This window comes from Symphalangus syndactylus, chromosome 2, assembly GCF_028878055.3.
Source record: "Symphalangus syndactylus isolate Jambi chromosome 2, NHGRI_mSymSyn1-v2.1_pri, whole genome shotgun sequence".
Taxonomy (NCBI): Eukaryota; Metazoa; Chordata; class Mammalia; order Primates; family Hylobatidae; genus Symphalangus; species Symphalangus syndactylus.
In genome coordinates this window covers 135,963,721-136,107,899 of record NC_072424.2, presented here as the reverse complement: position 1 = coordinate 136,107,899, position 144,179 = coordinate 135,963,721, and the positions used below count along the sequence as shown (strand labels likewise).

The following is a 144,179-nucleotide window of genomic DNA, read 5'->3' as shown; positions in this document are numbered from 1 at the left end:
GTGGGGGTCCTGAGAAGAGACTAAGGAGTGCAAAGACTCTGCACTGTCAAAACTAGACTCAAATTTCAGCACCAGCCAATCATCACCAGAAGAGGGAAGTGGAAAAGCTTCAATGCAGGCGAGCAGTCATTTCCCACCTGGAGCCCCATTTACCTGGATTTTGAGAGAGACTCACATATCCAAAGAAAAAGCATCTTTTAAAATAAAATACAGTTACTCATCACTCAGCAGTTTACATTAGAGCCAATCTATCTCAGGAATTTTTTGATTGTTATTTCTGTGTGTTTTTAAATGTACAAGGAGACCAGAGAATTAGAAGAGACAGTGTACTTCTTTCAAATGTCCCTATATATAAAAAATAGTTTATATTAAGTCTAAGTTAGAATCATATTAAAAATATTAGTTATATTATATTAAGAATTAAGAGGCAGAAGCTTGTAAATCTCACATGACAATGAAGTTCCACACATGAATATAGAAGCCAAGAAACAAAATTATTTTTCACACAGAAGAGTATGACCGTATTAAACCACCGAACTAAAAATTCAGTAGCTGAAGGTATGCATCCCAGCTGATTAACAATCTTCCAGTAACATTAGATAAACCCATGCTATAAAATATTAATAGTCTGCTTCTCAAAATAATATTATGTGGTAACAGACAGTACTTAAGGCCAGGCAGACACAAAATGAAGAGAAAGGAATTAACTAAATCTTAACTTCTAGGGGCTCTTTTGTGATCTAATTTGTGAATGAGCCCAGCCTCCTCTGTCTGCCTCCTTCTTGGGACATCTCATCTGGGGTCCACTTTACCACTCAACACCAAAAGAGCGAAACCAATTCTGCTAGTCATTAGCAATCTAGTGAAAGGTTTGGTAATAAATAATGAATAAATGATGAAAATTAAAAGAGTGTAGACATTGGCTTAAACTGAACTCCATAGATCATTGGTATCACTCACCTGATAGTGCTTTCTTGTATACATCAAGTTTTGGCTGTCTTGTATACATCAGAGTAACAGATCGATTCCCTATCAGTAAAATCACATGCCATTTTTCTTGGTCATGTGGGGGAGAAAGAACTTCACCAACTAAACATGGGTGAAGGACAGCCAAGGAGATTCCATTTATATGACCATCAGTCAGCCAAGGAGACAAGAGGTATTTGCAAAACACAGAAAACAAAGCTAAGAAAGGGAAGAAAAAATGTGGTATCCCAAGGCTCTCAGAATTAAGAACAATACTCCTACAATTTCTGAACCATATGGTCAACCTCGAGACTTCTCTATTTTACAATAAATGTATAGAAAGCTGATTTCAAAGCACCTCATAAACATTATTGCTTCTATGTATCTCTCTAAAGAAAAGCATTTTGGGGCCGGGTATGGTGGCTCACGCCTGTAATCCCAGCACTTTGGGAGGCCAAGGCGGGCAGATCACAAGGTCGAGAAACGGAGACCATCCTGGCCAACATAGTGAAACCCAGTCTCTAATAAAACTACAAAAACTAGCTGGGTGTGGTGGCAGCCACCTGTAGTCCCAGCTACTCGGGAGGCTGAGACAGGAGAATCGCTTGAACTCGGGAGGCGGAGGCTGCATTGAGCCAAGATCGTGCCACTGCACTCCAGTCTGGCGACAGAGCAACACTCCGTCTCAAAACAAAACAAAAAAAAAAAAGAAGAAAAGAAACGCATCTTAACCAGGAATGGTGGCTCATGTCTTTAATCACAGCACTTTGGGAGGCCAAGGTGGAAGGATCACTTGAGCCAGGGAAATCAAGGTGCAGTGAGCTATGACTGTGACACTGTACTCCAGCCTGGGTGACAGAGCAAGACTCCGTCTCAAAAAAAGAAGCAGTTTTAGCCTAGCAGGGACCAAATGATACTTAATATTACTCTATCAAATTTCTTGGACAAAAATGCACATAAAATACAATTCTCACTATCACTGACTACTTTTTACACTGTATCACAAAATTTTTCAAGGCATTTTAATTGGTCAAAAACTTTAAATAAACATATTCCGTATAGCAATGTAATTGAGCAGCTTGTTAATGGTCCAGAAAAAGTCTGAAAGTAATAGTTAAAATTAAAGGTTGATGTAATTAAGATAAAATTGAATGAGAGAGGAAATTTGTGGAGTTCCTATCAGCACTTTGCTCTCCACTGGTAACACAGACTCGGCTGTCACAGCCATTGAAGTTGTGAGGAGGGAGATGCAAAAATCAAACACAAATAGAATTTCATAAATCCAAAAAGGCTGGGAACTGATGCATTAGAGTAAGCTACAATAGATAGACTCTGGGCAGCATCCCAATCCTACACTACCTAATTTATTCCCGAGTCCCTCAGAGGCAAAGCTGGGTAAAAAGACAGAACAGAATGTGTGCCACTTTTATTCTCACTTCTGTCCCAGTATTAAAAATAATTTCTAATGGAATAAGATAAGCAAAATGTGAGCTTTCTGTCTTTTATTAAGAGTTATTGTGTATTACCCCCAAGCATTTCAAATATTAGATTATTTATTTCATTATTCAGGCAACAGAACATTAACTCAGAAAAGTGGTTTCTACATATGAAACATAAGACTGAGTTTCTCATTTCATGGGAAAATATGACAAGAATAAAATTGGAAAAGGCTCAAATCACTTGTAAGGCCTGGAAAAGGTGACCTCAGTGTCAACCGCATTCATCTTACGGGCTTCTCCTATGACCCAAACGCTTTTTTTTTTTTTTTTTTTTTTGAGACAGGGTCTCGCTCTGTCACCCAGCCTTGACCTCCCTGGGCTCAAGTGATCCTCCCACCTCAGCCTCCCACCTAGCTGGGACCACAGGCACGTGCCACCACACCGGGCTAATTTTTTAAATTATTTGTAGAGATGAAGTAGGTCTAGCTATGTTGCCCAGGCTGGTCTCCAACTCTTGGGCTCAAGCAATCCTTCCACCTAAACCTCCCAACATGCTGGGATTACATGTGTGAGCCACCACACCTGAGCAACCCAACCTCTTTAAACCTCTTTCTCTCAGATACATTAAATCCAGGCATCACTTTTTATTTATTTATTTACTTATTTATTTATTTTGGAGACTGGGTCTCGCTCTGTTACCCAGGCTGGAGTGCAGTGGTACAATCATGGCTCACTGCAGCCTCAACCTCCCCAGGCTCAAGCGATCATCCCACCTCAGGCCTCCGAGTAGCGGGGACACAGGTGCACCACCATGCCCAGCTACTTTTTAAATTATCTGTAAAGACCAAGCCTGGCTATGTTGTCCAGGCTGGTCTCCAACTGCTGGATTCAAATGATCCTCCCGACTCAGCCTCCCAAAATGCTGGGATTACAGGCATGAGCCACCATGCACGGCCAGGCATCACATTTTAATGGCATTCTCTAATCTGTTAACATACAGTTAACAGTTAAATTCTCTGATTATTTAACAACTCTACACAGTAACTCTGCCGAAAATGTCAGCTTTGGCTGATGGGTTTTGTGGGCACAGCATAAGCCTAACTTCTTATGATGTAGGTCTTGATATTCTAACCATTGGAGCTGAATTTGTGCCTCTGGTTTTGTGGCTAAGAGGGTCATTTGAAGCTTAAGAAACTGATTATGTGTAAAGATAATCCTGTGTATTTTCTCAGCCTATGGTAACATCACTGCTGATCAACTTTTCATGAATATTAAAACTGCCCCAGCACTAACAGCTCGGTTTGTAGCTGTTCGTAACAATGATGTGCATTTCCCCATGGAGGTAAACACACTCTTAATAGCCAAAGATAGTAGAAAGGCACAGTTGCAGGGGAGAACAACATGGTCCTGTAAGAGTTTCCTACACAAAACTCTTGACTTCCCTAACTGGGACTGAAAATCATTCACACACACAAATCAGAGGTATAACTGACTCAAGAAGTTTAAACTAATCTTCCTTTTGTCCTTGACAAGAAACTAATAAAAGAAACATCCAGTAAGATGAAAAAATTCTGAACCCAGCGACAACACTCTATAACATTTAAGTAGAATTCAAAATTGCTGAGCAACAGTTTTGGAAAGCAGATACAAGTGAGTCTTTAGAATGTAGTGTTCCAACTAGTAACTAGCTGGATCAATAGCTGAAACATACAAATAAAAGCTATAAGACTTCATAGCTTTCTTTCACAAAAATCTTAAAAAATCTCTCATAAACCATGATTGACTTAAAGGATCAAATTCTTAGACTTAACCAGACATTAATAGATCAGACACTACAAGCACTTTATCCTAGGGGATCTAATATGCCCATTACAAACTGGGATACATGTTAAAACTACACAAGGAAGAAACAGTAGAAATAATGGTAACCTAATACCCCATGTAACGTGTTTCCAAATCCTTTCCCATCCATTACAGTCTAAATTGAGTCTTTAATTTTTAAAAAGTGAGAAATCAGTATCTTACAGTGTGTATCTTTTGCAAAGCTCTCTCAAATCCATTTTGACTCTAATTGTGTTTCTGATTAAAAATAATAACAGCGAGAAAGATGTTCAAATAAATCTATATCCTCTGCACAGCACCGCTGCACACCTAGAGAATAATTTCCTACACTCTGTAACCTACCACACCATTACTGTTGGAGCTTTCCATAAACACTACATTTCAATTCTATTCTTAAAACACTCTTTGTCTCACGGGTGAGTATCCTTGACACCACATAAGTATAGAGACTGTTATTTCTGCTTATATTAGAAAAAATACGATTCTAAATTAGCCATATTTAAAAGGAAAAAAGACATAATTTTTTAAATCCATGAATTCAAAATTTTAATTTTCACCAATTATTTTCTATGAAAGCAAGAAACCAAGTAGAGCTGACTCACTGGCATAGATCCTGCCATGGTAAAGAGATGGTTAAAGGGAAAAGAAAGCACATATTTATCAGAGTTTGCAGTAAGTTTATGGAGATGTGGTGATTAATGTTTCTGAGCAAATAATGTATTTAATTTTTTTTTCTTTTTTTTTTTTTTGAGATGGAGTCTCACTTTGTCGCCCAGGCTGGAGTGCAATGGTGCGATCTTGGCTCACTGCAAACTCCGCCTCCTGGGTTCACGCCATTCTCCTGCCTCAGCCTCCTGAGTAGCTGGGACTACAGGCGCCTGCCACCACGCCCGGCTAATCTTTTTTTGTATTTTTAGTAGAGACTGGGTTTCACCGTGGTCTCGATCTCCGGACCTTGTGATCTGCCCACCTCGGCCTCCCAAAGTGCTGGGATTACAGGCGTGAGCCACCGCGCCGGCCCAGAATGTATTTAATTTTAGCTAAATAGGTAGTGAGCATCTATCTCCTTGTCTTCCTGGAATGTCTTCCCCTTTCTTTAGTTAAAATAACCTCAACTCTCCTTGTGAGTCTGTCCCCATTCTATATGGTCTTTATGGAAATCTCAACTGAGAACAATACACACACACACACACACACACACACACGCACACCCCTAAGGGGTAGGCAAATTACCCCAAGTTCAATCATATGCTCAGACCAGGAAACTTGAATCTTATGACAGGAGAATTAAACCAGTTGGTGCAGTCTTTGAGACCATGGTGACCTAAACAAACATCTATTAGGTGGTTTCTGAAGCTTAGATCCTCTCAGCTCAGCCTTCAAAGGCTAGTTGTTCAGCATCTTCTGTGCCTATATAAGTGCTGTGCCTATGTTTATTTTTTTTTTTTTTTTTTTTTTTGAGACGGAGTCTCGCTCTGTCGCCCAGGCTAGAGTGCAGTGGCGCGATCTCGGCTCACTGCAAGCTCCGCCTCCCGGGTTCACGCCATTCTCCTGCCTCAGCCTCTCCGAGTAGCTGGGACTACAGGCGCCCGCCACCGCGCCCGGCTAATTTTTTGTATTTTTAGTAGAGACGGGGTTTCACCGTGGTCTCGATCTCCTGACCTCGTGATCCGCCCGCCTCGGCCTCCCAAAGTGCTGGGATTACAAGCGTGAGCCACCGCGCCCGGCCTTGCTGTGCCTATGTTTATGTAACCTATCTTTTTCACTCAGTATTATGGGTATCTTTTCAGATTGGTTACCATAAATGCATGTCATCACTTTCAATGGCTGCATGCAAAGAAGGTAATATAATCCATTTAAATCATTCCTTGTCTAAGGTTATTTCCTGTTCTTTACTATGTACATATATCTGTTCTAACACTTCCTACTATTTCTTCAGGATAAATTCCTGCTAAATGTGGACTTTCTGGGTAGAAGGCTATGCACACTTTGCATTGTGATACCTAACAGCAGCTATCTGGAATGAGTCCATCAATGTCTACTTAGGCTATCTGAGAGGACATACCTCCCTTCATCTGCACCAGCACCGAGAATTACCATCATCCTTATCATTCCCATTCCACACCAGGAGATGCCCAAATAATAAGATTACCAAGAGAAGAAACAGCAGAAGTCATCATAACATGATACTTTATATTAAACTTTACCAAATCATTTCAAATCCACAAAGGTCTAAATTGGGTCTAGGCCGGGTGCGGTGGCTCACACCTGTAACCCCAACACTTTGGGAGGGCAAGGCAGGAGGATCCCTTGAGCCCAGGAGTTCAAGACCAGCCTGGGCAACATAGTGAGACTTCATCTCTACAAAAAAAAAATTTTAATTGACCAGGTGTGGTGATATGTGCCCGTAGTCCCAGCTACTCAGAAGGCTAAGGGAGGAAGATTGCTTAAACCTGGGAGGCCAGGCTGCAGTAAGCATGATCGCACCACTGCACTCCAGCCTGGGTGACAAAGTGAGACCCTGTCTCCAAAAAAATAAAAAAATTTGTGTCTAAATTATACTGCCAACATAATCATTGAAAAATGCTCTCTTAAGTCTGCTCAGGCTGCAATAAAATCATAAACTGAGTGGCTTAAAGAACAGAAATTTAGGCCAGGCGCAGTGGCTCACGCTTGTAATCCCAGCACTTTGGGAGGCCGAGGCGGGCGGATCACGAGGTCAGGAGATCGAGACCACGGTGAAACCCCGTCTCTACTAAAAATACAAAAAATTAGCCGGGCGTGGTGGCGGGCGCCTGTAGTCCCAGCTACTCGGAGAGGCTGAGGCAGGAGAATGGCGTGAACCCGGGAGGCGGAGCTTGCAGTGAGCCGAGACTGCGCCACTGCACTCCAGCCTGGGCGACAGAGCGAGACTCTGTCTCGAAAAAAAAAAAAAAAAAAAAGAACAGAAATTTATTTTATGTTTCTTTTATGTTTTTAGTTTTATTATTATTTAAATAAAAAATAAATAAATAGAGACAAAGTCTCGTTATGTTGCCCAGGCTGGTCTCAAACTCCTGTGCTCAAGTGATCCTCTCACCTCAGCCTCCCAAACTGCTAGGACTACAGGCAAGAGCCACCATGCCCGGCCACAACAGAAATTTATTTCCCGAAGTTCTGGAGGCTAAAAGTCTAAGATCAAGGTACCAGCAAGGTAAGTTTCATTCCGAGGCTTCTTCTCCTGGCTTGTAGGCAGCTGCCATCCTGCTGTGTGCTCACATGGGGAGAAAAAAAGCAAGGCTTCTGGTGTCTCTTCTTCTAAGGACACTAAGCCCATATGAAGGCCCCACACTCATGACCTCATCTAACCTTAATTACCTCCTACAGACCCCACTTCCAAATACTATCACATTGGGACTTAGGGCTTCAACATATGAAGGGGGGTAGGGGGACTCAAACAGTCCACAACAAATGGTATCTACTTTTGCTCTGAATTCTATTTATTTAATGACTAGTAAAACTGAAAATTTTGTTTATTGCACATTTTTTTCTTTTAAAAATGGTCTGCTCTGATTTCTGTCTGAACAGAAAGTATACAACATGAACCTGAAACATCTCATCATACCATAAAGCAAGGAAGCTATGAGATTACTAGAGACATGTCAGAAGGACTCAGGTGCCAACCTAAATAAGCCTATACTGCCCAAAGAGGGGGCAATTTGAGCATCAAAAGGACAGTAACTGCAATGGACTGAAACACACCACGTATGCTAAAATAGGCGTTCATAATGTTATGAGAAAAAATTTAAAACCCTCATCCATCACCACTGGGGGATACTAGGGGACCAAATCATAACTTTGAAAACTGGTAAATCAAGGGAAATAATCAGACACTTTTCACACCCTTCCTATACACTCTATACCTCAAGGTAACCAAATAATTGACAAAGGAGAATTTCTACACACACACACACACACACACACACACATCTATTTCAGCTAATAACTAAATGACCAGGATGTAACTATATTGTAATCCCTCCTGAACTCATGGACCAAGTTAACATTCAAGAATGGTTGCTAGTATCACAAAAAGAAAGAAATAAGACTTCCTGATGAAAATAATCCTGCCCTCACAAAAAAATAAAATTGGATTCTTTTGATTAAGCCTCTACAATGAACTACCAATGCATAGGAAACACAAGAAATAAAAGAACATATTTTACATTACAAGGATGCAAAGAGTAAAATTCAGTTTCTTCAATAAAAAGTTGCAAAGAAAAAAAAAGATAGAGAACCTATAGGTTAAAAGAGACTTTAAACCATCCAACTGCAATGTATGGACCTTATTTGGATCTTAATTCAAACAATCATATATGTATATATGATATGATATAAACACACACACACGTACATGCCCACACACACACACACACACACACACACAAATATATACTGCAGTCAAGGAGTACTGATTGGATATTTGATGATACTAAGAAAAAACTTTTAAGGTAAGATAACAGTATTGTAATTATTTTAAGGGGTCTTTTTCTTTTTTTTTCTTGAGACAGAGTCTCGCTCTGTCGCCCAGGCTGGAGTGCAGTGGCACAATCTCAGCTCACTGCAAGCTCTGCCTCCTGGGTTCACGCCATTCTCCTGCCTCAGCCTCTCCGAGTAGCTGGGACTACAGGCGCCCGCCACCACGCCCGGCTAATTTTTTGTATTTTTTTAGTAGAGACGGGGTTTCACCGTGGTCTCGATCTCCTGACCTTGTGATCCGCCCGCCTCGGCCTCCCAAAGTGCTGGGATTACAAGCGCGAGCCACCGCGCCCAACCGGGGTCTTTTTCTTTTAAAGCCATGTACTAAAATATTTACAGACAAAATTATGACAGCTTGATTTGCTTTAAAATAATCCAAGGGGAGGGACATGAGAGGTACTGCTCAAACAAAATTGGTAATGTTTTAAAATTGCCAAAGCTGGGCAAGATACAGTGCTTTATTACACCAGTCTCCACTGTTAGCAATGTTTTAAAATTTCCACGATAGGCCGGGTGCGGTGGCTCACATCTGCAATCCCAGCACTTTGGGAGGCCGAGGCGGGCGGATCACGAAGTCAGGAGTTCGAGATCAGCCTAGCCAACATAGTGAAACCCTGTCTCTACTAAAAACAACAAAAAAATTAGCTGGGTGTTGTGGTGGACACCTGTAATCCGAGCTACTTGGGAAGCTGAGGCAAGGAGAATCGCTTGAACCCGGGAGGCGGAGGTTGCAGTGAGCCAAGATTGTGCCACTGCACTCCAGCCTGGGCGGCAGTGAGCAGCAGGGTGGAGTTTCAGTGCCTGCGCTGTGGAGTGAAGTGAACCGGTACGGCCAGAACAGCAACTTCATGTGTGCTCTCAAGACTGTCAATAAGATACTGCGGATCAACAAGGATGATGTAACTGGCCTGCATTGTAAAGTGATATGCCTTATCCAGAATGGAAGTTTCAGAGAAGCCTTGAATGTCATCAATACTTGCACCAAACTGTTAGCGAATAATTCTCTCTCCTTTGAAAAGGCATATTACAAGTACAGGCTCAACAGAATTGAGAATGCCTTGAAGACAGTAGAAAGTGCCAACCGGCAGACAGACAAACTGAAGGAGCTTTATGGATAAGTGTTATACCGTTTGGAACGCTATGATGAATGCTTAGTGGCATAAAGAGATCTTGTCCGAAACTCCCACGATGATTATGATGAGGAGAGGAAAACAAACCCTTCAGCAGTTGTTGCAGCTCAAAGCAATTGGGAAAAAGTGGCTCCAGAGAGCCTGGGCTTCCAAGAAGGCACACATGAGCTGTGCTACAACATTGCATGTGCACTGACAGACCACGGCCAGCTGAACCAGGCCATGAACATCCTACAAAAAGCTGAAGGTCTTTGCCACCATTCATTATCAGAAGATGCTGATGGGACTGAGGAAGACCCACAGGCAGGAATGGCCATCAGTCATGGCCAGATGGCCTATATTCTGCAGCTTCAGGGTCGAACAGAGGAGGCTTTGCAACTTTACTATCAAATAATAAAACTAAAACCAACAGATGTAGGGTTACTAGATGTAATTGCAAATAACACCGTTACCATTAACAAGGACCAAAACGTCTTTGACTCCAAGAAGAAAGTGAAATTAACCAATGCAGAAAGAGTACAGTTTAAGCTTTCCAAGAAACAACTACAAGCTATAGAATTTAACAAAGCTGGCCGGGCGCAGTGGCTCATGCCTGTAATCCCAGCACTTTGGGAGGCGGAGGCAGGAGGATCACAAGGTCAGGAGTTCGAGACCAGCCTGGCCAATATGGTGAAACCCCGTCTCTACTAAAAATACAAAAATTAGCCGGGCGTGATGGCGCATGCCTATAGTCCCAGCTACTCGAGAGGCTGAGGCAGAAGAATCACTTGAAGCAGGGAGGCAGAGGTTGCAGTAAGCCAAGGTCACGCCACTGCACTCCAGCCTGGGTGACAGAGCGAGACACCATCTAAAAAAAAAAAAAAAAAAAAACACAATTTAACAAGGCATTACTTGCTATGTACACAAACCAGGCCAAACAATGCCTCAAAATATCTGCCAGTTTACATTCCCAAAGTCCCAAGCATCTCTTACCTATGTTAATCCAAGCTGCCCAGCTCTGCGTGAAAAGCAGCACACAAAAGCAACAGAGCTGTTTCAGGAATTTTCACATCAGCATAAAGAAAATGCAGTTGAAATTAAGCTGACCATGGCACAGTTGAAAATTTCTCAAGAGAATATTTCTTAGCATGTCTGATATTGAGAAGCAGAGAGGAGTTAAAGCAGAAACCAGGCATGGTGTCTGCATTAGTGACCATGTGTAGCCACAAAGAAGATATTAATAGTACCACTGAGGTCTTCACACAAGCTATCCGGTGGTATCAAAACCATCAGCTCAAATCTCCTGCTCATTTGTCCTTGATAAAAGAAGCTGCAAACTTCAAGTTCAAATATGGGCGGGAGGAGGCAATTAGTGACCTTAGAACAGCTACGGAAACAAAATCCAAAAGATATTCACACCCTGGCACAGCTTATTTCTGCTTACTCACTTGTAGATCCAGAGAAAGGCAAAGCTCTTAGTAAACATTTGCCATTATCAGATAGTATGTCTCTAAAAGTAGATGTTGAGGCTCTTGAAAATTCTCCTGGTGCTATGTACATTTGGAAGGGTGGAAAAGTTACTAGAGATAGTCAACCAAAGGAACAAGGAAAGGGAGACTTGAAAAAGAAAAAGAAGGGAAAATTGCCTAAGAATTATGACCCAAAAGTTTACCCCAGATCCAGAAAGATGGCTGCCAATGCAAGAATGTTCTTTCTACCAGGGAAGAAAGGGTAAAAAGAAGGATCAGATTGGAAAAGGGACCCAGGGAGCAACTGCAGGAACTTCACCTGAACTGGATGCCAGAAAAACTGTGAGTAGCCCACCCACCTCCCCAAGATCTGGCAGTGCAGCGACACTATCTGCCTCTACAAGTAACATCATACCCCCAAGACAACAGAGACCTGCAGGGGCTCAAGCAACAAAAAAGAAACAGCAACAGAAAAAGAAGAAAGGTGGAAAAGGTGGCTGGTGTTGAGAATATTCTTGTTGAAGGCTGTTTTTAAACTAGTCTCGGTGACATTAGGAATATAATAAAGGTAACACAGCAAGAAGCACAGAACTGCTCCCTCTTCATCTCCATATTTTCATAAATAATTTCTTGTGTTTCAAATGGAAAACATCTTCCTCAAAGTCTGCCTAGTGAGATATGGCCTACTGGTTGCCTCATAGCTTTGTACAGATTATGAGGACTGAAAATATGGCCGGGCGCGGTGGCTCACACCTGTAATCCCAGCACTTTGGGAGGCCGAGGTGGGCGGATCACGAGGTCAGCAGTTCGAGACCAGCCTGGCCAACACAGTGAAACCCTATCTCTACTAAATGTACAAAAATTAGCTGGGTGTGGTGGTACACACCTGTAGTCCCAACTACCCGGGTGGCTGAGGCAGAATTGCTTGAACCTAGGAGGCGGAGGTTGCAGTGAGCTGAGATGGGGCCACTGCACTCCAGCTTGGGTGACAGAGCAAGACCCTATCTCAAAAAAAAAAAAAAAGAAAAAGAAAATAATTGGGCATTTACCCATCTTGGTATCTGTTGTATCCTTTATCTGTGTGTGCTGATTTGATCTTTTTTCCGTTTCACAAACCTTATCTAAGGTTTTCCAGGATTTAAACAGAAACTACTTCTACTATTTCAGCTAGAGTCTGAAGACACTTCTTTCTGTTCAAGTCCCACTTTAAATTATGTCTTAGGAGGCCTTAGGTGACTGAAAGTGGAATCTTCTGAGCATTCCAAAATATCTGCTTAGAAATATCATGTGATAAAGAGGAACCTTCTTAATACACTGATGTTCTTCACTTAATTAAATGAATGGCCACAAGAAAAAAAAGATTTACATGATAAAAAGTTGAAATGTAAGAAAAAAAGATCTGTTCATGTCCTTAGCCCATTTTTCTAATGAACTGTTCATCTTTTTCTTATTGATTTTTACGGCTCTATATAAATTGAGATGCTTAATACATGTTGCACGTATTTTTCCAGTTTGTCATTTGTCTTTTTGCTCATGCCATTCTTCACTATACAGACACTGAAAATAACATATGCTGTAAAAACTGCTGTCAAATCTTTTACTTTATAGGTTTCCATTTGGTGTTAAGCTTAGAAAGACTTTTCCCATACTGGAATTCTATTAACATTTACCTACATTTCCCTTTAAGCTTTATTGAATTTTAAAGGAGCCCTATAAATGAATATACCCTTCCATTCAGCAAAATATACCACCACTACAACATTAGCTGGGAAATAAAAACAACATCTGCATCAGCCGCAATTTCAGGAAGATGTGCTGTAATGTCATTATCCATATAGAAGGGAAGTGATAAGACCCAACAAGGATTTAACACACTTACTGGTTTTATCCCCCATGGGTCCTTATTTTAAAGAGTTTCTATGCATTAAATAATAACGAATTTGTTTTAACGAATTTAATTAAATTTGTTTTAATAAAATAAGTGTTCTATAACTTCTAGTCGGAGTTCCTGATCATTGCCTCATGGTCTTAACTAAGGTCAAATACCAGGTTCCTGATCATCATGAAGTACCACAGTTACCAACATTTAGTATACAAAAATCTAGAACGTTTATCAACAAAATGTGGTATATACATACAATGGAATATTATTCAGTTTTTAGAAGGACAGGAATTCGGCTGGGCGTGGTGGCTCATGCCTGTAAACCAAGCACTTCGGGAGGCCTAGCTGGGAGGACTGCTTGAGCCCAACAGTCCGAGACCAGCCTGGGCAACATAGTGAGACCTTGTCTCTAGAAACAACAGCAAGAACAAAAGGATGCAAATGCTGACGCATGCTATAACATGGATGAACCCTGAGGACATCACGCTAAGTGAAATAAGGCAGTCATGAAAGGGCAAATACTGTGTGATTCCACTTACATGAGGTACCTAGAGTAGTCAAATTCATAGAGATAGAAAATAGAGGGGTGGGTTCCAGGGGCTGCAGGGAGGGGAAAAGAAGGAGTTGGGGTTTAACAGGTCTGAAGTTTCAGTTGGGACTCTGAACAAAGTTCTGGACAGAAGTGATAGTTGCATGACAGCGTGAATGTACTTAATGCTACTGAACCGTACACTTAAAATTTAAGTTTGTTTTTTTTCCTTTGAGACAGAGTTTCACTGTGTCACCCAGGCTAGAGTGCAGTGGTGCAACCTCTGCTCACTGCAACCTTACAGCAACCGCAGCCTCCCGGGTTCAAGCAATTCTTTTGCCTCCGCCTCTCAGGTAGCTGGGATTACAGGTGTGTGCCACAACAACTGGTTAATTTTTGTATTTTTAGTAGAGACAGGGTTTCACCATGTTGGCCAGGCTGGTCTCGAACTCCTGGCCTAAAGGGATCCATCTGCCTCAGCCTCCCAAAGTACTGGGATTATAGGCGTGAGCCACCACACCCAGCCAGGATGATAAATTTTATGGTATGTACATTTTACCACAAAAAAATTAGTATGTTTAGTATGTTACAATTTAGTAACTAAACATTATCTCAGCCAAATTAAAAGAAATTGGACATTTTAATTACATATTCCATGCAGTCTCACTAAAGACAAATGTACAATTTCTGTAAGGCTTTTGGTAATATTGAAATGCTTCACAGAATCCTAAACAGAAACCCATGCAGTAACTAAATCGCAGCATTTCTTAAGAGGTTGTACTCAGTTTTTAAATGCATTTTACAAATCACATGCATAGTTCACTGTCTCCAGGAGATTGTCAATTGATGTTGTAAATGAGTAGAACAGATGAAGAAACATTCCGACCTAGCTTAGCCATGCACATGGTAGCCACTCCACAAACCTTCCTGAATTCAGATACTGGAATCTATAGCAAAATCAAAAAGAAAACCTGGGCTTCCCACAGTCCTATAAACTATCCAGTGAGAGGGCTGAAATTTGGCCTGAAGGAAGGCTGCTGTCTCTTGACCCTTCTTTCATTACTCGCTATCTCAGCATCAATGTTGGATGATTCCATTTAAAACAGGCTTCAGGTACCACACATTGCTTTGTGGGTTAAAAATCTTTTTCTATTCAGAGTTTTGGTAGGTAAAAAACTGTGAATAACCAAACTGCCACTCTTAGAGCTCCATATGCAAGGCTGAAAGATAAATATGATTTATACACACAAACTTTCTTTTTGTTTGTTTTCAGACGGAGTCTCACTCTGTTGTCAGGCTGGAGTGCAGTGGCGCGATCTCAGCTCACTGCAACCTCCGCCCTCCGAGTTCAAGCGATTCTCCTGCCTCAGCCTCCCGAGTAGCTGGGATTACAGGCGCCTGCCACTGCACTCGGCTAATTTTTTGTATTTTTAGTAGATAACGGGGTTTCACCTTCTTGGCCAGGCTGGTCTTGAACTCCTGACCTCGTGATCCACCCGCCTCGGCCTCCCAAAGTGCTGGGATTACAGGCGTGAGCCACTGCGCCCGGCCTATACACACAAACTTTCTAAATGAAGAGGACATTATTTTAAAATAAACAATAGTAAATGCATAAAGTTCGTATTTCTCAACCACAGGAAGCAATCATGACTTCCTAATCATCTTCCATGTATGAAAGTTCCATTGTGTTGAAAACATTTTTCCCCGTATTCCTGCCTCTAATTCAGCACTACTGACTTTAACTCTGGAAGCCAACACCTCCCCACATCATGTAAAAAACAAAACCAAAAATAAATAAATAAACCTGCTACTTCCACAGCCCTAATATAGAGCTCTTAAAATTCTTAAAGGAAATCCACATCGTCTAACAACTTAAACACAAATTAAGTACTATTCTTGAAACTGAGGAACTAAACATCAAATTTAGCTATTCACAATTTATTCATATCATCACTTCCATGCCAGTTACCTATCAAAGACTTCACTAGAAGACAGGACACTTGTGACTCTCCTATTCAGAACATGGCTATCACTGCACAACGCGAGATGAGTGTGCCCATGGCCTCTCTGGATTGCAGTGTGGCTATGTGCAAGGTGCCTTGTCACTTCTCATCCATCACAACCTCACGCCCCAGCAATCTGGCGCTGCGGAGCTCGGGGAGAACTTTCCAGGACCACCGCACCATTCCCAGCGGGTTTGTCTGCAAGAACTTCAACTAAGAAATGGAGACCCCAGACACGGAGGAAGTGGCACAAAGGAAGGGACCCACACTCCCACCTGAAACGGGTTTTTACGTCCTTCAAAACCTTAGAAATAACTTCCTCTGTGCTTTTTCATAAACCTGCCTATTGCAATGACTTAAAGGATATCCTTAAGGTGCTGAACTACTGTAAAACAAAAGGGGGGTGGGGGAGACCCCAAAGAGATCCAGGAGACAGTTCCTGGCGAGGGGAGCTGATTATACCCGACGGGAAAGTCTTAAGAGACTTTCTGATGACACGGGTAGTTCAGCAGGTAGAAGGAATAGGACCCTAACAAACCTTAACCCGGGAGAGAGCTGTGTCACTCTCGTTTCCTTCCACAAAGCCAAACCACCCTCACCTTCTCATCCCTGAAGCGGTGTCGCCACAGGAAGAAGCAGACACCTCCTAGCTAATTGCCCCAAGCGGGTCAAACTTCGGAATCGGCGTCCTGCTCTGTGTTGTGGAGCGCATGGCAAAGAGGAAGGGTTGGTGCTCGGAGCAGAATCTCCGTGATTTGCCAGAGGAAACAGCACAGACTCCAGACAGCAGAAGCGCTGGGATTTCCATGCAGCTGCCACGACAGGTGACCGGGCCCGCTCTGCAGACAGCCGGCTCGCCCGGGGGCTTCGCGGAAGGTGGGGCAGGCGGGCTGGGGAGACGGGCCCGGCAGGGGAGGTGGCGGCGCGGCCGGGGAAGCCGCTCGGGCCCGACGCCGGGGAGGAAGAGGAGGAGCGCAGCCCAGTCTCCCTGGGGAAACCGTTTTCAGGGATTTTCTGTCTCCACAATTAAGAAAAAAAAATGGCTCCAAGCCAAACGCCTCCCGATCTCACACACACACCACACGCACCACCCCACACGCACGCCCGCCTCGCGCTCAGCTTTCGCCCCATTTTCTCACACGCGGAGACAAAAGGCTCCCACAGCCAAGCAGCGGTTACGGCCGCCGGGCCCGGGTCAGACGCCCCCTCGCGCCGCCCCCTCCCAAGACTCCCGCAGCCACCGCCCCGACCCCCGCCCGCCGCGCCCACCAAGCCCGCCGCGCAGACCCCGGGGCCCGCCGCAGGGGGACACACGCCCGGCGGGGCAGGGACGGCGCTCGGGCCGGCGCCCCCTCTCGCGGGACTGCGCGGCGCCCGGCCCGCCGCGGCGGCGACAGCGGCCCCGCGCCCGCTCACCTCCGGGCGGCCGTGGCGGCAGCCCCAGCGGCTCCTCCGCGCCTCTCCGCCTCCAGCAGCCCCGCGTCGCCGCCGCCGCCGCCGCCTCCCCCCGCGTCTCGTCCGAGTCTCCGCCTCCCTTCACCGCCGCCGCCGCCGGCCCGGCTGCGCGCCACGTGACCGCGCCACGTGACCCGGCGCGGCGAGCGGCGCCTCCCCGGCCGGCGCTACCGCCCCGTCCCCCGCCGCCGGCCGTTGGCGCCCCCCGGCCGCCCTCCCTCCCCGGCCCAGGGCTCGCGTCCCCCACGCCACCTCGCGGGCCGCCGCGCCGCCCGCCACCGGAGCCGCCGCCTGCCCGGGCCACCTGCTGGCACCCCCGGCGTCGCCACCCCGGGAGACCCTCGCCCCCGGCCCGCACCGCGCCACGGTGCCCAAGATGCCCACAGTGCCGGGCCTAGGCCTCCAGTCTCCTGGCTCCGGACGGCCTCAGCACCCGGGCACCGTGCGGCTTCCGCGCCGTCTGAACTTCGTTTGAGCCGGAAGTGGACGTCCCAGTCCCATTATGTCTTACAGGGAAAGCCGCCGGGAGCACAGAGGTGCTGGCATCACCGACCCGCGCAGCTCCCCGGGAAAACGGTCACCCGAGTGGCCGCGATGGTGACATCCCAGACAGAGCATCTCTTCTTCAGTTGTCCATGGAGAAAGGACCGGATAGCGTCATTTTAACTCAGGGAAGAACAATTCACAGCCTTCCCCCTCCTGTTAAATTTGATGGATGTCCTGCTAACAACGAAACTTGATAATCTCTCCTTTTTCCAGCTTGTGCAAAGAAATAGCATAGCTGATTGTGTGACTCTTCACACGTGTAGTTTAAAAAAAAAAAAGCATTCTTTTTTCCTTGATTTGAAGCATTAGAGGCCACATATAGTTAGGAATAGCAGCCACTCTTCCGCAAGGGCCCAGCGTTGTTTTCTATTTTGCCTGTCTGCAAAAGTTTTTGAATCCGTTTCAGACTTAAGAATTCCTGATTCTGTGAATTTTGTCAAAAAAAAAAGTTGGACCGAGTTTGTTAAATTCTGAAATTCCATGCCTCGCCTCAGCCTCCCGAGTAGCTAGGGACTACAGGTGTCCGCCACCATGCCCAGCTCATTTGTGATTTTTTTTGTTTTAAGTGTGGGAGTTTCGCTTTGTTGCCCTGGCTCATCTCGAACTCCTGGCTCCAAGTGAGCCTCCTGCCTCTGCCTTCCAAAGTGTTGGGATTACAGGCATGAGCCACCACACTTGGCCTAATTTTACAAATTTTGACAAATGCTACCTAGACTTTTTTTTATTTTAAAAAAGGTAAGCCAAGCGTGGCGTGTAGTCCCAGCTACTCCAGAGGCTGAGGGGGGTGGATCCCTGGAGACCAGGAGCTGGGGCCGCAGTGAGCTATAATCATGCCTGTGGACTCCAGCCTGAGCATAGCGAAACCCGGCTCTAACAAAAGAAAATTAAATATTAATTTAAAAGTAACTGAAACAAGAATAGTTGCCTCATGTTTGAATGCGTATAAATATAATGCATTTAACTCTGGTCCCAGCTACTCCAGAGGCTGAGGCACGAGAATCCTTTGAACCCCAGGAGGCAGAGGTTGCAGGGAGCCGAGATTGCGCCACTGCACTCCAGCCTAGGTGACAGAGTGAGACCCTGTCTCAAAAAGATTATATATATATATAATATATATGTATAATGCATTTAATAGAAGTATTAAGATTAGCATTATTTGATTATATTTTATAAGCACTCCGAAACTTAATTTTGAAAACTTTAAGAAATAAAACTACATTTACGTCTTAGAGTACCTTAAAAGATAATCTTCACTCAATGTAATTAATATTGCACTTCAGTTTAATGCTCAATGTTATGTTAAATACTGTGGAGAGATCAAAGGAAGAATATGATATGGCCCTTGCCTTCAAAATTTACAATTTCTAGACAGAATTACTTTAAAATATGTGCATAACTTTTGTTTGTTTGTTTGAGATGTAGTCTCACTCTGTCGCCCAGGCTGGGGTGCAGTGGTGTGATCTCGGCTAACTGCAACCTCCGCCTCCCAGGTTCAAGCAATTCTCCTGCCTCAGCCTCCCGAGTAGCTGGGATTGCTGGGATTAAAGGCGCTACCACCATGCCCATCTAATTTTGTATTTTTAGTAGATACAAGGTTTCACCATGTTGGCCAGGCTGGTCTCAAACTCCTGACCTCAGGTTATCTGCCTGCCTCGGCCTCCCAAAGTGCTGGAATTACAGGCGTGAGTCACCACGCCTGGCCAAAATATATACGTAACATTTTTTAAACCCTTTCTCTCTTGCACGTGCTCTCTCTGTCTGTCACACACACACACACACACGCGCGCGCGCGCAGATCAGGGATCAGCATTCGTTAGCCTGGCCTGGAGCAAATTACGGAAACTTTGACCGTTGCTGTCAGACTAAAGAGCAAAAGGATTAAAGATGAACTTTCTTGACTCAATAAATACAATCTATATAACAGTATAAAATGATATAACAAATACCATCAAGACTGAATGATACAGGTGTTCTTTCTTCTGCAAAATGAAAAAAAAATACAAACCTTGAAACTACTCTTCTACTAATACCATGGTTTTCCATAAGGCCCACAGGTATAAACTCTCTTTTATCCAGCACTCTTGGGTACAAATACACCCAACTCTCAGCAAAACTGAGAAGTCCCTCAAATTTGTTTTCTGCCTGTGTCATTTTGCACAGTGTCAGTGGTTTCACGAATGTCTTTGGAGCAAGTATTTTCACTGAAGTCCTGGTTCTACCACTTACTAACAAGTGACAAACAAAAACAATATTCCAAACGCTGTGTCTTTAGCCATACATTCATAAAACAGTATCTCCCTCACAGGGCTGTTGAAATAATCAAATAAAATATGTAAATTATATGCCTGGCACACAAGAGGTGCCCAATCAAAAAATAATACTTGGGCAGAGCACAGTGGCTCATGCCTGTATTCCCAGTACTTTGGGAGGCCAAGGCAGGTGGGTCACCTGTGATCATGGGTTCAAGACCAGCCTGACCAACATGACAAAACCCCATCTCTACTAAAAATACAAAAACTAGCCAGGCGTGGTGGCACACACCTGTAATCCCAGCTACTTGTGAGGCTGAGGCAGGAGAATCACTTGAACCCAGGAGGCAGAGATTGCAGTGAGCCGAGATCATGCCACTGCACTCCATCCTGAGCGACACAGCGAGACTCCGTCTCAAATAATAATAATAATAAGCCAGGAGCGGTGGCTCACACCTGTAATCTCAGCACTTTGGGAGGCCAAGGTGGGCGGATCACCTGAGGTCGGGAGTTTGAGACCAGCCTGACCAACATGGAGAAACCCTGTCTCTACTAAAAATACAAAAAATTAGCCGGGCATGGTGGCGCATGCCTGTAATCTCAGCTACTTGGGAGGCTGAGGTAGAAGAATGGCTTGAACCCAGGAGGCAGAGGTTGCAGTGAGCCAAGATTGTGCCATTGCACTCCAGCCTGGGCAAAAAGGGTGAAACTCCGTCTCAAAAAAAAATACTACTACTGCTAACAATAATACCTCCAGCCTGAACATGGTGAAACCCCGTCTCTACTAAAAATACAAAAATTAGCCTGGCATGGTGGTGGCCGCCTGTAGTCCCAGCTACTCAGCAGGCTGAAGCAGGAGAATTGCTTGAACCTGGGGGGCAGAGTTTGCATGAGCCCGGATTGTGCCACTGCACTCCACCCTGGGCGACAGAGTGAGTCTCCATCTCAAAAATAATAATAATAATAGTACCTAAGGACCAGACACGGTGATGGCATGCAACTATAGTCCCCTGCTACTTGGTGGCTGAAGTGGGAGGATCACTTAAGCCTAGGAGTTGGAGGCTGCAGTGAGCTGTAATCAGGCCACAGCCCTCCAACCTGGGTGACAGAGTGAGACCCTGTGTCTGAAAAATAACAATAATAATAATAGCTAAGTTTTATTAAATGCTTACCATGGGCCAAACTCTGTGCCTTGTTCGTTCTTATTTTTGCTGTTCTTTCTGTCCGTTTCCCTCAGTGTGTGCCTTCTGTCCCCTACCTTACCCGTGCCCCCTTAGGAATCTACTCTCCCTCTGCATGTTCAGAAGGAAAGTGATTTAAAACTTTTAAAACTTATTTATAATAATCTATTACATCTCTTATGAGTTTTTTTTGAGATAAGATCTTGCTCGGTTGCCCTGGCTGGAGTGTAGTGGTACAATCTTGGCTCACTGCAGCCTCAACCTCCCAGGCTCAAGTGACCCTCCCACCTCAGCCTCCCAAGTAGCTAGGACCACAAGCGCGCACCACCACACCAGGCTAATTTTTTAAATTTTTTGTAGAGACGAGGTCTCACTGTATTGCTCCAAGGCTCAAGCCAGTCTTCCTGCCTTGACCTCCCAAAGGGCTGGGATTACAGGCATGAGCCTCCCAGCCCTTTGGGAGGCCTGCATTTTATGCTTCTCTAAAATCCTTTCTAATTGTGAAATGAAAAATGTTGCTGCTTATTTAGAAATCTGTGGCATTTGGGAGCCGTTAGGAGGGAGATCTGGTAATGGGGACCCTTCCACTGTCCTTTGAAATCCCACAGGTCCAATCAGTCCCATTTTGTTGTGTTTAAATACTTTTAAACAGTAGATTTTGGCAACACACTTGAAGAAATTAACACCGCATAATAATTGCAAAATGATAATTGCTATAAGAAACAGCGTCCCTTACGTGGCATTCATGATCGTGACTCTGTCAGCTGGCGGGCCTGTAGCTCTAGAGTCAAGTTTGGGAAAAGCTTCTTACTACCCTGACCAAGCTCCCAAAAGTTCTGAGATACGTGACCTTTCTTTGAAAGCTACTCTTCAAATAACTTTCCTTTGCATCTGCCTTGGGTCACACAGTGAGCTCAGAGCCCAACTGAATCTGATAGGCATTCTGGTAACAGTGTATCTTGACCACTCATTAAAACGTGGCTGTGCTCCTGGCGGTGGTTGATCACCACTGTTCTACCCTAAGGCTGGGCCTGGGGGCACAAGGGATCCGCAGTCACAGCCAGCCGGGCACCTGGGTTGGCCTCTGTTCCCTTCCCTTCTCTCCACACTTCTTTGCACCCCTCCTTGGCCATCATGTTCTCTAAGACATCCAGATAATGAAGCTCCAGCAGCTCTTCTTGCAGGCCTCTTCCCTGCCTCCGTCACCAAGCAGCTTGCTGCAGCGACTCCCCTCCCTCCTGGCTGCGACATAACTCAGAGTCCAAAGTTTCTGCTGTCTCAAGCCCTTCAGCCACCAAGACACTCAGCACAGTGATAGGGAAACTGGATCCTGGACATAAGGAGATGGCAGAGGAGTCAGAGCTTTTGAAGAATAAGACGCAAGCCCCTCCCCTTTCAAGGTGTCCTGAGACCCAAAAATGCCAGCACCAGCTGAGGCTTCATCACTGGATACCCAGCGTCCAGCATCAGGGGAAATGCTGTAGCCCCGCCGTGCTCCGCTCAGCTGCCACACTCGGCCCCCAATTATATTTTGTTTTTCCTCAGCAAGTTCATCCAATGTAAATTTCTCAAGCCAGGAGGGCTATATAGAAAGAGAAAAACAAACAAACAAAACAACAGCAATAACAAAAAAAACAAACTGGGGCATTTTAAAGTTAAATTTCTTTCTTTCTTTTTAATAGATGGGGTTCTCAATATATGTTGCCCAGGCTGTTCTCAAACTTCTGGGCTCAAGTGATGTTCCTGCCTCCATCTCCCAAAGTGTTGGGATTACAGGTGTGAGCCACTGTGCTAGGCCCTAAAGTTAAATTTCTATCTCAATGCCATACTTTCCTTTTTTTCCCTTTCTCCCTCCCCCACCCTTTTCTTCCCTTGACCATGACTCCAAGATATACTTGATAACCAGTAAAAAGTCACTAACAGGACCATTGTTCAAGCATTTATTTTGGAGGAGTCCACCATAAATTTTCTGAGAATATAAGGATAGCAAATACTATTGGTTGCACCCACAGCCATTCTCCTGACTTGCTTGCTAATGAACCCTAGTTTATTAAGATATCCGTGTGTATCCATATCACAGTCCACTCCAGGAAGCCTGGCCACATCCCCACATCCTGATTGGGCTGTGCCAGTGGGTCCCACCATGTGGTCCCTGGCCCAACAGCAGAAGCAGTCATGGGGATTGTTAAAAATGCACATTTTCGGCCGGGCACGGTGGCTCACGCTTGTAATCCCAGCACTTTGGGAGGCCAAGGCGGGCGGATCACGAGGTCAGGAGATCGAGACCACGGTGAAACCCCGTCTCTACTAAAAATACAAAAAAATTAGCCGGGCGTGGTGGCAGGCGCCTGTAGTCCCAGCTACTCGGAGAGGCTGAGGCAGGAGAATGGCGTGAACCCGGGAGGTGGAGCTTGCAGTGAGCCGAGAGCGCCAGTGCACTCCAGCCTGGGTGACAGAGCAAGACTCCGTCTCAAAAAAAAAAAAAGGAACATTTTCAGGCTCCATGCCAAACTTCCTGAATCAGAGCCCTGCTGTTGGCCTGAACAGTCCGTGGTTTAACACACTCCATGGGTGATTCTGATGCACACCAAGTTCGAGAACCATTGGTATAAGCAAATCCTGCCAATGCTATTGTCTTTCCTTAGAAACAGGCAAATGATCCAGTTCTGGTCAGTTACACACGGGGGTACTGTACTGGGAAAGCCTTTCAGAAACGGTTTCTTAGCCTTTTTTTGTTAATTTTATGTATTTATTTTTTTTTCAGACGGAGTCTCGCTCTGTCACCCAGGCTGGAGTGCAGTGGTGCAATCTCAGCTCACTGTAACCTCTGCCTCCCAAGTTCAGGCAATTCTCCTGCCTCAGCCTCCCGAGTAGCTGGGATTACAGGCATGCACAACCACGCCCAGCTAATTTTGTATTTTTAGTAGAGACTAGAAATGGGGTTTCACCATGTTGGCCAGGCTGGTCTCGAACTCCTGACCTCAAGTGATCCACCCACCTCGGCCTCCCAGAGTGTTGGGATTACAGGCGTGAGCCCCCAGGCCCAGCCCGTTTCTTAGCTTTTGAAAGAGGCATAAGGACTCTCCCTTTCAGGGAGTCTTTGGGTCAAACTGTTTTCATAATAGTACTAAGATGTCATTTCCACTCTCACCTCTTGTGAGTGTACGCTGGACTCTTCCAGAGGCTATGTGATGACGTGCAATGTACAACAGATTGCATGAGAAGCAGATAGGAGAAACCATCTGTCCTCAGTGGAGCCGACATCAAAGACATGTAAAAATGTAAAACAGTGCCACCTTCTCACTAAATTTTTTTTGGGAAAATATAGTTATTTTTGTCATAAAAATGTGTGATGTATGTTAACATGTAATAGATTTATTATTTTTTAAATAAAGCAATATTTTAAAATTTTCAGTTTTTCCTTTTATAAAATGGTAAATATTGATTAACATTGTATATATGTATTATATATATATATTTTTTAAGAAGCTCTTTGGCGTCCTTGGTTTTTAAGCCTGTGATAGGAAGTAGTCCTGAGTCGGAGAACCGCTCCTCCAGGAAGGCTGCGGTGCCCGCAGCTGCTGCTGCTACCTTGTGGCCGTGAGAGGACACAGCTAACACAGTGAGGCCGGAGGACCAGAAACAATGGCCGGGTCACTGTTCCCCTGAAACAGCCAACCTGTGTATGTGCCACATGCCTTCATCATCTTGAAACCTCTTGTTCTCTGAGATGAGAAACTCCCTTGTTCCTTAAACAATTTTAGGTTGGGCTTTCTTGTACATACAAAATCCTCCCAGCTGTTTCAAGTTTGCTGTGAGGACCTCAGTGATTTTTTTTTTTTGGCGGTGTCTCCCTCTGTCGCTCAGGCTGGAGTGCAGTGCCGCAATCTTGGCTCACTGCCACCTCCACCTCCCAGGTTCAAGCGATTCTCCTGCCTCAGCCTCCCCAGTAGCTGGGATTACAGGCGCGCACCACCATGCCCGGCTAATTTTTGTAATTTTAGTAGAGACGAGGTTTCACCACGTTGACCAGGCTGGTCTCGAACTCCTGGCCTCATATGATTTGCCAACCTCGGCCTCCCAAAGTGCTGGGATTACAGGCCTGAGCCATCGCACCCAGCGCTCAACGCTATGCACTGTGTTTGTTTCCAGGTCTTTGTGGATTATGACACTATTTTCCAAATGAAGACACTGAAGCCTTAAGACAAAACTTTTAAAAAAGAGATCATACATTGAAATGTGATAAAGGTGTCATTCATGAAATTAACAGAAATCGTCAGCATTGTAAAAAAGCAGATGTCAAAAAACAGACAAAACCTAGTGAAAATACACTGGCACTCACATGCTCTTAGGAAAGTAAGCCTTCTAGTTAGGACTGTGTGCCATTATCACTTCTATTTTGTAAAATTGTCCATTTTTATGTAAATGCTAGCCATTTTCAGTTTTACTCAGTAAAAAACTTAGATTTTGTAACTGCAGACTTCATACTCTGCAACTGATGTTTATCAATAGGACCAATGGATACAAATGTCATGTCATAACTTTATACTGTAATTAAGCATTGCTCCAAAGAGAATCACTTAGCAGACACTCAATAAATAATTTTTGTTGCATAAAAAAATTAGCCGCACACTGTAGCTCAGCCTTGTAATCCCAGCACTTTGGGAGGCTTAGGTGGGATGATTGCCTGAACCAAGGAGTTTATATATATAGGTATTATATAACATATATAATACATATGTTATATATGTTATAACTGGGCAACACAGGGAAACCCCCATCTCTAAAAATTTTTTAAAAAATAAGCCAGGCATGGTGGCACAGGCTTGTAGTCCCAGCTACTCAGGAGGCCGAGGTGGGAGGATTGCTTGAACTTGGGAGGTTGAGGCTATAGTAAGCCATGATCATGCCATGGCACACTCCAGCCTGGGTGACAGAGCAAGACCTTGTATCAAAAAAAAAAAGAAAAAAAGATAAACAAACAAAAAAAATTAGGTGGAGGAAGATAATCTCAGAAAGACTTAAACACTTAAGTATTATATAAGTATTAGACCACAAAAGTAAGCAATCCCAGCAATGATTTACTTATGTTGAAATAATCTTACAGCTGCAAAATCATGCAAGGGTTTTGGGTATTGCAGCAGAGACAGCTAATTGTACACCACGAGTCCTCTCATGTGATAGAACTGTAACCAGGAAGTCTCTGCCCAGCAAGAGACTGTATTTCCTAGTACCTCCCTACCTCCAAGTGGAGCCATGTGACTGATGCTTGCAATCGGAATGATGTGTCTCACTCCTGGCCAAGGCAGTTAAGAAATGGGTGTGTTTCTCCACATGTTCTCTTCCCCTGCCAGCCAGCTAGGTGTAAAGAACTTGAGGCCCTAGAGAATGAAGCCACCATGGAAAGGGCTGGGATTCCCAAATCACTTGTGATGGAGGGCTGACTACCAACAGGAAACATCTACATGAGACTGCTAAAGGAGTACAAAATAATCCCAGTGGAGTGGGAGCAGAAAAAAAAGTTAAAAAAGAAAGACAAGAAACAGAAGAATAAAAACAATTTTTTAAATTCCATTTTGTGAAGTCTCTGAAAACTACAGCTAATATTAACATAGATACTAAGCTATTTTGAAGCACTGAAGCTCTAAGTAGGCATCAGGAAATTTTGGGCCTTAGGAGAAAAAAGAGCAAGTTTCATGTTTACTATTTTTTCCCTATTCCCATGCCGAGCCCAGCAGCAGGTAGTGATTATGTGATGAATAATTGAATGGATGGTAAATAAACAAATTAACAGATGAATGGATGAGTGAACGGATGGATAAATCAGGAGTTCACATAAAAGTTGTCTTATTTCATTTTCTGTTGCTCTAAATGGAATATCACAGATGGGGTAATTTATTAAAAAGATATTTGCTCGGCTTATGGGTTCGGGAGGCTGGGAAGTCCAAGAGCATGGCACCAGCATCTGGTGAGGCTCATCCCATGGTCAAAGCCAGAGATGGAAGGCATCACATGGGAAGCAAGCACATGAAACAGAGTAGGGAATTGGGGTTGAACTTATCCTTGTATCAGGAGCCCACTCCCTCTAAAACTAAGCCACTCCCATAATGGCCTTAATCCATTCAGAGGGCTGAGCCCTCATGGCCTAATTACCTCTTAAAGGTTCCACCTGTTGGCCAGGCACAGTGGCTCATGCCTGTAATCCCAGCACTTTGGGAGGCCGAGGCGGGTGGATCACGAGGTCAAGAGATTGAGACCATCCTGGCTAACATGGGGAAATCCCATGTCTACTAAGAATACAAAAAAATTAGCTGGACGTGGTAGCGGGTGCCTGTAGTCCCAGCTACTCGGGAGGCTGAGGCAAGAGAATGGTGTGAACCTGGGAGGTGGAGCTTGCAGTGAGCTGAGATAGCACCACTGCACTCCAGTCTGGGCAACAGAGTGAGACTCTGTCTCAAAAAAAAAAAAAAAAAAAGCTCCACCTGTCAACGTGGTCACAATGACATGAAATTTCCTTTTTTTTTTTTTTTTTTTAACAGAGTCTTGCTCTGTCACCCAGGCTGGAGCGCAGTGGTACAATCTCGGCTCACTGCAACCTCCACCTCCCAGGTTCAAGCAATTCTCCTGCCTCAGCCTCCTGAGTAGCTGGGATTACAGGCGCATGCCATCACGCCTGGCTAATGTTTGTATTTTTAGTAGAGATGGGGTTTCACCAATGTTGGTCAGGCTGGTCTCAAACTCCTGACCTCATGATTCACCCACCTTGGCCTCCCAAAGTGCTGGGATTACAGGCATGAGCCACCACGCACGGCCAGTGATGAAATTTCAACATGAGCTTAGAAGGGGACATTCAAATCATAGCAAAAGCTACAATAGTCTCAAATAAAATAATACTAAACATTTGTATTAGCCTGGGAGACAGAGTGAGACTCTGTTAAAAAAAAAAAAAAGAAAAACAAAAAGAAAAACAGATTTTAGATGAAAAATTTCAGACGATGCAAAGATACATATTGACATTTGTTCATTTCTTTAAAGTAGAATGCTATATATTAATTTTATTTCTCTTAATAAGACTGAACTATAGACTAGGAAGTCAGCTTGGAGAAATAAAACAACATGAAGTAGACAGATTAAATAGTTTTCTGGGCCAGGTGCGGTAACTCACAGCTGTAATCCTAGCACTTTGTGAGGCCAAGGTGGGTGGATCACCTGAGGTCAGGAGTTTGAGACCAGCCTGACCAACATCGTGAAACCCTGTCTCTACCACAAATATAAAAATTAAGACCAGGCACGGTAGCTCACATCTGTAATCCCAGCAAATTGGGAGGTTGAGGCGGGTGGATCACGTGAGGTCAGGAGTTCGAGACCAGCCCGACCAACATGGAGAAACCCCCTCTCTACTAAAAGTACAAAATTAGCTGGACGTGGTGGCGCATGCCTGTAATCCCAGCTACTCGGGAGGCTGAGGCAGGAGAATCGCTTGAACCCGGGAGGTGGAGTTTGCAGTGAGCTGAGATTGTGCCATTGCACTCCAGCCTGGGCAACAAGAGTGGAAACTCTGTCTCAAAAACAAAACAAAACAAACAAACAAACAAAAAAACAAAAATTAGCCAGGTGTGGTGGCACGTGCCTGTGATCCCAGCTACTTGGGAGGCTGAGGCAGGAGAATCACTTGAACCCAGGAGGTGGAGGATGCAGTGAGATCGTGCCAGTGCACCCCAGCCTGGGCAACAGAGCTAGACTCCATCTCAAATAATAACAATAATAATAGTTGTCCTAGAAATGATTCTATTTTAGAAAAAATCTATCTATCTATCTATCTATCTATCTATCTATCTATCTATCTATCATCTATCTAATATATATTTAACCTAAATAGTACATACTTTCTCCCAACCTTTATGTATCTCCAGAGCAATAAAAGAGATGTAGCGGAATCGACTAGTTGCCTAGCAACCTGAAATTAGTGAGACATCTCCCCTTTCATTGATTTGATTTTAAATCATGCTTTTCTTTTTTTTTTTTTTTTTTTGAGATGGAGTCTCGCTCTGTCACCCAGGCTAGAGTGCAGTGGCGCGATCTCAGCTCACTGCAAGCTCCACCTCCCGAGTTCACGCCATTCTCCTGCCTCAGGCTCCCGAGTAGCTGGGACTACAGGCGCCCGCCACCATGCCTGGCTAATTTTTTGTATTTTTAGTAGAGACAGGGTTTCATCGTGTTAGCCAGGATGGTCTCAATCTCCTGACCTCATGATCTGCCCACCTCAGCCTCCCAAGGTGCTGGGATTACAGGCGTGAGCCACTGCGCCCGGCCTAAATCATGCTTTTCAAGGGCGACTATGAGATAAATGACAAACATGTAAAAGCTCAGGATGCCAGCACGATACAATGCGATTCAGGAACAAGCTGCATATGTGGTCCACATGTTGGGATATTATGGTTTATTTGGAAAATAATTTTAGTCCAGAATCCTCTTTTTCCTGTAATGATTAAAATTATTTAAAATTATTTTTGCTAATGGAGATCTCCAGAGTGTCTGTGTAGCTTTTTATATATATCAGGTAATAAAATGCTGCTACAAACTCTATATAACCATATATATATACACTATAACTATATATATAGTTGTACAGGTTCTTTATAGACTTTTTAATATGGAAACATAAGGGTAAATTTGAGGTCTGAGGCCAAGAAAGCCTTGTAAACTTTTTTACACAGGTGGCATAAAAAGAAGACAGGCTGGGTGCGGTGGCTCACGCGTGTAATTTCAGCACTTTGGGAGGCCAAGGTGGGCAGATCACGAGGTCAGGAGATTGAGACCATCCTGGCCAACATGGTGAAACCCTGTCTCTACTAAAAATACAAAAATTAGCTGGGCGTGGTGGTACGCGCCTGTAGTCCCAGCTACTCAGGAGGCTGAGGCAGGAGAATCACTTGAACCCGGGAGGTGGAGGTTGCAGTGAGCCGAGATGGCGCCACTGCACTCCAGCCTGGGTGACAGAGTGAGACTCCATCTCAAAAAAATAAAATAAAAAAAAAAATAGAAGAGAGCCGGGCGCGGTGGCTCAAGCCTGTAATCCCAGCACTTTGGGAGGCCGAAGCGGGCGGATCACGAGGTCAGGAGATCGAGACCATCCTGGCTAACACGGTGAAACCCCGTCTCTACTAAAAGTACAAAAAATTAGCTGGGCGTGGTGGCGGGCGCCTGTAATCCCAGCTACTCAGGAGGCTGAGGCAGGAGAATAGCATGAACCCGAGAGGTGGAGCTTGCAGTGAGCCGAGATCGTGCCAGTGCACTCCAGCCTGGGGGACAGAGAAAGACTCCGTCTCAAAAAAAAAAAAAAAAAAAAAAAAAAAGATAGAAGAGAAACATATAAAGAGACTGTTTGTAACCTCCAAATATAGAAGTTATAAATTAGGAATTTATACCTTTTTTTTTTTGGAGATGGAGTGTTTCGCTCTTGCTGCCCAGGCTGGAGTGCAATGGCGCGATCTCGGCTCACTGCAACCTCCGCCTCCTGGGTTCAAGCGATTCTCCTGCCTCAGCCTCCCGAGTAACTGGGATTACAGGCACGTGCCGCCACACCTGGCTTATTTTGTATTTTTAGTTAGAGACAGGATTTCTCCATGTGGGTCATGCTGGTCTCGAACTCCTGACTTCAGGTGATCTGCCCCCCTCGGACTCCCAAAGTGCTGGGATTACAGGCATGAGTCACCACGCCCGGCCCAACAATTTATACTTTTTTTTTTTTTTTTTTTTTAACAATACAACATGAATGCATTATTTCTCTAGTGGAAATTAAGTCTGAAATCTGAAACAAATTCATTTATTCCAATGTACTGCTTCTAAGGGAAAAAAAATAGACAATAGATAGGTAGATGATAGATAGATAGATAGATAGATGATAGATAGATAGATAGATAGATAGATAGATGATAGATAGATGATAGTCTGTAGCAGCATTTTATTTCCTTATTGCCCTACCATGACACAGAGAGCTAAGTAAGGACAAATTCTAGAGACATGGAAGGTCTGGATCCCCCAGGGACCTTATCGATGCTTTTTTTTTTTTTTTTTCTGAGACAGAGTCTCACTATGTTGCCCAGGCTAGAGCAGTGGTTATTCGTTGTGCCTTACAGCCTCGAACTGCTGGGCTGAAGCTATCCTCCCACTTTAGCTGCCCAAGTAGCTGAGACTGCAGGCGCGCTGGGCTCTGTGTCTGTGCTTTTAAACTCTTGCTTAGAGCTCCTCCTACTGGAATAATGCATTCAGTACCATGTCATATCAGACTGCATCACGATTCAAAATTTTAATACATGTAACGCAGTGTTGCAGACTCACTACACCACAAATTCCTTCTTTGTGGCAGGGAAAAGATTTCACATTAACTGCTGATTTTTAAAAAATGCATATCACCTCTTCCATTTACCTTATAATTGATCTGTACATTGAGATTTGGTTCAACATTTACATAGGGCTTATGACCTGCCTAGTACTATTCTAAGTGTTTAAATATAACTATTCACTTGATCCTTACAACAACCATATAAAGGAGGTACTGCTAATCTTCATTTCAAAGTGAGAAAGTGAGATACAGAAACGGAAGTATTTTAAAAACTTGCCCAATGTCACACAGCTGGTAAATGACAGACTCAGAATTTGAGCCAAGGCAGTCTGACTCCAGACCCCAGTGCTCCTAATCACAGGTTATGCTGTCACAACTTGGAGTAACCAAAAACTGTCACCGTATGTATTGAACACATTCTAAAGTGTTGAGTCAATGATGTCAAGATTATCTTTTAAAGTAGCTTTTGTTGTTGTTACTGAGATATAATTAACGTACAATAAAATGAACAAAACTTAAGTGTTTAGTTGAATGAGTTTCACAAATGTATCCATGTGTGCAAACACCACCCACAATAAGAAATAGTTTATTTCCACCAATTTTGGAAGTTGCTCTATTACAATCAAACCTCACCCCTTTCCCTGCACCCTCACCTCTGAACACTACAGTTCTAATTTCCATTACCGTAAATTACTCGTCTGTTTCTTGACTTCATATGAATTATACAATATGTATTCTTTTTTTTTTTTTTTTTTTTTGAGACGGAGTCTCGCTCTGTCGCCCAGGCTGGAGTGCAGTGGCGCGATCTCGGCTCACTGCAAGCTCCGCCTCCCGGGTTCACGCCATTCTCCTGCCTCAGCCTCCCGAGTAGCTGGGACTACAGGCGCCCGCCACCACGCCCGGCTAATTTTTTTGTATTTTTAGTAGAGACGGGGTTTCACCGTGGTCTCGATCTCCTGACCTCGTGATCCGCCCGCCTCGGCCTCCCAAAGTGCTGGGATTACAAGCGTGAGCCACCGCGCCCGGCCACAATATGTATTCTTTTGTATCTGGCTTCACTTTCTCACTATAATTTTTTTTTTTTTTTTTTTTTTGAGACAGAGTCTTGCTCTGTCACCCAGGCTGGAGTGCAGTGGCGCCATCTCGGCTCACTGCAAGCTCTGCCTCCCGGGTTCACGCCATTCTCCTGCCTCAGCCTCCCGAGTAGCTGGGACTACAGGCGCCCGCCACCACCCCCGGCCAATTTTTTTGTATTTTTAGTAGACACAAGGTTTCACCGTGTTAGCCAGGATGGTCTCTATCTCCTGACCTCGTGATCCGCCCGCCTCAGCCTCCCAGAGTGCTGGGATTACAGGCGTGAGCCACCACGCCCGGTGCACAATAAGATTTTTCGAAGGAGGATTGGTGGTGCATTAAAGGCCAAATGAGTACAAACAGAAAGGAGGGTTTTGGCACTTGCTATGAACTCTGTTGATCTCGGGAGGCCCTATAGCTGAAATGACTTAAGGCATAGGATCAAGGCAGACAGCAATCAAGTAAGATGATATATGCATATATGAAAAGGACCCAAATTCCATCCGCTGGGTTCAAGGCAGGAAGGAAATGGTTCTGGACTATACCATTTGGTCAAAGTAGAGTTCATAGTTAGCTGGGCTCTGGACTGAGCCAAGTGGGAGCTTTCCCCCGGCCAACTGCCTAAAGAGGCCCTGGGCTATGGAGGAGCAAGCAAATTGGCAACTAGGAGGTGGGGAAGAAGGAGTGGGCATCACAAGTCAGGAGGGGGCCTAAGGTGCTGACTAACAGATCACCAAACTCAAGATCAGAGACAACGGGAAGACAGCTGCAGGGGGAAGGGATGGGAACCAGGAGGGAGAGTCCACATCACTGTGCAGGCGGACTGAAGGCCAGTTCTGACATGAGTTTCTAGAATGTGCTCATCTTCTCTACACGCAGGGCCTGGAATGTGTCACTGGGCCAGGAGATGTCCACAGAGCAGCAGCGCTCACCTGAGGAGATTTGGAGGAAATACACCAAAATGCTAATTTGCATTAGATTAGGGTAGTGAGGTTGTGGCTGATGTTTTTCTTATTTTTCTGTAATATGATGAAATTCTTTTTGTAAGGAGAAAATCAACATTTAAAAATAAGAAGCGGGCATTGTCAATAGATTCGAATAAATTCTGTTACTGTGCTGGATAAGACCAGCAGATGATGCTGTTTTCTTGACTGACATAGCTGGAGGGACCCTGAGTGACCTGGTGCACAGGAGTTGGCCGCCCTGCTCTCCGGTCACATGTTTTTTTTGTTCCGTGGGTTTCCAGGTTACAGCTTAGGGCTGTACCCAAGGTATCCCGCTTACAGGGTGCATGGAGGCTGGAACCATGTGGAAGAGGGGCACCTCTTCCTTCACCTAAACGTGCTGTCCAGTAGCAAAGCTGGCTTCTGCCACCTTTTTCTAAGTCACACAAAGACACTGTATGTGGCAGGTGGGTGCTTCCCCTCAGTAAGGTGGGGCATCTTGGAATTTATATTGCTTTTACTAATGTAACTTTGGCCCTATTTCTTGTGAAGTAATGAGCCTGGCTTTATTTTGCTAAAGGCGCATTTGCCCCTGGTTGGCATCCTAAATCTTCTTCACACTAATGCCAGACCTTGTCTTTAATCCCCAAGTTTCTCCCCGGAATGGGGGTGGAAGTAGAAAGGAGTTTTAGGTCAGTGTTTGTGAGGCACTAGGTGGATTGACAGCTAGATAATGAGTGCCGGGGAGATCCTCATCTGATGCCTTAACTTGCCATTTCTGTGGTTCCTGGAGTCAGCTTTCAAATCCTCCCCCTTGCCCCACAGTGGCTCCCTCATGGCCAAATTTAATGTGCATCAGACTCCTCTGGGAAACCCGGTAAGATGCAGATTCTGATTCAGTTAAGTTAGGAATGCGCTTCCAGGTTGGGGCCAGTGCTTGCTGGTCTGGAAACCCTCTTGGTTTCTCAGGTCTCTGGAGCCTCCAGACTCCTCTGGCAGTGGCAGAAAAGAAGTTGGGGGCTCCCCAGAGAAACCTGGTTAGTGGAAGAAAAGGGTACTTCCTTCACGGGGTCACTGCTCCTCCGTAGGGACGTTCTAGAACACTCTAGCCTGGCAGCTCAAAATTTGGCTTTCCAGGGAAGAAGCCTCAACTGTGGCGATTCTGAGGCTCTTGGCTTCATAAGAAGAGAGGAAGATGCAGAGGGGACGGGCAAGACCTTTGATCATCACTTGAGGCCATGGAGTTTGCGGGCTTTGAGAGTGCTGAGGCTTCCTATGGACAGCTGTTCTCCTGGAGACCCAAGAGAGAGACCTGGCCCTCCCCGCCTTTAAGGCAAAATGATTTCAACATCACCTCACCTGGCTAACTTCTGGTGCATTTGGAATCCCTTCCACAGGGCTTGGCCACCTGGCAATGTGTAGATCTCAAGATCAGCTGTTAGAACTAATATTATTTTATAAAAACTTGTTTGAAGAGTTAGTGTGTTCAGCTGCTTTTGTTCTTCCCAAACAGAAGTGTCACATGAGCAAATAACATACTCTATGATTTTGGGGTGGCAGAAAAAGAATCACCAAGCAGAATAAACTTCTATTTTTCTTATGAGCTCTGTTAAGTACCCCATTGGACTGAATCTAGGTTTTAAGGAAACAGAAATCATTACAATCTACAAAGCAGTCATATTTCCTTCTCATTACTCTTCCTCAGATTACTCCCTCTGCATTAATTCCTCCTGAGGATACGATTCAGAAAATGTGAACTGCTCAGGTCATCACGTTTCAAATCCTATGCCTGTCTTTCTTGCTGTGTTGATTAATATTTTCGGCTGTGCCTGCTTAATTGTCATTCAATAATGTTCCTTTCTGGCTTCTGCCAATATTTTATGTTCATTTTAGAATTTCCAATACAGAAGTTTAACCCAATATATTAATATCAATTTAGCAGAGAGAGAGTATATCTCCTAAAACAGTACTACTTGTGAAGTATTAGAATGTTTATTTATTTATTTATTTACTGAGACAGAGTCTTACTGTGTCACCCAGGCTGAAGTGCAGTGGTGCAATATCGGCTCAGATTGCGCCACTGCACTCCAGCGCGGGCGACAGAGCGAGACTCTGTCTCAAAAAAAAAAAAAAAAAAATATCGGCTCACCACAACGTCTGCCTCCCTGGTTTAAGCGATTCTCCTGCCTCAGCCTCCCAAGTAGCTGGGTTACAGGCGCTTGCCACCATGCCCGGCTGATTTTTGTATTTTTAGTAGAGATGGAGTTTCGCCATGTTGCCCAGCCTGGTCTTGAACTCCTGACCTCAGGTGATCTGCCCACCTCAGCCTCCCACAGTGCTGGGATTACAGGCGCGAACCACCATGCCCGGCCTAGAACATTTTATCAAGTACAAAGTTCTAAAATATCTGGTGTGAATATTTGTTATTAAGGACAGTTAACTTTGCCAAGTACTTGGGATTAAATTAAATTTGGAGATTAAATTTAAGTTTTTGTGACCTGAAGATTTTAATAATTTCTGGACACTTGCAGGAACAAGCCTGCCAAGAGAATTTATTGTATATCTTTTCTTCTTAACTAACAATCAACAATTGATAGATCAATTGGTGTATTTGTGCAATACCTATTATCCCTTTCAAAAAAACGGTTTTGGGTTTGGGGAGGGAGACAGTATATATGCCATAAAGCAATCAGTTCAAGAAACGTGACAATCAAATACTTAATCATCATGAGGAGAAAGATATTGATGATAATGAATCTTTATCTTTTAAAGGGAATCTGCTGTCAATTTTGTTCCACTTAAAACTTTGGGAGACAAATACATATAACACATATAGAATATTATCTATCCACATGGTCATGGTCTCTGCCTCATTAAACATTTTACTTTTTCTTTTTTTTTGTTTTTTGGAGACAGAGTCTCACTCTGTTACCCAGGCTGGAGTGCAGTGGCATGATCTCGGCTCACTGCAGCCTCCGCCTCCCAGATTCAGGCGATTCTCCAGTCTCAGCCTCCTGAGTAACTGGGATTACAAGCACGCACCACAACGCCTGGCTAATTTTTTGTATTTTTAGTAGAGATGGGGTTTCGCCATGTTGCCCAGGCTGGTCTTGAACTCCTGAGCTCAGGTGATCCCCTGCCTTGGCCTCCCAAAGTGCTGGGATTACAGGGTTGAGCCACTGCATCTGGCCTAAACATTTTTCTTTAACTTCTATTTCTCTATGACACCATCACTTTGGGTGTTTGAGCTTAGTTACTCAAAATGAGACCTGCCAGACAGCAGCACTGCCATCCCCTGGAAGCCTTCTAGAAATGCAGAATCTCAGGCCCCAGCCCACACCCACTCAATCGGAATCTGCATTCTAAGGACTTCCAGATGATTTGTAAGTACTTTAAGGTTGAAAAGCACTGATATAGACTAGGAAGCCCTCAATGGCATATCTGCCTCAGTCAAGACCATAACAACTTTATGCTGGAAAATTTTCAGAGCGGCTTTTGGACCAATTGCCTAGTATAGTCATAGTTAGAGGTTTAAACACTCATAGAATATTTACTTTTAGACATGGTAGCTTCTACTACCATATCCAAAGTGCAATAGTTACAAATTACAGCTGCAAATAGCACCTGATTTAATGTGTGTTTTTTCTTTTTTTTGAGACAGAGTCTTGCTCTGTTGCCCAGGCTGGAGTGCAGTGGCATGATCTCGGCTCACTGCAACCTCCGCCTCCTGGGTTCAAGCAGTTCTCCTGCCTCAGCCTCCTGAGTAGCTGGGATTACAGGCGCCTGCCACCACGCCCAGCTAATTTTTTTGTATTTTTAGTAGAGACACGGTTTCACCATATTGGTCAGGCTGGTCTCGAACCCCTGACCTCATGATCCACCCGCCTTGGCCTCCCAAAGTACTGGGATTACAGGCGTGAGCCACCGTGCCCGGCCAATTTAATGTGTTTGATAAGACTGACATAAGACTAACCCTTCCATTCCATGTCTCCACAGAAGTTCAAAAGCTTCCAAAGATTTCTGTGAATTCTTCATGTCACTAAATTAGTTGTGTTTGTATATCTCTCATAGTCCTGCCTCTGCTCTCCCTGTTTATGTGTGTCAAACTCAACTTCTGTCCTTAATTTAATAAAATATAAGTCACACATCCAAAGACCTTATGTAAGTGCAGATGTTACTGAGGGCTTGAGGGAGCCAGAGGCGTGATGAGAGCTAGGTAAACCAGTTAATACTGAATTAGACATCTACCTCTGAAAGACTCTGAGAAAGGATATGCTGACATAGCTTAAGAATTTGTTTCACACACACACACACAAAAGCACGGTAAACAGTAAATAAACATAAGACTAAAATATCTTAGTGAATTTATGTTTTTTTTTTTAAAAAAAACTTAACCAATTATGAGTGCTGCAATTACTTTCCTCCTTCTAACCAAAGAATCCAACTCAAGCTAGCTACTGTCAGTAAATAAGATCCTGCAACGACTTGGGGAATCAGTTATCTAATTAGTGAATTTTAACAAAAGCTGGTTCCTTGCTGGGCAGACTCAGTATTTCCTTGGCAGTAAAAGGAAACAGCTGTGCTGGTAGATTAGCCTACTGGAAACCAAACGAAACCCAAAAACAAAACCTCCTACCCAAAGTCTCCATTGTGCACACACTGGCCCAGGAGTTCTCAGCTCTGACTGCACAGCAGAAGCACCAGGCAGGCCTTTTAAAGATGCTGACGCTTGGGTCATATCCCAGAACAACTAAATTTGAATGACTGGGGGCTGAGGCCAGGCATCAACATTTTTAGAAAGCTCCCCATCTAAAATCAGAAAAAAAACTTCCCTCTGAAATAGAAATCCTGCTTCAGGTTTTTAATAAAGGATCATGAAAAATTAAGTGAAAAGGCAAGTGTCAAAGGTGTGATCTCATTGGGATGGGGAGTAGAACTCTTTTTTTTTTTTTTTTGAGACAATCTTGCTCTGTTGCCCAGGTTGGAGTGCAGGGGCATGATCTCTGCTCACTGCAAGCTCCGCCTCCCGGGTTCACGCCATTCTCCTGCCTCAGCCTCCCAAGTAGCTGGGACTACAGGCGCCCGCCACCACATCCGGCTAATTTTTTGTATTTTTAGTAGAGACGGGGTTTCACCGTGTTAGCCAAGATGGTCTGCATCTCCTGACCTCGTGATCTGCCCGCCTCGGCCTCCCAAAGTGCTGGGATTACAGGCGTGAGCCACCACGCCCAGCCAAAACTCTTTTTATATTCTTTAAAAAAGTGAAGATTGTCATTAGCTTTTAAAATTTTTTTTGAGGCTGAGCGCGGTGCCTCACGCCTGTAATCCGAGCACTTTGGGAGGCCGAGGCGGGTAGATCATGAGGTCAGGAGATCAAGACCATCCTGGCTAACACGGTGAAACCCCGTCTCTACTAAAAATACAAAAAACTAGCCGGGCGTGGTGGTAGGTGCCTGTAGTCCCAGCTACTCGGGAGGCTGAGGCAGGAGAATGGCGTGAACCCGGGAGGCGGAGCTTGCAGTGAGCCAAGATCGTGCCACTGCACTCCAGCCTGGGAGACAGCAAGACTCTATCTAAAAAAAAAATTTTTATTTTTGACACAGGGTCTCACTTTGTTGCCCAGGCTGAAGTGCAGTGGTGCCATCACGGCTCACTACAGCCTTGACCTCTCGGGCTCAAGTGATCCTCTTGCCTCAGCACCTCCCCCAGCCCCAGTAGCTGGGACTACAGGCATGCATCATCATGCCGGTCTTTTTTTTTTTTTTTTTTTTTTTGAGGCAGAGTCATGCTCTGTCATCCAGGGTGGAGTGCAGTGGTGCCATCTTAGCTCACTGCAACCTCTGCCTCCTGGGTTCAAGCGATTCTCATGCCTCAGCTTCCCCAGTAGCTGTGTGTGCACACCACCACATCTGGCTAACTTTTGTATTTTTAGTAGAGATGGGGTTTCGCAATGTTGGTCAGGTGGGTTTCGAACTTCTGGCCTCAAGTATCCACCCGCCTTGGCCTCCCAAAGTTCTGGGATTACAGGTATGAGACACCACACCTGGCCTAATTTTTTTGATTTTTTAGTAGAGACAAGGTCTATGTTACCCAAGCTGTTCTGGAACTCTTAAGCTCAAGGGATCCTCCTGCCTTGGCCTCCCAAAGTGCTAGGATTACAGGTGTGAGCCATCATACCCAGCCTGTTATTAACATTTTAATTGTGGCTACTCCTGAGTGGTGGGATTATGGTTGAGTTGTATTTTCTTTTGTTTCCCTTTTTCGATCTGCCTGCAATGAATGTGTATCGCTCATAAAAAGAGAACTTCAATTAAAACTAACAACAGGCTGTGACAGATATAGTTTTTTTTTAATTTTTATTTTAGATTCAGGGGGTGCATGTACATGCTTGTCCCATGGATATATTGGGTATAGATGGGGATTGGGCTTCTATTGTACACATTACCCAAAGAGTGAACACTGTACTTAAGGAGTAATTTTAAAGGGAGTGCAACGTAACCAAAAGCTCAGTAGCCAAGATTAAATCATGTTGGGAGCAGCAGAAACAGGTTTTCCAGAAAGTAAATCAATTTTAGTGATGAATTTGACAAGCATTCCTAAAACAGAGAATTAAAAAGGAATGAAAATAATGAGATAACAACATAAAGGTGTTAATCATGGAGAATTAATAAATTTCTGAAGAAAACAAACAATACAGGTATTAAAGTTGTAACAGCTTATTTAAAAACGTCAAAAGAATTCTCCTCAAAGCAAAACAAAACAAACCCCCTGTTTGAAGAGATCAGGAAGACTCATGTATTCCAGGCAACATTAAGAAGTTTTAAAATTTCAAAGAAATAATTAACTGCAGGAAAGGGAGGGAGGGATGAAGAATGATGGCCAACTAGAAAAAGAACAGCTGGGTAAGAAAACAAGAGATGAGCTGAGAGAACGCTCCTGCAATCTAAACAGAAAGAGTTCTTCAGAAGTTAAGTCCAGGCCGGGCGCGGTGGCTCACGCCTGTAATCCCACCACTTTGGGAGGCTGGATCACTTGAGGTTGGGAGTTCGAGACCAGCCTGGCCAACATGGTGAAACCCCGTCTCTACCAAAAATACAAAATTAGCCAAGTGTGGTGGCGCATGCCTGTAGGGATGGCTGAAGCACGAGAATCACTTGAACCTGGGAGGTTGCAGCGAGCCGAGTTTGCGCTATTACACTTCAGCCTGAGCAACAGAGCGAGACCTTGTCTCAAAAAAAAATAAAATAAAATAAAGTCCAAACTGGACTCAGTAAATGTCTGAGGACAATGAAAAAATAGCCTAGTTTTTCAATGGATTGTGATCCAAACATTCGAGACTAATCATCATTCAAGAATGAAGGCAAAGATAAGAATGGTTTCAGAAATGTTAACCCTCCAGACAACTTTCCTGGTAGAGCTGCTCAGAGAGAGTTTCGAGATCAATGAAAGCATCAGACCGCTGGTGGACTAGCTACCCAATGCTCTGTTTTTAGGAATTCTCCTTCTTCATCTGTTGGTTTCTGCACGGCATTGTGACAGTGGGGAAAACAACGTATATGTGTGTGTTTCTATCTTCCCCTTTATCATTGTGCTGTTCTAGATTCAAGGTAACTCAATTTCTTTTTTTTTTTGAGACGGAGTCTCGCTCTTTCACCCAGGCTGGAGTGCAGTGGCGCGATCTCGGCTCACTGCAGGCTCCGCCCCCCGGGGTTCACGCCATTCTCCTGCCTCAGCCTCCCGCGTAGCTGGGACTACAGGCGCCTGCCACCTCGCCCGGCTAATTTTCTGTATTTTTAGTAGAGACGGGGTTTCACCGTGTTAGCCAGGATGGTCTCGATCTCCTGACCTCGTGATCCGCCCGCCTCGGCCTCCCAAAGTGCTGGGATTACAGGCGTGAGCCACCGCGCCCGGCCGGTAACTCAATTTCATAACGATCTGCTTTATATATGAGGGGACTTCAAAAAGTTTATGGAAAAATAGAATTAAAAGATAAAAAATGTGTGTTAGTGGGTCGGTTTGGCTGCCATGTTAAATTCTTGTTGTATCTGGTCATTTTCTGAAGATGATCTCTCCCGAAATTATCTCAGTCCTTTCAAAATCACCAAGCAGTCTTTATACCTGTCTCTGAATTCAAGGTTTTAAAAGTCTGTTTTTGCTACAATTCTTGGAAGAAATGCTTCAGGATCTTGATCTCACTTGTTTGCCATTTCCATCGAAAGCTCTGTTTTGTCTGCAGCTGACCTGGGCTCGATGGTTTTGGTACCCATTGAGTGGAAAGTGTGCTCAACTTTAATTTTTCAGATTTACAAAAGCTGAACCGAGAAGCATATTGTGTTGGTTATCGTTTCTGCTGTTAATCATTGGTCCTCTTCAAGTAGGGCATGAAAGAGATAATTTTTTCCTCACGAAGTGGTACGGTCTGCTGCTGTAGCTTTCATCTTCAACATTGTCTTGTCCTTTCTTAAAACAAATTATCCATTTGTAAACTGATTTCCTTGGGGCGTTGTTCCCATAAACGTTTTGCAAAGCATCAGTGATTGCACCATTCTTCCACCTAAGCTTTGCCATAAATTTGATGTTTGTTCTTGCTTCAGTTTTAGCAGAATTCATATTGTTCTGACAGGGGCTCTATTTAAATTGATATCCTTCTTAGTGCCTCAAACTAGATCCTGTTCACACATGTTATAATGTTGAGTTTATTTTGTTGCAAAAATTTTTGAAATCTATGCATAATTTTTTTTTTTTTTTTGAGACGGAGTCTCGCTCTTTCACCCAGGCTGGAGTGCAGTGGCGCGATCTTGGCTCATTGCAGGCTCCGCCCCCCGGGGTTCACGCCATTCTCCTGCCTCAACCTCCCTTGTAGCTGGGACTACAGGCGCCTGCCACCTCGCCAGGCTAATTTTTTGTATTTTTAGTAGAGACGGGGTTTCACCGTGTTAGCCAGGATGGTCTCGATCTCCTGACCTCGTGATCCGCCCGCCTCGGCCTCCCAAAGTGCTGGGATTACAGGCGTGAGCCACCGCGCCCGGCCGCATAATTTTTTCATGATATGCATTTTCCATCAACTTTTTGAAGACCTCTTGTGTGTTAACTCACATTTATTTTAATAGTCTTTAAAGACGGGCATTCCTGTTTACACAAATGAGCACAAAGAAATCCAATCAATGAAACATCTGAGATCCCAGAGCTAGTAAGCAGAGATCTGACACTTGGACTCAAGGAATCTGGATTCAATCAGTGCTTTTTTTTTTTTTTTTGAAATGGGAGTCTCACTCTGTCACCCCAGCTGGAGTGCAGTGGCACGATCTCAGCTCACTGCAACCTCCACCTCCTGGGATTACACCATTCTCCTGCCTCAGCCTCCCGAGTGGCTGGGACTACAGGCGCCCACCACCATGCCCAGCTAATTTTTTTGTATTTTTAGTAGAGACGGGGTTTCACTTTGTTAGCCAGGATTGTCTTGATCTCCTGACCTTGTGATTCGCCCGCCTCGGCCTCCCAAAGTGCTGGGATTACAGATGTGAGCCACGGCACCCGGCCCAGTCAGTGCTCTTAATCACTTGCCTATCTTGAGAACAGTGCTTTTTAAAAAGCTTATCCAATAATCTCATCCATAGACATTTCAGTGTTATCTCTGCTGCAAATGAAATTGAGCTACGTACACTTGAGAATATTTATTGACTATATTTGCAAACTGCATCATTTCTCCATCATTAAAATATACCCCTTCCCCATCTGTTAAGTTTAAGATAGAATGATCTCAGTATTTTAGTTACAGCAGAGGCTTTTTGTCAGAGCTTTTACTCCTAATTTCTTGTCAGCTAAGTAAGATTTATTGTATAACTACAAAATAGAGTAGTAAGTACATTACCAACTTCTCAGAAAAAAAGTACAATTATGTCAAATCACCTGTTCTAGACAAAATAAAGAGCAATAAAATCATTAATCATTTGGATTACCACCTATAATGCCCATCAGAAATAAAATGCAGTAGTGTTTGTTGCCTATTATCAGTAATGCTGTTACTGTTCACCAAAACTGATTTCTCAAAATACATTGTTATATCTATCAATTGTGATGTTAGATAGGATCCCTGGAATTTTAAATTAATCACATGAAATTTCACAAGGACATTGGAATTCAAGGAATTAAGACCTTGAACTTTGACCTAATACAGTATTAAAAGAAAAAACCTTTATTGAGAAATATAACACTCAATATCACAACTTCAGTCCATAGTTCTATGACTTATCAGCTACCTTCCATAACTTGATTCTTTTATGGTTAATTTTTTTTTTTTAAGAGACAAAGTTTCACTCTGTCACCCAGGCTGCAGTGCAGTGGCACCTTCTTAGCTTACTGCAGCTTCAAACTCCTGGGCTTCAGTGATCCTCCTGCCTCCAGTTAAGACATTTTAATGCTACCTTTAGGACTTTGTTAAAAAAAAAAAAAGTCATGAATTTCTTGGTGCCAAGCACCAACAGCCTTGTTCTGGACATGTAAAGTATGCCAAATCAAATAATGCTAGTCAGATTCCAATAAACAGCCTAGGTAAATGTCACTGATTTCCTGTTCAACCATCGTTGGACATGTCAGCTAAGTGGTTACAGGTGGGCCTCCTATCGTTCACATCACTCTATCTTTCTTAATAACGTCCAGAGAAAGAAAGATATTTAACATTTGCCCCAACACAACTTTTAAAAAATAAGAGCTTGTATTTTCCTTCACTTATTTCACTTAATATTCTTTGCAGTTGTAATACCTAACCTTGTTTTTACTAACCTTGTTTTCAGACTCCCTTAATCACCTAGCCTTGTTTCACGTGAATCAGCTCTCCCTTAGCTGAGAAAGCCGGAGGAACTCCATTTGGTTCCTTCATTTACAAGACATCAAGGACTCCTTACCCACCCCCTTTCCTCAAGGAGTTAACTTGTATAAGCTGACTCTCAACATATCAAAGAGTCCAATTAACTGATAAGGTACTGAAGCAAGCAATGTACGAAGTTCCCAGGATTTCGCTCAAGAGATAACACCATAAAGCCTTGAGTTTGTGTCCGGCAGAGCCCCCATACCTGACATCTTATGATAGATTTAGTGCCCCTGCACCTGGAACTGTTTGTTTCTCTGTAACCATTTGTCTTTTTAATTTTTTGCATGTTTTTACTTCTGTAGAATTGTTGCAACTGAACTCCCCTACCCTTCCTAAACCAAAGTATAAAGGAAAATCAAGCCCCTTTCTCGGATCCGAGAGAATTCCGAGTGTGAGCCACCTCTTGGCTGCCGGCTAAATAAAGGACTTTTAAATTCGTCTCAAAGTGTGGCGTTCCTCTAACTTGCTCGGGTACAACACAGTCACTGTTCAATAGTTTTCTCATAGATATCTTTTTTCTCTTTTTTACTTCAGTGGCAAAAATCCTAATACCTTTTTTTTTTTTTTGAGACGGAGTTTCGCTCTTGTTGCCCATGCTGGAGTGCAATGGCACGATCTCGGCTCACCGCAACCTCTGCCTCCCAGGTTCAAGCAATTCTCCTACCTCAGCCTCCCGAGTAGCTGGGATTACAGGCCTGCACCACCACGCCTGGCTAATTTCGTAGTTTTAGTAGAGACGGGGTTTCTCCATGTTGCGGCTGGTCTCAAACTCCCGACCTCAGGTGATCCTCCCACCTCGGCCTCCCAAAGTGCTGGGATTACAGGCGTAAGCCACCGCGCCGGGCCCTAATACCTTTTTAACTCTGGGATTCTATCAAAAATTTTCTAAGTTTCATGTTAATACAAAAGGTTGGTGACAAATGCCTGAGGCATACTAAAAGTTGATTTAGACATGCCTGAAATATAAGATACATTAGTAACATTTTAGTATAGCTGGAAATTCATTTTTTTTTTTTTTTTTTGAGACGGAGTCTCCCTCTGTCGCCCAGGCTGGAGGGCAGTGGCGCAATCTCAGCTTACTGCAAGCTCTGCCTCCCAGGTTCACACCATTCTCCTGCCTCAGCCTCCTGAGTAGATGGGACTACAGGCACCCACCACCAGGCCCGGCTAATTTTTTGTATTTTTAATAGAGATGAGGTTTCACCATGTTAGCCAGGATGGTCTCGTGAGCCGCCTGCCTCAGCCTCCCAAAGTGCTGGGATTACATGAGTAAGCCACCATGCCTGGCCTGGAAATTCTTAAGAATCATCTTTTACTTAACTAGTTTTAGTACTAGTAACTCATCAAAATTTTTTGCATTGCTATGAGGGAATGAAAACTGTGAACTGTATGGACTGAGTTATACGGGTGGGAATCATGTAAAATATACCTAACTGAAAATTTCCAGATTCAGTAATGCTGTGTACATGAGTAAATATGGTACACAGGTGCTTTGAATAAACATACCATAAGGAAGCAGGTAAAATGGATTTGATAAGATTCTACATGTCATGAAAATTCTCTTTTCTCTTGGAAAATTCCTTTTACAGGAACCCACCCCAATGACATTATCTTCAGGAAGGGAAGCAAAGCCCCCTCTCAGTGTTATTGTTTTTGCCTTCAATTGATCACAGAACTCTCTCTTGCTATATATACACACATACATATACACTTTTTTTTGGAGACAGGGTCTCACTCTGTCACCTAGGCTGGAGTGGCAGTGGCAATGATCAAGGTTCACTGCAGCCTTGACCTCCTGGGCTTAAGCCATCCTCCTACCTCAGCCTCCCCAGTGGCTGGGACAACAGGCAGATAATTTTTGTATTTTTTTTTTGTAGAGACAGGGTTCCGACTCCTGGGCTCAAGCGATCTGCCTGCCTCAGCCTCCCAAAGTGCTGGGATTATAGGTGTGAGCCACTGAGCCCAGGCCGCAATGTATTTTAATCTAATATGTCCTTTACTGTTGGGCTGACTTTGCATATGGCTGTTCCTATTTTTCTTTTTTAGATAAGTTTGATAAGTATTCTCACAGGGAATAAGGTACAAGTAGAATTTTTTTTTTTCTTTTTTTTGAGGCAAGGTCTCTGTTGTCCAGGCTACAGTGCAATGGTGTGTTTGTAGCAACCTCGGACTCCTGGGCTCAAGCAGTCCTCCCACCTCAGCTTCCCTAAGCTGTTTTCTTAATAAAAAAGAATACAGATGGGAAAATGTGACCAAGAAAGTTTGATTTTTTTTTTTTTTTGAGACGGAGTCTCGCTCTGTCGCCCGGGCTGGAATGCAGTGGCGCAATCTCGGCTCACTGCAAGCTCCGCCTCCCGGGTTCACGCCATTCTCCTGCCTCAGCCTCTCTGAGTAGCTGGGACTACAGGGGCCCGCCACCACGCCCAGCTAATTTTTTTGTATTTTTAGTAGAGACGGGGTTTCACCGTGGTCTCGATCTCCTGACCTCGTGATCCTCCTGCCTCGGCCTCCCAAAGTGCTGAGATTACAAGCGTGAGCCACTGCGCCCGGCCAGCCAAGAAAGTTTGAACAAGGAAAACCTAAAGACGTAAAGCAGCATGTGCCTTTCCCATTGGTTGTTTCTAACCCTCTTAAAAACAATATTCTGTTTTCAGGGAAATGCAAACTGTAGTTTACATTAGTTTTACATCGTCTTCATCAATAGAGCTGACTGGTATGCAGGTAGGATTTGTGAGACGTACATAATGTCAAAGTTCCCACCTTGGCATATTCAAACAGCAAATCTACGACGTTTCTAACTGAAACCAAACAATCACATCCAGCAGCAAAAATGCACAGTTCACAGGGATGAGCAAAATAAATACCTATGTTACACTGACATGGTATTAAAAAGGCAGGAAAAGCATTGACATTTGTATTTTAATAAAGGATAATAAAAGCCAAATTACAGCCAACTGTTAAAGCTTTTTTTTTTTTTAAAATTCTATGGTATAACAAAATCAGTTCAGGGGCTTTTTTTCTGAACAAATGATCGTGATCCCTCGGTCTTTCCCATGGCATGCTCCTAAAACAACCCTCTATGTCTAATCAGTCACCTAAGATATTGAGTGGCAAGTCTTTCACATTTGCTGCTTATAATTCCTAAATGGTCTATATTGAGTATTTTCATTTCTGGGTAAGGGAAAAAGCATTTTGGTCCATTAATTCACCCACTCGCTCCTGGAGGACATTAACCAATTCTGCTATTACAAAGACGTGAGTGTCATCAATGTCTTGAATGATGAACTTCTTCCCCAGGGCATTGGACTCATCCAAGTACAGCAGAAACTGCTTCATGGCAGGATCACTGTAAAGACAAACACATGATTGTAAGACAGCTTGTTGTCAAATCATACCACAGAGACTTGAGCAATTAAATGTGAACATGTAGAATTTTTAGAATGATTTTTAAAGGTCTGTTACTCAATCCCTCAATTCCTCTCTGCCTCAAGTGTTAACAATTTATAGACATAGCTTCATTTTAGAACTATTAGTGTAAGTTGGCCGGGCACGGTGGCTCACGCTTGTGATCCCAGCACTTTGGGAGGCCAAGGCGGGCAGATCACGAGGTCAGGAAATCGAGACCATCCTGGTTAACACGGTGAAACCCCGTCTCTACTAAAAATATAAAAAATTAGCCGGGGCGTGGTGGTCGGAGGCTGAGGCAGGAGAATGGCGTGAACCTGGGAGGTGGAGCTTACAGTGAGCAGAGATCATGCCACTGCACTCCAGCCTGGGCGACAGAGCGAGACTCCGTCTCAAAAAAAAAAAAAAAAAAAAAGAACTATTAGTGTAAGTTGAAGAGGCAGAGGCCAATGGCAAGATTTTTAAAGAATAATTTGTCACTAAGTGGAAAAACTAAAAGAATACTGAAAGCTTTGTAGTTAGTAGGGCCTAGAATCACAGCTTTCTTAACTGATTTAAACACTGAATTTCTTCCTTGTCTATGCCCATTACATCTAAGGAACCAGTAGGTGTTCAACGTCTTACCAGTGACAAATTAACTTACAAAACCAGTTAAACAGTCACTTTGGTCAGGCAGGGTGTATAGCAAGAGTCATACCTGGATTCAACCCCAGCTTCATCACTTACTTGTGTGACCTTGAATAGAATACGTACTTAATCTCCCAGAGCCTCTGTTCCCAACCTCAAAAGTGAGGCTACATGACAGAATTGTTTACGGAAATTAAAGGAGATAATGTCAAGGACAGTGCTTGGCTTGTAATAGGTACTCAAGGAAAGAGGTCCAAATTCAATTTTATTAACTTGTGGTTTTTTGTTTAGAAAGAATAGGATAGTCACAAGGGAAAAGAGGGATATAATTTCTTCGTGGGCAGTACAGATTTACAGCAAAATGTCTCCTTCATAAAAACCCTGAATCATGACAAAGGACACTCTTTAGATCTAATACACAATGTGTTTAGCAAAAAATGAATATAAAAATGTCAAGCTGCACCACAGATTTTTGCAATTCTTGAGAAAAAAATCTCATGTAACCTTTTGGTGTCTTGAGAAATGTCAATATCAATTGTAAAGGTAACAATTTAATCCAAAAGATGTCACTATAATTTACTGAAAACAAGAAAAATAAGGTTTAAGTATAAGCACAGGTATTAACTGATGCTAACACAGGATTTACTTCTATCCCTAGATGAGTATGAGCCTCAGAACTGATTTGGGGGACTTTGGCTTTTACCAAGTGACATGATTTAACTTACAAACTGACTTAAATTTTAACTGTAAGGATCATATTGGCTGCTGGGTTGAGAACAGACTGGGAGTGGCAGAGGCAAGGATGGAAGCAGGTGACCCACGAGGTGACATCCAGGCAAGAGATGATGATTTCGATGTAGGGGGTAATAGTGGAGGTGATGAGAAGTGGCTGAATTCTAGATATATACTGACATAAAACCAACATAATTTGCTAATACTGGACATGAGCTTTGAGAAAGAGGAACAAGGAAACTCCACGATTTTTGGTCTGAGCAAACGGAAGACTGGAGGAGATTTTTACTGAGATAAAGAGGAATGTGTAAGATCTGCAGGTAAGATCAAGTTTGGTTTTAGGGTGAGCATGGTGGCTCATGCTGTAATCCCAGCACTTCTAGAGGCCTAGGCTGGAGGATTGCTTGAGGTCAGGAGTTAGAGACTAGCCTGGACAGCACAGTGAGACCCTGACTCTATTAAAAAAAAAAAAGGTTTAGTTTTTGATGTTATATTTTGAGATGCCTACTGGCCCCCGAGTGAAGAAGCTGAGTAAGAAGTGACCACTGAGGTAGAAAGAAAACCCAAAGAGTCCTGAAAGCGATGTGAACAAAGGCTATTCAGAAGTGGTAGTGATCAATTCTGTCAAAGGCTTATAGGGTATAGCAAGGGCTGAAAATTGACCACTGGATTCAGAAAGTCACTGGACCTTGACAATAGCAGTTTTGGTGGAGTCATAATAAGGAAAGCATGACTGGAGTGGGTTTCATATGGGAGGAAAGAAATTAGAGACAGTGGCCAGGAGCGGTGGCTCATGCCTGTAATCCCAGCACTTTGAGAGGCCGAGGCGGGTGGATCACGAGGTCAGGAGATCGAGACCACCCTGGCTAACACAGTGAAACCCCGTCTCTACTAAAAATACAAAAAATTAGCCGGGCTAGGTGGCGGGTGCCTATAGTCCCAGCTACTCGGGAGGCTGAGGCAGGAGAATGGCGTGAACCCCGGGGGGCAGAGCCTGCAGTGGGCCGAGATAGCGCCACTGCACTCCAGCCTGGGCGACAGCGAGACTCTGTCTCAAAAAAAAAAAAAAAAAAAAAAAAACAAAAATTAGAGACAGTGAAGAGAACCAAGTCTTCTCTTTACTGAGAAATTTTGCTACAATGACCAGAAAGGTAGACTGGAAGCTAGAAAGAGGTGTGGGACTCTGAACAGACGGGAATATCAACAGACTATAGGTCTGGCCAAGTTGAAGAAATGATGGAGTGAGGTACGAGAGGGAGTGAACTGGAAAGAGGAGGTGGTGGTCACAGTCGGATGCCTGAAATGAGACTGAAGAGCTGGCATGAGGGTAAGGAAGGACAGGTCTAGCTACAACTATGTGAATGAGTGGCTTTGATGAGGTGGAGGATAAGCTCAGTGGAAGAGGAGGTCAGGGAACTGGGAGAACAGGGTATCTAAAGGACTACCCACACGGATATTAACATCACTAAGGATTTGAGAGAAGAGCTACTGAAGATAGTTTTTTCAAGGGAAAACCTTCAGGACAGACTGGGGTGTCTATAGATGATTATAAAGAGGAGGGTTGGTGGGTAGTCCACTCTGATGATCTGGGATTGATAACTGGGGGTTTCTATGGAAGAGGGAGGGAGAATTTCTGGGAGTGGCAATAATAAGCAAGGTACTGATCCTGTTTCCTGGCCCAATGGTACAAGAGGGTGCCTTTCTAGAGGAAAAAAGGCACCACCTGATAAGGTGGTGGGAGAAGCAGTGAGCTCAGGAGAAAGTCAGGTTTTGTCACAGCAAAAAAGGAAAAGGTGGGTGGGGGAAGGAAAAAGGAAAGTTCAGAGAAGAGGCTGAGGCTACAGGGCATCCTGCTGCTGCCATCTCACTATGTCCCAGAGGGCAAAGTGGAAAGGATTGGGGTGGGTAGGTGGGGGAGGGTGGTGGGTAGGAGATGGTGAACAGGGCCATAGATCATGAAAGTGCAAGAGACGGAGACAGCTTGGGAGTCTGTGGTTTACTGGGTGACTGAAAAAAAGGAAAAATCAGCATATAAGGCATAATGAGAATGAGGATCTCCGGGATGACACTGACATGCAACTGAATGGCAACAACAGCTGGTGACAGGAGGACGAATGGGGTATTTTACAAATAGAGCATAATGGTCACAGATTTAAGCAGATACAAAAAAATGTTAAACTTCACATTTTCAGCAATTCCCTAATTTGACTATTATACAGAATAAGAATTTAAATGAAAAGATCTTCTAGAACAGTAACACACTGTACACTGAGAAATTTCAGAGGTAAATAATTAATTATTGACAAAGAGCACAGGTGGAAACATAAAATAGAAAAAAGCTTGAAGAGCAATTCTAGAAGGAACCTGGGGTTGATGAAGCAGGTGCTTCCTGATGATATCGCAGAAAGGAAAATGAGGAGGCCTATAGGACAGAGAAACCAAAGTTTCAGTTTCTCAAAAACCATTGTTTTTCTACTCAGGCTTTTTAAAAATTTAGTTGCTTCCCTCAAATCTTCCTTGCACATACAAATAAAGGTAGAAGGGGAGGGACTGGTGGGGAGAATAAAAGGAGAGTAATTCAACAGTAGACAGGTATGATGGCTGAGGAGGGGAGAGTCAGACAAAAACCTGGACTTCAGTGCTCTACAATTAAGCTTTCCTTGCAAACAAGGGACAAGGGAGGACTCATATGACCGTGGTGCCCACTTCACTCTCCAGGCCCCATAAGTACCTCAATATATTCTATAAAAATCATAGAGGTTTCTTAGGATACACTTTTACACAATGGGATTGTAAATCAAAAATAAAGTTCTAAGCACCCCACCCCCCACCTGCCAACTGACTGATAGACCCTCCCCTTGGCTAAGGGCATTCCAAAGTTAACCTGAAAAACTAGTTCAGGCTATGATGGGAATGGGGGTTGGGCATGCCTCATACCCACCTCCCTTTGAATTCAGGCATAGCTGACCAGTATTAACATTAAAACAGAGATCTTGGCCGGGCGCAGTGGCTCATGCCTGTAATCCCAGCACTTTGGGAGGCCGAGGCAGGCGGATCACGAGGTCAGGAAATCAAGACCGTCCTGGATAACACGGTGAAACCTCATCTCTACTAAAAATACAAAAATTAGCCGGGTGTGGTGGCAGGCATCTGTAGTCCCAGCTACTCGGGAGGCTGAGGCAGGAGAATGGCATGAACCCGGGAGGCGGAGCTTGCAGTGAGCCAAGATCGCGCCACTGGACTCCAGCCTGCACAACAGAGCGAGACTCCATTTCAAACAAACAAACAAACAAAGATCTTAAGACCCAGGTAACAGATTTTTTGTAGCAATAAAACACCAAATTCCAGTCTGACTTTTGTAAAGCATCACATGGCAGATGGCAGGCCCTGAAAGAAATTGTATTTTACACCAAAATATGTTTCTTTGACATATTTTGAGATGGCCTGGCAAAGCTGTCTCTTGTGGGGATAATCAACTCTGTAGAGAATCCCCATTCCTTTCCAGGTCTTTTCCCTGATCCAGGGGAGTCTGGCACCTTTTTAGGTCTGATAAGAGCTCTGGGCCAGGTGCAGTGGCTCACATCTGTAATCCCAGCACTTTGGGAGGCCGAGGTGGGTGGATCACCTGAGGTCAGGAGTTCGAGACCAGCCTGGCCAACATGATGAAACCCCGTCTCTACAAAAAATACAAAAATTAGCTGGGCGTGGTGGCAGGCGCTTATAATCCTACCTACTCAGGAGGCTGAGGAAGGAGAATCACTTGAACCTGGGAGGCGAAGGGTGTAGTGGGCCAAGATCACACCATTGCACTCTAGCCTGGGAGACAAGAGCGAGACTTCATCTAGTAAGAACAAAACAAAACAAAACACAAAACAAAACAAAAATAACTCTGAAGCCTGCTACCTGGAGACTTCATCTGCATAGTAAAACCTTGGTCTCCACAGCTCTTTACCTTAACCCACATATTCCTTTCTATTGATTCCAGGTCTTTAGATAATAACTCTTTCAATCAACTGCGAATAAGAAAATCTTTGAATCTACCTATGACCGGGAAGCCCGCCCCCCATTCCCCTTGCTTTGAGTTGTCCTGCCTTTCCAGACTGAATCAATGTACATCTTACATGTATTGATTGATGTTTTGTCTCCCTAAAATGTGTAAAACCAAGCTGTAGCCCGAACACCTTGGGCACAAGTTGTCTGGACCTTCTGAGGATCTGTCATGGGCATGTCCTTAACCTTGGCAAAATAAACTTCAAAATTGATTGAGACTTGTCTCAGATACTTTTTGGTTTATAGGATGAACAGTTGTTTTGTGTTAGCCCTTTAAAATAAACTTTGGGTCCAAATGTAACACAGTAATAAAAGACAAATTGGACATTAAAACATTGCTGTCTGCATGTGATAATATTAACTTGTTACAGTTTGAGCTCAATACATTCAGATGACACCAATTTATTCTCAGTAACTGGCTACTACTAACAGGTATTAAAGGTAGCAAGACTTAAGTGGCTATGAAGATTATTATCTTTGGGAATTTTCTAAATGGAATAAATTTACATCATCTTAATGAAGTCAGAGCTAAACCACTAAAACCAAGAAGTGCCTCAGGACTCATATCTGTGCTGAATCATCGCACCAGTGCTTTCAAAATGTTTGCCATTTGTATACCATCCTTGCTATTTTAGCCATCTCTTGTAACATCTCTGTTGCAAATCACTTAATATTTTTCTTTAAATTGCCTTTAAATCAACTAACTTTTCATCTGATATAAAACCAAGAGTTTGATGTGTCAGTTTCCTCTTCTCCTCAAATAAATTAAACTGGTCATATAAAAAAATTTTTTGTTCTCTTTTTTATTTTTTTTGAGACAGAGTCTCACTGTCACCCAGGCTGGAGGGCAGTAGGTGCCATCACGGCTCACTGCAGCCTTGACCTCCTGGGCTCAGATGATTCTCCCACCTCAGCCTCCCCAGTAGCTGGGACTACAGGCACGTGTCACCGCACCCAGATATTTTTTTGCATTTTTTTGTAGAGATAGGGTTCTGTTATGTCGAACTCCTGGACTCAAGCAACCCACCCGCCTCGGCCTCCAAAGTGTTGGGATTACAGTTGTGGGCCACTGCGCCTGGCCTATTTTTCTATTCTACTCCCCAAAAATGTACGTTCCTCAAATCATCTTGAACACTAATGGTATTCCCCATACTTGGGGAAACATGCTAACTGACAAATGAGACAGCTTAGAGGAATGACTGGCCAGTGAACACTGAAATAACTCTTTAATATCAATCGCTTCAAACTTTCTTTTTTTTTTTTGAGATAGGGCCTCACTCTGTTGCCTAGGCTGGAGCGCAGTGGCACAATCTCAATTCACTGCAGCCTCAACCTCCTAGGATGAGGTAATCCTCCCACCTCAGCCTCCTGAGTAACTGGGTCTACAGGCACATGCCACCATGCCCAACTAATTTTTGTATTTTTTGTAGAAATGGGGTTTCGCCACATTGCCCAGGCTGGTCTTGAACTCCTGGGCTTGGGCGATCTTCCAGCCTCGGCCTCCAAGTGCTGGGAATACAGGCGTGTGCCACCATGCCTGGCACGCCTCAAACTTTTGAAAGACAATTTGAGATTGAATTCTCAAGCATGTACCTGAAGTAAAGATAACATGTAATGATTTAAAAAGACTCTTAAATTATTAAAAAAAAAAAGACACTCAAAGTTTAAGGGACATTTTGTTATGAAACACAAAGAGCCTGGAATATTCCTATCTGAACACAGAGCTATTCCACTTCTATATTGAGGGTAGCAGAAAAAAAAAACAAACCCAAAGCCAAGTGCATATGTACATACTTGAAGTCCCAGGATCAAGGCTATTGTACAGAAAAGAAACATCTTTGCCCTGGAAATGTGAAGGGCAGACATCATGAAACCTTCTCCTAAAGAAGCTTAGTATAGCTCCTATAAAGTATGACTCTGAAAAGGATTATACCATGATAATGGTATAATGGTAACCAGGATGATGCAGTGAGCTGTAAAATAGTCTGGTCAAAGCTGTCAGCACTGACGATCCATCAGAACAATCTTGGCTTAGTCAATGGTAAACTATCTTTCTTGATAATAACTGGCCAAGAGATATTACTTAAAAAATTTTTAAGTATTTCTCCATAAATTCTGTATGTCCTGGGAGTAGACTGTCTTAGAAAATTTGTTATTGAATGTGAAATGGCTTTGTTTATAATTAGATTTATTTCCCTTTTAAAAGCATTTTCCAAAGTGTTTTCTGAGTCTGGGTTTTGTTCAATCTGAGATATGGGTGTCTAGATTAGAGCCCAGAACATTATAGGTGCTCAATAACAATTTGGTACATGAGTAGGGTCTTAAGAGAAGATACACCATAGGAGACATTAAGTTAACCAGAAACACAGCTACCATTTTCCCAAGAAAACATGTAATAGGGGTTTTACTGTTCCAAAGACACAAAAGTCTAAAGAGAGGACTGGACCCAGAAAGCCTAGCCCCAGACCCCAGCTCCGCCAACCAAAATATGTATAATGTATAAAGTTACTCAACCTCTCAATTTCTCAGGCTCCTAACTAGAAATGAGAACAGGAATTCGATGCGGCTCCTCCTTCACATATTTTTCCTTTTTTTTTTTCCTTCTCTTGTCCCACTGATCAGAAAACCCAAACCACTACCTTGCTGGTGATGTACCCGCTAACCTCAATAACCATTCTTCTGTGCTCTCATGTTTAACCATGCCTTTTACTTAGGAAGTCTAAGTATCAAACCAAGGTTGTGGAGTGTCCCACCTTGGAAAATAAAGCTGAACAACTGAGTCACTTCCAAGATGGCTGAACAGGAACAGCTCTGGTATACAGCTCCCAGCAAGATCAACATAGAAGACAGGTGATTTCTGCATTTCCAACTGAGGTACCTGGTTCATCTCACTGGGATTGGTTGGACAGTGGATGCAGCCCATGGAGGGCGAGCCGAAGCAGGGCAGGGCATCGCCTCACTCGGGAAGTGCAAGGGGTCGGGGGATTTCTCTTTCCTAGCCAAGGGAAGCTGTGAGTGACTATACCTGGAGGAGCGGTACACTCCAGTCCAAATGTTGCATTTTTCCCACTGTCTTCACAACCAGCAGACCAGGAGATCCCCTCCTGTGCCTGGCTTGGTGAGTCCCACGCCCATGGAGCCTTGCTTGCTGCTAGCGCAGCATCTGAGATTGACTTGGGACACCGGAGCTTGGTGGGGGGAGGGGCGTCTGCCATTGCTGAGGCTTGAGTAGGCGGTTCCATGCTCACAGTGTGAACAAAGCAGCAGGGAAGCTCAAACTGGGCAGAGTCCACTGCAGCTCAGCAAGTCCTACTGCCTCTCTAGATTCCACCTCTGAAGGCAGGACATATCTGAACAAAAGGTAGCACACAGCTTCTCCAGACTTAAACGTCCCTGCCTGACAGCTCTGAAGAGAGCAGTGGTTCTCCTAGTATGGCATTTGAGCTCCGATAATGGACAGACTGCCTCTTCAAGTGGGTCCCTGACCCCCATGTAGCCTGACTGGGAGACACCTCCCAGTAGGGGCCGACAGACCTCATACAGGCAGGTGCCCCTCTACGACGAAGCTTCCAGAGGAAGGATCAGGCAGCAATATTTATTGTTCTGCAGCTTCCACTGGTGATACCCAGGCAAACAGGGTCTGGAGTGGACCTCCAGCAAACTGCAACAGACCTGCAGCTGAGGGTCCTGTCTGTTAGAAGGAAAACTAACAAACAGAAAGGAATAGCATCAACATCACCAAAAAGGACATCCACACCAAAACCCCATCCATAGGTCACCAACATCCAAGACCAAAGGTAGACAAAACCACAAAGATGGGGAGGAACCAGAGCAGAAAGGCTGAAAATTCCAAAAACCAGAACGCCTCTTCTCTTCCAAAGGAACACAACTCCTTGCCAGCAAGGGAAGAAAACTGGATGGAGAATGGGTTTGATGAGATGACAGAAGTAGGCTTCAGAAGGTCGGTAATAACAAACTTCTGTGAGTTAAAGGAGGATGTTCTAACCCGTCGCAAGGAAGCTAAAAACCTTGAAAAAAGGTTAGACGAATGGTTAACTAGAATAACCAGTGTAGAGAAGAGCTTAAATGACCTGATGGTGCTGAAAACCACAGTACGAGAACTTTGTGAAGCACATACAAGCTTCAATAGCCAATTTGATCAAGTGGAAGAAAGGATATCATTGATTGAAGATCAAATTAATGAAATAAAGCGAGAAGACAAGATTAGAGGAAAAAGAGTGAAAAGAAATGAATAAAGCCTCCAAGAAATATGGGACTATGTGAAAAGACCAAATCTACGTTTGATTGGTGTATCTGAAAGTGACGGGGAGAATGGAACCAAGTTGGAAAACACTCTTCAGGATATTATCCAGGAGAACTTCCCCAACCTAGGAAGGCAGGCCAACATTCAAATTCGGGAAATACAGAGACCACCACAAAGATATTCCTCAAGAAGAGCAACCCCAAGACACACAATTGTCAGATTCACCAAGGTTGAAATGAAGAAAAAAATGTTAAGGGCAGTCAGAGAGAAAGGTCAGGTTACTCACAAAGGGAAGCCCATCAGACTAACAGTGGATCTCTCAGCATAAACCCTACAAGCCAGAAGAGAGGGGGGCCAATATTCAACATTCTTAAAGAAAAGAATTTTCAACCCAGAATTTCATATCCAGCCAAACTAAGCTTCATAAGTGAAGGAGAAATAAAATCCTCTACAGACAAGCAAATGCTGAGAGATTTTGTCACCATCAGGCCTGTCTTACAAGAGCTCCTGAAGGAAGCACTAAACATGGAAAGGAACAACCGGTACCTGCCACTGCTAAAACATGCCAAATTGTAAAGACTATTGATGCTAGGAAGAAACTGCCTCAATTAATGGGTGAAATAACCAGCTAGCCTCATAATAACAGGATCAAATTCACACATAACAATATTAACCTTAAATGTAAATGGGCTAAATGCCCCAATTGAAAGACACAGACTGCCAAATGGGATAGAGTCAAGACCCATTGGTGTGCTGTATTCAGGAGACCCATCTCATGTGCAAAGACACACATAGGCCCAAAATAAAGGGATGGAGGAAGATCTACCAAGCAAATGCAAAACAAAAAAAAAGCAGGGGTTGCAATCCTGGTCTCTGATTAAAAACAGACTTTAAACCAACAAAGATCAAAAGAGACAAAGAAGGCCATTACATAATGGTAAAGGGATCCATTCAACAAGAAGAGCTAACTAACCTAAACGTATATGCACCCAATACAGGAGGACCCAGATTCGTAAAGCAAGTTCTTAGAGACCTACAAAGAGAGTTAGACTCCCACACAATAATAATGGGAGACTTTAACACCCCACCATCAATATTAGACAGATCAATGAGACAGAAAATTAACAAGGATATCCAGGACTTGAACTCAACTCTGGACCAAGTGGACCTAATACACATCTACAGAACTCCCCAACCCAAATCAACACAACATACATTCTTCTCAGCATCACATCACACTTATTCTAAAATTGACCATATAATTGGAAGTAAAACATTCCTCAGCAAATGTAAAAGAACAGAAATCACAACAAACTGTCTCTCAGACCACAGTGCAATCAAATTAGAACTCAGGATTAAGAATCCACTCAAAACCACACAACTACATGGAAACTGAACAACCTGCTCCTGAATGACTACTGGGTAAATAACAAAATTAATGCAGAAATAAAGATGTTCTTTGAAACCAATGAGAACAAAGCCACAATGTACCAGAATCTCTGGGACATATTTAAAGCAGTGCATAGAAGGAAACTTATAGCACTAAATGCCCACAAGAGAAAGCAGGAGAGATCTAAAATCGACACCCTAATATCAAATTAAAAGAACTAGAGAAGCAAGAGCAAACAAATTCAAAACCTAGCAGAAGACAAGAAATAACTAAGATCAGAGCAGAACTGAAGGAGATAGAGACAAAAAAACCCTTCAAAAAAAAAAAAAATCAATGAATCCCAGAGCTGGTTTTTTGAAAAGATCAACAAAATAGATAGACTGCTAGCAAGACTAATAAAGAAGAAAGAGAGAAAATCAAATGGATGCAATAAAAAATGATAAAGGGGATATCAACCTGATCCCACAGAAATATAAACTACCATCAGAGAATACTATAAACACCGCTACGCAAATAAACTAGAAAATGTAGAAGAAATGGACAAATTCCTGGACCATACACCCTCCCAAATCTCAACCAGGAAGAAGTTGAATCTCTGAATAGACCAACAGCAGATTCTGAAATTGAGGCAATAATTAATAGCCTACCAACCAAAAAAAAGTACGGGACCAGATGGATTCACAGCCAAATTCTACCAGAGGTACAAAGTGGAGCTGGTGCCATTCCTTCCGAAACTATTCCGATCAACAGAAAAAGAGAGAATCCTCCCTAACTCATTTTGAGGCCAGCATTGTCCTGATACCAAACCCTGGCAGAGACACAACAAAAAAAGAGAATTTTAGGCCAATATCCCTGATGAACATCTATGCGAAAATCTTCAATAAAATACCGGCAAACCGAATCCAGCAGCACATCAAAAAGCTTATCCACCATGATCAAGTCGGCTTCATCCCTGGGATGCAAGGCTGGTTCAACATACGCAAATCAATAAATGTAATCCATCACATAAACACAACCAATGACAAAAACCGATTATCTCAAAAGATGCAGAAAAGGCCTTCGACAAAATTCAACAGGCTTTCATGCTAAAAACTCTCCATAAACTACGTATCGATGGAATGTATCTCAACATAATAAGAGCTATTTATGACAAACCCACAGCCAATATCATACTGTATGGGCAAAAACTGGAAGCATTCCCTTTGAAAACCGGCACAAGACAAGGATGCCCTCTCTCACCACTCCTATTCCACATAGTATTGGAAGTTCTGGCCAGGGCAATCAGGCAAGAGAAAGCAATAAAGGGTATTCAGATAGGGAGAGAGGAAGTCAAATCGTCTCTGTTTGCAGATGACATGATTGTGTATTTAGAAAACCCCATCATCTCAACCCAAAATCTTAAGCTGATAAGCAACTTCAGCAAAGTTTCAGGATACAAAATCAATGTGCAAAAATCACAAGCATTCCTACACACCAATAACAGACAAACAGAGAGCCAAATCATGAGTGAACTCCCATTCACAATTGCTACTAACAGAATAAAATACCTAGGAATACAACTTACATGGGATGTGAAGGACCTCTTCAAGAACTACAAACCACTGCTCAAGGAAATAAGAGAGGACACAAAGGGAAAAACATTCCATGCTCATGGATAGGAAGAATCAATACTGTGAAAATGGCCTCACTGTCCAATGTAATTTATAGATTCAATGCTATCCCCATCAAGCTACCACCGACTTTCTTCACAGAATTGGAAAAAACTACTTTAAACTTCATATGGAACCAAAAAAGAGCCCACATAGCCAAGACAATCCTAGGCAAGAAGAACAAAGCTGGAGGCATCACGTTACCTGACTTCAAACTATACTACAAGGCTACAGTAACCAAAACAGCATGGTACTGGTACCAAAACAGATAATATAGACCCATGGAACAAAACGGAGGCCTCAGAAATAACACCACACATCTACCACCATCTGATCTTCGACAAACCTGACACACACAAGCAATGGGGAAAAGATTCCCTATTTAATAAATGGTGTTGGGAAAACTGGCTAGCCATATGCAGAAAACTGAAACTGGACCCTTTCCTTACACCTTATACAAAAATCAACTCAAGATGGATCAAAGACTTAAACATAACACCTAGGACCATAAAAATCCTAGAAGAAAACCTGGGCAATACCATTCAGGACACAGGCATGGGCAAAGACTTCATGTCTAAAACATGAAAAGCAATGGCAACAAAAGCCAATATTGACAAGTGGGATCTAATTACACTAAAGAGCTTCTCCACAGCAAAAGAAACTATCATCAGAGTGAACAGGCAACCTACAGAATGGGAGAAGATTTTTGCAATCTACCTGTCTGACAAAGGGCTAATATCCAGAATCTACAAAGAACTTAAACAAATTTACAAGAAAAAAGCAAACAATCCCATCAAAAAATGAGCAAAGGATATGAACAAACACTTCTCAAAAGAAGACATCTATGCAGCCAACAGACATATAAAAAAATGCTCATCATCACCGGTCATTAGAGTAATGCAAATCAAAACCACAATGAGATACCATCTCACACCAGTTAGAATTGCGATCATTAAAAAGTCAGGAAACAACAGATGCTGGAGAGATTGTGGAAAAATAGGAATGCTTTTTTTTTTTTTTTTTGAGACGGAGTCTCGCTCTGTCTCCCAGGCTGGAGTGCAGTGGCACAATCTCGGCTCACTGCAAGCTCCACCTCCCGGGTTCATGCCATTCTCCTGCCTCAGCCTCCCGAGTAGCTGGGACTACAGGCGCTCGCCACCACGCCTGGCTAATTTTTTTTGTATTTTTAGTAGAGACGGAGTTTCACCGTGTTAGCCAGGATGGTCTCGATCTCCTGACCTCGTGATCTGCCTGTCTTGGCCTCCCAAAGTGCTGGGATTATAGGGATTACAGGCGTGAGCCACCGCGCACAGCCAGGAATGCTTTTACAGTGTTGGTGAGAGTTCAACCATTGTGGAAGACAGTGTGGCGATTCCTTAAGGATCTAGAACTAGAAACACCATTTGACCCAGCAATCCCATTACTGGGCATATTCCCAAAGGATTATAAATTATTCTACGATAAAGACACATGCACACATATGTTTACTGTGGCACTATTCACAATAGCTAAGACTTGGAACCAACCCAAATGTCCATCAATGATAGACTGGATTAAGAAAATGTGGCACATATACACCATGGAATACTATGCAGCCATAAAAAAGGATGAGTTCATGTCCTCTGTAGGGACACGGATGAAGCTAGAAACCATCATTTTCAGCAAACTATCACAAGATTAGAAAACCAAACACCACATGTTCTCACTCATAAGTGGGAGGTGAACAATGAGAACACATGGACACAGGGAGGGGATCATCACACACCGGGGCCTGTAGGGTGTGGGGGGCTAGGGGAGGGATAACATTATGAGAAATACCTAGTGTAGGTGACGGGTTGATGGGTGCAGCAAACTACCATGGCACATGTATACCTATGTAATAAAACTGTACGTTCTGCACATTTAACCCAGAACTTAAAGTATGATAACCACTGCAACCACAGATGCTGACCATATACTGTACCCTTCATGTGCTTTACCCAGCCCAGCCTGCATACCTTATCCCCGATGTCAATTCCCACGCTTTGCTTAATCAAAAAGTCCCTATCAGCTTTTCTGGGGATCAGCCACAGAGTTCTTACTACTGTACTGTCTCCCTTGCACTTGTGGATAAACCCTGAAATAAAAGCCTCATCTGGGAAAACTGTGTAGCTCTGTGTTAATTTTTATTACATAGGGAGCCAAAGAGCCTGTGATCTGTAACAGCAATGTTAGTACCATAGCTACACTGCAAAGTTGATGGACTAGAGAATATTTCTGAAACATCTTGCTCATAGTAGGTACTCAAATGAGCAATTAAAATGCCAAGAGCATGTGAGAGGATATAGGCAGAGAGGTTTAAATTACAATTAGTTCTATCCCTATCAAATGATTTACTGTTGGGAACAGGCACCCCAAAATCTGGCCCATAAACTGGCCCCAAAACTAGCCATAAACAAAATCTCTGCAGCACTGTGACATGTTCGTGAAGGCCATGACACCCACGCTGGAAGGTTGTAGGTTTACTGGAATGAGGGCAAGGAACACCTGGCCTACCCAGGGCGGAAAACCGCTTAAAGGCATTCTTAAACCACAAACAATAGCGTGAGTGATCTGTGCCTTACGGACATGCTCCTGCTGCAGATAACTAGCCAAACCCATCCCTTTATTTCGGCCCATCCCTTTGTTTCCCATAAGGAATACTTTTAGGTAATCTATAATCTATAGAAAAAATGCTTATCACTGGCTTGCTGTTAATAAATACTACGTGGGTAAATCCCGAAGGCTGTGAGACCCCTGATTTCTCACCCCACTCCTCTATATTTCTCTGTGTCTGTCTTTAATTCCTCTAGTGCCATTGGGTTAGGGTCTCTCAGACCGAGCTGGTCTCGGTAATTTACTATTTCAATTACAAAACCATTAACCTGTGAATATATATGGTATAATTCTAAGACGTATGTATATCCTTTTAAAAAGCAAACATAGGCTGGGCGTGATGGCTCACACCTGTAATCCCAGCATTTTGGGAGGCCGAGGTGGGTGGATCACGAGGCCAGGAGTTCAAGACCAGCCTGGCCAAGATAGTGAAACCCGATCTCTACTAAAACTTCAAAAATTAGCCAGGCATGGTGGCAGGCACCTGTAATCCCAGCTACTTGGGAGGCTGAAGCAGGAGAATCATCTGAACCCAGGTGGCAGAGGCTGCAGTGAGCCAAGATCGTGCCACTGCACTCCAGGGGCTGGGTGACAGAGTGAGACTCTGTTTCAAAAAAAAAAAAAAAAAAGCAAACACAATATTATACTGAGTTTCATAATGGAGAGATAGTATATGTAAAGTTTAGTAGCCTGGGCTCTGGAGCCAGAATACCAGGATTTAAAATCCCAGTATAACAATAGCTGTGTAACTGAGCAATTGATTAATTTCCCTGTATCTCACTTTGTACATCCACAAATGGAGATGACAGCACCTACCTCAAAGGGCTGTTGTGAAAACTAACTTAATATTAGCAAGTGCTTAGTATAGCACATGTCACATGGAAAACAGTGTTAGTACAGGAATCCAGGTGTTTTCACTTAACATCATTGTGCAATGTCATTTCTCCGAATCACTTAACATCATTGTGCAATGTCATTTCTCTGAATCACTTAAAATGTCTGCGAATATTTTAACAGCTATATTATTTGATTAAAGTATGCCACAATCAACAAATTTCTTTTTCTAGCACATTAAATACATACATTTTTATTGGCAGTTCTGATCATTTCCTAAATTTTTTTTTTTTTTTTTTGAGATGGAGTCTCACTGTGTTGCTCAGGCTGGAGTGCAGTGGCACGATCTTGGCTCACTGCAACCTCTGCCTCTTGGGTTCAAGTGATTCTCCTGCCTCAGCCTCCCCAGTAGCTGGGATTACAGGCGTCCGCCACCACGCCCGGCTAATTTTTGTATTTTTAGTAGAGACAGGGTTTCACCATGTTGGCCAGGCTGGTCTCAAACTCCTGACCTCAAGTCATACATCCACCTCGGCCTCCTGAAGTGTTGGGATTACAGGCGTGAGCCACTGCGCCCAGCGATTTCCTAAAGATAAACTTATAGAAATGGAGTTATTGTGTTAAAGGATATAAAAGCACAAAACACCCAACACAAGTTGCTTTCAGTTGTTTCTTGGGATTACACTTCCATCAGCAGCTTGGTGGGGTGCTTGCTTTTTAAAAGCTATGACTGGAAGACAACAGCCTCCTCATTTAAAAGCTATTTTGATATATAACATGCTAAAAGGAGGCCTAGTATACACACCTGTTTCCAACTAAAACTTTAATTTATCAAGAATCTCATCTTATTCACTGTGAATCTCACTGTAGGAATAGACAGGCTCTAAAGGAACATTAACAAATTTGGGATTTTGGCTGAGATCACAAACCTGGACTCAATTCTGTTAACAAAATTCATTCAGTAAACAAATATTTACTAAGCCATATCTATATAGGTATATGTGTGTGTGTATATATACACACACACACACACACACACACACACACACACATCTCAGGCACTGTTTTGGGTGCCTGGAAAACTTCAGTGAACACGGCCCTACTAAGAAGCAAAGGCTGAGAAAAGATTTATACATGCTGAGAAAAAAACAGAACAATGGTTAGACTGGTTTTGCCATACTTCTTACTCGCTTCTCATAAACAATATAGGTTTAGAAGCCAAACTCATAAGTGTGGTTTAATAATACATATTTCTCCAGATTCTTTGCTATTGTGATGTAAACTGGTTGGAATTTGCACTTTGGCAACAAATCTTTGCTGAAGCACTTGCCAAACCAATTGTGGCAACTGTTATACCAGAGGTCTGCTCCAGCATCTGGAACTGGACACAGACACACTGTGGTCACGTGTTGCTTGCTTTGGTAATTGTTTGGTGGCTAGATTTGGGAGAATACTTAGTGTGAGCCTGGCAATTGATGGTGGATCCCAACAAAGAGGAAATTTTCACCAACCTTTCAGTTTTGACATAAAAGTGTAAATTTATAAACATAAAACTTTTTTTATAGCCTTCAATTTTAGTATTTGATAAGCCCTTGGGAGTTAAGATTATAACTATATCCAAGCGCCCCGATTTTTCAATTCACTGAAGGTGAGAATAAATGGCCATCATCCCAATTTGGTTTACTTCTTTCGCAAATCTCTGCAGACTCAAAATCAGTTAAACGTAACTGATAGAAATGGAGTTTAAATATGGCAGTTAAGTGAAGTCAATCTAAGATATATGTGGATCAGCACTATATAAGCTATTACACATCAGCTTATATTAATACAATGATGGGTCTGGAATTTGGAGAGATTCCTGGGACAGTGGAAGCAGCTGTGAGATAGGAATTCAGCAGGACTAGTTTCCAAGACAGGAGAGACAGTAAACAACAGGTCAGAAGACCCCACCAATAAGCGAGGATATAGAAAAGAAACCAGCCAGAACCAAGATGGTGACAAAAGCAACCTTCACCACTATCATACACAAATCATAATGCATGCGCACACTAAAAACCACCCCCACCAGCACCATGACAGTTTACAAATGCCATGGCAATATCTAGAAGTTACCCCGTATGGTCTGGACTGGGGACTCCTGGTTCCACAGAATCCCTGTCTCTTTTCCAGAAAACTCAGGAATAACCTACCCCTTGTTTAACATATACTCAAGAAATGGCCATAAAATAGCCAGTTAGCAGGCCCACCTGCTGCCCACCCTCCCCACCCCACTCTGCCTATGGGGTAGCCACGCTTTTATTCCCTCATTTTAAATAAACTTGCTTTCACTTTACTCTGTGGCTCATTCTTGAATTCTTTCCTGCATGAAGCCAAAAACCAACTTGGCCTCCAGGGCTGAGCCTCAATTTTGGTGTTCACCTGCAACAGCTGTAGAAGATCCTTGAGTGGTCTGCCTGTCAACTCCAGACCTATCAAATTCTATAATCCAATACATCTAAATGCTTCATACAATCCATGGATATTATGAAGTAATAAACACACTTATACTGATAATCGTATTATTAACAGGCTTCTCCTTGGCATCAAATATGGACATGAGGGAAACTGAAGGACTTTTCCAGTTACCATCCTAACATCTGCATCTAACTGTGAAGGGGAATCCACTAGCACTGGCCATACCCTTTCCTTTGGGAATCTATGTTATTTCTTAGGCCCAAAATCTTTTTGGAAGACTTGTGTTTTTGGGAAGACAGAGTTACCCTTTTGAAAAATTGTGCAGACTACACTTTAGAATTCACTTCAAAGGGAAAAATTAGTTTTGCAAGGATGGTACGTACCTGCAAAATAAAATTTAATAGTCCTGGTGCAAAACACTTCTCCACAGGGAAACTGATTATTAAACTGAAGCTGATTAACAGTATTATTGCTTCTCAAAATTTAAATGCATCTTAACAAGATTCTTTGCACGCACAATTCTGACTTAGTAGATTTAGGGTGAGGTCTGAGATTCTGCATTTCTAACAAGCTCCTGATGATGCTATTACTGCTAGTCTGGGGATTATCCTGAAGTGCAAGGTGATGGACAGTCATTAGAGAGACCAGGCAGAATTCAGAGGCTAGATACGGGACAGCAAACCAGGCACTGAGACTTCAGAGTTTCCCCAGAGTTTTGTTCTTTAAGATGCAATCCAGTCATCTTTTTTTTTCAAATTAAAACGTAGGTTTAATGCAATTCCAACCATCATGCCAAAAGGATTATTTTGGAAACAGACTAAATTATTTCAAGGTTATTCTAGAATAGGCAACAAAAAAGATGAATGTGGGAAGGGATGAAAGAGAATAGCAAGGGGAGTAAAATTATATGATTAAGGAGGCATCAAGCATCATTAAGAAAGGAAATAAATGGGCCGGGCGCGGTGGCTCACGCTTGTAATCCTAGCACTTTGGGAGGCCGAGGCGGGCGGATCACGAGGTCAGGAGATCGAGACCACGGTGAAACCCCGTCTCTACTAAAAATACAAAAAATTAGCCGGGCGTGGTGGCGGGCGCCTGTAGTCCCAGCTACTCGGAGAGGCTGAGGCAGGAGAATGGCGTGAACCCGGGAGGCGGAGCTTGCAGTGAGCCGAGATCGCGCCACTGCACTCCAGCCTGGGTGACAGAGCGAGACTCCGTCTCAAAAAAAAAAAAAAAAAAGAAAGGAAATAATGATGGAGAACTAGCTATTTGGCAAAATGAACAGACAAAAACACCCAAAACAAAAAAGAAGCCTAGGCTGGGTGCAGTGGCTCATGCCTGTAATCCCAGCACTTTGGGAGGCCGAGGCAGGCAGATCATGAGGTCAAGAGATCGAGACCATCCTGGCCAACATGGTGAAACCCCGTCTCTACTAAAAATACAAAAATAAAATTAGCCAGGCGTGGTGGTGTGTGCCTGTAATCTCAGCTAGTCGGGCAGCTGAGGCAGCAGTATTGCTTGAATCCGGGAGGCGGAGGTTGCAGTGAGCCAAGATTGCGCCACTGCACTCTAGCCTGGCAACAGAGCAAGACTCTGTGTCAAAAAAAAAAAAAAAAAAGAAGCTAATTTAGATCCTCATCTAATAATATGCCTCTCTTCCAAATAAATTCTAGATGAATGAATCTAACACACTAAGAAAAACACAAAATCCCCACAAGAGAGAAGTGAATATTTAACAAACCTATGCCACTCCTCCCAATAAATTCTAGATGAATGAATCTAAACACCAAGAAAAACACAAAACCCTCACAAGAGAGAAGTGAATATTTAACAAACCCAGGGGTGAAGATTAAACTTAGAATTGGAAGAAACAAGAGGAAAAAAAAGTGATAGCTGACACTCTGTGTATGTGTATCCTCTGTATTTAAAAATAACACTAGGCCGGGCGCGGTGGCTCACGCTTGTAATCCCAGCACTTTGGGAGGCCAAGGCGGGCGGATCACGAGGTCAGGAGATCGAGACCATGGTGAAACCCCGTCTCCACTAAAAATACAAAAAAAATTAGCCGGGTGTGGTGGCGGGCACCTGTAGTCCCAGCTACTCGGAGAGGCTGAGGCAGGAGAATGGCATGAACCCGGGAGGCGGAGCTTGCAGTGAGCCGAGATTGCGCCACTACACTCCAGCCTGGGCGACAGCGAGACTCCGTCTCAAAAAAAAAAAAAAAAAACAAAACAAAAAACACACTAAAGGCCAACGAGGAAAATGTTTATGTTATGACAAATTAATAGGAAAATAAGTACATCAAACCTAGAGTCTTCAAAAGACAACAGAACAGTGTGTTTAGAATTTCTGGGGTCCAGATCCCACCCCCTTTGCTTTTCCAAGTGAATACCTCTCCCCCGCAGTGGTTTACTCTCATCAACGTACATTCTAGTCTTTCAAGTTAAAATAAAAATAGCAAGAACCTGAGCCCCTCACCATGTCCTTCCTCAGCTACCATATACTTTGGGGATCTGCCTCATGATTGCTCATGATCACAGTAAAACTTCTCCAAAGTCTCCATCTCCACCTCCTCACCTCCCTTTCCTTTTTCACAGTACTCCAATCTGGCATCTCCCCACCACTCCATTAAAATGGCTCTCATCAAAACTCCAGTCTTCATCTCATGCCAGTTCTCAATCAGTGCCCAACACAGCCGCTCATCCCTACAAAACACTTCCTCCTTTGGCTTTCCTCCCTCCAGCCTCACTGGCTATTTTCTTCTTAGTTGCCTTTGTTGGTGTCTCCTGTATCAAAACTCCAAATCTGCACTATGCATAAGGTAGCCCACTAGCCAGGTCACTACAGAGTCCTTGAAACATGGCTAGTCTGTGAGATGTGCTGTAAAATTAAAATATCCATTTGACTTTGAAGATGAAGATTTTTTTGAAGACTTAGTACGTGTTCAAAGCATAGTGTTTTGCATAGACAGGGTTAAACAAAAGATATTAACTTCAAGACCTGTTTCATTTTACGTTACTTTTTTTTGTTTTTTTTTTTTTTGAGACGGAGTCTCGCTCTGTCGCCCAGGCTGGAGTGCAGTGGCGCAATCTCGGCTCACTGCAAGCTCCGCCTCCCGGGTTCATGCCATTCTCCTGCCTCAGCCTCTCCAAGTAGCTGGGACTACGGGCACCCACCACCATGCCCGGCTAATTTTTTTTGTATTTTTTAGTAGAGACGGGGTTTCACTGTGGTCTCGATCTCCTGACCTCGTGATCCGCCCGCCTCGGCCTCCCAAAGTGCTGGGATTACAAGCGTGAGCCACCGCGCCCGGCCTGTTTTACGTTACTTTTAATGTGGCTAGAAAAAATGTAAGACTGTATCTGTGGCTTGCATTAGATTTCTATTGGCTAGTGCTGTCCTAAATGTTGGCAGTGTCCTAGGGTTTGGTCTTGCTCCTCCTCAGCCTTGCCATCACAGTACACAGTATCATTATCCATACACTGGCTCCTATTAGAGGCACCGAAAGGTAGACAGAAGTATTTTCAGACAATGGGAGTGTCCACAGAGCAGGGTTCCCAGGGTTCCTAGACATTGTATTGCTTGGAGGAACTCAACTCTGCCCATTTAAGGTTTTTGTTTCTCCTCTGGAATGTACCTAAAGGAATTTAAGAAACCTTCTCCATTTGGCTCTGTTGTTTTTCTCTTTTTTAAAGTCCAGTTTGTAATAGTAAAGACTTAAGCAAGTTCCTGACCTCTTTCAGGCCCTAAAATTCTAGTCATGTTTGAGGAGAATGCAAGCACTGTTTCTCTAAAGACAACTCATCTAACAAATATGCTGCCTCTGATCATGCCAGTTCCATCAATTCAACAGAGGGACTGAAATCTGGCACCAGGAACTTTGCAACAAAATCTGTGCCACTTGTTAAAAGCGAAAGACTTGATTTCATTCATATCTTCAAAACAACAGGGTTTTAGAAAAGACATACATACAAGTCAAGATTCAATATTTAAACTTAAAACTCATGAAGTATCAAAACTACTAACCATTCTATAAGCACTCCTTTCAAGACGTTGACCATGTTTTCTCAGAAGGTTCAGATGACCTGAAGAATGCTAATAAAAAGAGTAAGGTAACATTAAATTAAAAATCATTAACTTTCATATACTTTGGGGATCTGCCTCTGAAACGAGGCAAAATAATTAAATGTCAATATTTAACAGTTAAGTCTATGAAAGACAGTTAACATTAAGAGACATTCTGATTTTTTAACAAAATTAAAATGAGTCTACTTGGAATATTAATGCCACATCTTACTTGCCAACCAATTCTACCCAAGGTCAATTAGCCCTAATAGAAGCAAGCGGCCTAACTCTACACCAGTGTGCCCAACCCAGGTATAAACCGTCCATTATTCAAAGGATTTCTTTTCCCATTCAGGAGAATGACAAAGGGTAAGATCCTGGGAGACAGGAATCAAAGAAGATAGTTCTGAAAGGTGCTTCAAAAATTACAGTGAGCCCAACCACCTCCTTTTAGTTTATTTTATTGAGACAGGGTCTGGCTTTGCCGCCCAGGCTGTAGTGCAGTGGCACGATCTCTGCTCACTGCAACTTCTTGCCTCCTGGGTTCAAGCGATCCTCCCACCTCAGCCTCCCGAGTAGCTGGGGCTACAGGCATGCGCTACTAAGCCCAGCTAATTTATTGTGTTGTATCGTGTGTGTGTATATGTATATATATATACATATATATATACATATACACACATATATATATATACATATATATATATATATATATACATATATATATACATATACACACACACACCTTGAGACAGAGTCTCACTCTGTCGCCCAGGCTGGAGCGCAGCGTCGTGATGTCGGCTCACTGCAACCTCTGCCTCCTGGGCTCAAACGATTCTCCTGCCTCAGCCTCCCGAGCAGCTGGGACTACAGGCGCCCGCTACCACGCCAGGCTAATATTTTTATTTTTAGTAGAGGCAGGGTTTCACCATGTTGGCCAGGCTGGTCTCGAACTCCTGATCTCAAATGATCCACCTACCTCGGCCTCCCAAAGTGCTGGGACTACACAGGTGTGAGCCATCGCGCCAGGCCAATTTATTGTATTTTTAGTGGAGACGGGGTTTCACCATGTTGGCCAGGCTGATCTCGAACTCCTGGCCTCAAGTGATTCGCCCACCTCAGCCTCCCAATGTGCTGGGATTGCAGGCGTGAGCCACCGCGCCCGGCCCCAGCCACCTCATTTTACAGATAAGGAGACCAAAGGAAGAGATTAAGCCGTAATTCCTGGCCAAAGGAAAAAAGTACAAGCCAGATCTCCAGATCTTGTGCCCCTTCACCAAATAAATCACGTCCCGTGCGGACCTGGTCTGGAAACAAACCACTCAGCGTCCGCCCATTTAATTAACTTCCACTTACACTTGGGCGCAGGGCGAGCCCTAGCCCCACAGGAAACCCACGATTAAATGAGTGCGGGACTGCCGTGCGGCCCCGCCATGAAGGGCCCGGAGAGAGTGGGGGACACCGCCCTGTGCCCCCCAGCACCCGGTGGACAGGCTTCTGGGGCTTTTCCCTTCCTCTCCCCTTTCTTTGGGACTCCTCAATGTTCCCACACCCCACTTTCCCCAGCCGCTCGGACGCTAGCCACACACCTCGGCCCACAGATGCAGAACTGCCTCGGCGTTGCTGGCAGAGTGCGCCTGCGCCGATACGTCATCGCGCTAGGGACGCTGTTGTGGGTGGAGCCAGCCGGCGGGAGGCGGGCCCGGAGCGGGCCGAGGGGGCGGGGTCACGAGCCGCCCGCCGCCGGGTGGAGGGCCCCGGCCGGGAGCCGCGGAAAGAGGAGGGCTCCCGCGACAACGGGGTACGGCGAGCAGTTGGGCACGGGCTGAGTCCGCCTGCCGGCAGGTAGGACGTAAAGGCCGGGCTGGTGTGGGGGCGGACAGGGGCGTCGGCGCAGCTGGGCGCGGTGGGGAGCGGAGAGTGGGGAGGGCAGTGGCCGGGCACGGCCGAGCACCGCCGTAAGGCGCGCGGACCGGACCGACCAGCTGACGCTCGGCTAGGCGTGAGGGCCTCTCTCTGGTGGTCGCGAGCCTGACTCGTCTTTCCCGGTCGCTGCCTTTCTCTGGCTGCTGTCGAGGCCTGGGGGAGTGCACCTACCGGTCCGTCTTCCCGGGCTCTGTAGTCACGGAGAGATGAGGAGGAGGAGGAAAGGGCCTCACTGGTCACTTCTGAGCCTTCCAGACCACTGCTTCCTGCTCCCTCTCTAACCCCAGAGATGCAATAGATTGAATGCTGAGAGCTCTAAACTCGGCAACGGTCATTTTAAAGTGAAAGACCCCAGAAGGTTCTAAAGTTACTCCCTTTCCCCAAATCTGTTCTGTAGTCTAAAGGAACACTCTCATTATTTTTACCAGTTGAGATATGAGATTCTTGTTTTCTGTTCCTTAGGTTAAATTGTACTTCCCGAATTAAGCTCATGCTGCCTTTTTTTTTTTTTTGAGATAGAGTCTCGGTCTGTCTGCCAGGCTGGAGTGCAGTGGCGCGATCTGGGCTTACTGCAACCTCCGTCCCCTGGGTTCAAGCAATTATCCTGCCTCATTCTCCCTAGTAACTGGGATTACAGGCGTGCGCTACCACGCCCGGCTGATTTTCGTATTTTTAGTAGAGACGGCGTTTGTCCGTTTTGGCCAGGCTGGTCTGGAATTCCTGACATCAGGTGATCCCCCACCTCGGCCTCCCAGAGTGCTGGGATTACAGGTATGAGCCACCGCGCCCAACCTCATGCTGCCTTTTTTTTTTTTTAACATCATGTGTGTTCATGTGATCGCTAAGGAACCCAGCTCTTCCATTTAGTTCCCTCTTTCTATCCCTCAAATCTTGTCCAACTGGTGATTTCCATATTGTTGCACTCTCTTTAAAATAAAAAAATTGCCTCCAAGTCTTCTTCCCAAGTATCTTTTATTTGCTTTTTTTTCATCTTGCGTACATTCTCTTCCTTGATCTCATCAGTTCCATTTTTGTGCACTTGATGTGTGTCAGCTATTATTCTAGACGCCTGGGATACAATGGTGAACAGGTAACTAATTTTGGTGGGAGCAGAGAGACTCTGAAATCAGTTAAGGAATAAGTACCATTTGGTGAAGTGATAAAGAGTGACTAGAGGGGTTATTTTGGCCAGGGGGATGTCAGAAATGGTCTTAATTTCTGCATTTAAAAACTTCTGTATACCAGTAACAATTAACTAGGAGTTTTAATAATAAAAAGACACTATTCATAATGGCATTCAAAACTAAAGGTACCTAGAAATAGATGAACCTAAAGCTGTGTAGTCCTTTAGACAGAAAATTGTAAGGCTCTGTTGGAACACAAAAGATGACCCAAGTAAATGGTAGATATACCGTATTAATAGATGGAAAGACTCAACAAAAAGATGTCAGTTTTCCTCAGTTCTACGAATTCAGTGTGATGCCATTTGGAATCACCATATTGTTTTATGGAACTTGACATGCTGAACTTAAAATTTATATGGAAAGGCAAAGGACCAAGAATAGTGAAGTCAATTTTTTTTTTTTTTTTTTGAGACGGACTCTATCTCTGTCCCCCAGGCTGGAGTGCAGTGGCACGATCTCGGCTCACCGCAACCTCCACCTCCTGGGTTCACGCCATTCTCCTGCCTCAGCCTCCCGAGTAGCTGGGACTACAGGCTCCCGCCAACACGCCCGGCTAATTTTTTGTATTTTTAGTAGAGACGGAGTTTCACCGTGTTAGCCAGGATAGTCTCGATCTCCTGACCTCGTGATCCGCCCGCCTCGGCCTCCCAAAGTGCTGGGATTACAGGCTTGAGCCACCGCGCCGGGCCAGTGAAGTCAATTTTGAAGAAGAAGAAAAATAAGGTCTCTCTCTATCAGATACCAAAGCTTAATATAAAGTTGTAATTATTAAGATGGTATGATATTGATTCAGGGATAGAGAAGTAGATTCATGGAACAGAATAGAGACACTAGAAACATACCTATTTACATATGGGAGTTTAGTATACCACTAAGTGGTATTGCAAAGCAGGGGGGAAGCATAGACTATTCAATAAAGGATGATGAAATACGTGGTTGGTGAGATATCTGGCATTGTTATGGAATACAGACAGGATTAGATTCTTACTTTCAAACTATTTACAACAGTTTCCAGATAAAGACCTAAATGTGAATGGCACAGCTGCAAGGTATTTGGAAAGGAATATAAGAGACCATTGTCTTTAGGAAAGATTTCTTTTTTGTTTGCTTTGTTAAATCTTGTTACACTTAAGATTTGTCATGTTAACCATGTTGAGTTGTTGAGTTCAGTGACATTCACATTGTGCAACCAGCACTACTATCTATCTCCAGAACTTTTTTTTTTAAATCTCTCGGAGGATTTCTTAAGTTACAAAAAGCACCTTTGAGGTATCATTTTATTACTCCAAATGAGAGATGATGTTGGCTGGAACTAGACAAGAGTGTAGCAGTGAATACAGAGAAAAATGGATGGATTTTGGGGTATGTTTTGATGGTAGAGAAGAGCAACTATGCGTGGTTTGGATGTAGAGTAAGGGGAAAACAAGGAATCAAGGGCAACATCTGTTTTTTTGCTTGAGTTAAGAGGTAGATCATTTACCATTTACAATCAAAAAGCATTGACCATTTGGTGGATGGTGATGGAGAAGATTTGTGGAGGAAGAGTTTGGGGAGAAAAAGTAAAGAATTCCATTTTGGACAGTTAAGTATGAAAGGCCTGTTGGACATCCAAGTGGAAATGTTCCAATAGCTGTTGGATAGATAGGTCAGGAAAGATCGTAGCTAGAGGTACTCTGCAATCACTGGCATATAGATACTAAGAACGGCCCGGCACAGTGGCTCACGCCTGTAATCCCAGCACTTTGGGAGGCCAAGGTGGGCGGATCACGAGGTCAGGAGATTGAGACCATCCTAGATAACACGGTGAAACCCCGTCTCTACTAAAAATACAAAAAAATAGCTGGGCGTGGTGGCAGCTACTCGGGAGGCTGAGGCAGGAGAATGGCGTGAACCCGGGAGATGGAGTTTGCAGTGAGCCGAGATCGTGCCACTGCACTCCAGCCTGGGCGAGAGAGCGAAACTCCGTCCCAAAAAAAAAAGACAAAAAAAAAACTGTGGTGTGTTGGAATCAGCTGTATTACACAGAAAACAAGATAAAACTGGCTTAAATATGTATGTAATTGCATAGGCAGGCAGCCATGCTTTTATGGCAGCAGCTCTGTAATCATCAGGGACTCGGATTCTTCTATCTGGCTGCTCCACCGTCCTTAATAAGATGCTTCATGGTAAGATGACTGCTTTAATTCGAACTGTCAGTTGCTCATTCTAGCAAGAGGGAGGAGGGAAGGAGGAAGAAAGGCACATACCCTTCTTTTTAAGGATACTTTTCAGAAATTGCACATGACACATCCACTCATATTTCATTAGCCAATTCTTAGTAAGTGCCCATAGTTAACTAGAAAGAAAGGTGATGTAGTCTTTTTTGTTGTCTGTGTACCCAGCTACAACTCAGGTTTTATTAATCAGAATGAAAGCATGAAATGATGTTTCACTCTGGCTTCCTCCACCAGGGCAATGAAGCTACTGATATGAAGATCCCAGTGACCTCCATATTGTTAAACTTAATGGAATTTTCAAACATTTGTTTTATTTTAAAATTATAATCTCTTCCCTTTTACTTTCTGTGTCTTTTAGTCTCAAAATTTTTCCCTGTTCTCTACTTAAAATCAGTGTTTCAGATTTTATGTAATCACTGTCATAATCTTTTTTTTTTTTCGAGATGGAGTCTCGCTCTGTCGCCCAGACTGGAGCGCCGTGGCGCAATCTTCGCTCACTGCAAGCTGCACCTGGTTTCATGCCATTCTCCTGCCTCAGCCTCCCAAGTTGCTGGGACTACAGGCACCCACCACCACACCCAGCTAATTTTTTTGTATTTTTAGTAGAGACAGGGTTTCACCGGGTTAGCCAGGATGGTCTTGATCTCCTGACCTTGTGATCTGCCCGCCTCGGCCTCCCAAAGTGCTGGGATTGCAGGCGTGAGCCACCGTGCCTGGCCCCATAATCTTAAAGGTGCTTTTAAATAGAAATTGACAAGCAGACTCTAAAATTATGTGGAAGTACCAAGGACCTAGAATAGTCCATCTTGAAAAGGAAGGACACAGCTGGAAAATTTATACTACTAGCTTCAAGACTTACTTTAAAAACTACAGTAACCTGGCTGGGCGTGGTGGCTCACGCCTGTAATCCCAGCACTTTGGGAGGCCAAGGTGGGTGGATCACAAGGTCAGGCGATCGAGACCATCCTGGCTAACACGGTGAAACCCCGTCTCTACTAAAAATGCAAAAAAGTAGCCAGGCGTGGTGGCAGGCGCCTATAGTCCCAGCTACTTGGGAGGCTGAGGCAGGAGAATGGCGTGAACCCGGTAGGTGGAGGTTGCAGTGAGCCAAGATGGTGTCACTGCACTCCAGCCTGGGTGACAGAGCGAGACTCTGTCTCAGGGAAAAAAAAAAAAACTACAGTAATCTGCCTGGCGTGGTAGCTCACACCTGTAATCCCAGCACTTTGGGAAGCTGAGGCGGATGGATCACGAGGTCAGGAGTTCAAGACCAGCCTGGCCAACATGGTGAAACCCTGTCTGTACCCAAAATACAAAAATTGGCCGGGTGTGGTGGTGGGCACCTGTAATTCCAGCTATTTGGGAGACTGAAGCAGGAGAATTGCTTGAACCTGGGAGGCGGAGGTTGCAGTGAGCCGAGATCGGGCCACTGCACTCCATCCTGCCGGGGCGACAGAGTGAGACTCTGTCAAAAACAAAACGAAACAAAACAAAACAACAACAAAAAACCTACATAATCTAAACAGTGCAGTGTTTATATAAGGATAGATAAATAGATCGATGGAGTGGAAGAGGTCCATACATATGTATTCCATTAGGGTTTTTTTTTGTTGTTGTTTTCTTTGAGATGTGGGTCTCACTATGTTGCCTAGGCTGGTGTTGGGCTCCTGAGCTCAAGCAGTCCTCGTGCTTCAGGCTTCTGAGTGGCTGGGATTACAGGCATGTGCCACAGATATAGTTAGTTGATTTGTGGTCTCAAGCAATCATCCCACCTTGGCCTCCCAAATCACTGGGATTATAGGCATGAGCCACCACACTTGGCCCTATGGTATACTTTTTATTGTTATGTTATAGTGTATTCCTCTATTCCCTCTACTTATAAAAACATAAAATTTACTGTAAAACAGTATACCAAGTTATGCTGGCAGCAACCTCATATATCTCGTGTAAAGGAAAGTTTAGAAGTTACATGTCAGCTTTTTGAGGCATTATAAACCATCCCAAAGGCTACGGGCTAAAACAAACATTTATTATTGCTTGCAGGCTAAGGGCTGAATATGGATTTGTAGGGTCAGCTAGGGGCCGGCTAGTTTGATGTGGCTTCACATGCCTGGCGGCTGGTGCTGGCTGTCATTTGGTACTTGTTGGCTTCATTAATGGGGATATTGGACATTTCTCCTGTGATCCAGCAGACTAACCTAGGCATCTTTACATGGTGCTGGTCACAGGGTTCTCAAGAGCAATAAGACAGAAGTCTTGATGTGCACGTACTTCCCAAGTCTCAGCTTGCATCATGCTTCTATTGTCCTATGGCCAAAGTTACTCGTAAGGTCAATCTAAAGTCACCATGGGAGGGAACTACCAAAGATCATGGTTATAGGAAAAGGAATAATTTGTGGCCATTAAAAAAAATCTGCATTTAAGACAATAACTGTGTAAAAAAAGCAGGCAAATATGAAAGTGAGCCAACTGGAAGTTTTAGAAATAAAAGTTTTTGAAATACTCAGTGGATGGATCGAATGATAGTCTAAATACAACTAAATAGAAGATGATGAATTGGAGGATAGATTTGGGGAAATAATCCATAGTGCATGTCAGAGAGATAGAAAAAAATGGAAGAAGTTGAGATTTGAAGGTTAGACTTTAAATAGACTCTAATAGGAGTACCAGAAGGTAAAAGTTGAATGGGGGTCAAAGTGGTAATTGTTAAGAATATTGCAGCATTGAAGAAAAATATGAGTTCTAACATGGAAGGGGCATACCAAATCTTGAGTGGGGTATATAAAAACAAACCCATACCCAGACATAAAGTAGAGAATTTTAAGAACATCAAAAGCAAAGATCTTAAAACTGCCAGATGGAATATAATATTGATAGTAATGATAAGTAGCATTTATTGAACACTTAATTTGGAATAGGCACTATTCCGTGTGTTTTACATGTATTAACTTGTGTGATATTTGTAACAACCCTTTACAGTAGTTCCCTTATTATCATCATTTTATAGGTGAGGAAAGTGAGACACAGAGAGGTTAAATAGCCCATTGTCATATGTCTAGTGTTTTCAAATGTACCTGGATTTTGTTTTAATCAGGTATGGTAAGAAGACAGACACAGAGACAACTGCCTTGAAAGAAGAGTTTATTACATACAGTTCCCAAGGAAGAGTGGGCATACCACACCATGCAAGGCCACATGGGGAAGTACCAGGGTCATTCAGGAGGCATGAGGAGCAATGTGAGAACATGGGCCCGAGCTTTCTTTTATTGTGTTTTTTCGTGGGAAGGAATGAGCGAGTCAGGGTAGATGAGCTGAACAAATTTAGGATTGGATAGTTCGAATAATTTTGGAAGACCAGAGAGGTGGTCTCTAGTTGCCTAGTACCTGGCTCTGAGGAGATTTAGAGTAAGGGAAGCATTGGCTGTGTGTGGTGGTTGGGGGTATGCACCTGGGATTGGTTGGTTTGCATATGAGAGGCATGCTCACAGGCAAGTTGTTTGCTACCTCTAGCAGTTAACTATCCCAGAGAGGGGCAGTCACTCCCTGGGTCCTTAAGGTCCTAAGATGTCAAAGCATTCTTAAAAAAAAAAAAAATAAAAAAATTACTAACACAAGTTGTTTGTGGAATTGGATTTGAAACCAGGCAGTGTGGTCCTACAGAGCACATTCTTAAACTTCTTTGCTATTATTTTGCCTACAAAGAAACAACAATTAGACTTAGATTTCTCCTGAGCAACAAGAAATATCGGTGAAAATATCATTAATGTACCAAAGGAAACCTACTGTTATTCTAAATTCTAAACCCAGAATTCCAAACCCAGCTATTATTTTTTTTTTTTTTCTGAGACAGAGTCTTACTCTGTCTCTCAGGCTAGAGTGTAGCGTGTGATCATGGCTCACTGAAACCTCTGTCTCCCAGGCTCAAGCAATTCCTCTGCCTCAGCCTCCCGAGTAGCTGGGAATACAGGCACATACCAACAGGCCCAGCTAATTTTTAAAATTTTTTTGGAGAGATGAAGTCTCACTGGTCTTGAACTCCTGGGCTGGCCTAGAGCTCCTGGGCTCAAGCAATCTGCCCACCTTGGCCTCCAAGTGCTGGGATTGCAGGCATGAGTCACCACGCCTGGCCCAAACACAACTATTTTTTAGTATATCTAAAATAGAGCATTTTTAGATATGCTGAGAGTGAGAGTGCTAACTACATATATGCCTTCATGAAGGAACTATCAAAGGATATACCTTCATCAAGAATGATTTGAACCTAGAAGGAAGTTGTGGATGCAAGAAACAAAAGTAAGGAAGGAAACTGACAAAGTGTTTGTAAATATTTAGGTTGACCGCTTTTAAAAATGGCTTCCTTTGGGATGTTTAAAAATAAGATGGAATTAAAATATTAGACAAAAATACCCAAGATAGGAGAGGATCGGATTTAAAGCATTTTAATATTCTCATTTGGGAGGATAATTATATTGTTTAAATTCATACTGTATATAACACATTTAAAATATAGCTATTTACTAAAGGAATAGAAATAAATGGTATAACTTTAAGCCAATTAAAGAGTAATAAAAAACCTCATCTATCCAACATGCGATAAATGTAAATGGGTTAAATTCATCTATTCAAAGAGAAGTTTTGAAATTGTAAATGATACCAAAAGATTATAACCATGATGGGAAAAGGTAAGATAGTTAAATACTTAGAAAACTGGCAAGGAACTTAAAGCAATAAATGTTAATGGGGATAAAGGAAGGTAGTACATGATGACAAAAGGAACAAAGTACTAAGTTTCTAATAATCATGCATTTGTGTGCACCTAATGGCATATCTTTTCACATTATGACCCCCCCAAAAGGGTAGTAGTTGTTTGCCACACTGATTGGGGTGTTCTGCACTAGAGAGTCAGACCATGAAAGCAAGGGCAAATTTTTCTTTTTCATTGTTAAATTGCTAGCATCTAGAACAGTTCTTCGTTGCTAGGGACTCAGATAAGTATTTGCTTAATGAATAAAAAAAAAAAGGACAACAAAAGGGGTAAATCGACAAGTGCACAAATCAGTATGAAACTTTTAAAAAACCCCTCTCATACTGGTAGATCATGCAGACAAAATTAGCAAGGCTATTCAATGGCCGTTTGGAGCTGTGAAAAAAAATTAGCAAGACTATAGAAACAACAAAATAACAAGCCTAGTATAATGGATATATTCTGTTCACAACAAAGAATAAGCTTATATGGTATATTTATAAATATTGACTGGAACCAGGTAACAAAGGAAGTCTTCACAATTTTAAAGAATCTGTGTCACATAGCACAATAAGATAATCTTTGCCTGTAATCCCAGCACTTCGGGAGGCCAAGGCGGGTGGATCACTTGAGGTCAGGAGTTCAAGACCAGCCTGGGCAATATGGTGAAACCCTGTCTCTACAAAAAATACAAAAAATTAGTTGGGTGTGGTGGTGGGCACCTGTAGTCCCAGCTGCTCAGTAGGCTGAGGTGGGAGGTTTGCTTGAGCCTGGGAGGCGGAGGTTGCAGTGGGTGGTGATTGCACCATTGCACTCCAGCCTGGGTGATAGAGCCAGACCCTGTTTCAAAAAAAAAAAAAAAAAAAGATAATCTTAAAAAGTTTTATATATTTGGAAACTAAAAGCTACTCTCTTAAACAGTTCACAGATTAGAGAAAAATTGCAGTGGAATTTTAGAGGGATAATTTATAGTCTTTTTTTTTTCTTTTGAAACTGGGTCTCACTCTGTCGCTGGAGACGATAGGCTGTAGTACAGTGGCGCAATCTTGGCTCACTGCACCCTCAGCCTCCCAGGTTCAAGCAATTCTCGCACCTCAGCCTCCCAGGTTCAAGCAATTCTCCCACCTCAGCCTCCCAGGTTCAAGCAATTCTCCCACCTCAGCCTCCCGAGTAGCTGGGACTACAGGTGTGTGCCACCACACCTGGCTAATTCCTTTTGGTAGAGTCAGGGTTTTACCATGTTGGCCAGGCTGGTCTTGAACTCCTGAGCCCACGTGATCTGCACGCCTCAGCCTCCCAATGTGCTGGGATTATAATAATTTCTAGTCTTAAATGCATTTGTGAAAGAACAAGAAATGCTCATCTTAGGCATTATTGAAGAAGTTAGGAAAAGGACAGGCAGGGTGCACCCAAAGAAAGAAAGAAAGAAGAAAATAATAAAAAGCAGAAATAGAAAACAAAACAAAAGAGAGAGGTGCCTTCAAGGTACCTTCCTTCCTGTCCTTTATAGCAAAAGGAAAAAGAAAAAAAAAACCTCACGATCCAAAGACAATCTGATATGGGTCTAGAAAACTGAGTTGTGTTCTGGGAATGATTGCATCATATTTAGATCATCTTTACTCAGTTGATGAATTAGTTGGGTGACAGCTCTCCTTTGATAGAATGCCAACTTAACAAGTTTCAGAATTTTTAAATGACGTGGGTACTATCCTGAAAGAACTAGAGAAAAGCTAAATGCTTCTATGGATTCTAAGTGTACCGTCCACATAGAGCTTCTCATTTCTGTAGGGCCTTCAGTCATCAGAGATAAATATGTATATACATATATTTTCAAAGACATTACATTTTTTTCTTGCTTATATTGATATTCTGATTAATAATCTGTCTGTTCTTGTTACCTGTTAATTCTCGTGTTCTGGGAACGATCGTTATCATATTTAGATCGTCTTTCCAGTTGTGAAAACTATGCACAATTGGACACAGTGTGAGGAAGAATAATGAAAATACTAACAAAATATTATTCTAATAAGTCCCTTTTAAGGGTTTAAGGGAGAAATTTTTTTTTAATTGGAAAGTTTTCTTCGTAGTCTTGAAAAAGCTAACTCTGTGGGTCATCTACTGTGAAGGTAACGTGTTCTTGTAGTTAAAACAAGTGTTTTGATTTAGATGCTGAATTAAATTTGTTGTAATTGTTCTACTTACACAGAATGTCCCTGGCTGCTTATTGTGTCATCTGTTGCAGAAGAATAGGAACCTCTACTTCCCCACCAAAAAGTGGCACACACTGGAGAGATATCAGTGAGTACAGCTTAAAAAACTCTTATTTTCTTATAGGAACAGTAATAGAATTGTGGCCATTTCTAAGGTGGGCCACAAAAACTTTTTGAACCCATGATTAAATCTCAGATTTGTTTATGTCTTTCTGTACTAATAGTCCACCCCAAATTTATAGGCCCAGAGCCATACATACTCCTTTTTCTTGAGAATTATTTTCCCTCTTCTACTTCTGTCAAATTTCATACTCATCATCCTAAACTTAAATATAACTGCATTTTCATTCAGCAGATATTTATTAAGCTCTTGCGAAACAAAGTGCCAGGCACCCATATTAGGTTCTGGGAATACAGTGGTGAGCAAGGAAGATGTTGTCCTTGCCTTACAGGGGCTCGGGATGTGGCTCCAGTCTACTCCATCTGGAGCCTTGCCTTCGTTTAGAAAGCTTTCTCCGACACCCTAGGCCAGGTTGGATCTCTTATTTGTCATTTTGTAGGGTCAGTATAGAACCTAATTAATTACCTGTCTTTCCCCATATGCTGTAAACTCTGTGAAGGCAGTATTTTGTCTTGTTTACCACTATAACCTAGTATTTATTATGCATGGCATATAGTAGGTAATCAAATAGTATTTGTTGAATGGAAGAATAAAGTAACTCACCTTTTCTGAGCATTATTTCCTTTATGTGTAAAATGAGAAGATTGGCCTAGAACATCTTTTATTCATTTGACAATAAACAAAATATTTAATTGACCATCTACTCTGTGCCAGGTACAATTCTAGGCCTTAAGAATACAATATTGAATAAAACAAAGTCCTTTTCCTCATGGAGTTTCTTTTTGATCTTTAAGAGAAATCTGTTTTTAGGGATAGATCATTTTTATCTAGAAAATTCTGATACTGTGTTTTAAATACAAAAAGAGAAGTGAGGACAAATGTCATTTTGGCAGCATGAGTTGAAGCTCTGAACAAAGGACTGTCTCGATATGTGTAATAAATTATAGGTTAAGGCTGGGTGCAGTGACTCATGCCTGTAATCCCAGCACTTTGGGAGGCTGAGGTGGGTGGATCACTTCATGTCAAGAGTTTAAGACCAGCCTGGTCAACATGGCGAAACTCTGTCACTACTAAAAATACAAAAATTAGCTGGGTGTGGTGGTGGGCGCCTGTAATCCTAGCTCCTCAGGAAGCTGAAGCAGGAGAATCACTTCAACCCAGGAGGTGGAGATTGCAGTGAGCTGAGATTGTGTCACTGCATTCCAGCCTGGGCAACAGAGTGAAACTCTGTCTCTCTCTCTATGTATATATATATATAATCTTTATATATATATATAATCTTTTTATGTATATATATAATCTTTTTATATATATAATCTTTATGTATATATGTAATCATTATATATATAATCTTTATATATACTTATTTATATTTTGTTTATATATATAAATATATAGAATATATTTATATATATTTTATATATAAATATGTATATAAAATATATATAAATATATAAAATATATTTTATATATATATATGTAAAGATTTTTGTGGGCTAGCCTCAGTACCTAATCATCATGAGTACCATCAGTTAAGGTTGTGCTCAGTACATGTAACAGAAGGTTGAGTCCAGTGGCTTAGGTTAATATGATTTTCATTCTTCTTACATAATAATAAGCCAAAGTGGAGACAGTTTAGGGCAGGAATTACAGTTTAGCAATCTTCTTGTCTTCCTGTTCCATTCTCTTTATTGTCCTCATGGTCACAAGATGGTTGCTGAATCCTTGGGCATCAAGAAGCAGAGGGCCAAAAGCCATTTTGAGGCTTTGTCTTTTTATGTGGGGAGGGATCCATTGCTATAGACTTCCATCTATATCCGATTGGCTACAACTGTGTTGCATAGTTAGCCCTAGCTACAGAGTTGTCTAGGAATTTGAATATTTTTAGGTGGTAATCAGGTTGTGTATTTGTAAGGATTAAAAGGCATGTGTATTGGACAGGCAATTAGCAGTGTCTGCCATAGGAATTTTTTAATATTAAAAAAGTTTTCCAAGACCCAAACATTTATAAATAAACTTGTAGAATATAATCTCTATTTTATTTATTTTATTGTCCACCAGGCTGGAGTGCAGTGGCACAATCTTGGCTCACTGCAACCTCTGTCTCCATGGTTCAAGCGATTCTCCTGCCTCAGCCTCCCGAGCAGCTGGGATTACAGGCATGTGCCACCATGCCTGGATAATTTTTTTTTTTTTATATATTTAGTAGAAATGGGATTTCACCATGTTGGCCAGGCTGGTCTCGAACTCCTGAGCTCAGGTGATCCACTCGCCTTGGCCTCCCAAAGTGTTGGGATTATAGGCGTAAGCCACCGCACCCAGCCTAATCTCTATTTTAAATGTGGCTATATACATATATACCTAACCATCAATTATAACATAATTACTTTAGAAAACATTCTTTCATGTCCCCACTTGACAATATAATCCTTCAGCATAGTCCTAGTAGTGATAGGGACAGTGCTTCTCATTTCTTTCTTTAATGGGTTGTTAACTAAAAGCGGTCAGAAGGGAAGTGAGCTGCCTGCATGTTGCATTTGGTGGAAGCATTGTAGTCCTACTAGCATCAGTAGTGGAACAGGGACTAGGAGGTGGAGAAAGGGGAGGTATGAAATGTCATCAATATACATTATATTTGCACTCAGTGCTTGTTGATTTGTGTGTTTGTGTCTAGGCATAGGATACCATTTATTAATAGCAACTGATTATATTAATAGAAAAATAATAACTTCTTATCTGATAATATATGATATAGGTAGAGACTTACACTGTTGCCTGTTTCCTTTCACACTTTTAAAAATGAAATTCATCACATTGACTTTTTTTCTTTTGAAGGAAATATAATAAAGTTTACTGGATCACTTATTTTAGGGTAAGTCGTCAACTGTGGAATATTAATTGGCTTCATTATACTCTTGGAAATCTCAATGGCAGTGATTTACAGGTTGCATGAGGTATTGAAAGGGTATAGATTTTGGAATTAGACTGGTGGATTTAATCACTGATCCTACCACTTAAATGTTGTCATGATGCGGTTTCCTTACCTTCTGAGGAGTGCTTTCTCTTGGAGCCAAATGTGTACCAGGAACTCTGCCTGCCAGGCACTGCTGCTGTGAGAAAAGCACTTCGACACACTTACATCAGACACTCACTTAGCTTTGACGCACTTAGGGTCACATCTTGTATTAGGTTCTAAAGTAGGTGAAAAAGGTACAAATTGACTATAGTCAAAAGTATTTTGGAAAATCCCTTAACTCATCATAAAGCTCGCATGAAAAGAAATTGAGGCTGGCTGAGAAAACCAACAGTTGGACATCTCCCATCTGATGCTCCCTCAGGAGCATGTGTAATGAATGCAGTGACCCTCTTTCAGCAAATTGTTATTTTTCATACTCCTTCTTTTACTTTTTTTTAGGGGGAGGAATACATATGTAATACTATCGTACTGTATTTGTTAATACTTTTTACCAGTACAAATATAAAATTAACGGCCGGGCGCGGTGGCTCAAGCCTGTAATCCCAGCACTTTGGGAGACCGAGGCGGGTGGATCACGAGGTCAGGAGATCGAGACCATCCTGGCTAACACGGTGAAACCCCGTCTCTAATAAAAAATACAAAAAAATTAGCCGGGCATGCTGGTGGGTGCCTGTGGTCCCAGCTACTTGGGAGGCTGAGGCAGGAGAATGGCGTGAACCCAGGAGGTGGAGGTTGCGGTGAGCTGAGATCGCGCCACCGCACTCCAGCCTGGGGGACAGAGAAAGACTCCGTCTCAAAAAAAAAAAAAAAAAAAAAAAAAAAAATATATATATATATATATATATATATATAAAATTAACTCTCAGATGCTGAAATGATAAAAGAGATATATTTGGCATTTTATCCAAATGCATACATTTCTCTATGACATTGTAATGTAAGGCAAAATATATTTAGATAATTTTTCCCTTTGACTCATTCTGGGCAAAGCATAAATGTATATGTAACCTTTTCTGTAATACAGTTTGTCTAGCTCACAATTATATTCAGGAATATAGTGAAAATTAATTACAGTTTTTTATTATAGTAAAGAATTCTGTCTTTCATGGAAAACAGTAAAAGTACTGAATACATTTACCCCTTTTGTTGGCTGTTCAGATACATCCCTAAGAGAGCAGAGGATTCTTTTTTTTTTTTTTTGAGACAGGGTCTTCCTCTGTTACCCAGGCTAGAGCACAGTAGTGTGATCTCCGCTCACTGCAGCCTCTGCCCCCTGGGTTCAGGTGATCCCCCCACCTCAGCCTCCCAAATAGCTGGACCACAAGTGTGTACCGCCACACCTGGCTGTTGTGATTATTATTATTATTTGTATTTTTAGTAGAGACGGGGTCTTGCCATGTTGCCCAGGCTAGTCTTGAACTCCTGAGCTCAGATGATCTGCCGCCTTGGCCTCCCAAAGTGCTGGGATTACAGGCCTGAGCCACTGCCCTTGGCCGAGGGCAGGGGATTCTAAAGAGCCTTCTTTGTGTTCCTCTGGTGCTAGCCAGTATCTGGACTTTGTTTTACCTGCTTGCCTGAGGGTAGAAACCAAAGGTCAGAAGAAGGTGTAGGAAGACAATGTTGCTAAGCTCTGAATCCAGAGTGGGATCTTTGTGTCAGGATTTAGGGAGTGTGTAAGTCAATCTGATTAGGAAAAAAGAAATCTTCATTTTGAGATTCACAACAAACAACATTTAAAGTTAACTTCAGGTATTGCTCTTAGGAAAGGAGAAGCTTTCATAGGCTGATGGTGGGAGTACACATTGGCTAATCTTTTTGCAAAAACCGTTTGTCATTATCTAGTAAAATTGAATATGTATACTATCAGAAGTTATGTAATTCTAGATACATGTAGATAGAGGAACACGTATGTGTATGCACAATACAGATGTATAAGATATGTAACAGCATTGTTGTAATAGACTCTAACTAGAAACGTTCTCAATACCCATCTATGGGAGAGTGAATAAGTTGTAGTATATCCATGCAATGGATAATCGCATACTATACGAAAGTCTAAGTGCAGGAACTACCTTTTACATGCAACAACATGGATGACTCACACAAAAACAAGGCTGAGCAAAAGAATACATGTAGTGTGAGTCCATTGATATGAATTTCAAAAACAGGCAAAACTAAGCTCTGTTGTTTAAGGATGCATATGTAGGTGGTACAACTGTAAAGAAAAGCACATTGTTTTTCTTTTTTTTTTCTTTTTTTTTTGTTGAGACGGAGTCTCGCTCTGTCACCCAGGCTGGAGTGCAGTGGCGCAGTCTCGGCTCACTGCAAGCTCTGCCTCCCGGGTTCACGTCATTCTCCTGCCTCAGCCTCTCCGAGTAGCTGGGACTACAGGCGCCCGCCACTACGCCCGGCTAATTTTTTTTGTATTTTTAGTAGAGACGGGGTTTCACCGTGGTCTCGATCTCCTGACCACGTGATCCGCCCGCCTCGGCCTCCCAAAGTGCTGGGATTACAAGTGTGAGCCACCGTGCCCGGCCCAAGAAAAGCACATTGTTATAATAAAAATCAGAATCATATATAGAGATGAGAGCAGGTCAGTATCCAGGTCAGTATCCTCTTTGTGAAGAGAATTACACACTGTGGATTTCCGGGGTACTGTTAACATTCTGTTTCTTGCCTGGATATGATTATGCAGCTATTTATTATTTGTAAACCGAAATGTGTATATACATGTATATGTATATATACAGTCATGTGTCAATAATGGCAATACATTCTGAGTAATGTGTTGTTAGGTGATTTCATTGTTGTGCAATCATCACAGAGTGCACTTGCACAAACCTGGATGGCAGAGCCTACTCCACACCTAGGCTGTATGGGACAGCCTATTGCTCCTAGGCTTCAAACCTGTACAGCCATGTGACTGTGCTGAACACGGTAGGCTATTATAACACAATGGGAAGTATTTGTATACCTAAACATATCCAAACAAAAAAAGGTACAGTAAATAAAATTTTAAAATGGTACACTTATATAGGGCACTTACCATGAGTGGAGCTTACAGGACCTGGAGTTGCTCTGGGTGTGTGAATCGTGAGTGAGCGTGAGGGCCTAGGACATTACTACACACTACTATAGACTTTATCAACACTGTGTACTTAGGCTACGTTACATATTTTTTTTTTTTTTTCTGAGACAGAGTCTTGCTCTGTCGCCCAGGCTGGAGTGTAGTGGCGTGATCTTGTCTCACTGCAACCTCTGCCTCCTGGGTTCAAGCGATTCTCCTGTCTCAGCCTCCTGAGTAGCTGGGATTACAGGCGCCTGCCACCATGCCTGGCTAAGTTTTGTATTTTTAGTAGAGTGTTGGTTTTGCCACGTTGGCCAGGCCGGGCTCGAATTCCTGACCTCGGGTGATTCGCCCGCCTCGGCCTCCCAAAGTGTTGGGATTACAGGCGTGAGCCACCGTGCCTGGCTGAACTTTGTGTTTTCTTTAAAGGCAGAGTCTCACTATGTTTTGCCTAGGCTGGCCTTGAACTCCTGGACTCAAGTGATCCTCCTGCCTCAGCCTTCTAACTAGCTGGGACTACAGGCATGCACCACTGCACCCAGCTACACTGTATTTATAAAACAGTATTTTTTTTCTTCAATAATTAACCTAGCTGGATGTAGTGGTGTGGGCCTGTAGTCCCAGCTATTCGGGAGGCTGAGGCACGAGGATGACATGAGCCCAGAAGTTTGAGGCCAGCCTGGGCAACATAGTTGAGACCCTGTCTCTAAAAATAAATAAAGTCCTGGCTTTAATAATTAACCTCAGCTTACTGTATTTTTTTTTTTTTTTTACCTTATAAGCTTAAATTTTTGAAAAACTTTTTGACTTTTGTAATTACACTTAGCTTAAAACACAAACACGTTGTATAGCCATACAAAAATATTTTCTTCCTTTATGTCTTTATTCTATAAACTTTTGTCTATTAAAAAAATCTTTTTGAGGCCAGGAGCGGTGGATTACACCTGTAATCCCAGCACTTTGGGAGGCCGAGGCGGGCAGATCACAAGGTCAGGAGATTGAGACCATCCTGGTTAACACAATGAAACCCTGTCTCTACTAAAAATACAAAAACAAAATTAGCTGGGCGTGGTGGCGGGCGCCTGTAGTCCCAGCTACTTGGGAGGCTGAGGCGAGAGAATGGCATGAACCCAGGAGGTGGAGCTTGTGGTGAGCCGAGATTGTGCCACTGCACTCCAGCCTGGGCGACAGAGCGAGACTCCATCTCAAAAAAAAAAAAAAAAAAATCTTTTTGAGACGAGATCTTGCTCTGTCGCCCAGGCTGGAGAGCAGCAGCTACTCGTGGGTACAGTCATAGCATGCTGCAGCCTCGAACCCCTGGGCTCAAGGGATCCTCCTGCTTTAGCCTCCCGAATAGCTGAGACTACAGGCCTTGCTACTGTGCTAGCAACATTTTTTAAAAAAAATTTTAAATGTTTTTGTTAAAAATGAAAACACAAACCCATTAGCCTAGGCCTACACAGGGTCAGGATCATCCATATCACTGTCTCCACCTCTGCATCTTGTCCCAAGGCGAGGTCTTCAGGGGCAGTGACATGCATGGAGCTGTCATCTCCTGTGATAACACTTTCTTCTGGATACCTCCTGAAGGACCTGCCCTAGGCATTTTACAGTTAAGTAGAAGGAGTACACTCTGAAACAGCAATAAAAGTATATTATAGTAAATACATAAATCAGTAACATTTATTATTATCAAGTATTATGTACTATACATAATTGTATGTGCTAGACTTTTATAGGATGGGCAGCACAGTAGATTTCTTTGCACAGCATTAACACAAACGTGAGTAATGTGTTACGATGGCTACTCAGTCACTAGGAGATAGGAATTTTTTAGCTTCATTATAATCTTATGAGACCATTATCGTATATGAGGTCTGTCCTTGAACAAAAAGTCAGTATGTGGTGCATGACTGTATAAATGTTATATGCATATTACTGTATACATGTTATGTTTCCCAATAAAAAAGAAAGAAATTTACTATGACAAGCTTAATAGAGAAGAGTAGCTCTTGTGTTACATTTTGATTGTGTATTTATGATGCATTTTTTCTTTTCTCTTTAAGAGGTTCTTTATTTCTTACATATGAAGTTCTGGCCCTGAAGAAGGCTGTGACGTTAGATACTCAAGTGGTAGAAAGAGAAAAAATGAAGTCATATATATATGTGCACACAGTTTCTTTAGATAAAGGAGAAAATCATGGTAAGTTTATTGTAAAGTAATCCTCTTTGTGAAAAATGGAAGCTAGTTATTGCATTTAAAAATGTATAGTATTAGTAATACAGATTGAGCTAATTCTAAGAATCACCAAACCCCGTGAAAACCAAGTTCCTAAAGAATTAATTGAGGACCAAAGTTTAGACTTCCGTATTTAATCCAGGTTTGCAACTCTCCTAAAATTAAGTGAAGTGAAGACTAACTGGCATTTTTAGTCTGAACCTGGAATTCCACACCTTAGTGGGGCTGTCAGTACAGAGGCTGGCTCTCACTTTGGCAAGTACAAAAAACATGATTTTGTAATTTAGCTCAACGATATTTCCGCTTTAAGGGATGTATTCATGCAGACCAAACTCATGAGATATATTCATAAATATGAATGCCAACTCATTTATTATAATTATCTGTCACCAAGGCTAGAAAACCTGTCTTTACTAGTTAGGACACTCCACTTCTCAATATTTAGGACACATGGAAGCCCTCATTAGTGATCATATGGTTGCGTAGTGAACATGAAATTTTAGAGCAGAGAAGTATATTTTCCTCAAGAGATGGGTAGCATGGTGAGTCACACACCTGACTCACAGCTGCTTCTTCATACACTGTTAGCCAGAATGTGCCAGTTAACATGATGTTCGTCGAGTGAGGCAGGCTCTACTGCTCTCCTGTGTCTGTCACCCTGCTGCCCTGTTGCTATTAGTTATTATATCATTTTCTGTATTTCAGCATGCTTTTATGGTATGTTTACAATTTCAATTACATAGATAATTGTTGTTGCTTATAATATACCTGATATTGAGACTTAATCTCTTTAGTAAAGTATCTCCAAACTTCAGTTTGAGGTGAGCTCATCATGAGGGACATTTTCCTGGATATTGCAAAACCTATGTTGTATATGAAGATTTTCATTAGCTTTAGTTAGTGTTTTTGTAGTTAGTATTTTTGTGTTTACTTTTCCCTGACTTGGAGAGCAATCTTATTTTGGAATTGAGAGCTCTGTGTTCCCAAAATGGTTTTAGTTGCATGGATAGTGACAATAAAAAGACAACAGTGCTATTTTGTATTTTCTTTGTGAAAAAATTTGGAGTTTATACATTTCTCTTTGAAATATTGGAGCATAGTGTTAACAATACATTCTTGGGCCGGGCGTGGTGGCTCACGCCTGTAATCTCAGCACTTTGGGAGGCCGAGGCGGGCAGATCACGAGGTCAGGAGATCGAGACTATCCTGGCTAACATGGTGAAACCCCGTCTCTACTAAAAATACAAAAAAATTAGCCAGGTGTGGTGGTGAGGGCCTATAGTCCCAGCTACTCGGGAGGCTGTGAGGCAGGAGATTGGGGTGAACCCGGGAGGCGGAGCTTGCAGTGAGCCGAGATCGTGCCACTGCACTCCAGCCTGGGCGACAGAGTGAGATTCCGTCTCAAAAAAAAAAAATACATTCTTGGTTTTACTTAATTGTATAATCATTTTAGGTATTGCCTGGCAGGCAAGAAAAGAACTTCACAAAGCAGTAAGAAAAGTATTGGCAACATCAGCCAAGATACTACGGAATCCATTTGCTGGTAAATATCCAATATATGACTTGGAATCCTTATCAGTAATCTGAAGTCATTGGAATGATCAACCTGATACTTTTTTTCATTTCTTATACTAATATTTTTTATAGCTATGGAAAATTAATCAGGCCGGGTGCGGTGGCTCACGCTTGTAATCCCAGCAGTTTGGGAGGCTGAGGTGGGTGGATCACCTGAGGTCAGGAGTTTGAGACCAGCCTGGCTAACATGGTGAAACCCTGTCTCTACTAAAAATACAAAAATTAGCCAGGCATGGTGGTGGGTGTCTGTAATCCCAGCTACTCGGGAGGCTGAGGCAGGAGAATCACTTGAACTCAGGAGGCAGAGGTTGCAGTGAATCAAGATCATGCCACTGCACTCCGGCCTGGGTGACAGAGTGAGACTCTGTCTCAAAAAAAAAAAAAAAACAAAAAGCAAAGCAAAAAAAATTAATTAACATTATTCTCTTGGACTGTATTTAATTTTAAGGGCTTAATGCTTTGGATAATTTTCTTCCTTCCTTAGGTAATTGTGAATAAATATAGAGATAAAATATACCCTGTTCTCTTGATAAGTGTTTTATAATTTTAAATTTGTTAGAAAATCACTCCCATACCTTCATAATGAGCATAGTATATCCAAAATCATAGATTTCACAATCAGGTTAATCTACAATGTGGAGCTAGATACAAAAGGGCTTATCTGATCTCCTTAAAAAGTTGGCATCGTGAAAATAAAAGGTGGGAAAACTTTCTACAATTAAAAGAGACTTTATTAAATCCTGGTTTTAAAAAACAGCTTTAAATTTTTTTTTTTTTTGAAAAATTGAGGAAGCTTGAATATGGAATTAGACTGAATTTTAGATGATTTGGGAAGATTTTTGTTAGTATTTTTGGGTGTGATAACAGCATTGTGGTTATTTAAGACAATGCAGGATTGTTCTTAGGAGATGCAGGTTCAACTGTGAGAGGGTAAAATGTCATTTTGTCTACATCATCCTTTCAGATAGTTTGGGAAAAATTACATGTGAATATAGATGAAGAAAATATGGTAAAATAATAACACAGTTATTGAATCTAGATGTGATGTATGGATGTTATTCTGTTTTTTTTTTTTTTTTTTTCTGGAGACAGAGTGTCGCCCAGGCTGGAGTGCAGTGGCGCGATCTCTGCTCACTGCAAGCTCCGCCTCCTGGGTTCACACCATTCTCCTGCCTCAGCCTCCTGAGTAGCTGGGACTGCAGCTGCCTGCCACCACACCTGGCTAATTTTTTTTTTTGTATTTTTAGTAGAGACAGGGTTTCACCCTGTTAGCCAGGATGGTCTCAATCTCCTGACCTCGTGATCCGCCTGCCTCAGCCTCCCAAAGTGCTGGGATTACAGGTGTGAGCCACCTCGCCCAGCCTATGTTAACTTACTAATTTCTTTCATATATTTGATCTTTTTGAAAAAGTTTTGGGGAGAAAAAGATTTTAAAAATGACCACATATGAAAGACACCAGAATATACAAAACAAAAGCACACACGTTGAGCCTGGGCAGTTTCTTGAGTCCCTGTCTCTAGAAAAAAAAAAAAAGATTAGCTAGGCCTGATGGTACACGCCTGGGATCTCAGCTACTCAGGAGGCTGAGGTGGGAGGATTGCTTGAGCCCAAGAGGTCGAAGCTGCAGTGAGCCATGATTGTGTCACCGCACTCCGGCCTGGGTAACACAGCGAGACTGTCTCAAAAAAGCAAAACAAAACTGACCCCTGCCCCCACCCCCCAAAAAAAGCACACACAATATTCATGATAACTATAAAAGATAATATGACAGAATTGAGAACAAATAATATCAGTTTTTGTCAATACCTATATATATGGATTTAACTCTCCAATTGTAGATTTCAAATGTTTATAAATTACCATCTTAAAGTAAAGATAAAAGTATTAACTGTTCACATTGTCTTGGCTTTTTCTTTTTGCAAAGACCCTTTTAGTACAGTTGATATAGAAGATCATGAGTGTGCTGTGTGGCTGCTCCTACGGAAGAGCAAGTCAGACGACAAAACCACGCGACTCGAGGCTGTGCGGGAAATGTCGGAGACCCATCACTGGCATGGTAATGAGACTACCTGAACAGGTGGCGTGCCTTCAGCTGGCTCTTGATTTCTGACATAAAAGACAAGGGAGTGGCCGGGCACAGTGGCTCACGCCTGTAATCCCAGCACTTTGGGAGGCCGAGCCAGGTGGATCACGAGGTCAGGAGTTCGAGACCCATCCTGGCTAACATGGTGAAACCCCGTCTCTACTAAAAATACAAAAAATTTAGCTGGGCGTGGTGGCGGGCATCCGAAGTCCCAGCTACTCGAGAGGCTGAAGCAGGAGAAGGGCATGGACCCAGGAGGCGGAGCTTACAGTGAGCCAAGATTGTACCACTGCACTCCAGCCTGGGCAACAGAGCGAGACTCCGTCTCAAAAAAAAAACAAAAAACAAAAAAAAGACAAGGGAGTGAGATTCAGGAAGGAAAATATTTCAGGCAATGTTAGTATATCTAGAAAGTATTTTAAAAATTTTAAGAAGCTTCAGTGATACGGAAAGTAGAAAGCCTGCTGAACTGCTAAGAATAAGCTCAAAAATGAGGTATATATATTTGTGTAACTTTCTACCAGAACAAAGTTTTATTTGGTTACATACTTCTTTGAGAGCAACTCTTGATTCTGATAGTTGCCTAATGTACTCGAGTTTTCTTTTGGTTTCTATTTCATGAAGTACATTTAATTGCTTGCTACACCATACAATTATATTTGCTTTTACTTTTACAATCTACTTGGCTCTAATACTAATAGTCGAATGTACCCAATTTGTATTTGTGTATATCATTTTTAATGGACTATTTGAAATATGTAATTGTGTTTAAAAATCACAAATTTTACAATAAAAGTACTTTTAAAAGAACTCATATCTGCTCTGGTTATAGTACATGGACAAAACTATAATTTGTTAGTAGAACTGTCTTGTAAAAATGGGCAAAATAGAAAAAAATAATTTTCGCAGCCAGGCATGGTGGCTCACACCTGTAATCCCAGCACTTTGGGAGGCCGAGGAAGGCGGATCACTTGAGGCCAGGAGTTCAAGACCAGCCTGGCCAACATGGCAAAACCCTGTCTCTACTAAAAAAATACAAAAAATTTAGCTGGGCATGGTGACGTGTGCTTGTAATCCCAGCTACTTGGGAGGCTGAGGCACAAGAATTGTGAACCCACGAGGTGGAGTCATTAGTGAGACAAGATTGCACCACTGTGCTCCAGCCTGGACAACAGAGCAAGACTGTCTCAAAAAAAAAAAAAAGAAAAATTCTCAAAGAAAAGCTCAGAATGAGATCTCTGCAAATTAAATTATTAATTGGTTGGTGGCTGTAATTATAATTATAATGTAAGTATAAGCTTAATGTTGATGGAGATTTAGAATAGAAATATTTTTCAAAATTTGCCTTCCAGGGCTCCATTCCAGACTTACTGTATCAGAGAAATCAGAGGAAGTGCCCTGGCTCACAGAATTTGAAAAAGTTCCCCACTTGATCCAGAAGTACTCACCCAGGTTATTATTATTTTTTGAGACAATCTTACTCTGTCACCCAGGCTGAAGTGTAGTGGCATGACCTCGGCTCACTACAACCTCCGTCTCCTGGGTTCAAGCTGTTTTCCTGCCTCAGCCTCCCGAATAGCTGGGGTTACAGGTGCCTGCCACCACGCCTGGCTAATTTTTGTATTTTCAGTAGAGACAGGGTTTCACCACGTTGGCCAGGCTGGTCTTTAACTCCTGACCTCAGATGATCCACCCACCTCGGCTTCCCAAAGTGCTGGTATTACAGGCCTGAACCACGGCGGCCGGCCAACCCCAGGTTATAAACTGCCATTATTGAAAATAATGTTTCCTTTCATGGTTGGAATTTTGTTTTTGATAAATAAAGAATGGCATGTTTAATTCAAAGTACTGCTATCTGGAACTGCAGACTAAATATTCATGGACATTATGAATACCAAAGCACCATATTGTCACCACGGGGCTGTAGGCTTAAATGCCACCTCTTGTGTTTTGAGTAGTGGTCAGAACAGCTTTTGAATGCTGGAATTGTTTTAAGAAGAAGTTAAATTGGTTCTGACTTACCAGTTTCCACCTTTGAACTTCCATTTTTCCAAAAAGTTAGGCTGTGACCCGGTCTCCAGATACATGTTGAGGAGAATTGTGAGATCAGTCCTGGAAATGTATCTAGCTTATAGGTATTGTAAATGTAGCTGCACTTGGGAAATTTTAGATTACAAATTTGCAGAGCAGTTTAAAAATTAGAGTGCTTTCAAGTAGTTTGTTCAGTTAATCTTTATGACATCTATCAGCTGGTTTTGGTATTAACAAAAGAAAATGCTTTTTCAATAGATTACCAGTATAGGATAATTGCTCAAGCCTGTGATCTGAAAACTCTTATTGGTTTGGCACGAAGCAAAGAGAGTGATCTTCGCTTTTTTCTCCTACCACCTCCTTTGCCATCTTTAAAAGAAGTAAGTAAAACAATAATAATAATAATTTAGGGAGTGAAAAATGGTTTAATATATTATCTTCACTTTGGGTACAAAATACTTTAAAAAAGTAGTTGTTGGCTACTTCTCACAAGCAGATAAACTGGAATGTAAAACTGAAATCATAGTTTTTATACAAAGATTTGGTTCCTCAGGAGGGGCTGTTCCTTCTGTATTGTTTTCTGCCTTTGGGAATTGGGAGTCTCTATAAACCATTGGGTGACGTGCCATAGCATATCAGCATCCATGAGTTGGTCCCTTCTGAGTTTCTGTAGGTCAGGTTTTCTCAGCCTCAACACTATTGACATTTTGGGCCAGATAATTCTTTGTGGTAGGAAGCTGTTGTGTAAATTGTAGGGTGTGTAGCAGCATCCCTGGACCCTACTCCCTAGATACTAATAGCACCCCCTAGTTGTAACAACCAAAAATGACCCCAGACGTTGCCACATGTTCCCCGGGGCAAAACAGGCCCTGGCTGAGAAACACTGCCACAGATTTAAAGCATGTTTCTTGAGTATCTTTCCTAGACTAGAAAACGAAACTCTTAAAACTTCTGTGTTAGCAGCTTTTTTAAAAATAGGGAAATGAATATACTAGATATTAATTATTAGAGAAAATGAGATAGTAACAAGTTCTGGATTTAAAAAGCAGTAGCTTTAATTAGTAAGGGTGCAATAATTCATTTTGAGTCAAGATGTTGAGAATGTCAAGATGTCAGTCAGATGAACATTGAGAGTTAAAGTTTACAGTAGGTCTCTCAGTTTGAAGTAGCAGACATGAAAGTATAAAATTCAAAATTAAATGATTATTTATTTACCTTTGTGGGTGACTGTTTTCAAGACTGAAAGCAGTAATTAATCTCTGATATCTCTTTCCCTAGATCTCTATATCATATATATATATATATATATATATAGAGAGAGAGAGAGAGAGAGAGAGAGACATGCACACATAATTTATGGCTTTGATATATATGGAAAATACTGGCTTTGAGTCTTTGGATATTTTTTGTTGTACTCAGTTGTTGAGTATTTATGAAGAATTTCCTTTCCTTTTATTTCAGGATTCTTCCACTGAAGAAGAGCTCAGACAGTTGCTGGCTTCCTTACCTCAAACAGAGCTAGATGAGTGTATCCAGTATTTTACATCTTTGGCTCTTAGTGAAAGCAGTCAGAGTCTAGCTGCTCAGAAGGTTAGCTCATGTATTCATTCAGTAAATATTTTTGAGTGTCCACCCTTTCCAATGTATTGTGTCAGTGGCTGGCATTCACCCAATAACTGAGTAAACATGCTAACTGCTGGTTGTGTGCCATGCCCTGGGCTGGATGTCAGGGATGACAGGGAGGCAGGTAAACGAACAGTCACAGAGTGTGTAAGAGAGATAAAGGTGATTTCAGGAGCCCTTCACTCTGCTTAAGAGGTCATTTACAGCTTCACAGGAGGTAACTCTTAAATTTTATCTTAAAGAATGAGGACCAGGCGCAGTGGCTCATGCCTGTAGTCCCAGCATGTTGGGAGGCCGAGGCAGGTGGATCACGAGGTCAAGAGATTGAGACCATCCTGGCCAACATGGTGAAATCCCATCTCTACTAAAAATACAAAAATTAGCTGGGCGTGGTGGCACATGCCCATAGTCCCAGCTACTTGGGAGGCTGAGGCAGGAGAATCACTTGAACCCGGGAGGCAGAGGTTGCCATGAGCCAAGATTGTGCCACTGCACTCCAGCCTTGTGACAGAGCGAGACTCCGTCTCAAAAAAAAAAAAAAAAAAAAAAAAAAGAATAAGGCTGAGGGCAGTGGCTCACAACTGTAATCCCAGTGCCCAGTGCTTTGTGAGGCTGAGGCAGGAGGATTGCCTGAGGCCAGGAGTTTGAGACCAGCTTGGGCAACACAGTGCGACCCCCGTCTCTATAAAACATTAAAAAAAAAATTTAGCTGGACGTGGTAGCATGTGCCTGTAGTTCCAGCTGTTTGAGAGGCTGAGCTGGGAGGATTGCTTGAGCCCAGGAGATTGAGGCTTCAGTGAGCGGTGATTGTGCCACTGTGCTCCAGCCTGGGCAACAGAATGAGACCCTGTCTCAAAAAAAAAAAAAGAAAAAAAGGCTATCAGTGAATACTGAATTCTGATATTCTTGGGATGTTATGTCAGCGAGTTTTTCTTTATAAAAATCTCATATCTTTAAGAGAAATCAGAACAAATAACCACCATTATTAACTGCAATAACGAACGTATTTTGTCAGTAAAAAAAATATCAGTGTTCTGTATTCTTTGACCAATTAAATGCGTTTTCTCATTTTTCCCTTTTATGAGAAATTAGGGACGCATCAGTAGATATGACTTGTCTAGTATACTTTACATAATTTCCCCTTTTGGGCTATGTCTTGGGATTGTTCCAGTGAATTATAATGGTTTTTCTTTTTGATGCTGAGAGTTCTGTCATCTGGCCTCTATAGCCCTTTCTGTACACTGACCTTCTTATGCTTTCAAATTATGTTCCCAAAGTGGCTGGAAGGTGCCATGGTTTTTTGACAAGATATCCCTGGCTCTTTTTGATTCTTCCTGCCCTACAAAATTTGCCTGCTTCTCCAAGGAGATCTGGTTCTTCTTATAGGAAAAGGTTAAGAGTCCAAAACCCAGGCACTAGGTGTGCATAATAGTTCTTCATGAGGGTAGAGGTGGTGGACCCTGGGGGCTCCTAGACACCTAAGTAACAGAGCAGAACAATTACCTTTTTCTTAAAAGATCTTAAATTTATGGTGATATTTCCAATTCAACTAGTTTTCTTTATAATCCACATACCATAAAACCCTTTAAGACTGTACAATTCATTGGGTTTTAATATACTCATAGAGTTGTATAATAATTACTCCAATCTAATTCCAGAATATTTTCACCATCCCCCAAAGAAACCCGGTAACCATTAGCAGTCACCACTCATTCCCCTCTCCAGCCTTTTGTGTTTGACTTCTTTCACTTAGCATAATGTTTTCAAGGCTCAGCCACATTGTGGCATATCAGTGCTTCATTCCTTTTTATGGCCAAGTAGTAGTCCATTGTATGGCTATGCCACATTTTATTTATCTGTTAATCAGTGATGGACATTTGGATCATTCCTATTCTTTGGCTGTTATGTGTGAATAATACTTCTATGAACATTCTATTGTTTGGCTATTATGTATGAATAATACTTCTATGAACATTTCTCATTGGAAAAAAAACTGTACTGTACAAGATAGGAAAAAAGCAAAGCATTTTTCCTACTTTCTCACACCACTTAACACTTCTGACACCAGAAATGTGGAGGGTTTTTCCCTACACACTTAGCAATTCTCCATCAGATATCAGCTTGGTGTCCTTCAATTTAGTTCAGTTCTGACATCTCCAGCTAGAGGTGGTGTCAGAGCCCATAGATTAAGGGCTCTGTCCCACAGGACTGCCCCCCACTTCAGATGCCAGTCACAAGTTCCAGGTGTGACCTGTGCTTCTGATCAACCAGCCATAAACTGGGAGTGCCCATGACCCCTCCTTGGGTTTGATTAATTTACTGGGAAGACTCAGGGAATTCAGGAAAACACCTTACTTATGCTTACCATTTATTATAAAGGATATGACAGAGGAGAGGGATGGACAGCAGATGGAAGAGATGCATAGGGCAAGCTATGTAGGAAGGGGCGCTGAGCCTTCATGCCCCTCCGGGTGCATCACCCTCCAGACATCTCCACGGGTTCCAGTATCCAGAAACTTTCTGAACCCTGTCCTTCAGATTTTCATGGTTTTAATCAGTTGGCATGATTGATTGAATCATTGACCTTTGGTGATCACCTCAACCTTCAGGCCCTCTGTCCTCCCCAGATGTTGAGTAGGGCAGGAAGTCCCTACCCTCTAATCATGCCCTTAGTCTTTCTGGCCACCAGCCCCCTTCCTGAAACTATTTAGGGCCCTCCAGCCACCAGTCATCTCATTAGCATACAAAAGACACTCATCACTCTGGAGGGAACCAGGGGTAGAGACTAAATACGTATTTCTTATTAGATCTCAATATCAACATTCATGTGCATGTCTTTGTGTAGATGTATGTTTTTAGTTCTCTTGAGTATATACCTAGGAGTGAAATTTCTGGGTCTTATGGTAACTCTGTGTAACTTTTTGAGTAACTTTCAAATGTTTTCCATAGAGACTTTACCATTTTACATTCCCACCAGCAATATATGTTATTGTCCATCTTTTATTCTAGCCATCCCATTGTGTGTGAAGTAGTATCCTCATTCCGGCTTTGATTTGCATTTTCCTAATCCTTAATGATGTTGAGCATCTTTTCACGTGCGTGGCACTTACATATCTTCTTTGGAGAAATATCTATTCAAACCCTTGGCCCAATTTTTTTTTTAACTAGTGATTTTGTTTTTGTTTTTGAGATGAGATCTCACTGTGTTGCCTAGGCTGGAATGCAGTAGCTATTCACAGGCAAAATCATAACATGCCCTACAGCCTTGAACTCCTGGGCTCAAATGATCCTCCCACCTCAGCCTCCTGAATAGCTGAGGCTACAGGTGTGAGCCACCATGGCTCCCTTTGCTCATTTTAAAATTGGGTTACTTGTCCTTTTGAAGCATCTTTTCACATTGTAGCGCCCAATTTAAAAATGGGCTTTTTTGTTGTTGTTGTTGAATTGTAAGAGTTCTTAATATATTCTAGATACAAATCTCTTACTAGATATGTTGAATTGTAAGAGTTGAAATTTTTTGTTGTTGAGTTGTAAGAGTTCTTTATATTGTTGAATTGTAAGAATTCTTTATATTAATGAATTGTAAGAACTCTTTATATATTCTGGATACAAATCTCTTATTAGATATGTAATTTGCAGATATTTCTCCCATTCTGTGGGTTCTTTTCACTTTCTTGATAGTGACCTATGCACCCCAAATGTTTTTAATTTTGATGAAGTCTGGACAGGGATGGTGGCTTATGTCTGTAATCCTAGAACTTTGGGAGGCTGAGGTGGGAAGATCACTTGAGCCCAGGAGTTTGAGAACAGCCTGGGCAACATAGCAAGACTATCTCTACAAAGAAGAAAAACATTAGCCAGTTGTGGGGTGTGCGCCTGTGGTCCCAGCTTCTCAGGAAGCTAAGGCAGGAGGATCACTTGAACCCAGGAATTCAAGGCTGCAGTGAGCAGTGATTGTGCTACTGCACTCCAGCTTGGGCAACAGAACAAGTCCCTGTCTCTAAAAAAAATTAAAAAATAAAAAACATTTTTGATGAAGTCCAATTTATACATTTTTTCCTTTTGTTGTTTGTGCTATTGGTGTCAAACCTAGGAAACCACAGCCCTGTCATGCCAAGTAGTTTCTTATCTAAATTTGTATTCTTCCCTTCTCTATTCTTATGCCCCCGCTTTTCATCTGGAAGCCAGGGAACCACCTCCATTTCAGCAGGCCTTGTCTAACATCTGATAGTTTCAGCTTGGTTGGGACCAGGCTATTTACAGACAGGGTCTTGTGGACGTGGGTACTTCTCTGTGTTCTGCCATGGTGTCTCCCACTCCCATCACTAACTTCTCTCCTGCACCCCCATGTCGGAGCTCCTGAGACCTGGCCTGACATTACTATTTAGTTAATATTCCTCTACCTTCTATAGTGTTCTGTAACCTTGCCTTTTGCCAAATGAAGAGAGGGAAAGTGGTTTAATACCACCATGCTACTTCTTTTTTTTTTTTTTTTGTGTGACAGAGTCTCACTTTGTCACCCAGGCTGGAGTTTAGTGGTGTGATCTCGACTCACTACCACCTCTGCCTCCTGGGCTCAAGCAATTCTCCTGCCTCAGCCTCCCGACTAGCTGGGACTACAGGCATGTGCCACCACACTAGGCTAATTTTTTTGTAGTTTTAGTAGAGACGGGGTTTCACCATGTTGGTCAGGCTGGTCTCGAACTCCTGACCTCAGGTAATCTCGCCTTGGCCTCCCAAAGTGCTGGGATTACAGGCGTGAGCCACTGTGCCTGGCCCCACTATGCTGCTTCTTTGTGCAGAATTCTTGGCCTCAGCCAGTAGTTTAAAGAGTTACATAGTTTAAATTGGCTTTGTGCATATGCGTGTGTGTGTTCATAGTTAACATATCATGTATTTGTGTGTTTTAATGTTCACCGCCTTGGAGAGGACCTGCATCTTCTGACAACTTCTCCACCACCCTCCCCTACCCATTTCAGGTGCCTCATTTTAAAGATCTTCCCCTAACCAAATTTTTTCTGAAAAAGTAATTCGTATGACCTTTTTTTTGAGATAAGGATCTCACTCTGTCACCCAGGTTGGAGTACAATGGCACAATCTCGGCTCACTACAACCTCCGCCTTCTGGGCTCAAGTGATCCTCTCACCTTAGCCTCCCGAGTAGCTGGGACTACAGGCCTGTACCACTATGCCTGGCTAATTGTTTTTGTATTTTTGGTAGAGACGGGGTTTCGCCATATTGCCCAGGCTGGTCTCGAACTCCTGACTCAAGAGGTCCACCCCGCCTCAGCCTTCCAAAGTGCTAGTGTAACAGGCGAGAGCCACCGTGCCTGGCCCGTATGACCTTTTAATTGCATTGTCTTTACGCTACTCCAATTCAATATATTTAGGAGCCATAGATCACACTGGAAATGATGAAACTGACACTTGAAACATTTCCATTCTACTTGGGCAGATCACAGACACATACAGATCCATCCTTTAAGTTAAAAAAAAAAAAAAACTAAAAACAAAGACTGTGTCTCAAAAAAAAAAAAAACAACAAAACAATGAATGCTTTATGTTTAATGAAGCACCTTTGATTTTTCTGCTTGGAAGGCACTAGCTTCACTTTGATTTGAGTCCCTGTTCTTTTTTTTAAAACGAGAGGTAGCATATATTTTATTTAATATTTAAATAAATATTTAATTTAATTTTAATTCTAGTGTCTCATCTCTTTAGGCCAGTAAGCACTGTCTTTTACTTTTTTTTTTTTTGAGACACGGGCTCGCTCTGTTCCCCAGGCTGGAGTGCAGTGGCTCGGTCTTGGCTTACTGCAAGCTCCGCCTCCCGGGTTCAAGTGATTCTCCTGCCTCAGCCTCCCAAGTAGCTGGGACAACAGGCACGAGCCACCATGCCCAGCTGATTTTTGTATTTTTAGTAGAGACGGGGTTTCACCATGTTAGCCACGATGGTCTCGATCTCTTGACCTCGTGATCTGCCTGCCTTGGCCTCCCAAAGTGCTGGGATTACAGGTGTGAGCCACTGCACCTGGCTGCCTTTTAGTTATTCTTATTCCCCCCTACTCTGCCTCAAGTTTGTCATGCCTCCTGGATTTCACATATGCCAGGAAGCTGGCGGTGCTGACATGGGGGTGGAGAGAGTCCATCTGGTTTAGAGTGATCTGTCTGCCCAGTTTATGACAGACCTGCCTCATGGTGGTCCCCAAGGGCCCTTCAGTGTCAGTGGGTTGTTTCTATGTAAAACTGCTTTCAAGCTGGGCACAGTGGCTCATGCCTGTAGTCCCAGCTACTGAGGAGGCTGAGGCAGGAGGATACCTCAGTCCAGGAGTTCGCGGCTGTGATGCTCTATGATAGCTTCTGTGAACAGCCACTGCACTCCAACCTGGGCAACATAGTGAAACCCTATCTGTAAAAAATAAATAAACAAAACTCCTCATGTACAGAGGCGACTGTCAGCCCCAGCATACAGCCAACACGATAATGTTTGGTTTTGGAACAAGGTTCTTAACCCTTGAATACCGTGGACTCCTTTGGTGATTTGTTAAAGTCTAGGAACTCAGTTCTAAATGCATAAAATATAATACATAGGATTACAAAGGAAACAAATTATATTGAAATACTGTTATCAAAAGAGAAAATAAATTCTGATATAATTAATATATGTATTTATGGATGCAATCAATAATAAGAAAATAGATTTAAAACATGAAAGTTGAAGTTAATTAAAATTTTTCTGTAACTTTTTATTTTGGAATAATTTCAAATTTAAATAATTGCAAAAATAATACATTTCATTAAGTTTCACCAATTACTGGCTGGGTGCAGTGGCTCACGCCTGTAATCCCAGCACTTTGGGACACCGAGGCAGGTGGATCACGAGGTCAGGAGATTGAGACCATCCTGGCTAACACAGTGAAACCCCATCTCTACTAAAAATACAAAATAATTAGCCAGGCGTGGTGGCTGGGGCCTGTAGTCCCAGCTACTTGGGAGGCTGAGGCAGGAGAATGGTGTGAACTCTAGAGGCAGAGCTTGCAGTGAGCCGAGATTGTGCCACTGCACTCTAGCCTGGGTGACAGAGTGAGACTCTGTCTCAAAAAAAAAAGATTCACCAATTACTAACATTTTATCCCATTTCTTATATCATCCCTCCCTTTTACTTTCCGTCTCTCTGCAGATATATTTTAATGTACCTACTCATACACATTTAATATTTTTCTCCCTGAGCCATTCATTAGGTACAGACATGATGCCCCAAGGACATTCCCTGAAAGAACCACAGTACAGTTATTGATTCAGAAAATTAAATATTGGTATAATACTGTTGTCTAATATTTGAATACTGCATATTTGAATTTTCCCAGTAATTCTTTTATGACAGCTTTTTTTTGTTTAGTTTTGTTTTTTTGAGATGAAGTCTCGCTCTGTCACCCAGGCTGGAGTGCAGTGGCGCGATCTCGGCTCATTGCAACCTCTGCCTCCCTGGTTCAAGCAATTATCCTGCCTCAGCCTCCTGAGTAGCTGGGATTATAGGCATCCGCCACCACGCCTGACTAATTTTGTATTTTTAGTAGAGACGGGTTGTCACCATGTTAATCAGGCTGGTCTCGAACTCCTGACCTCAGGTGATCTGCCCGCCTTGGCCTCCCAAAGTGCTGGGATTATAGGCGTAAGCCACTGTGCCCGGCCTATGACAGCTTTTTTCTTTTAAAAAAATCTATTCCAGGATCTAGTCTGGTATTAAGCGTTGCATGTGAGTTTTGTGTATTTAGTCTCCTTTTACCTGAAAATTTTTTCAGCCTTTCTCTGTCTTCGTGACATTGACATTTTTGAAGAGTACAAAGCAGTGGTTTGTAGATTGGCCCTCAGTTTAGTTGTCTCATGCTTCCTCGTGATTAAATTCAGGTGTGCATTTATTACAGGAATACGATAGAGGTGATTTTGTGTCCTTCCCAGTATGTCATGCTCAGAAGCGCGTGATGCCAGCTTAACCCTTATTGGCCGATGTTCCTTTCATTCACTTGGTTAAAGTGATGTCTGCCAGTTTTCTCTGCTTGAATGTTAATGTATTTCTTTATTTGAAATTAATACATGATTTGTAGGAGGAGGAGACACTTTGAGATTAGGAGACTGTCCTGTTGCTCTTCAAACTTTCAGCCAGTGGTTTTATTTAATAATATCATTTGAATGAATCTTGCCTGAATAACAGTTATAACAACAGGTGGTTGCAAAATGCTGAGTTTTTCCCCCTAATTTTATTACTCCTTATTCATTTATTTAGTACGCTTCTGTAGGAGAAGCTTTCTTCTTCCTCCCATTTCTCCTTTCTGCCTTTCTTTCTAATCCATATGGGATCACACATGGTTATTTTTCTTCACTAGATTATAATCTATTACTATCTTTATTCATACTGATGTTCAAATTGTCCCAGGTTTGGCTGTGGGAGCCCCTTCAGGTGGTCTCCCATGTCTTTTGTAAATGGTTTCATTCATTATTTTTGGAGCACTTGCTCATTTTCTGGTATTAGAAAATGTTCGTCTTAGACTTTCCCTGTTGTAGCCCTAGAATCAGCTGATTTTTAAAGCAGACTTGGTTCCTTTTAGGGCTAATGGTATTTAGTAACCAAGTTCTGGGCTAGGTAAGCTCATTGCTGCTGTCATTGCTTTCAGGCCTTCAGTGGATAGCGCTGGGGGAAAGAGGCAGCTTCATATGGTTCCATTCAATATGTACCTTTTATTTTTTAATGACATATTAGTGTGAATGCTGTTGTTGCTTCGCTGAATAAGAACATTGAACGGTTGATCTCAAATCATTGTTACTAGGGAATGCTGAAAGCAGTGTAGATTTGGGATCACTAGTATGAGAATGTGCAACTTCACCGTTTGGTGATAGTTGGCATTGAAAGGAAGAGTGAATATAACCATATTTTCAGATAGCTGCAACATGAGATGTGATATGAAAATACCTGTGCTTTCCCTTACTGACAGAATCACAGGTACTGCTAGTGTTACTGTGGTTTATTGTCTGTGTTCATAACTGAATACTATGCAGAATTTCAGTTAGAGGTTAGGAAAAAGCAAAGGTAATTTTTTTTTCCATCCAAGTTTACACCCTACCTGCCTTGAATTCTATCTACCCCATACCCCTAAGGACGCTTGTTAAAAACTCCTGCTTTAGAATGAACATCACTTTAAAGCCCAGTTAGTTTGCACAAATCACAGAGCTCTAAGGTTGTAACTTTTTGTGAAGAAACACCAGAGATGAGCCGGGCGCAGTGGCTTATGCCTATAATCCCAGCACTTTGGGAGGCCGAGGTGGGCGGATCATGAGGTCAGGAGATCAAGACCATCCTGTCTAACATGGTGAAACCCCATCTCTACTAAAAATACAAAAAATTAGCTGGGTGTGGTGGCATGTGCCTATAGTCCCAGCTACTCGGGAGGCTGAGGCAGGAGAATAACTTGAACCCGGGAGGTGGAGCTTGCAGTGAGCTAAGATTGCACCACTGCACTCCAGCATGGGCGACAGAGCGAGACTCCATCTCAAAAAAAAAAAAAAAAAAGCCGGGCGTGGTGGCTCACGCTTGTAATCCCAGCACTTTGGGAGGCCGAGGCGGGCGGATCACGAGGTCAGGAGATGGAGACCACGGTGAAACCCCGTCTCTACTAAAAAATACAAAAAATTAGCCAGGCGTAGTGGCGGGCGCCTGTAGTCCCAGCTACTCGGAGAGGCAGAGGCAGGAGAATGGCGTGAACCCGGGAGGCGGAGCTTGCAGTGAGCCGAGATCGCGCCACTGCACTCCAGCCTGGGTGACAGAGCAAGACTCCATCTCAAAAAAAAAAAAAAAACAAAAAAAAAACCACCAGAGATTAGCCCTTTTATATTACTGTTGCCTTTCCATTTTTCTACATATTCCTTTTTTTTTTTGGTCTGTTTGAGACAGGATCTCACTCTTGCCCAGGCTGGGGTGCAGTGGCATGATCATGGCTTACTGCAGCCTTGACCTCCCTGGGCTAGGCAATCCTCCCACCTCAGCCTCCCGGGTAGCTGGGACAGCAGGTGTGCACCACCTTGCCCAGCTAATTTTTTGTAGAGATGGGGTTTCACTGTATTGACCAGGCTTGTCTTGAACGCCTGGGCTTAAGCAATCCACTTGCCTCGGCCTCCCAAAGTGTTGGGATTACAGGCGTGAGCCACCACGCTCCGCCTGTACCTACTCTTTATTATTGTTTTTAATATTGTCATTCTCTAGCTTTTCCTATGCACTTCCTTAGTCCTTATAAAATTATTTTTTGTTGCACTCATAGAATTTGATGTTTGGTGTTTCTTTTTTTTTTTTTTATTAATTTTTTTTGCACACAAAAACAAACATTTTCTAAACATACATACAAACAAAAAGATGCGTATCAAACATATTAGGAAGGTTGCACATGGGAAGTCGGGGAATAAAAATGGGGGGTGGGAGTTAAAATAAATGAGAGAGGGACTTTATATGGATCAGTGATAATAACTCAATCCTCTATTTGACAAAGAAGAGGGAGAAGGAAGAGGAAGAAAAAGAAAGTGGGATAAAGGATCAGAAAGGGAGGAAAATAGAAAAGATTAGAGTATGACTCCAGGGTAGACCTGTTTTGTTGTCACTGAGTTGGTTGGTTGGTTTGTCTGTTGTATTTTTCATGTTTCGCCAAGTTGGCCAGACTGGTCTCGAACTCCTAGCCCGAAGTGATCAACCCGCCTCGCCCCCCAGAGTGCCGGGACCACAGGCGTGAGCCACCACGTCCAGCCCCCACATTGCTTCTGGCCTCCGTGGTAGACCTCCCAGACGGGGCGGCCAGGCAGAGACGCTCCTCACTTCTTCCCAGACGATAGGTGGCCGGGCAGAGGCGCTCCTCACTTCCCAGACGATGGGTGGCCGGGCAGAGGCGCTCCTCACTTCCCAGACAGGGCGGCCGGGCAGAGGCGCTCCTCACTTCTTCCCGGACGGGGCGGCCGGGCAGAGGCGCTCCTCACTTCCCAGACGGGGCGGCCGGGCAGAGGCGCTCCTCACTTCTTCCCGGACGGGGCGGCCGGGCAGAGGCGCTCCTCACTTCTTCCCAGATGGGGCGGCTGGGGAGAGGCGCTCCTCACTTTTTCCCAGCCGGGGCGGCCGGGCAGAGGCGCTCCTCACTTCTTCCCAGACGGGGCGGCCGGGCAGAGGCGCTCCTCACTTCCTCCCAGACGGGGTGGCCGGGCAGAGGCGCTCCTCACTTCCTCCCAGACGGGGCGGCCGGGCAGAGGCGCTCCTCACCTTCCAGACGGGGCGGCCGGGCAGAGGCGCTCCTCACCTTCCAGACGATAGGTGGCCGGGCAGAGGTGCTCCTCACTTCCCAGACGATGGGTGGCTGGGCAGAGGCACTCCTCACTTCCCAGACGATGGGTGGCCGGGCAGAGGCGCTCCACACTTCCCAGACGGGGTGGCCGGGCAGAGGCGCTCCTCACTTCCCAGACGATGGGTGGCCGGGCAGAGGCGCTCCTCACTTCCCAGACGGGGCGGCCGGGCAGAGGCGCTCCTCACTTCCCAGACGATGGGTGGTCGGGCAGAGGCGCTCCTCAATTCCCAGACGGTGGGTGGTCGGGCAGAGGCGCTCCTCACTTCCCAGACGGTGGGTGGCCGGGCAGAGGCGCTCCTCACTTCCCAGACGGGGCGGCCGGGCAGATGCGCTCGTCACTTCCCAGACGGGGCGGCCGGGCTGAGGCGCTACTCACTTCCCAGACGGGGCGGCCGGGCAGAGGCGCTCCTCACTTCCCAGACGGGGCGGCCGGGCAGAGGCGCTCCTCACTTCTTCCCGGACGGGGCGGCTGGGCAGAGGCGCTCCTCACTTCTTCCCGGACGGGGCGGCCGGGCAGAGGCGCTCCTCACTTCTTCCCGGACGGGGCGGCCGGGCAGAGGCGCTCCTCACTTCCTCCCAGACGATAGGTGGCCGGGCAGAGGCGCTCCTCACTTCCCAGACGATGGGTGGCCGGGCAGAGGCGCTCCTCACTTCCCAGATGATGGGTGGCCGGGCAGAGGCGCTCCTCACTTCCCAGACGGGGCGGCCGGGCAGAGGCGCTCCTCACTTCCCAGATGATGGGTGGCCGGGCAGAGGCGCTCCTCACTTCCCAGACGGGGCGGCCGGGCAGAGGCGCTGATGTTTGGTGTTTCTTAAATCTTTATGAATTTATTTAGTCTTGTCATATCTTAGTTCACTATAAAGCAGCAGTAACTATGTACATTTATTTTTACATTAGGGTTTAGAATATAATCCATACAACCATACTGTGAGTTTGTTCCTTTGTATTCATTCCTTTTTGCTTGTACTTCTTACTGCCACAAAATCTGCCAATTCATATGTAACAAGCTTCGCCAGAAATGAGAATGAAATGGGAACTGCATCACACTGCCAAAATGGCCAAGACAAATGAAAGTCCTAGATCATTTTTCTTTGCCTTCTCTCCTCTCTGTACTTGGGAAATTTAGAGTAGAAATAGATGAGATGATTCAAGGGTACAAGGTGGGAAGAGGGGTTTGAGGGAGCTGGGATGTGGTGATAAATCTTCAACTAAAAATTCCTACCCCCTGACAAAGTTCACCAATCCACTATTTACCATTATCTCTGCCAGAGAAGGATGACTTTTCATGACTTAGCCCCATCTCAATCCTCAATTTAAATGATGTGACTCTCTGAGATCCAAGCATGTTTAAATTTAGAAAAAAAGAATGTTATATATGAGAAGAAGGCATGAATAAAAAGTATAGAGTGGCCAAAAATTATTTTTAGTTGGTTTACTGAACCATGGACCTTATAAATTAACTAAAAATGCAGAATCTTATGGATTATATTTTCTATAGAAAACACTGGGTTTTATATTAATATATACATTTTTTAGCCATTACCTTGTAGTTGTCCTCTTTTGCCAGCAGGTGGGCTGTATGCACACAATTGTGACCCCTAGCTCCAAAGTGAAGCACTTCCAAAGCACCTACAGCAATGCAGCAATACATCTCTCCATCCCTTCCGTCTCTCCTACCCCAATGTACACACTCTCTCTCTCTGCACGAGTAGTAGCACAGGATACATACACACTGTTCTATAACTTTTTCTCACTTAAGGATTATTGTGGAGATTGGTATATATCAATGTAAGAAGAGACTCAAAATTTTCAGGCCGGCATGGCATTCCATTGTACAGCTGTACCATAATTGATTTAACTAACCTCCATTGATGAATATTAGCTGGTTTTCAGTCTTTATTATTATATAAACAATGCAGCAGTGAGCAAACTTGTATATAACTTTCCCTACGTGTGAGCATCTCTGTGGGAACAATTATTAAAGGGCATGTGCGCTTGTGATCTTGATCGCTGATGCCAGGTTGTCCTCCATAGAAGTCGTGCCGTTGATACTACTCGCAGCAGGGTGCTGTGCGTGCTTGTTTCCCTAGAACCTCGTCTGTTCGATGGAGGACAAATGTAGCTTCTTAGTGTCCTTTCAATGTGCACGCCTCTCATTATGAACAGTGCTGAGCATTGTTTATATATATTTATAAAATAATATACAAATATATATTTATTTATGTATTTTATATATAATGAATTATATTTAGAAATATGCCCTAAAATATAAAAATAAAATATAATATATAATTTACATATTATATATAATATATAGATATAAAAACATATAGTATATTAATATAAAATAAACGTAAATATATACTATACAATATATAAATATATAAATACATATATAAATATATAACATATAATTAATAATATATTTTAGAGGCATTATATTTATTTTCCTAACAACTTTGTGTTTATGACTGTGCTTGTATTTCTATAATAGTGTTGGTATTTTTTGTCACTGACATGTAGGAGATTATTGCATATTATTGACATTAACCCTTGATCTGTGGTAAGAGTTGAAATTGAAATGTTTTAATTTTGAAAACATTCAATAGAAAATTGAAATGTTTTTATTTGTTTTAATATCTGTTAGAAATAGTCCCTACTACTCTTCTGTTTTGTAATTTTTGTAACGATTTTTGTTTATCCTTCCATATGAACTTGAATTGAATTTCAAATTAAGAAGAAAGCTCTGTAATCATTGTCATTGTGATCTTTCTTTTTAACTTGTCCAATAGTGCTTTATATCTTTTGAATTATATTGATTATTAGACTTTAGGCTGTTAGCAGGATCTGGAAAATAATGTACTGTACTGACTACTGGGGGCTGGAAGAGATGACACTAGAACATCCTGGGCTTTTCTTACTTGTTAAAGAATCGTGAGTTAGTCTTCACACTTTCAGACAAAAGGACACAGAGGAGAGACTTGAGGAGGATACAGGTTGCGCTCTTCTAGGAATAATTTGTATGTTTTCTATTCTGATAACCCACAGTTTGCATAAAGTTCCTTTTACGTCTCCAACATATTTTGAGACCCTACACATTAGTATTTTCTAATACCATCTATTAGTACAGAGATTTTTTTTTTTGTCAAACAAAAATATTAGTCACTTTTTTTCAGTAAAAATTTTAATTATTTTAATTTCAGGGTGGTTTATGGTGTTTTGGAGGAAATGGACTTCCTTATGCTGAAAGTTTTGGAGAAGTTCCTTCAGCAACAGTGGAAATGTTCTGTTTAGAAGCTATAGTAAAGCATTCTGAGGTAATTTACGTTTTCAAAATGTAGTTTACTTTTTATGATTTTATTGAAATAATTATATAGGTTGATTCTTGCAAGGGCAATAATCATTTACTGTAAAAGGAGAGAAGCCCTTCACTTATTTTTAAATTTCTGCTTTCCTCCCATTTTAATTGTTAGAATAATCATGATTTAGCACCAATAAATGAGATTCTATTTTGCTAAGTATTTCTAAAAATTTATTTAATTGCATAAAAGAAAGCAGCCTATCATCTAAATGTGGCATTTGCCTTTGAGTTATGTTGTCTTCTACTGCCTTTCTCAGATATTTTTACATATTATTTTCAGATAATTTCCATTAAAACAACTGCCAAAGATGTGACAAGATAAAAGAAAAAACAGGCCGGGTGCGGTGTCTCATGCCTGTAATCCCAGCACTTTGGGAGGCTGAGGCGGGTGGATCACCTGAGGTCAGGAGTTCAAGACTAGCCTGGCCAACATGGTGAAACTCCATCTCTACTAAAAATACAAAAATTAGCCAGGTGTGGTGGTACGCACCTGTAATCCCAGCTACTTGGAGGCTGAGACAGGAGAATCGCTTGAACCCGGGTGGCAGAGGTTGCAGTGAACTGAGATTGTGCCACTGCACTCCAGCCTGGGCGACAGAGCAAGACTCCGTCTCAGAAAAACAAACAAAAAAAAAAAAACAAGGAAATATTAGATGACTGTGCTCCTGAAGTGTAACTGTAGCATATATCAATGATTGTTAAACTCTTTGGTACCATAGAAACTTTTCTATCACGATGACAGTTTAAAAAGGAAAAAAGCAACAAACCTTGTAGTGCTCATAGTGCAGAAACATCACCCAGGAAATGTGTTTCAAAATGCACATTTTTCCACTCACTTGTATGAAGTTTAACATCATAGATTTGGTGTGGAGTCCAGGAATTTGCATTTGTAGCCAGCAGCCTGGTGAGGTGAATGCAGGTGATTTGTCCCACATCAAGACAAACACCATCCTTGAGATTCAGAATTCTCCAGTTCAGTTTTGGGACACATTAGACATGGCTTAAAAGCCATGTGTGGAAAGTCATCTTTAGACTAGAGAGTCATTCTTTAGTTCTCACCCACGAAATTAGGAACTGACCACAAAGCAGAGGGAATAAGGTGTTGTAGTACAGAAGGGACCTGGGAAAACTTACTCGAGTGTGGTGTCTCCTGAGTTGTTTTTCCGAAGCAATAGCTGCATCTTCAGTAGAAAGGGCAGTGCGTGGAATATAATAGTTACCTTTCCAGAAATCTCTGAAATTATTGCAGATCTCACTTGATATACAGTATATTTAAAAGGCATACATTTTAAGGCACTTAAAATGTGACATAATCTAACAAAAATCTAGAAAGTGAAAATTGCCGTATGTACATATGGTGTCATGTCCTTGAGTAAAACTAGTGATGGAAGAGGCAAACCTCTGCCCAGTGACATTAGAAAGACTGAGTTGTTGGTCAGTTCTCTTCCCTTAACTTAATATGTATGTTTTCTTTTTCTTTTATCTGTTTTCTCCATTAAAACGTCAAATCTCTTTTTATTTTTACCTGATCTTTCTCCTTTAAAAAATTTTCCAACTTCTAAGTTTGAGGCCAGCCCCATAGCTGTGGGCATTGTGTGGGATAGGGTGTGGGGCCACAGAGGTGACTGGTCTCGCCCTGTGTGAGTCCTTGTTTGCTGAACGAAATCTGTTCGCTTGCACAGAGGACTATTTCCTGAGAATAGGTGGCAGATTTCTCAAGGTGAGAACTGTTTTAAGGTAATTTCAAGTGAATGTGTCACTATAAATTGAAACAATTTTGTAATAATGACATTGTCAGGTTACATCCAACCAAGAGCTAAGCAGATTGACAATGATGATTTTAGTAGTCCTGGTGAGAGATGCCTTCTTGGGATTTTTTCTATGATTTTGAAGCACTTCCTGCTTAGATAGGGATTTGCTTATTTAAGCAAGCTGAGATGAGAGCTTTGAGGAGTCTCCCTGCATCCCTGCCCTTGAGCAGGAGCTACCTAGCTGTCCCCATGGCCAGGCTGTGTCATCTCACGTCATGAATTTGTACAATGTCAAGGGAGCTTTCGTTTATTTATTGTGCCAGATATCCACACATTGTGATAAAATCGAAGCAAATGGAGGCCTGCAGCTACTTCAGAGGCTGTACCGACTTCACAAGGACTGCCCTAAAGTACAGAGAAATATAATGCGTGTCATTGGAAATATGGCTTTGAATGAACATCTTCATTCTTCTATAGTTCGCTCAGGTAACAGCTTTATATACTGAGTATTTTTTACTTTGTTCTCCCACCTCTACCCCTCATGATATGTTCATTTTTCAATAGACAAGGCTCTACTTAGGGTTAGTTATGGGTCCTTAGAACATGTTATTTTGGTAGAGGCAAGGAATTGCTTGAGATTGTAGATAGTCCGTGCCTAAGATAGTCAGTATTGTAGGTGATCATAGGAGAGCAGGTTTGCCGTGATTGATGATCATCTAATTATGTAATTTTTTTTTTTTTTTTTTTTTGAGAGAGAATCTCACTGTGTTGCCGAAGCTAGAGTGCAGTGGTGTGGTCATAGCTCACTACAGCCTTAAACTCCTGGGCTCAAGGGGTCCTCCCACCTCAGCCTCCCGAGTAGCTGGGACTACAGGCACATGCCATTGTGCATGGCTAATTTGAAAAACTTTTTATAGAGACGGGGGTCCCACTTTGTTGCCCAGGTTGGTCTCGAACTCCTGGGCTCAAGTGATTCCCCTGCCTTGGCCTCCCATAGTGTTGAGATTACAGGTGTGAGCCACCATGCCTGGCCTGTAATTTTTGATGTGATTTGGTTAACCAAGAGGCATAGTCAGACTAAAAAGAGCTTCATTTTATGATTAATGATTTTCCCTCTTGCAAGTAATAAACCAGCTGTGGGGAGATACTTTAAGACCAAGCAAATATCCTGCTTTCTATCCTCTGACAGTTCCTGCCCGATCTAGTCTTTACCGTAATGGTTTTAAAATGATTTTCTAGCTCCAGCACACCCTCTGCATGTGCTTTTCAGCATTTGGCATTCTACTGGAAGCAAGAGTCTTTCTCTCTCCCTCCTCCCTCCCTCCATCTCCTGCCTCCCTTCTATGGACAGTTACATGAATTCCTATTTTTAAAAGTTTATAATTTATTGCTGTACTTAATAATTTGGTGCCAAATTGTTTCAGCTTTGACTAATGGGAGCCCCAGCAAACTGGCCCATGTCCTTTATGATATGCCCACGTTATTTTGGGGAGGCATTTCTTATTTCCTGGTATAACAACATATTTTAGGCTCATTTCTCTGGAGAAACCTCTATCCTTTCAGTGGAGAATGATTCTTAGAGACCAAGATCTAAATGACAGGAGTGCATATTGCTCCTGGGGTGTCTTTGCTTCTTGCCTCTTTCAGTAGAAAGAGCTGGATAATACATACACACACACACACACACACAGATATACATACATACGCATACAAATAAGTATAAATGTATATGTACACATATATGTGTGCTGTGGGATGGAGGATACACTTTCAACACTAATGTAATCATTGATATTGTTTGGTTATGTTGGTCATCTTGCTCTTTGCTTTCTATTTGTCCCTCTTTTTCTTTTTTTCTGACTTCTTGTATTACTCGAATGTTTGTTTTTAAATTCTGTTCTTTCTCCTCTTTTGGCTTTTTATACTGTGTTTGTGTGTATTTTTTAATGGTTGTATCCTTACAGTCTACTTTGAATTAAGATTATGCCATTTCATATGATGTAAGATCCTTACAACCCCATAATTCAGTTCACATCCCCTGCCATTGTTTGTGGTATTGTTGTAATATATTTTACTCTTATTTATAGACGTCACAATACATTATCACTGTTATTATTATTTTTTGAGACAAGGTCTTGCTGTGTTGCCCAGGCTGTCCTCAAACTCCTAGGCTCAAGTGATCCTCCTACCTTAGCCTCACGAGTAGCTGGGACTATATGTTTGGGCCACCGTGCCTGGTTACGTTGTTGTTATTTATGTTTTAATAGTTGTTTTAGTTCATTTTATGCTGCTGTAACCTGAGGCTATATGTTGGAGCCTGGGGGTAATTTATAAATAACAGATTTATTGTTTCTCAGTTCTGGAGGCTGGGAAGTTCAAGATCAAGGTTCTGGCCATTGGTGTCTTGTGAGGGCCTCATTGTTTTATCATCACATGGCAGAAGACTGAAGGGCAAGCTAGCCTGCATGTTGCATGAAGCCTCTTTTATTTTTTATTTAAAAATTTTTGAATTTAAAATTTTATTTACATAGTAGTTGTGTATATTTACGGGGAGTACATGTAGTGATACTTTGATACAAGCATACAATGTGTAATGATCAAGTCAGGGCAATTGGGATAGCAATCACTTCAAACATGAATTAATTCTATTAATGTGGGAGGAACACTGATGGCCCAGTCACCTCTTCAAGGCTCACCTCTTCAAGGCTCACCTCTTCTTACTGTCACATTGGCAACACTTGAATTTTGGAGGGGACACATTGAAACCATAGGAACAGTCATGTGACAAAGAATATAAGAAATCAAAAATCTTTTTTGTTTGCATATTTATAATCTCCAGTGCTATATGAATTTACATCTGATAATATTTCTCTTCAGCCTAAAGACTTGCCTTTAGTAGTTCTTGTGTATTGGGTCCACTGGCAACAAATTTTCTCACCTCATTATTTGAAAATGTCTTTAATTTGCCTTTATTTTATGTCCAGGAAAAGATGTCTTCCCTGGATAAAGTATTCTTTGTTGACTCCGTGTGTGTGTGTGTGTGTGTGTGTGTGTGTGTGTGTTTTTTTCCAGCATTTCTAAAATGTCATTCCACTCTCTCCTGGAATCCATTGTCTGATGAGAAGTCTCTTTGGATTCCCACTTTTATTCTGTTATATGTGATATCTCTTTTCTCTGGCTTCTTTTAAGATCTTTCTGTTTGATTTTTGACTCTGAAATGCCTAGGTGTCATATTTATCCTGCTTGGGGTCCACTGAACTGAGAGAATTAACATATGTATTACCCCATACATATCATTTTTTGTGGTGAGAACATTTAAAATCTATTCTCAGCAGTTTTCAAGAATACAATACGTTGTATTGACGGGTTGGTGTTTTTGATCAAATGTGGAAACTTTCCGGCCAGTATATCATCCAATATTTATTCTTTTGTCCTTTTTTATTCTTATCTTTTTCTGGAACTTCTGTTATGTATATTAGATCTCTTTTTTCTGTCCTGCAGGTTATTGACATTCTGTTCATTATGTTTCAGTTTTTTTCTCTGTGCTTTACTTTGGATGATTTCTATTGACCTATATACAGGTTCATTGATGAAGTGGAGACTAAGGGATTCAAAGCAGGACAAAGACCTGATCAAATCAGTATCTTATTATAGAAAAAAAAATGACTCTTCTCTGAAACCTGGGTCTGCCCCAAGTCTTCAGTCCTCTTATCTCCTAGATAGCCCACTCACCACCTTGGCCTCAATTTCATGACCTTCTCATCTTCGTTGACTTCCTGCTCTGCTCCTGAGTTGTCTAGTACCCTACTCCTAAGTCATACATTGAACCTAGTCACTGCCTGAAACCACTTCACCTAAAAATCAGCCCTGAGCACATCCTTCTTTCATTCAAGCTTGTTTTTGCATCTACCCCATAAGGACTGGTTTTCTTCTCTATTGAAATCTTCTATCTGCAGACCCCTTTATCCTCTCCCAATCCATCACTCTTTTTATTCTTTACTTCCTCCCTGAACCCAGCTTATACCATGGTCTGTTATTTCAGTAACATTTTTGCCAGTACCTACAACTCCCTTTCCCTTTGATCCTGTTAGCAGTCTCTTGATCAAGACCTTGATGAAACCTACTGCCTGCTTACTCTGGCTGAACATGGAATCATTGCAGATTGATTGTCAGCAGGCTTATGAGATCACAAATTAAAGAACCTTCAATATTGCTCAGCAATTATGTTTCTCCTATCAACATACCTTAGCATTCTTAGCAATGACTATTGTAAACCTTCTCCATGTTCCTTAAACCTTTCACATATTCCTTCCTCTCAGAGGATGACTTCTCCTCCTACTTTACTGAGACAAATGAAGCCCTAAAAGGAATTTTCTCACTAACAAAAACCAAACCCTGTTCTTTCCTTTTCTTGATAATAGGAAAAGAGACACCTCTTTTATAAGGCCTCCAGCCATGTTTGGGCCTGTCTTCTTTCACAGTCTCAGGAATGTATACTTTTTTCTGGTCTCGTGGTCAGCTGCTGCCTCATAGCTGGACCCTCTGATCACATACATTGGAGGAAGATGTGAAAAACATAATCTGCATCCCCTGTAACATCCTCTCCTCCTTGTTATAGCTAAACTTCTGAAAGAGGTACCTACATATACCTTCTTTTTGCTCAGCCTCCATTACTTCTCAGTACTCCAAGTTGAATTCTGCTACCTTGCCCTGTGTTTTTTTCTCTTTAGGCATCCTGTGTCTTTCCCTGTTTTTATATATTTTGTATCAATCTTAGATCAGATCTGCAGATTTTTGCCTTCAGATTTACAAAAGTTGGAAACAACCTAAATGTCTGCCAGTAGGAATGAATAGTGGTTAAACAATGGCGTACTCATGTGACGTAATACTATAGTTCAAAGGAATGAAGTTGATAGATATAGAGAGCTCTCCAAGACATATTGCTGAAGTACAGTCACAGAACAGTAGTATGATTCCATTTAGTTTTCAAAAAGTGCATATAGAGCTACATTTTTTTTTCTTTTTCTTTTTCTTTGAGACAGAGTCTCACTCTGTTGCCCAGGCTGGAGTGCAGTGGCGCTATCTTGGCTCACTGCAACCTCCACCTCCCGGGTTCAAGTGATTCTGGTGCCTCAGCCTTCTGAGTCACTGGGATTACAGGCGCCCACCACCACATCCAGCTAATTTTGTAATTTTAGTAGAGATGGGGTTTCACATGTTGGCCGGGCTGGACTTGAACTCCTGACCTCAAGTGATCCGCCTGCCTCAGCCTCCCAAAGTGTTGGGATTACAGGCGTGAAACACCACTCCCGGCCCATTGTATATGTTTAAATTATAGATGTATGACTATATCTTTCAAAAGCATGTCCACCAAACTTCTACCTTTCATTACTCTGAGGATGTAAATGGAGTTGGGAAATTATGGGAGTACTAAAGCAAGACTTTCATCATTAGATGCTACTTTTAGTTATTTAATTATTTTTTACAGTTAACATGTACAGACATGCATTGCTTAATAGTGGAGAAACATTCTGAGGAATGTATCGTTAGGCAGTTTTGTTACTGTGCAAACATCACAGTACTTACACAAACCTGGATGGTAGCGCCTATTCCACACCTGGGCTGTATGGGATTGCCTATTGCTCCTAGGCTCTGAACCTGTACAGCATGTTACTGTAGTGAACACTGTAGACAGTTGTAACACAATGGGAAATGTTTGAGTTTCTAAACATAGCTAAACATAGAAAAGGCACAGCAAAAATACTGCACTACAATCTTATGGGATCACCATAGTATATGTGTTTCATTGTTGACTGAAACATTATGATGTGGTGCATGAGTGCATTCAGATGTTATGTAATTTTAAAATGCTCAATGTTAAAGAAAGACATAAGTTTTCCAAAGGGCATTTGATATTTTTCAAAGGTGGAGTATCTCAGACATTGTGAACATATTTTGTCAACTGAAAAAAGCGGGAGATGGCTTGTGCCATGCTTTTTCTTGTGACTTCATTAAAAATAAAGCCATATATTCATATATACCAGTAACATACTTGTCTATCTCTATAGATATAATTTTTAAATATTCTTATTTTATTATTTTAAAATCTTTAACAGATTTTGAAGAGGAATCTTCTGATGTTATACATTTGAATATTGTTAAGTACTGAGTCTGAAGCTCCTTTTAGGTTATTAAATGCTGGCTTCCCATCATCACAGTGACTCAACACTTTTGTCATAGACAGTGGGAGAAGGGCATGGGAACAGCTGTCATGTATTGAGTGCCTGCTGGTCCTGAGCCCACGGTTTTCACATTAGTTTATTAAAACCTTCCTCTAGCTCAGTTGCTAAATAACTTGACTGAGATTCCAGAGCAAGTAAGCAGGGAGCAGAAATGTAAGCCCAAGTCTAACTTCAAGGCCCAAGTTCTGCTTTATTTTAAATTAAATAAATTATATAAATAAATAAATAGATTTTCACTGTACTTCGGAAAATAGATACAGCGAAAAAGCTAAACGTACCTTTTTTACAGAGCCCTCTTCTACCCTATCTCTCTCCTAAAAGGTAATGACTTTATCAGTTTAGTGTATAGATCTTTGTGTGTTTGTGTGTGTGTGCGCACATATACTTTTATACATATTTATGTATATAAAGTTTTAAAAACAAAAACATTAAAAAAAGAAGTCATACTGTAGATAGTATTATCCATGCATTTTCTGTTTGCCTCCCTTTAAAAAATGCTTTTTCCTTCCTGATCTCCAGATTCTACCAGAGTTTTGTGTCTCAAATTCATTGTTAAGAAATAATTTCCTCATTTGTATGAAAGGGTATTACTGATTGCTGGTCAAGATGAAATAACTAGTATTAACCCACTGAGTTTCATAATTCTTATTCAAAGCAAAACATCATGAGATTTTGTTCACTTTTGTGAACACCTCTATAATTGCTATTAGTGTTAGGTTTTCTAAATAAAGAAAATGGCTCTTCAACCCCTCTTTCCTTCTTTGAGGTCCCTTAAGGGGTATGTAGATGGTATTGTGCCACAGGTCTCAGAGGGTCGTAGGGCAGAATGGGGTTGGAGTGGTTGGACTTCTCCGCCAAGGACAGACACGCGACGTTTGCCTTTCTCCCATCACGTTCAGTTTGAAACCTCTCTCTATGGTCTGCGATGGATTCGCATCAGTATTTAGGATACGTGTACTTTTCACCAGGCTGGGTTTCCATCGTGGCAGAAGCAATGAAGTCTCACCACATTATGGAGTCCTCACATGCTGCCAGAATCCTGGCAAATCTAGACCGAGAAACTGTGCAAGAAAAATATCAGGATGGCGTGTATGTGTTGCATCCCCAGTATCGAACAAGGTAAGGAAGCAGAAGAGAGTCGCTTTGTCCCCTTTGGGAATGTGAAGCCTAGAGGCCTCAAATTTTTAACTTATTTCTGCATAATTCAGATAAGTTAAATACCTGATAAGTCAAATATCTTATTTACTAAAATAATTTGTCTATAGTAACCTCAGAAGAATTGGAGGTTGTCATGAAAAGTATGTGAACTAGCTAAATTATCACGGTTATTTTACAAAGGGCTTCCCTTCAGTTAGGCTGCATTCACATTTGATAATGCATTACACTTAAACTTTGTAATACATATCTCCTTTGGTTCAAGGCATTTTCACTTAGATCTGAGTTAATAACTGATTTGGATCGTAGAAGTCAGCTGAATAGGAAGGAGATAAGACATTGTCTTATATGGCAACCAAATTAGACTGGGCCTAGAACTCAAGGGACTGGAGAAAGTTTATGCTAGTTATAAAAGGATGCATTGGAAGGAATAAGTAGTAATAAGTTTGACTTATGCCCCTTCTTAAGGTTATTTGTGGTCATTATATCTAGTTGTATAATTGCTAAGACAATAAACACAGAAGGGACCACACTGAAAAAATAACATATTTCTTGGTTTTCTTAGGGCACTTTACAAAAAATACCTCAGAAAATAGCAAAAACTTTTAAATTAAAAAATGGATTACTTAGTTAATTACAATTTGTAAATAAAATACTATGGTAATATATATGTGCATTGCATAATTGTATGTGTACTGTAAATAGCTTGCAACTAACATACTATCTACAGTTTTTAATGGGTCATATGCAATGAGTGAATGTTACTTTGAAATCCCATTTTATAAGTATTAGTTTCCTTAACACGTTTTTGAAAATCTCTTTTATACATACTGACTTTGAAACTGTTATTAGCACGTTCTTCTTTAATTTCTTAAATACTTTTATTGATTTGTAGAATATTCTCAAATGGAAGTCTTTAGAGGGTAATCTGACTATGACGTCTGTCAGTTGATTGATTGCTAAGCTCATTACAATCAATTGTGGTTGGTCTGCCTGACTAGAATAGTCTCCATTTTTAGAGAATAGTGAACATGCTTCATGTATGTCTTTGCCAAAGCTCCTTCTAGGGTTTCGCAGCAAACCTGTGCTTATAGAGCTTGCTTTAATTCAGTTTTATGTCACATAAACCTGCTAAAGCACCATCCACAGAGAATGCTGTGTAGATTCTTACCAAAGCAGTAATACATTTATTCTGCTTCTTTTTAAAACTCTCTCCCCTATTAGTCAGCCCATTAAAGCAGATGTCCTTTTTATTCATGGCCTTATGGGAGCAGCATTCAAAACATGGCGCCAGCAGGACAGTGAGCAGGCTGTAATTGAAAAACCTATGGAGGATGAAGACAGATATACGACGTGTTGGCCCAAGGTAAGGGAGCCACTGACTCTGGCCCTGGTTGCTGGGGCCCTGATTGTGGCTTGCTTGTTTTTCTCTTTGTTCTGGGATTTTTTTTTCCATGCAGTTCTTCTTTCCCTTAGGGAGATTTGTAGTATGTTATGACAACAACTGGGCTTGTCACCCTATGTTGTATAATTTCCATTTGAGGTGCAGTGTATGACTCAAAAAATATTCTATTAAGTAAAAAATAGGGGCAAGAGCCAGTAATAGTTCACTTTTGTTGTAATATAATACAAAAATAACATAACAATACTTATATTTATAATAGTTACCTAATTCTATGACCTTAATAATTACAAAAATAGAAAGTCTTTGAAGAAGTAATTATACTTTGCATTTCTTTCCTTTTTTTTTTGAGATGAGGGTCTCACTTTGTCACCTATACTGGAGTGCAGTGGTGCGATCCTAGCGCACTGCAGTCTCAACCTCCCAGGCTTAAACAGTCATTCCCCCTCAGCCTCCTGAGTAGCTGGGACCACAGGCACATGCCACCATGCCTGGCTAATTTATACTTTACATTTCTTTGACACTATTTCTCCCAAAGAACCTTATTTCTGGAATGAATTCATTGAATGGGATTTATCTAAAGCTCATTTAAAAGTGATGCTGCATATACGTGTGAATAGTTTTTAGGGCATTGTTCCATTACTACTTATTCTCCTTCACAAAGGCTTATCAAGTAGAAGAATGATTTGCACTTTCTGATGGCACTGAAGTACAGAGATGATGATAGACCTAGGGTATACAGAGATAGAACTGTGACGATTATTATTAGTGTCTCTGAATTCTCAGATCCAAAATCTGTCAGACTATGCCATCTGTCCTGAGATTATAGCATTCTACTAAATTCTTTCAAAAAGCCAACTTGATCTAGACTTTAAAACAGGCCTTACTTTTGGCTATAGCAGGTTAAAATTGAAAATATTCTCTTGAAACCTTCATTGGCCTTATGCTATAAATACTGGTACCACTTCGAAACCAGACTTAAAAAGATAAAATGCTGGAATTGTTTTTACAGTACCTTCAAACCTTATTCCAGTGCTATCTTTAATTATAGTGCAAGAGGCCTTTAGTTATAAATTTGATTTATTAGGCAGTAATTGCAGTGGTGAAGATTCATACTTGTTCTCACATATGTTTTATTTTACTTAGACATGGTTAGCAAAAGACTGTCCTGCTCTCCGAATTATATCTGTGGAGTATGACACCAGCCTCAGCGACTGGAGAGCAAGGTGCCCTATGGAAAGGTAACAGAGGCGACTTTAGACCAGGAGGACAGGGAAGAATTCAGGCTGCAAGTTTAGGTCCTCTTGGATGGGAAGTGATTTTAATTTTTTGATGCCACAGACAGGACTTTCTTATGAAGAACAAACCTAATCTTTTTTGGCTTCCTTCTAGAAGGAGTTTGCTCTCAATAAGCAGTGGAATAGTAGAAGGCTTAGGTATATCACCAATGGTGGGCTCCTAACATGGTTTATTTACAACTGTTCTAATAGTTAAGGATCGTGGATTCTCTAGCAAAGTCTCCTTTTCTATCAGAAGTAAAAGTGATGTTTTTTTGTTCTTGTGTCCACAATCATACTGGCTAAAGGAAGCAAAGAGAAAGATGCTGAGAAATATCAGCTGCTATATCCCTTGTATGTTATCTGTGCCGGTTGTATACATGGGAAGGAGTGCTGGATTTCAGTTACTGGACTGACAGTAGCCGGATCCTACCTTTGATTTGCTGTGCAGTCTTAGACCAGTCAGTTAACTTTTCTGGGAAGTTTTGCCTACAGATTGAGAGATTTGGTCTAAATCAGTGTTACCAGACTGCTTTCTGAATGAACCTCCCGTAGGTGCCAAAGAAGGGTGTCAAGGTGAGCAGGCAAGACCCCAGGTCTCCCTCCCCATTTCACCCAGAGGAGCTCTAGAGAACCTTTATTTTGAAGAAATGTGTCTACAAGTAAACAGTTTGAAACTAGACTAGATAGTTTTGAAGTTCCTCTTTAGTTTAAAAATTACTTATTTCGAATTCTGATTGTATTAGCATCCTGTTTATGCTACTTATAAAAGCATGCATTGGAAGGAATAAGTTCTAATAAACTTGACTCATTCTAGTGTTTCTAAATAGCATCCTAGTGTTTCTAAAGAACAAACCAAAATTATGAAAGCTTAACAGTTTTGTAGCCTAACTACCAGTAGAGAGACCACAGTCTCTGGTGGTACTTTCCTTGTCAGGCCTTGGATGAAAAAGGACATCCATATCCTAAGTGTTGGGGGGCAGTTGCAGGGAGACCCAAGCTTGACCTGAAAAAATTGCCTGACACAGGTGCTCCAACAATGTTCATGTAGTAAATGAATGGCCTGTTCTGGGCTTAGATATTCTTAATTAGGCCAATGTTATTAAGTTACAAATAGAGAATTAACAATTTCAGGAATTGAGCAGAGAGATCCCAGGTGTGGTGGCTCATGCCTATAATCCTAGTGCTTTGGGAGGCCGAGGTGGGAAGATTCCTTGAGGCCAGGAGTTCAAGAAGAGAGAATAGGGGTAGTTTATATTAAGCAGAGAGAATGGGGGTATTTCTTACTCTAAATGTAGTATATAGCATTGGTCCTGTAGACAAAAGTTCTTAACTCTAAAAATTAGACAGCAAATTGAGGGCATCGATAGCCTTGTGTCATGCCTGCTGTTTTTGTTTTGTTCAGAAAGTCCATTGCATTCAGAAGCAACGAACTTCTTAGGAAGCTCAGAGCTGCTGGTGTTGGGGATAGGCCAGTGGTTTGGATATCACATAGCATGGGAGGTAAGTGTGGCTTCAACTTTTTGAAGTGGCCATTGTGATGTTATTTTCAGCCACTGTGGCCAACCTAAAGTTATTTTATCTTTCCATTTTACTTAATAGTGGCTCCCTTGCCCCCGCTAAATTAATCTGTGTAGCTATGGCTAGGACTTTTAAAATTACTACTCTTGTTCCATGCTGTTCCTTTCTCTAGAAAGGGGCAGCCTGTTACAAACCATCTAAGAGGGATATGGGTTTGACAGCATAGTGCTTTCACATAGCGGTAATGAATAAACATGAGAAGCAGCCAGTTTCATATACACCCACCTCATCAACATGTCTCAGCACTCCTGGGTGGCCCCAGGGGTGCCCCTTTATTCTTCCTGCTCCCCCTCACCGTTGCAGTCTATGGTCGCTTTATTGCCCACAGTCCCAGACTGGGTGCCTGCTCACACCAGGCCCAGAGCTGCTGGGGTGCAGGTGTGATCAAGTGTCTGTTCTTGGGGTCCTAGTGGTTGCTTATGGAATGGCCTCCCCTGTGTGCGACTCCCCCAATCCACTTTGAAATTTTTACCACCCACCTTGCAGAAGGCCTTTCTGCAGCCGGTGGCCTAGTTTATCTGATGAAGCACTCAGGATTGCCTCTGAGGTGGGGATTTTTGCTGAGACAAAAGTGGGTGTAGCCCTTTGTGTCCTCAAAGACCTACTGTCATCATCTTTGAGATCTTTGTGTTTCGTTATTGGTTCCAAAGCCGGGGCAGGGGGATGGAAGAAAAGGTGCCTCCAGAGGAACAGTTCCCATGAGAGCTGTGTTCTCCACGGGGGACTGTGTGCTGTGGAATAGTAGCACCGTCTTGACAGTGTGGTCATCAGCGGGCTGCCATGGCAGGCTGAGAGACCAGCCACACCACGCTCATGTCCTGAGGGAGCTCCCAGCTGGGCATACCTCAGGTTCCTGCAGTGGGACAGTAGATCCTGTGAGACGAGGAGCTGCCCTGCAAATGAGTTTCTAGAATCTTACCTGTTTGTAGGCTTGCACTATAAGGATCAGGAGTATTATTAAGTGTTTTAAGGCCTTATTTCTTATCCTACTGTACAGAGAATTGTTTAAGCCATTTTTTTAAAAGAAAGCATCTCTTTTTATGTATTTCTTGTTTGGCCTTTTCTTTTTTTACAGTAATAAAGGGAAGGAAAATAGCTTATGCATTGTTTTTCTTCCTTGTCTGTGGCCAGGTCTTCTTGTCAAAAAGATGCTGTTGGAAGCCTCTACAAAGCCAGAAATGAGTACTGTTATCAACAACACCAGAGGAATAATTTTTTATAGTGTCCCTCATCATGGATCACGTTTAGCTGAATACTCTGTTAATATTCGCTATCTTCTCTTCCCCTCATTGGAAGTCAAAGAACTCAGCAAGGGTAATACTTTCTGTCATAAAGGAAATTGGGGTTATATTAACATCAGTTATACAGAGAAGAAGATAAAGTTTCTTCCTTGAATATATTATCTCATTTTATAATTTGTATATAATTGTGTTTAGACTATTCATGGAAATTTTGGGTTGGGCTTGATTTTTCTTTGATAACTTCTCATTTTGTTCTTAAGCCATTATTTACTCAAGCATTGCAATAATTTTAATATTATCTTAAATACTTAAAATTAGAAAAATCACATAATGTTTTGCTTTTAAGTATTATTCCAAATTACCAATAAATGGCATTTCTCCCATGAGTGGAGAATCATCAACTGTTAAAATGTAAATGAAACTTTGAGATTGTTAGTATTAAAGTACTCTATTTGGTTTGATTAATTAATAAGCAGTTTTCTCTCTGGAGCACCTGTTAATCAGGATTTGGACTCCCTGGCTCGAGCCTAAATATACCAGGTGTCTTTTTGCTCCCATTTTCTCTTTGTTCTACTTTATGGAGAATCTCTTGATTTCTTCTAAACCTTCCGTTGGACTTTCCTTTTGTGGAGTCAGATTTTGTTTTCCATACGCGCCTTCTTTCCTGTGCCCTGGTGGTTCTCCACTCATGTCCTCTTCTTGTTTTGTGGCTCCTTTATCTTTTCAAATAATTCTAAAGATCCTAAGCAGAAGGTTTGTGAGTTCCCTTCTATTCCTCATCTAGCTGTTTTTTTCTGTGGCCAGCTTTTCTGTTTGCTTATCTGATCCATCTCTTTTAGGTCATAGGCCTATCTGGTGCCTCTTGGTTGCTCTTTCATATGTGAGGGTGAGGGATGGGAAGGGACAGGCATTCTGTGATTGTAGACAGGCTTTGTTGATGGGAGGCTGGGCTCTGGGGTGGGTGTAGTGGTGCCATCATCACCCTGGAGGACCCCTGTGGTCCCACACACCAGACTGCCCTGGGAACTGCTTCCTGCCCCCAGTAATGTGATAAACCTTATCCTGCTGCTGACTGTCCTGTCGATTCTTGGTTTTAGCTTTTTCCTTGAATCTTAATGGCTTCTTGGCAGGGGAGAAAATAAGCGTGTACTCAAGCCACTGTCTTGAATCAGAATTCTAATTTCCTCTCTAAATTTGAAAGATTAATGCATTTTATTATGAATTGGGTAAACAACTTGTCACAGTCTTGTTCTGTATAATTTTACAGATTCTCCTGCACTTAAAACACTACAAGATGACTTTCTGGAGTTTGCTAAAGACAAAAACTTCCAGGTGCTGAATTTTGTGGAAACACTACCAACCTACATTGGCAGCATGATTAAGCTCCATGTGGTACCTGTGGAATCAGCAGGTATTCACTCTTTTGAAACTTGTTGGCTGTTTGTTAGATGCTTAATTGTACCTAGCATTTACTTGTAAACAGCAATTTTTATATCCAGGTTCTCAGTTTTAAGAGATAGTTTATGAAGATCTAGATTCGAATTTATTCTTTTCAGCAATAGATTAAAATTTCTCTGTAAACATATAACCCGGGTATTACCTCTCCCTGCCCTTTATGTAACTGATTAGATGAGAAGGGTTAATTGGCTACCTCTAAGTTAGGCATCAACAGTGAACTCTTTTGCAGTAAAGGAAGAAAGCTCTTCTATCAGCTAGATCGAAAGGGGCATTTATTTAATAGACTTATATTTACATGCAGAACCCTTAAGAAAATCATCTAAAAGTGTGGAAGCTTTCGTAAATAGAGGATCCATGGGGAATAGTAAAGCTCCAGAAATATTCCAATGGGAAAACCTAGTGTTGAAATACAATCTCTTCATGATCCTGGAGTTGAGGGAAATGGCCATTGCCGGCTCTCTCGTGTCATATAATGTATTATAGATTCTTTGAGGGAGGAGCCCAGATCTTAACTCTCTTCATAGACTCCTCTGTTACTCTGTACATAGTAGATACCCTGTACATTTCACCACCTGAATTGCTTTTGCCTCACCTGGCCACGTCTTCAGCTTGCCTGTTATTCTGGGAACCCCTTTCTTACTGCCTCTGAGGCTGGCTTAAGTGCTGTTCTGGTGGTAGCCAGCCACATTGTGGGTCCTTCAAGCTAGGGACAGCATGCATCTGGAGTGCTTGCCAGATGGTTCTTTTGTCTACATAATGAGTTTTGTCCTAATTTCATTATATGCTATCTACATAAAATGAAAAATGTCATACTTTGTAGCAGAACTGAAATTTTTACCTTAAAGTAATATGCTGTAGGTTGAGGAGTTACTATTTAGTAGTTGAAGAACTTGAATAGTTCCAAAGAACAGCTGCCAGATGTTTTTAAAAAGGACTTTGGAAGCTTGAAGCAACAGCAAAGTTTTTTGTTTTTAAGAGACAGGGTCTCACTTTGTCATCCAGGCTGGAGTTCAGTGGTACATTCATAGCTCATTGCAGCCTCGCACTCCTGGGGTCAAGCGATCCTCCCACCTCAGCCTCCTGAGTAGCTGGGACCACAGGCACACACTACTACACCTGTCCAATTTTTTAATTTTTTTGTATAGATGGGGTCTTGCTGTGTTGCCCAGGCTGGTCTCAAATTCCTGGCCTCAAGCAGTCCTCCTGCGTTGGCCCCCGAAAGTGCTGGGATTACTGGTGTGAGCCACTGTGCCTGGCCCAAACGCAAAGTTAATATTATGGACCAGCTGCTTGGAGTGGCATAGCCTTGTCCTAATTCTGTCACCAAGAGGTTTTTCTTCCTTCATAACCACCACCTGCATTCCTCACCTAGGTGGCCTCACTAGTACCTCTTATCACTTCTGTGCAAGGGGACTTTGTTAGACTGAAATATCTCAAGCACTAAATCATTTTTACCCTGAAAGTGATCATTGGGATTTAGGTATAGAATGGATCCCATGTGAGACATTCCCATTCATTTCACCAGGACAAAGGAAGTTTATAATAGAAACTCTGAAGTAACTTAGTAATAACCTGCAGGTGTAAGAAGGTTTTGAAGATGCAAGTGCTCAGTCTCTGCTTGCTTTGAAATAAGGAAGTAGCCCAGAACACATACGAAAAGTTTATGGAAAGCATAAAATTATGGTTATACTGACTGAGAATCCATCCATTCATCAAATGTAGTTTAGCTACAATCAAACTTCAGGTTCCTTTATCTTTTAAGAGTCCCTTGTCACAACCAAAGCAATGTCTAGAACTACCCATTTGGCCTCTTTCAGTATTGTCAAGGGGAAAGCTTATATTTTTACTTAGGTTTATTGACTTTTTTGTTTTCTTCAGATTTAGGCATTGGAGATCTAATTCCTGTGGATGTTAACCATTTGAACATTTGTAAGCCAAAGAAAAAGGATGCTTTTTTGTACCAGCGTACTTTACAATTCATCCGTGAAGCTTTAGCCAAAGACCTTGAAAATTAACAGTTGTCCTCTTCCAGTTTTCATGTGTGAATTCAGTGCAAGAAACTTGGTGTTCTGTTTCTTCTTTTAAGCTCGAAGCAATCATGCAAACATAGTGATCATAGCGTCAACATGGTCTGGAGTGTGTTGCAGACTACAGAACATTGTTCTCCCTTCAAGCACTGTAAAGCACCAACCCGGAAGTGGCAGGCACAGAAGGAAGGGCTGGATTGGCCCCCTTTAGCGTAAAGAAGTCCCTATGTGCTGCTTTATGGTTCGCAGTGTTGGGCCTGCTGACTGGAGCAAAGCTGCTATGAGAGAGTATCCTTTCCCATCTGTGACTTTCCCGGTGCATCCAGGAGGGGCACGGCAGGTTCTGAGGGGAGAGCTACCATTAACTCAACTTACCATAAAAATGCCATTAAGAGAGTACCTAAAATGGAGAGAAGAATGAACTAGAACATTCAAGACTCTTTTACTTCTGGGTATTGATTTGCTGTACATTTTGAAAATGTGTCAGTTTTTTATAGTTCGAGTTTTTAGCTCAGTTCTACCTTTTATCTCACACATTATTACTGGTGTTAACTTTGTTAGACCTATTGTCATGTCTGGGTCAGTTCCTTCTATCTATTTTTGTATTCCTGAGAACAAATCTTTTTCTTAGATTCTAGCTTATAATAATTCTTTCCAGACTCTAGCTGCCTATGCTTGGAATTTGTCCTAGATAAGGATAAAGTAGCCAATCCATTATTGATCACAGTATGAAATAAAACTATTCTAAGCCATTATATGAATTAGCAGTTCTTAGTATCAAGATTCTCAGATTCTCTTTGGCGAAATAAACCTTTCTTCCTTGCTCATTTGGAAGTGGTATTAATTGACCTCTATAGCATGTGAGAAGTAGAAAATCATGTTGATGACCTTTTTTTCTTTAGCTTAACAGCATTATTGAGATATAATTTACATACCATAAGATTCACCCTTTTAAATTGTACAATTCTTTTTTTTTTTTTTTTTTTTTTGTTTAGAGACAGGGTCTGACTCTGTTGCCCAAGCTAGAGTGCAGTGGCATGATCATAGCTCATTGTAACCTCAAACTCCTGGGCTCAAGAGATCCTTTTGCTTCAGCCTCCCAAGCAACTAGGACTACAGGCACATGCCACCACACCTGGGTAATTAGAAAATAAATAAATACTTTTTTTGTAGAGACAGGGTCTCACTGTGTTGCCCAGGTCTCAAGCTCCTGATCTCAAGCCACCCTCCCAAAGTGCTGTGAGTATAGGCCAGAGCCATTGTTCCCAGGCCCAATTAATTGGTTTTTAGTATAGTTCGCTGAGTTGTGCAACATCATTGCTATTTAATTTCAGGATATTTCATCATCCCCAAAAGAACCCCATACCCATGAGCAGTCAGTTCCCACCTCTGCTTTCCCAAGCCTGCGGTAAATACTAATCTGTTTTCTGTCTCTATGGATTTAGGAATTTTATGTAAATGGAATCATACAATATGTGGTCTGCCTTCCTTCTATTAGCATGTTTTCAAGGTTCATTCATGATATAGCATGTATCAGCACTTCATTTCTTTTTATGGCCAAAATTACTCCATTGTATGATATGCCATGTTTCTTTATCCATTCATCAGCTGATGGACATCTAGGTTCTGTTCATTTTTGTCTATGATAAATAATGCTACCATGATCATTTGTGTACAAATTTTTGTGTGGATAGATGTTTTTGATTCTCTTGGGTGGAATTGCTGGTCAAATGGTAAGTCTATGCTTAAATTTTGAAGATGGTGAACTTTTGTAGAATGAGATAGTCAAAGCTAAAACTAGAGTATGGCATCTGAAGGTAAATAGCTCATCAATAAACTCTATCAACAATTAATTGTTTCATTGTACAACAACCTAGCAAAACCCACTTATTTATTCCTGTAGTAGATATAGCAAATATGACAGTTGCTAACAACAAATGTACTACCCAATGTGATAACATGGGGAGAAGGGGTAGATATGTTTAGTACATTTTCTTTTTTTTTTTTTTTTTTTTTGAGATAAGAGTCTTGCTCTGTCACCAGGCTGGAGTGCAGTGGCACGATCTCGGCTCACTGCAACCTCTACCTCCCCAGGTTCAAGCAATTCTCCTGCCTCAGCCTCCTGAGTAGCTGGGACTACAGCCACGCACCACCATGCCCAGCTAATTTTTGTATTTTTAGCAGAAATGGGGTTTCACCATGTTGGCCAGGATGGTCTTGATCTCTGGACCTTGTGATCTGCCCACCTCAGCCTCCCATAGTGCTGGGATTACAGGCGTGAGCCACCGCACCTGGCCCTGTTTAGTACATTTTCTTGTTCTGCTTTCTGTGAACCATGGCAGATAAACCACAGTTGAAACAACTGTTCATTAATTCAGAGTATGGAATGGAAACCTTGTTTCTTAAATTTGTAATAGAACTAATATAGCTGTGCTTTAAAAGTAAGATGTGGGAGAGATATCCAATGTATTCCTAACTAAATTAGAATAGTCTGGATAAAATTTATTATACACAAGCAAGATTAAAAGAAATGGTATAGCACATAAGCAACACAGCAAAGCAAAATAAACAAGTACAGATGGTCCCCGGCTTAATGATTGTTCAACTTACAATTTTTTGCGTTCACAATGGGTTTATCAGAGTGTTAAATGCATTTTTGTCTTACAGTGGGTTTATGGGGATGCAGCCCCATCGTAAGTCAAGGAGCATCTGTATAAAATGATGGCTGAAGGTGCAATTCTAAAAGAAAATATAATCCCTGAACAACAAAAAAGTGATGAAGAAAATGTGGAAAGCACTTGAAAATCAAATCAGCACAATTACAGAAGTAGAAACAGCACATTAAAGAATAGAAATGGGGCTGGGTGTGGTGGCTCACGCCTGTAATCCCAGCACTTTGGGAGGCCAAGGTGGGTGGATCACAAGGTCAGGAGATTGAGACCATCCTGACCAATGTGTTGAAACTCTGTCTCTACTAAAATACAAAAAAAAAAAAAAAAAAAAAAAAAATTAGGTGTGGTGGCATGCCCCTGTAATCCCAGCTACTCAGGAGGCTGAGGCGGGGGAATTGCTTGACCCCAGGAGGCAGAGGTTGCAGTGAGCCGAGATCTCGCCACTGCACTCCAGCCTGGGCGACAGAGCAAGACTTAGTCTCAAAAAAAAAAAAAAAAAAAAAAAGGGATGAAAATTCTATTAATAGAGAGGTGGCTGGATGGATATGGAACCACAATAGATGCAGAAGCAAAATAAAATAATTAGAATAGATAAGCTGTTCAATTGTAAAGGCAATAGGCATTGTCAACATCACCTCAAGGAATAGGGACCTATGTGCCTTTCCTGACAAATTTGCTTGTTAATTAAATCCAGACATTTAAAAAAAAGGGAATGAAAATAGCACACTTTAAAATGCAAACAAAAACCCTAAAACAAAAACACTTATGTTAGAAAACAATAGTGTTGGAGAGAAAGAATTGTGTGCTCGGCTAAGTTGCCCTTGAAACGGGTACAAAGGTAATAGACCAGCATGCTCAAGCTCAGGTAAGTTGCCCTTGAAATGGGTACAAAGGTAATGGACCAGCATGCTCAAGCCTGCAAGAATTGGGGAATACTGTGCAGTTCTAGTTTTACCTTCTTAGCCTAAAGTAAATTAAGTTTATTAGATAATGACATATAGTATGCCATACTATATGTCATTAATATTAAACATAATTTACAAGCTATGACATATAGCATACTATGTCATCTAGTAAATATTAAACATTAAATATATATGTATTCTAGAATATATATTTAATAACCTATATTTAATAAACATGTTTTGTATATTCTGGAAATCTATGTGTATATGTATAGTAAAATGCCAGACACTATAATACACATAGAAAGATTTCTAAAATAATGTTTATGATTACTTCTGGGTAGATTTTGGGTGAACTTTTCATACTTTAATGCTTAATTTTATGAGTATTTGTTACTTTTTTCTTTTTTTTTTTGAGACAGAGTCTCACTCTTGCCCAAGCTGGAGTGCAATGGTACGATCTCGGCTTGCTGCAACCTCCGCCTCCTGGGTACAAGCGATTCTTCTGCTTCAGCCTCCCAAGTAGCTGGGATTAAAGGCACCTGCCACCCATACCCGGCTAATTTTTGTATTTTTAGTAGAGATGGGAGTTTCACTGTGTTGGCCAGGCTGGTCTCGAATTCCTGACCTCAAGTGATCCAACCTGCCTCAGTTTCCGAAAGTGCTGGGATTACAGGCATGAGCCACTGCACCCAGCTGAGTATTTGTTACTTTGATACACAATTTATTTTAAAAAGAAAGCTCTATAAAAGTCAAAATCCAAATCATAGCCACTGTGCTCATTGGTCAAGTTATTGCAACATAAGATGGAATATTAGAAAAAGGAATCTTAAAAAATAATAACAGCCTTCTGCTTTCAGTAATAGCAGGATAGATCATTTGGATCTAATCTCCCAGTGAGGACAATTAAAGAATCTAGATGAAATGTTTTTAATTGATCAAAGAGCTACAAAGAAAATAATGATTTATTGGCAAAAATAAATTATTATTATAATTATTATGAGACAGAGTCTTGCTCTGTCGCCCAGGCTGGAGTGTGCAGTCTCGGCTCACTGCAACCTCCGTCTTCCGGGTTCGAGCAATTCTCCTGCCTCAGCCTCCCAAGTAGCTGGGATGACAGGCATGTGTTACCATGCCCAGCTGATTTTTGTATTTTTAGTAGAGACAGGGTTTCACCAAATTGGTCAGGCTGGTCTCGTGACCATACTGATCACCTGACCTCAGGTGATTCCCCCCACATCGGCCTCCCAAAGTGCTGGGATTACAGGCGTGAGCCAACATACCTAGCCCATTATTTTATCTATAGAAATAGCGTCCAGGAGGCTGGGCGTGGTGGCTCATACCTGTAATCCCAGCACTTCGGGAGGCTGAGGTGGGTGGATCACTTGAGGTCAGGAGTTTGAGACCAGCCTGGCCAACATGGTGAAACCTCATCTCTACGAAAAGTACAAAAATTGCCAGGCATGGTGGCGGGTTCCTGTAATCCCAGCTACTTGGGAGGGAGGCTGAGGTGGGAGAATCCCTTGAACTCGGGAGGCGGAGTTGCAGTGAGCTGAGATGGCTGAGATCATGCAGCCTGGGTGACAGATCAAAACTTCATTTCAAAAAAAAAGTCGAGGAAAAGGCAAGAAACTGAAGAGGAGACCAGCAAGCAGAACTACATTGGCTTGAGGCAAGGGTCCCACTCACATATTTGGCAGCCCCTGTATGGTGACAAAAAAGAAAGTCCCCTGTGGGCAGATAGTATTTGTTTATTTATTTATTTTTGAGTCAAAGTCTCTCTCTGTCACCCAGGCTGGAGTGCAGTGGCACAATCACAGCTCACCAGATAATTTTTAAAAGGCCTTTCCTCTTCCAGCATATGGCTTGGGGCATAGAGCAGGGATTTGTATTTCTGATCCCACTTAACTTTTTTAGTTGGGTCTCTTTGTACAAGGTCCCACTTTGAGGTCATTTGCAGAGCCCAAAGCAGCAACTGAGAAATGGAGCTATGGTTTTGGCAAATTTCCAAAGAGGGACAGAAGTTAAAGACTAGGGCTTGCCAAGGGAGTCTGATAGTCCCAAACACATTAAGCAGGGACTGCAAAGGGCTGTATACACAAAGTAAGGGCGACCTAGAAGGAAATATACTGTGCTCGTGACTCTTGGGTGACTCTTAAGCCCACCACTTGAGTTAAGGGTATTCCAGAACAGGAGTGTCTAGGCATCTGACCAAAGCAAATTAGGAGGATATATTCACCCCAGCCTTTAAATTATGTTCCTACAAATAGTTTTAAAAATACCATAATCAGTGAATAAAGATAACCAGGCATACAAGGAAATAAGATACCATGAATGAGAACAGCAGCAGAACAGATCCCTGTGCCAAATAAATAAATAAACAAAACTTGAGATACTGGAACTATTAGACACAGATGATTAAACAACTATGCTTAGCATGTTTTTTTAAAACACAAGGTGAAATATCTTCATAAACAGGTTTCTATAATGACAGGTTTTAGAAAGTCTAAAATAGATTTGACTTAGAATATAAATAGATTCTAGACAAGGAAACTAGTTGAAATTAGATTACACCTGAAGAAAGTTTGTGAACTGGAAGAGAGGTTAGAAAGAGAAAGTATTCAGAATGTAGTACCGAGAAACTAAAGGTAGAAAATATGGAAGAGAGGCTAAGGACATAGACAAGTAAAAAGATAAGAAAGTCTGCCATAAGGTTAATTAGAGTACCAGAAGGAGAGAGAAACAGAGTGTCTTAGAGGCAGTATTTGAAGAGATAAGGTTTGAGAAGTTTCCAGAACTGACGAAAGACACTTATCCACAGACTGAAGAAGTTAATCCAAAGCAGAGCATATAAAAATAAATCTGCATCTATACAGAGAATAGGGACACTGCAGAAAAGCCAAGACAAGAAGAAGATCTTAAAAGTAGTTAGAGAAAAATGTGTAAAGGACAACAGTTAAAATTGCTGCTGTTGAGAAGTCATAAGTCAATGGAAGCCGGAAGACATTGGAATGATATTGTCAATGTGCTAAAAGAAAACCACTTCCAATCTAGAATTATACATCCAGTACAAATCATAAACACTTAAAATATTAAGGTGAAATAGACATTTTATATAAAGAAAGAGTTTACTGCCAGCAGACCTTCATTAATGGAAGGCAGAAGGCAAATGATCCAGCCAGAGGCGCTGGAATTCAAGAAAGAATGTGGAGTGAAAAAAGAGGTAACTACTAGGAGAAAGTAAATAAAAATTTTATAAAACATATATCAAGTGGGTGTTAAAATATGTAAAATTAAAATACACAGCAACTATAGCATATAAGTTGGGGGTGGATAAATGGAGTTAAGTGCTCCAAGGTTGTTGCATTATTCAGGAGGAAAGTAAAACAATGATTATCACTAGACTTTGAGAATTTAATGATACATATTTTGTTTCTAAGATAACCAGTAATAGACAAAAAATAGTGTATAATAAATTCCAAACTAGGAGAAAACGGCGAATAAAAAAAAATCCTAAGGCACAAACAGAGGGGAAAAGAAATAAGGAACAGATGGTACTAAGAGAAAGCACAAAATGGCATGGCAAATTAAAACCCAAATATAGTAATAATTGCATTAAATGTAAATGAACTAAATGCCCCAGTTAAAAGATAGTGTGTCAGACTGGATAAGAAATAACACCCTACTATATAAGAGACCCATCTGACACAATCAAGTGAAAAAAGAGGCACAAATTGCCAATATTAGGAAGGAAGAGGAAATATCACTACAATGCACACATTACAAGAGGATATTAATACTTACTTTTAGGCCAATATTACTCAATTTTTAATAGAAAACTCCAAGGAAAATACAGCTTACCCAAGTTGGCTATGAAATATAAAACTTTTATAGTCCTATTCCTATAAAAGGAATAGAATAAGTGGTTTTAAAATCTCACAAACTATAGGCCCAAGTGAATTCAATGTACTGTTCCTTACTGCTCAGGAAGGACTAGCCATATTTATGACTTCGAGATTATCAGTATATTCTTACTGCTGAAAATCATCAGAGAACATTTATGACCTCTATTTTATGTATTGAAATTAGCTTAGAACAAACCTAGACAGAACTTGACTGGTGAGTGCTACGGAAAGTTTAAGGAGGAAATAGTTCCAATATTATCAAGCTTTCCCAGTTAATAGAAAAGAGTGTAGTCCCCAGCTCATTTTATGAGGTTAACAAAACTCTGATACCAAAACCATTCAAGGACAGTATAAAAAAGGGAAAGTTACAAGCCATTCTCATGGACGTAGCTGCAAAAATCCCAAGCAAAAATATTGACAAATTAAAGCCAGCAATATTTAAGGTGATAAAATAATCTCCCCAAGTTGGAGTTACGCAATGAATGCAAGGTTTGCTTAGCACTGAAAAATTGATCAACGTAATTCACCAAATTAAACAAAAGGAAAAATCATAATCATTGCAATACACACAAAATATCTGATAAAATTCAACCACTATTCATGCAAAAGATAAATTTAGCAAGCCAGGAAGAGAATTTTCTCAATAAAGTATATTTAAAGAAAAAAAAACAACAATAAACATCATACTTAGTGGTAAAAATATTAACATCTTCCCTCTGAGAACAGGAATAACACAAGAATGCCTACCAGCAGCATTTTTAACATTGTCCTAAATGTCCTAGCCAACCCTGTAAGGCAAGAAAAAGACACAAAGGTACAAGGATGAGAAAGGAATAAACAAAATTCGTTGTTTGCTAATATGATTATTTACATAGAAAATCCAAAAGAATCCACAGATACCATGTTTTATCAATTCCAAGACACATTTTACAATATTTGAACATCTCTGTAATTGGGCTGCATCTCACAACAGATACTGAGTCATAATTTAGTTGGAAGCCTTCTTAAGAATGATGGTACACAAATGGTGTATCTGATAACTGATGGTATACTAGGTGTATCAAAATACAGTAAATTGTTAGAATTTTGAGAGTTTGGCAAGGTGGCTGATGCATTCAATATAAAAAGTCTGTAAGTATACTAGTAAAAAATAGCAAATGAATTTTAAAATAAGTATTGTCTGTTAGATATAATAATGACATTAAAGTTATGAAAGAAAATGTTGGAGATACACGTTGAAAGTACCGAGGAGTCAAGTATGATAGCAGAATTGCTTTAAAATATTTCAGCAAAGGAAAAATATATAAAGCAAATATAGCAAAGTGTTATTACTGTTAATTTCCAGGTGACAGATATACGAGGGTCCAGACTATTCCCTCTGATTTAATGTATGTCTGAAACTTTTTATAACAAGTTAAAAACTAAGAAACATCAAGGAAAACCTTAAATGAAGAGATGTGATGGGTTCTTGGACTGAAGACTCAATGCTGTAAAGCTGTCTATTCTATTCCATGCAATCCCAAGAATTCAAACAGGTTTTTAAAAAATGGAACTTCAATTGATTTTAAAATTGATCTAAAAATACAAAGACTCAAAAATAGCCAAGACACTCTTAAAGAAAAGGAATATGGTGAGAGTGCCTATCAGATATCAAAGTTAAATAAGACAACGTTGTATTGGCACACGGATAGACAAGCAGGCCAATGCTACAGAACACGGACAGCCCAGAGGGTCTACATTCTGGAACAGCTGTATGAGCTGCTCAGGGAAACCTCTCCCCCAGAAAGACATCTATTAAACTGGTCAAAATTAGCAAAAGCAACCATTCAGTATCTCTAGAGATTGACCAAAAGGCTGACAACAAATTGTGAAACATTTATTCATCAAGATCTAAGGAATCTTGGTAGGAGCAAGGCGAGGGCATCACTTTGGAACTAGAACTAGAGCCTTCACCATCCCCCACAGATCTGCCTTGCACAAAGACCTGTTCCAGAAGGTAGAGTGTAATTGACAGCAAATCAATTTCTCTCTCACTCTCTCTCTCTCTCTCTTACACATACACACACAATTTTGTACCCTATGACTAAAAAAAAAAAAAAATTATATTGATGAAACCACTTCACAAATCAATCCTCCACATGGCCACAGTGAATGTTAACACATTTTTAAAAGTAGATGGTTTTCTAGGTCATAGTCTCAGGTCCCAGGCCAATAACACTAGGGGTAAGCAATTTAAAATGCCAGAAAAAAAAAACCCAAAAACAAAAAACCCTTAACTATTTGGAAATTATATAGTCTCCTAAATAACCAATGGATCAAAGAGAACACAATGACAATTTACAATCTAGCAATTAATGACAAGGAGAAAATTTCATGCCAAAATGTATAGGGTGCAGTTAAAGCTAAAATCAAGGGAAAATGTATAATTTTAATTAAATATCTTTATTATTATGAAAGACCAAAAATGAAAACCCAGTTCTACTATTAAGATTAAGAAAACAAAAGTAAAAAACAGATCCAAGTTAAAATTAAAGATGTTTAAAAATACAAAGAAAAAAATATATTTTTAGACAGTCTCACTCTGTCACCCAGGATGGAGTGCAGTGGTGCAATCTTGGCTCACTGCAGCCTCCGTCTCCTGGGTTCAAGCGATTCTTGTGCCTCAGCCTCCCAAGTAGCTGGGATTACAGGCATGCACCACCATGCCCGGCTAATTTTTGTATTTGTAGTAGAGATAGGTTTTTCCCATATTTGGCCAGGCTGGTCTTGAACTCCTGACCTCAAGTGATCTGCCTGCCTCGGCCTCCCAAAGTACTAAGATTACAGGTGTGAGGCACTGCACTGGCCAAAGAAAAATATTTTTAAACACAATACAGAGGGAGCTGGGCATGGTGGCTCACACCTGTAGTCCCAGCACTTTGGGAGGCCAAGAGGGGGGAAGATTGCTTGAGGCCAGGAGTTGGAGACCAGCCTGGGCAACATAGTTAAACCCTGTCTCTACAAAAAATACAAAAAAACTAGCCATGCATGGTGGCAAACCCCTATAGTTTCAGCTACTTGGGACCTGAGGTGGGAGGATCGCTTGAGCCCAGGAGGTCCAGGCTGCAGGGAGCTATGATCATGGCACTGCACTCCAGCCTGGGTGACAGAGTGAGATCCTGTCTCTAAAAAGAAAAGAAAACAATAGAAAGATACATAAATCCCAAAGTTGTTCTTTGAAAATGTCAATAAAATTGAATAACTGCTTGAGAAACCTAATTCGGGAAGCAAGAGCAATGGTTTATTACTTAACAAATGGTCATCGTATAGGCATCCCTCAGGAAGAAGCTGTTGGGCCCACTTCATACCATTTCTAAACTATATTCCAGATGCTTTGAAGAGTTGCTATTAGCCCAAGCAAAGCCTATAACCTTAACCATTCTACCACACAGATTTATTCAGATATTTCTACGACCAACTTCTTCTGTTATATACAGAATAAAATCCTAAACTATAAGGTCCTCTGAAATTATCTTTACCATTGGCTAACATCCTTTCTATTAATCGCCTCTGTTACTTTTCAAATTCTTAATCCTCTTTCTGCTCTGCAAAAAGACAATGTCAAGAGAATGAAAAGACAAGCCACAGACTCAGAAAATATTTACAAAAGATGTATCAGATAAAGGACTGTTATCCAAAAGGTATGAAGAACGCTTAAAACTCAACAGTAAGAAAATGAACTTTATCCATTTAAAAACTGGGCTAAATATATGAACAGATACCTCACCAAAGAAGACACACAGATGGCAAACATACAAGATGTTCAATATCATGTCATTAGGAAATTGCAAATTAAGACATCATTACATACCTGTTAGAATGGCCAAAATCCCAAAACGCTGTCAGCACCAGATGCTGGTGAGGATGTGGAGCAACAGGAACTCTCATTCACTGCTGGGGGGAATGCAAAATGGTACTGCCACTTTGGAAGACAGTTTGGCAGTTTCTTACAGACATACTCTACCATATGATCCAGCAATTACACTCCTTTGTATTTACCCAAATGAACTGAAAACTTACGTCCACACAAAAACGTGCACATGGATGTTTATAGCAGCTTTATTCGTAATTGCCAAAACTTGAAGGCAACTAAGGTGTCTTTCAGTAGGAGAATGGATAAACTGGTACATCCAGACAATGGATTATATTCAGCACTAAAAAAAAAGATATCCACTCATGAAAAGACTACATACTGTGTGATTCCAACTCTATGACATTCAGGAAAGGGCAAAACCACGGAGACAGTAAAAGATAAAAGTTGCGGCCGGGCGCGGTGGCTCACGCTTGTAATCCCAGCACTTTGGGAGGCCGAGGCGGGCGGATCACGAGGTCAGGAGATCGAGACCATGGTGAAACCCCGTCTCTACTAAAAATACAAAAAATTAGCCGGGCGTGGTGGCGGGCGCCTGTAGTCCCAGCTACTCGGAGAGGCTGAGGCAGGAGAATGGCGTGAACCCGGGAGGCGGAGCTTGCAGTGAGCCGAGATCGCGCCACTGCACTCCAGCCTGGGCGACAGAGCGAGACTCTGTCTCAAAAAAAAAAAAAAAAAAAAAGATAAAAGTTGCCAGGGATTGAGAGGAGGGAGGGAGGAATAGGTGGGGCCCAGAGGATTTTTAGGGTAGTGAAACTCCTCTGCATGATACTGCAGTGGTGGATCCATGTCATTATATACTTCCAAGCCCATAGAATGTGCAACACCAAAAGTGAACCCTAAACTATGGACTTGGGAGGATGATGTATCAATGTATTCAATTGATTGAAACAAATGTACCACTCTGGTGGGGGGATGTCAATAGTGGAGGAGGCTGTGCATGTGTTGGGGTAGGGAGGATATGGAAACTCTACTTTCTGTGCAACTTTGCCATGAACATAAAACAGCTCTGAAAATATAATTAAAAAAATAGTTCACAATTCATTTTTGAGACGGAGTCTCGCTCTGTCGCCCAGGCTGGAGTTCAGTTGCGCGATCTCAGCTCACTGCAAGCTCTGCCTCCCAGGTTCACGCTATTCTCCTACCTCAGCCTTCCGAGTAGCTGGGACTACAGGCGCCCACCACCATGCCTGGCTAATTTTTTGTATGTTTAGTAGAGACGGCGTTTTTACTGTGTTAGCCAGGATGGTCTCGATCTCCTGACCTCATGATCCGCCTGCCTCGGCCTCCCAAAGTGCTGGGATTACAGGCATGAGCCACCGTGCCTGGCCCAAAATTCTTAATACTCTTCTCCCAAATCTTCCCTGTCTGTTCACAATTACTCTCTCATTTATACTCA

General features: G+C 42.1%; 3 protein-coding genes and 1 pseudogene across 12 annotated transcripts in view; 2 read left to right on the top strand and 2 right to left on the bottom strand.

Annotated features, from left to right (window-relative positions):
• Positions 1-12,050, top strand: part of LOC129462451 (signal recognition particle subunit SRP72-like) — a 13,344-nt pseudogene extending 1,294 nt beyond the window's left edge.
• TULP4 (TUB like protein 4) overlaps positions 1-17,307 on the bottom strand; it is a 287,410-nt gene extending 270,103 nt beyond the window's left edge. For 2 of the 6 annotated variants that reach the window (XM_063632632.1, XM_055268119.2), the window contains exon 1: positions 17,174-17,307. The gene's annotated coding sequence lies outside the window, so the exon portion shown is untranslated. Of the gene's footprint in view, positions 1-16,356; positions 16,976-17,173 lie in introns of those variants that run through there. The other 4 variants (XM_055268155.2, XM_055268209.2, XM_063632627.1 and 1 more) reach the window with 4 other exon arrangements.
• Positions 17,308-47,321: 30,014 nt separating this feature from the next.
• On the bottom strand, positions 47,322-72,194 carry GTF2H5 (general transcription factor IIH subunit 5). Its single transcript, XM_055268301.2, has 3 exons — positions 72,115-72,194; positions 70,487-70,555; positions 47,322-47,767 (listed from the first exon to the last, which is right to left on the bottom strand). Exons 2-3 carry the CDS (start codon positions 70,519-70,521, stop codon positions 47,587-47,589), a joined length of 216 nt encoding a protein of 71 aa, XP_055124276.1. The 5' UTR covers positions 70,522-70,555; positions 72,115-72,194; the 3' UTR covers positions 47,322-47,586.
• A 35-nt stretch (positions 72,195-72,229) lies between these two features.
• SERAC1 (serine active site containing 1) lies at positions 72,230-133,052 on the top strand. 5 transcript variants are annotated; one of them, XM_055268264.2, is made up of 18 exons: positions 72,230-72,370; positions 78,946-79,088; positions 82,802-82,893; positions 85,762-85,798; positions 91,037-91,173; positions 92,663-92,752; positions 94,710-94,841; positions 97,158-97,279; positions 98,361-98,489; positions 113,097-113,210; positions 115,329-115,491; positions 122,216-122,366; positions 123,627-123,768; positions 124,951-125,045; positions 126,487-126,584; positions 127,794-127,976; positions 129,171-129,314; positions 131,240-133,052. In XM_055268264.2, the coding sequence occupies exons 3-18, from the start codon at positions 82,803-82,805 to the stop codon at positions 131,374-131,376; spliced, it is 1,965 nt and encodes a 654-aa protein (XP_055124239.1). In that variant the 5' UTR covers positions 72,230-72,370; positions 78,946-79,088; position 82,802; the 3' UTR covers positions 131,377-133,052. The 5 variants fall into 5 exon arrangements, with proteins under 5 accessions (XP_055124239.1, XP_063488750.1, XP_055124230.1 ...); XM_063632680.1 differs by lacking the exon at positions 85,762-85,798; XM_055268255.2 differs by lacking the exon at positions 78,946-79,088 and having other exon boundaries at positions 72,236-72,370.
• Positions 133,053-144,179: the final 11,127 nt, after the last annotated feature.

Bases quoted from the DNA above. Each gene is read 5' to 3' on its own strand.
- GTF2H5 (XM_055268301.2), bottom strand. From the start codon at position 70,521: ATGGTCAACGTCTTGAAAGGAGTGCTTATAGAATG. The intron at 47,768-70,486 runs GTTAGTAGTTTT...TTGTCTTTACAG, and splicing joins AAAGGAGTGCTTATAGAATG to TGATCCTGCCATGAAGCAGT.
- SERAC1 (XM_063632680.1), top strand. From the start codon at position 79,035: ATGCAAGGCCACATGGGGAAGTACCAGGGTCATTCAGGAGGCATGAGG. The intron at 82,894-91,036 runs GTGAGTACAGCT...TTTCTCTTTAAG, and splicing joins CACACACTGGAGAGATATCA to AGGTTCTTTATTTCTTACAT. The intron at 94,842-97,157 runs GTAATGAGACTA...CTTTTTCAATAG, and splicing joins GGAGACCCATCACTGGCATG to ATTACCAGTATAGGATAATT.